The sequence below is a fragment of the Elgaria multicarinata genome, chromosome 3, assembly GCF_023053635.1.
Source record: "Elgaria multicarinata webbii isolate HBS135686 ecotype San Diego chromosome 3, rElgMul1.1.pri, whole genome shotgun sequence".
NCBI classification, from domain to species: Eukaryota; Metazoa; Chordata; class Lepidosauria; order Squamata; family Anguidae; genus Elgaria; species Elgaria multicarinata.
The window spans coordinates 26,398,833-26,513,123 of record NC_086173.1 but is presented as its reverse complement, the minus strand read 5'-3'; the positions used below and the strand labels follow the sequence as shown (position 1 = coordinate 26,513,123).

The following is a 114,291-nucleotide window of genomic DNA, read 5'->3' as shown; positions in this document are numbered from 1 at the left end:
GGGGTGGCTGAGGAGGGCGACTTGCATCTAAAGGTGGCCACACACGCTACCCCACTGCAAGATGTGTCTGGTTCCTTGAGAAAAGTTAGTTGAGGTCTCTCTAGTAGGAAGTGGGTGTGCTCACAAGGAAGGTTATCTGGAGTTGCAGGTTTGTTTACAAAGGTGGTGCTTTAAAGTGCTGGAGTGCCTCAGGGAGCCGCACTACCGGGAATGGGTGGGTGGGTATTTGTGGATCTCCCATGTGGCTGGTGTTGCTTGAAAGGTGTGGCTCTGTGATAGGCATGGTATCTGAAGACTTGCAAGGGGTGTTCTAGTGTGCATTGAACATCCTGGAGGAGTCGTCTCTCTGCCCCTAGCTGGTGAGCTCCTGACGTGCTGTGCAAAGATGGCTTGGGCTCTGAAGCTACCTCTAGCGGATGAAGTGATCGAATCGGGCCTGGTCCAGGATTTTGATGCCAGCCTCTCGGGTATTGGCCAAGAGCTAGGCGCTGGTGCCTATAGCATGAGGTAAGTATGTAAGGTTGCTCTGCCCAGTTGTCTTTAGAAAGGTACCTGGTGGATGGGAGTCCCTTGCATGGCTAAGTTTCTGTGTCCTGAAAGATTTGCTAGGGAATGTTGAACTGGTTTGTATCAACTTCATATTAGTGTCAGCTGCTATGGGTGTAATTGCATCAAATGGCTGTTGTTTTTCTCCCACAGATTTGCTTCTGCTGAATTAGGCCACACATCTCATTCAGTAGCCTATCCCTAGCAATATACCATTACTGGATAGGGGCTGCTTCCTATTTGCACCATCTGATGCCATTTTGTGAGGGTGCATTGTTTGAAAGGATGTTGTTTTGTGTTCCTTTAAAATGGGGGGCAATATAGTGTATTGATCTGTCATGAAAGCCACCCCCCCCAATAATAACTGTACTCTGGTGAAGCTTGTTGCTGCATGAAGTGCAGCATGGGCTGAACATTTTACCAAACTGTATGATGAATAAAACTATAAGCTGCCTTGGGAAGCCTGAAATCTTGAAAATCAGCTAAGACATGCTTTAAATAAAGACATTTATTTTAAAAAAATAGACTGCCATTATAAAGTGTGGAAACTCAAGCGATCTTACATTGATCAAACCCTTACCTTTACTAGTTTATTCTCTAATGTTGCTCATGAATTAATCAACTCAAGCTTGGTAACGAACTCAAATTTGCACTTTATTTAGAACTATTATCTTGGGGTTTTTTCAGGATTGTATATGCTTTATAGCAACAGGTGTCTTTGTTTAAAGAGCATGCGTTGTTGTAAAGCGTGTAATTTTAAAGTTGAGAATATTGGTCCAAAGTGTAATGGTTCATGTGAAAGTAGTATGTGGCCTGTCAGAAAGGTGTTATATCTGCTAGAAGAGAGCTGGTGATTGTGTTTGAGCATGAGGCTTCTAGGGGCTCACTCTCGTAACATCAAAACATGGTTTATCATTATGACTGAACAAGCCCACCAATGCATGCTTTGATTCATTCAAGTTGGTGCTAGTAAGTGTACCACCAGCTTGGGAGGTGGTGGTGATGCTGAACCCTTATTTTTAATTGGCAACCCAAATCCTTCTAAAGGTTCTGTTCTGGATTAGGTTCAGCAGACCCAAGTAATTGTTCAGTCCCGTCCCGTCCCCCATTTGGGGCAGGGCAGGGGTGGCAAAGAATCAGTGCAGTGTTTAGGTGAGGGTTGATCTGTTTCCCTCCTTGTAGCACACTACCCAAATTGCATAGATTACTTGTTGGTGGATTCAGGCTCATACTTTATAGAGTGGGGTGGGAGTTAATGGCTTTTAGATCCCTTCTAACTCTAATGTTCAATGACAAAAAGGACAATTGTAGTTAAATATGCCTGAAGGAGATAGAAACATTGTAGAAAGGAAATAATCCACCCCTGTAGAGAGGAAATAATCCACCCCTTTGAGCACTATGTCCAGAGAGACTTCATGGAGCATAAATACACATATTTCCTCTTAGTGATGCTGATGCAATTACATAATCTGGCAATACCACTCATTTAATTGTGTTGACCTACCAGCAGACAATAGGAAGTGAGCCTCAGAGGACTTGGAATTTCACTTCTAACACAATGATATTTCTTAAAGGGTCACTGCAAGTAGTTAACTGTACAAATGCACCTGCTGGCAGCGTGAAAAAAACCCAGAAGTTTCTTGCTTGATGTCTTGTGGGTTTGACACAGGTGGTAGTAAAGAGGAACATTTTGTTGTTTTGCTTGATTGGGCCTCTTTTTTGTCCCTATCACAGACAATAACAGTTGTTTGAGTTCCCACACAGGTTTCCTTTTAATCCTATGTAGCCTAGTATGCCGAGGGCAATGCCATAAACGTTCTTTAAGGCAGGGATCAAAAGCAGTCTGTCAACTGAATGATAGGACTTTTGCCTAGGCCAGCAGGTATGTGTGGGTACACCTAGGTACTGGGGTCCCTGTTGATGCTGCCTGACCCTCTGAGTCATTTCACTGCTCCTGACCCACTTCAGTGCTGCACGTCTGTAATGCTGCAATGCCCTTCAGCATCTATTTCCCTAAAACATTCTGGACAAAATATCCATCTTTTAATTCACACTTTGCTGGGTTCATGTCACAGCCCAGAGGGTGGAATCAAGTTTTTTTCTTGCCCATGTGGCATGCACCTAATGGGTGAATTGAGATGGGCAGGCCCCTCACAGTCAGAAAGGGGTTCTTTGAATATTATTATTTTTGTTGGCCCCAGGCTCCCCCTGTCATCTGGGCTTGCTGTCACTCTGAATTCCCCCACGCCTCTTCCAGCCAAAGATGTTGTGTGCACTACAACTTCCTGCAACCTCTACATTGTAAGCAATTTACTTCCAAGAGTTTAGTGTAAAATAGCAAGCTTCATTTTACTGTTTCTAAATTTACTTTATGTGTCCTTTGCTTTGCTTTCTTGCCCCTTGTTACATTCTCGTCAATAAATATTCTCCAAATTTGGAGTCTGGATTACTGACTAAAATCCAAGAGAGAACCTCATGTGGTCTAACCACTTAGCAACATTATCAGAATACTTGGCTCTATGCTGAGGAGGGGAGGTCCTGATTGATGGCATCCATGAATGGGCAGCAGTATCCTCAACCCTAGATATGTAACAAGTTTATAGCTTATGAATGCCCCTGTCCCACAGCCAGACAGCAATTTGCTGGTTCATCTGAGAAATCTGCCATTTAGATAGGAGTTGGGGAACAAACATCTCTCCTCCATTACAACAGTCATTTCCTGTTGCAAAGTCTGTTTCACTGTTGATGGTGGAACAAAGCTATAAAGTTTTTATTAATTGAATTTTGTCTGCAAACTAGCTAATGAAGTTTCAGAAACTGCAGATTCAGACTAGCTTCCAGCAACTTTGCACCTACAAGACAGCTAACAGTATAAAGACTATTGTGGGATCATAGAATCATAGAATAGTAGAGTTGGGAGGGCCTATAAGGCCATCAAGTCCAACCCCCTGCTTAATGCAGGAATCCACCCTAAAGCATACCTGACAGATGGTTGTCCAGCTGCCTCTTGAAGGCCTCTAGTGTGGGAGAGCCCACCACCTCCCTAGGTAACTGGCTCCATTGTCATACTGCTCTAACAGTCAGGAAGTTTTTCCTGATGTCCAGCCGGAATCTGGCTTCCTGTAACTTGAGCCCATTATTCCATGACCTGCACTCTGGGATGATTAAGAAGAGATCCTGGCCCTCCTCTGTGTAACAACCTTTCAAGTATTTGAAGAGTGCTATCACATCTTCCCTCAATCGTGTCTTCTCCAGGCTAAAGATGCCCAGTTTTCTCTTAATAGGGCTTTGTTTCCAGACCCCTGATCATCCTGGTTGCCCTCCTCTGAACATGTGTGAGCATGTTGCCTTTTCTTAAAGGCACACAAGTCTAAAGAGGATTGGGTAGGTGCATGATATACCTGCTCACCTTTTCTAGGCTAGTAACCTCTCTAGGTGTATTTGCAACTCTTTTTTTTGTAATTTACAAACATTCTGATGAAGGAAGTAACACATTTCCTGAGGTAGGTAGTTGCATGTTCTACAATGTGCAAACCATATTACAGTGTTAATCCAGGCCAGGCTTCCTCAACCTGATGCTCTCCAGATGTTTTACTACAACTCCCAGCATTTCTGATCATTGGTCATGCTGGTTAGGGCTGATGGGGGTTGTAGGCCAAAACACCTGGACGGCACCAGGTTTGGGGAAGGATCTGCATTGAACACACATTCTCTCTTTTATTCAGTGTTCTCTATACTTGCTCCCTAGAATTAAGTTAATATGAGAGAATCTCGGGCAACCCAATTTCTTTGTTTTTTAAGAACTGTGAAACTTTGCTTTTAGTAACTTTCTGAACTCTTCAGTTTGAATTTCTTAGTTCTGTTTAATCCTCCAGTTTAGAGACCAGTAAAATAATATCCTGACTAGTTACATAAATTGCAATGAAAAAACTTGTTAAAGGAAATCTAAGAAATATTAAAAAGGAGTCCTCTTGAATTGCAGGCAACATATTAATGAGGAATCTAGAAATATGTATGTTCACGATCAAGGCTCAAAGTGCAGAATTTGGCTTTTATTGTAATTTATAATTGCCTTTTGTCCCAAGAAAGGGTTTGTAGTGAAGATGACTGAACATCTTGGTATTTTAAAGAATATGTTTCTGCCCCGTAGGACTTTACAGAAAGTATGTTTTTCTTGAGCTAAAGAACGGCAAATGGGGTAAGATGTACATGCAAATGATTAACATTTTTATTACACAAGAATGGTGTTGGAAACTGGCCTTTTTGTGGGAATCTTCTGGTATTAAACCACAGTGGTACTATGAACTTAAAATTGCCTTATTTCCCAGCTTCTGTACTCTCATCACAAGCCTTCTTTTATGGCATAGTTGATGGGAGGAGGCTTTTTAGGGGTTGTTGCCACTCTTTGGTAGAGTCATCATCTCTGCATAGAATGGCTGGTATTCTTAATCTAGTAACTGGGCCCTCCTTGATACATGAAGACAACTTTTCAAATGAACACATGAAAGTTAGTAGCCCACCTGCCCACTTGTGGCATGTTGACAATCCGGGGGTGAAACCCTAACCAATTCTTTTCCAGTTTTCAGGAACATCCTTATCTGCTTGTCTGGGGGCCATTCTTACTCCCCATAGGCAACCAGTCTAGAGACTGGGGAGGAGGAGTGAGCATTGCTGCTTTTAATTGTATTGGCCAATGGCAACCAAGGTGCTGGATTCAGTCTTTGACACACTTCCACTGAGTCCAGTGGATTGCATAATGCTTCTGTTGCCTCTTCTGTGAATCATCTCTTCATTAGAAAAGACCTCATTATGAAGATCTGAGATAATCAAAATATTGTGAGGGGACTGAGGAGAGGCAGAGATTGTAGAACTCAGTTGGGAAAGGAAAGATAGGAATTGCTGAAACAGAAGCACCACCGGGAGCTAAAAGTGACAAGGCTGCAGTTTGTGGGAGAGAGGGTGGGTGTATGCCTGTTAAGGGAGCATGTTGCATATGTGGAAGACTAGAGGGTTGGGTGGGATATCATATTTAGAAATAGTAAACAAAACTGATGGGCAGACTGTCTATAGCTGGAATAGTCTATGGGTATGCAACAAATCAGACAGATTGTTAAATTGCTATGCCATCATAACTCCTACATAGTGTTGGAAACATTAACATCAAAATGTTATGCTGTCACACAGGAGTTTAAAATTCTCATCTTTATTTATAGCTTTGGGACCCTACACTTTGATGCTAGCACCTAGAAACTTAAGAATTCTTTCTGGACCTGGTAACTGTTTTTGTAACAGTTTTAGTCTGTTTTTGGCAACATGGTTAACAAATAAAATGCAGGTAAGATAGAAAAAACAACAACACAGGAATGATCCAAATAGGACCTGTGATTTCTATTTGCTTTGAAATATACAGGAACAGTCATCGTTGTACATTTATTAGGGCCAACTAAAAATCAGTGAACTAACTTGTGAATTAACTTGCAGTAAATTAAAATCACAAAGCAGTAAATTAACTTTTGCGTTTCAGAGGGCTTGAGGAAGAATTCTGTGAAACCAAAAAGCTAGTGAACTGCTTTGTGGTTTTTAGTTGGCCCTAATAAAGGTAAAATGATTATTATTCCTGTATGTTCCAAAGTAGATAGAAATTGAAGGTAGCAGTGTTAGTTCATTTGAATTCTTCCTGTACAGATAATCTAGAAATCTCAGGTTTGCCTTTGAGTTAAAAAGCATCATGGTAAATTGTCCTCTAAGAATACATGCTGTGGTGGGTGCCAGTTTTGCACAAAGACTTCATCTAGAAAACTCAATAGAACTCAACGTCTTCTGCCAGCTGGGTTGGTACGCCTCTGATATTATGGGCCTTTTCCACTTCTGATCTGTGACTGATAGACATGCTAATCTTCTAGGGTAGAGAGCCTCTTAACCAGATGCTAAATTTGAATTGTTACATAAGCCCCAAACAAGGTTGCTTCTAGTTCTACACTCAAAGCATTGTTGATATATTGGAGCTGCCTTCATTAAGAGAGTCTTCTTGAGGTGCAGAAGAGATGAACTGTAACAAAAAGAAGGGCATTGGTCTCTGCTCTAACCTGGTCCTTCACAAGTGTTTTACAGCGCTCTTTGCTGGATTATGCAATTTGCTGAATGAGCTGGCTTGTGACTTGATGCAGAGATGGTCTGTTTGTAGTACTTGAGTAGCTGATTGTGCCATCTCTGCTGTATTCATAGGTAACTACAGGGGTAGAAAACTACTGTAGATGAGAGCTTAATTGAGTATTGTATTGGCCTGTGCAAACTGACGGTAATGTATTCAACTTGCAAATGATGGTTAAAATTGGTATGCGGCAGAACTGGGAACATTATGGCAAATACATGGCCTTGGTCATTCTTACTCCCCGAGTTCAGAACGTACTATTCCAGTGTGAACTGCCAACATTCTTGGGCATCAATTGGAAGAGCTTCCCTTGGGCCTAACATGTCCTTTGTAGCTGATGCTAGCCAAGGCTAGCAGTCTGCTCACTTATTTATAATATTTATATACCGCTCCCCATTGAAAAATTCAGAGTGGTGTACAAGATAAAATAAAAACAGAATAAAACACTTTAAAATAGATTTTGAAAGAAGCAAATGTACAGGGAACCGTGGCTGGTCATTAAGGAAAGTCTTCCTGGAATAATTACGTTTTCAGGAGGCACTGAAAGGAATGCAACGTTAGCGCCTGCCTGACCTCCAGAGGCAGGGAATTCCATAGGAGGGGGGCTACCACGCTGAAGGCTCTTCCCCTGGTGGGCTCCAATCAGAGGATGGGTCTATGTGGAACCACCAGGAGCATGCCCCCGGATGAGCTCAGTGACCAAGCAGGTTGGTGGGGGAGAAGGTGCTCTCTCAGGTATCCTGGTCCCAAGTTGTTTAGGGCTTTGTACACAAGAACAAGAACCTTAAACCTGGCCTGGTAGTGAATAGGCAGCCAGTGCAGTTCCCTCAGCAGAGGAGTTACATGCTGGAAAGGGGCAGCTCCAGGTTTGTGAAGGTTTATTGAATTTGAACATTATAATTGCAATAAACTTGAAGGTTTATTGAATTTGATTCTCACTCCCCTCCCCTCCCATGCTGCGCACCCAAGGCTTCTACCAAGTTCTTATAGAGCCCTAGGACTGGGCAGAGCTGATTTAAGGAATAGCAATTGGTGATAGAGAAGAACTTATTTCCTCATCAAAATCTTAGCAACATGGGCTGTGTTATTCCCTCGGCTGTTAATCAGTATTGACACAACTACTCCCCATTCCAGACAGCACAAAACATATGAATCAAAGTTTAGTGAGGTCCAACAGGGTGTTGGAAGAGCGTGAGGATGTAATATGGCTAAAACAATAGGGACTCTTCTTGTCTTCCCCTCCCCCCCCTCGGGGCTACATACTTGGGTGGGTGACGACCCCCTGACTGAGGGGGGTTTACTCAAGGTTTACTTTCTATTCATATTTGAGATGTGTTGTAAGCAGAGAACATGAGAAGCCAGTAGAGGCAGGTCGCTTTTACACTGGGTCCACCCTCTCCTACCTTGAAACCAATTCTGTAGCTGCTGCTTGTCCCCACTTGCACTCTCCCGTTCTACCCAGACTGCTGTTGGAGTTCTTACTCCCTCTACAAAGAACCGGAGAAGCAACAACACCGTGGTGGCTGCCTGTGCATATTCTCTTTTGGCATTAAAGGGTGTGGCAGTGAAGAACACCTTGTCCCTTTAATGTCCTGAGACATGGCAGTGCAATTTTCTGGTTGGTGCACATGCTGTTTGTCCTGCAATAAGGAGCTGCTCCAGCCAGGCTACTTCTGGGGTGAGCAGGAGCCTGTGTGTGAGAGAGAGGTTGCTCAGGGCTGAGTATTTCTCTCAAGTCCCCTGTTTACAAGACTGTCTGGGGACGGGGGGAGACTGTGTTTGGGGGGTGGGAATTGTTGGTAGGAGAATTGGTTAGTTTATTTTCTGAGCCTCTGTATATGGCTAAGGATTAGCCATAACAATGGCAGTAGGTGTAGAGAAATCCATCAAATTACGGCGACATTGGGCCTGTTCAGAAGACACCTTAAACCATGGCTTCTTTAACCATGGTGGTTAAACCAGAAAGCCAGGCTGTGTTCAGAACACACCTTAAACCATGGGTTTAACCATGGTGAATAAGGCTTTTTGCTTTATTCACCATAGTTATAGCCATGGTTTAAGGTGTCTTCTGAACACAGCCTGGCTTTCTGGCTTAGCCACCATGGTGTCTTCTGAAAAGGGAAAGGACCTGTTATTCAAATTTCTGTTATTCAAATTTCTCCTTAAAAAATTAGAGAGAGCCTGGAAGTGTCAAGTTTGCACGTCCATATTAAAAACCTGCATGTTGAATGTGAGAAAGGGCAGATGTTAAAATGAAAGGAACTGTCCCTATATTCATTATAATCTTGGATGAAAAGATGAGCCTTGCAGTACAGTCTTGTACAGACCTCCCTGGGAGCAAGTCCCATAAAATTTGGTGGAACTTATTTCTATACAGGATTGCATGATCAGTTTAGGACAGCTAATGGAGCGATGATGGGCTTGGGCAAGCAAGCAATTTTAATATGGGATCTACTGTGGAGAAAACCCCTGGCTGTAGCATCCCATCAAGGAATGAACTGGATTCTGTCCTGAACTTCCTTCCCATGATATTTTGTTGCCCTACAAATCACTTCCAAAATGTTTGGGACTCTCCCTGGAGCATGCTGGGGTGCTTATTTTTTATTTTATTTATTTAAGGAATTTATATACCGCCTTTCATAATATCTATCCCAGGTTCATTTGTTTTCTTAGTCATATCCAGGGCTCCGTAGGACCTGCACAAAGAAGAAGAAAATCAAAATCCTTTGCCAAGAAAAGCTAAATTCTGTGACAACAGTAAAATATGTGAACGAAGCAGATTTGTATGACCTCACTTTGCATAATCTTACAGCTTTTACAGTTGTGTATAAGTTATATTGCTTCAGCTAATCATGGGAAGATGCAAAGAGCTAGAAATGGCACTCCTGTACACCCCACCCCAGCACTAGAAATCTGATTTGGGAAATTATTTAGAATGGGAATTAGTTAGAAACTAGTTTTACAAAAGCAAAAAAATAAATAAAAAAAATCTGAGAATTTTTAGCTGAATTTCTGTGATTAATGACAACAGAGCAGTTTCTCTGCAGTTCTGTTGAATTGCAGTTAAGGGATTGGGCCTGGATTGCAAAATTATGCACTTTTTCTTTTAAGTGCAAATTTCCCCTTCTTCTCATGCACACTGTTTCGTATGTATAGTTATTGCTATCTAGGTTTTAACATTTCTAATCCTGGTTTGAAATCAGGATTTAAACTAGTTACAAATCTGGGTTAGTAATAAGCTAAAAGTCAGGGTGAGATTCACTCTTAAGAGGGGAGGATTTAGTGGGGAAGCTCACAATTGTGGCTGTAGAAGTTTGCACAACTCAGTGAAGATGCCTTCTAATATATGTTTTAAAAGTAATATAGTATGTGGGCGCTCTGTGGCAGTAACATAGCTACGACACCTTTTTGTTGTGCTTACAATGAATCCAAGATGTGCGTCAAACATAGCTATGATATCACACTCCTATTTCTCCGGTCCTCCTGCTAATTTGATTATTCACAAAAATCTGTAGGGAAAAAACCCTGAGTGTTCTATGGTTTGGTTAATGTCATCCAATATAAATTCAGCTTCATCCAGTAATAAGCATCATACTGTTTATTATGTCTCCTTTATTACTGGAAGGATCTAAGATTGTGTGTGTGTGTTGGATTTATTACTTCATTCTTTAAGAGAGTCAATATTCCATTTCAAAACAGCATTCTTTCTAAGTCAGCAATAGCTGATGGAGCTCTCTCCTTTACAAGAGGTTGGGTGTGTAGAAGGCAGCCAGGGTTCAGTCCATGAACCCTGGGTGGTGCACAATCTTGGCCGCATTCAACTATAGCATGGCAGAGCAGATAGAAAAGAGTTGTATGCCCCACTGTCGTAAGCAATGCAAGAAGAGAGCATACTGGTGAAATTGAGCTCCACAGTCAATTGTGTTCAAACTTTTGGTTGAATGTTAACCATGTGCAGATGTAACATCATACAGTGGTGAGGGCCAGAGGTCCACAAACCTTGTTCCCAACTACTCCTCTCCCTATTCTGATATTTTATGCGTGGTCCTTCTTGGGCTGTATGGATGCTCTAGGTGCAGATCAGGTCTGTACAGAGGGACGATCAATCCAAGCCAAGGTCAGAGCACATGCAGTCAGTCAAGAGGGTCAGGCAATAACAGGAGTAGCCGCAATAACAGGCAACGGTCAAACACCACAAACGGTCAGTACTTTACACAGCCCAGAGGCAGAGTCGGTTGGCAGTCCAAAAGGTCAGTAAACAGGGTATCAGGCAAGGTTCAGGAAACAAGGTACAAGGCAGGATGGACCAAAGTTCCAATGCTGGCTGATTCCAAATGCAGGCTTTTAAGCCCAAAGCCTGTTGGACCCCACCCAGAGCTCAGCTACAGTATTCAAAGCTCTCCTTTCAGAGCCCTACTCCTGAGGAGACCCTTTCTCCCTGAGGAGACCTTTTCTGCAGGCAAGCACTCTGTCGCACAGAAGCCTTACTCGCCTGTCGCTTGAGGCGACATCGCTCCTGGGGGTCAAGGGGGTGCTCAACCTCTGCCTCAGAGGTGGAGTCCCTTTCTCCTGGCAGGGATGGTCCCGCAACTACCTCCCCTGAGGGCTCAGGCTCCTGTGGGTCTGATGGTGGTCTTTGGTCTGGGCTTTGGCTTCTGGGGCACCCTGGGCTTCTGCGGCCTCTAGCTCCTCCTCTGAGGAGGACTCCTCAAGTAGGGGCATGACACATATTGACAAAGGGAGGTTTGAGCATATAACACTGATTCTGGCCCGCTTGCATTGGCTGCCTATATGTTTCCGAGCCCAATTCAAGGTGCTGGTTTTAACCTATAAAGCCCTACATGGCTTGGGACCGCAATACCTGATGGAACGCCTCTCCCGACATGAACCTACTCGTACACTACGCTCAACATCTAATGTCCTCCTCCGGGTGCCTACTCCGAGGGAAGCTCGGAGGATGGCAACAAGGGAGAGGGCCGCGCCAACATTGTTATCTTTTTGGCGCCAGGTCAAGACTTTTCTGTTCTCCCAGGCATAACAGCATTTAACAATGTTAAGTTTGTTTTTAATAGACCCCAAAATTGTTGTTTTTAAATGGATACTGTTGTTTTTATACTGTTTTTTATGTTTTGATGGTTTTTAAATTTTGTCTACTTTTCATGTTTACCATTTTAAATTGTTGTAAACTTCCCAGAGAGCTTCGGCTGTGGGGCAGTATATAAATGTAATAAATAAATAAATAAAATAAATAAAGGAGGATAATCCATCTTGGGCTGTGGGGAGAGTTGTGAGACTTGGAGATGCGTTCAAATTCAGGGTTAAGATATCAGAAAATCTTAACAGTGATTCATGTTGAGTTTTTATGCAGAATCACTTATTCCTACAGACAGTAAGCCTATATTTCATTATTCAAGGCAATGCACCAGTTGCTGGGGAACATTGGCAGTAGGTTGCTGTTGCACCTGTGTCCTGCTTGTGTGTTCCTGGTCAACAGTTGGTTGGCCACTGTATGAGCAGAGTGATGGACTAGATGGACCCTTGGTCTGATCCATCAGGGCTCTTCTTATGTTCTTAAGTCACGAATGTATTGTGATCAATATCAGAGCTTTCAAATGGTAAGCTAAAGCAGGGTCACTTTCTCCCCACCTGTACCTTCTACCTCACATCTCTTTAGATCTGGCTGACCCAGAAAGACTAAACCTCTGAAGGGGAGCAAAGAAGTGAAAAGGGAAAGGGATCCAGCCCAACTATTCTTAGTTTATTCCCACTTGGCTATTGAGAGAGAGTCCCTAAATTCTAATCTCTTTGACCTTTTTTTCTGCATCCTGACCCTCCCCAAAAAACCTCTGGCGGTGCGGACAGTTGTGCCAGCACAACTTGTGTAAATATGGGCTTTCTGTTTCTTTGTGGGTGTTGACTGTTGTTGGTTTGTGTGAAAAATGGGAATAATGCTCCCTCACAGTTGCCCCAGAAGTCTTGGCACTCAAGTTAAAGGCAATCTGCACTTAATTTTTGATCATTTCACAATTTTAGTGAACCTTGGGCATCCTTGTGCAAATTCTCCATCTTGCAGTGTGTATACATAATAGAACTTGAGACCTTAATTGGAATGTAAAGAGGATCCGGCTTTCTTAAACCTTAAACCTGTTTTTCATAGTGGTAGGTGCAACGTGTTGCTAGTCCTGTGACTCCCAACAATTTTCCAGTTTCCTTTGATTGAACAAACTATGATTTGCTTGGATTCTAGGGCAGCTGTTTAACATTACAAGGGAGAGGCAGATGGGATTGTGTCATTCTGGAATTTTTTTATTTATTTATTAATTTATTTATTACATTTTTATACCTCCCAATAGCCAAAGCTCTCTGGGCGGTTCACAAAAATTAAAACCATAATAAAACAAACACAGCAGATATTTTTTGGTACTGATTTATATTATGATGAGTGTGTTTTAAAGTAAATCGTGAGCAAAGATGCACACAGCCACAGTTACCATGGTGTGTGTTAATGAATTCCTAATAATCTTCACTAATCTTCTTGATAGAGGGAACAATTTAAATCCCCTTTTCCAGGCAGCATCAGCATTATGGCACCAATCACCAGATAACAGAAGCTGTTCTTGCTTTTGTAGGGAATGAGGCAGAATTGTACCTACTTTTCGTAAAAAAAAAAACCTCTCTTGCATCTCTTCTCATATGTCACAAGTAAACAATACTAAGTCATTTAGTATTGGGAGCATATTCCTGGGCAACTGTGGCACAATCCAGAAGTTTTTTCCACAATCCAGAAGCAAGGTGGTGTAGCTTATTAATGGCGGTCATTTACTAGACAAATTGTGGCTGAGACCATGTAGTTTAATTATCCTTTCTTTAAATGTTACATTATAATGACATGATAGCAGAATGGATGCTGCATGTAAAATACACAGGAAACTTGAGGGTCACAGTTTATAACTAAATTATAAATGTTTGTTTCAAGCTTCCCCTGCCCCAGAGAAACATAGTTGATGCTAACATAGAGTTGGTGATCACATTGCACTTCATATTATGATATAAATTCTAAACCATAAACATTCAGTATGTAGGATGCAAAAAAAAAAAACATAGGTGGCTTCAAACTGTTCTTTTTTGTCTACTTCCTACTGTATCTTTAAATATCTGCAGTCACAAGAGTTAGAAACTGCCCCCCCAATAAATGCTAGAATCCCCCATATTGTAACAGGCACCCTCAGACCATGGCAGTATTTCAAGGACCAACATTTGCAGATACTTGTCTCCATTCAGTCCTGAGAATTCAGTCACTTTCCCCATTTTACATAAAAGAAGAAGAGTAGCTTGCCTGAGTTCATCTAGTGGGCATAGCTGTGATTCTTCTGTTTTTGGTTCTTCCCTCTAGGCAAATGTTTGAGGAGATCCTTAGCGCCCTCTGTTCCCCCCCCCCCCCATACAGTTCCTGGGGTGACAGAGAATGACCATACTACAGTCACAGAGTCCAGATTTGTATTCTGATCTGCTAGTTCAAAGGCTAGTGCTCTTACCACCAGACTTCATAGGTGCCTTCCAAATGTGTTGGGCTAGACATCCCATCATCCCCAGCTGTCAGGGGATGGTGGGAGTTGTAGTCCAACACCATCTGAAGGATGCCATGTTGAGGAAGGCTGCTCCAGGATCTAAGTCTTTTTTTTTTTTTACAAAGCTCTGCACAAACTTACTCAAAGACAGATTCTTGCTCTAAGCATTTATTTTGTTAGAAAGCTGATCAGTCAGTCTCATTCCTGGCTCCCTTTTTTTGTGTGAGACACATCATTGCTGGCTCTTAATTTGAAAGGGATCAGTTTCATGGAGCTTCTAGCAAAGGCCAAGTTCAACCCAGGCATGTGCCATGCAGGCACTTTAGTCAGCTCTCGTAATTTGATATTGAGGCTTTTGCAAATTTCTGTATCTGGTTTTTGAAGGGCTGGCTCAAGGTATTTTCTTCACATTTGAGGATAATTTTGTTCAAAATAAGAAGATGGTGGTTTGACATTGGGTTATGGTCACTACAAAATTCGAATGTCATGCACTTAATGATTGGTGGATTAGATATGGTTCTCCGGCTAATGGGATTTTTTCTGAGGAGACTTTCAGTGCCAGGCTAATTATGCATCTGAAATGGAGTCCTGGCAGGCTCATGATTTTAAATGCAAATCCTGTATGGGTTTTTCCCTGTATATCTTTTCCCTACCCAGTCACATGCTCCTGTATATCTCCCTGTTGATTTTCAGGTGGGTTGAGACAGTTCCAGGCCCCTGTCAACTTATCCATTGAGCTGGAGTGTGGCCTAGAACTTGTGTAAGAGTCATGATGATTCAGACCTCACTCCTAGAGAGGCTTCCCTTTGAAGCTTGAGATCCTCTACAGATCTCCCCACCCACATCGCTCCCCCAGAAACAGATTATCCAGTCTAGAAAAGAGCAAGATTAACCAATAATACGGTCATGCTTCAGATTAGTAGTTATATGAGGGCACACATATGGTTTGTGCCCTCATATAAATTTCCCAAACTTTAAAACCAGAGGGCGTTTGTGATCTAGTCTCAAAATCAATGGACTTGGCTGAACCAGGCTGCCAAGATAGTAACTTGTTTGCCAGTATAGACTTGCAGAAGAAAAATGTCAGTGATTTTATGCCTACCTTTAAATCCAAACTACTGGAATGGCAAGAGATGTGGGGAAAAGCAGAACAATTCTTTTCTTTTCTTTTTAACTTGCATGGCATAGTCCTATGCCTCCCAGACGGATTGCGGGCAGGAAGTTGTTGCTGGTTTGAGGATTACATATGAGCTATGCTCACATGCTTTCACTTGCTCACTATGTGCAGGAACACTCCCGAAACTTTTATTTTAATATTCTGAAGTGCTATATGGATCTGTTCAAAAATCCAAATGTGGATAGTTGTGATAACTATAAAAAATTAGAGTAAAACTAATATCACTGTCCCGATCACACGTTTTGTCTCATAGTGATGTCCTTGCCCTGCCCATCTTTAAGCAAGAAGAATCTAGCTTGCCTACTGACAATGAGAACAAAATCCTGCCTTTTCAATATGTGTTGTGTGCTGCCACTTCCCCTGCTGTGAAACTTCATGATGAAACTCTCACGTATCTCAATCAAGGTGAGCTACATTTTTCTTGCCAGAACACTAGCTGGGGAGAGGTCGTTTTATGGTTCTGTGACCTGATCAGCATGAAGTGGATATTCAAATCTGAGGGAGTCGAAAACCACAGGTGGGGGCAGAGAAGAGGTAAACAGAAGTCCAGATTACTTGTTTATCTAATTGAAATATTTGTATGCCATCATTGAGTAAAACTTTCAGGGTTCCTTAACAACAAAAGTATTTAAAAAGCTTACAGATAATTAGCAAGGAGTGTAAGAATTACAAGTAACTGTGTATGTCTTCAGTGTGATCACTGGCCTGGAATAGGATGACAAGAATAAATCATGTGCTTTGGTCAATTTACATATTTGAATTCCTAGACTGTGCTATTCCAAGGGGCATAAGTTTGAAGAGGGTCTCAGTAAATTGGATAAGAACAGTTAAACTTTTATGGATGGTGAAATTCTCATCACTCCAACTGGTTTAACTGCTGTCACTATCAAGAGAACCTAAATTTTTCATAAAATTGTAATTTATGTAACACCTTCAGTATTCAAACCACTTGTATTCTTTAGCTCATACATCCACGCAATATGTCTAAAATAGATTGATGACAGTATGCAGAATTTCTCTGGAATAATTGTGATTACCCTGGCAGTATCCCTCATGCAGCACCGGTATCTTCATAACTACAAATGTAACTGGAGGTAACGGGAGGAGAGCCTGTAGTCATCTGTTTTCCTTTATAATAATAAAAGATGTGTGTCTGTCACTGCTATTGCTTCAAGACTATGAAACCTAGATGCCAGACACTTGGCATGCGTACTCTGGGGGGGGGTGTACTTTGGAATTACTTTGTTTTTAAAATGCATTAATTAGTTAATTAATTGCGTATAATTAATTTAAATGTATCCACATGAAGCCTACAGTAACATTTTCAGTCACTAGGGGCAGACTTTCCTAAACAGAGCATAGCCTTGCAGTCCATATATTTTGAATCCAGGGGAGATTAATAGTCCAAGGGACAGAGTTGTATACTTGACCCTTCTCTCTGGCTATGGGGCAGGGGGGCCCCCTCATAAGAATGAGGTGGACAGACCTCCTCCTCAGGTGGCTAGAGGGTTGCATCATAGCAGAGACTGCCTAGGAGTGACAGCATGTGTGGCTTCAATTAGATGGGGCAGGTGCAACGTCTCCATCTCTGACAGCTGACAACTTTGCTTGAAGCTTTTGCTGTATCAAATGAAGGGCATTTCTGACCCATGCGAAGCCAGGACCATTTATTAGTCAGATATAATTCAGAGTAATGCAGTTGATTTGACCAGATCACAAGAAGCTTCTGGTTTAATCATTTTCATTCTTGAAGGCAATTGCACTGTTTTTAAAGGGCTACATGAATGGATATATGGTTATGCACATATTTTGTTTTACCCCAAAGGGCCTCTCTTTTGTATCATGTCCAAAAAGTGGTCCAGGTATTGGTAGGAGGGTTTGTGTAATTTACCATTAGGATTCAGTTTCCTTTCAAATTTATACTGTGAAATCAAGAGTGGGTTCAATTTTTTTCTGGTAATCACACAGATCTTTTCTTCCTCAGGTCAATCTTATGAAATCAGAATGCTGGACAACAGGAAAATGGGGGAATTGCCTGAGCTCAATGGGAAACTTGTAAAGGTGAGTATGTAAAATTCATCCTTTCCCAAAGGCTTCAGGTGGGTGACATGTTTTAAACAGATTTTGACAAACAGGGTTGCCAAGTAGCCAATTACAGCCATACAATAGCCTGTGAAATCTGCAAGATGGTGGAGCCAGTTGAGATGGCAACCCAGTGAGGGAAAGTCAGAATTGGTGGGACATGACAAATCGAGTGGTTATACTACTGGTGAGTGAGAGGTCCATGCTTGGAAAAGCAGGAATGATATCGACAGTAGAAATGATGCAGGGCTCAGGCTGCAAGAAGACTCTTGGAACTGGCAAAAAAAAAAAAGGTTGGCTACCAAGCCCAGCCACAATTTGTAGATGCTCTACCTGAGTTCAAATTGGATAAAATATCTAATACAAGATCTTGTGAGTTCTGAGTCTAATTTGACTAGATCAAATTAGAGCAAATTTGCATTTCACTGAGGATTTTGGACTTCATAGAATCTTCCAAAGGCACAGCATGTAGAAAGCCTGGACTGGTAAAGAGACTTGAGTCAAGGTTGTTGAAGCATGGCTTGCTATGGTGTTGATAGCAGTATGCAGCGATTTCCCCCCCAGAAGGATTATGAATACTGGTTGACCGCTGGCTGACTTTCACTAGAGCATTAGTTTTGCCTTGCATGGGGTGCCTGTAAACCTCAGGGGGCAGTGGGAGTTCTCTTGACCCTAGTCATAGGCACAGTAGTATTTTCTATTGTGTGCATGCTTTTTATTTTTGGTTTACTTGAGCAAGAGCAGGGGGGAAAAGACCAATGTTTAGTGAGGGGAACAGGGAGACACAGTTGTGCCATTTTTTAAAATTTCAGGATCGGAAGAGCTATTGGACCTGGAAGTAGTGTCCAGGGAGAGTCCACTGAGAGCTTCCTTGCTCTAAGGGCATCCAAAGATATGGCAATTGCCCATTGCAAATGCTTCCTGTTTTGGATTGAGATTCCATCTGCTGAACACCCACTCCATTGCAGGTCAACTAATTCCAATCAAGTGCAGATGTTTTGTAATCTGTATCATTCCACTCTCTCTGCCTAAAATGAATGTTAAAGTATTCTGGACAAGGATCAGACAGAGTGAAAGATATCTGAACTGTTCCAGTGTGCCTTAAACAACTCCCTAAGTCTTTGAGACAAAGGTGGCTAGCCTTTGAAGTTGCATAGTTAGCTGTCTCTAACCCTCTGGCTATTGCTTGTGCTTGAACAAGCTTATTAATGCAAGGCCTTTGTCGTGTGGCTACAATTTTGCAGTGCTAGTCTAAATCTCTGGGGGCATATAACAACTGTATTTATTGTATTGTAAATGGTTTCCAGGCAGGGTGATCTTGAGCAACTGCCTGTGTGAATAAAACAGTAGCCTGTGGTAGTGGGGAGTATTATATATAACTCATGCAGTGTTTTCCTAATTGTCTGAGCAAGTAAAAGAGTGTGTGTGTGTGTGTGTGTGTGTGTGTGTGTGTGTGTGTGTATGTATATGAGAGAGAGAGAGAGAGAGAGAGAGAGAGAGAGAGAGAGAGAGAGAGAGTTAGTTCTTTCCCCAAAGACAACATATTTGTTAGGGATGTTTAGTCCAGAGATACCAGCTAGATTTCCCAGCTTCTTCCTCACACACTGCATTTTTAAAATGTTGTTTTGTTCCTTGCACACTATATAGAGCACATTCTGGAATCTGATGCAGAAGGTGGCTTTGAAATATTAGCTTCCTTTGAATATAAGGCCATTTTGGTTCAAGCTCTTTGGGTTAAGGAGTGGTTAGAAAGCATAGTATCCAGTGGCTAAGGGTAGCTTCAGATGATTTACCTATCAGAAGCCTTTTTTGGTTTTGTACTTTGTGCTCAGCATTATACCAGACAAATCAAAAGTGTGTTTCCACGGATTTCCAGTAATTTAATGATGACATATGCATATTCATCTCTTGATGATTGCAATATTAAGTGATGACTTGAAACTGCGGGTGAGGACAGCAGTTCAAATGCCATGGGTGAAACTCTCATATTGCTCCAAAACAAGACATCTAAATGGAATCTGTTCAGACATTCATCTCCCAGACATGGTGTAGAATCTACACTGTAGATGGATCAAATGATATACAAGCACATGTAAACTAGCTCTGAAACGTGGAGCACTTCACACACTGTTCTGGTACGTAGGGTTATACACACAGCGCAGTATGGAAGTGAGACTTGGGTTTATGTTCCTCTCGCCGTGAGCAGAACCTTGAATGTGAACGGGCTCCACATGTAAATGCTAACAAAAGTACGTTCCGTTCACATGTTCCATAAGTATCAAGGTGGATAGCTCATGCGAAGATGTACTTTTGGACAAAGAAAATGTTCTCTTTCTCCCTTCTTCCACTGATTTGCCTAAGCCAGCCTCCAGCCAATGCCAGGTCAGAGGAGTCTAGTTGGGGGGAGTCTAGTCTTAAGCTCATCTAAATGAACCAAGTTCCAGTGTGTACACTATAATCAATGGGGAAAATCTCACTGTTACCAGAGTATATTTAGAGTGGTGTTCCATGATCGGCGGCTTCAGTATACAGAGCATCAACAGCTGGAAGGCTGGAGGTGGAACAGGCCTGGGGACAGGATTCTGGATATTGGTGAGTGGCTCCTGCTAATCTCGCATAGCTTGACATTGTTGTATTTTGAAAAGTGCACCTGAAGGGCATTGGAACTCTCACCACTAGAGACATGGAGATTTTAATTTAATAAAATGCCCTTGCGATGGCTTCAGACCATGCTTGGAGTTTTTAACCACTTGGCATGTTCTGGAGGTGGGCAAGCAGGGTTTTATCCCTCAGTTTAGCTGGCTCTGGGATATTTTTTTAAAAATGTTGTCTTCCCATGTGGATGTATCCTCTTGATTCACATGCATGGACCGTCTTCAACTGTCCGCTTTGTAATCATGTTTCTGCAATATATCTGCATTCTGGTTTGGATTTGTTGTCACCTGAATCGTGTGGATCGCTCCATAGTTGTGGCTGGTGGCTAAATGCTTCTGTGTGAGCAAATGGCTGGGCGAGCAGGCTTTTGGGTCTCTTCTGGTTTTATAGTCCTGTACTTCTGAATCAATTGACTGAGAGCTGTTATTCAGGCAAGGAGAAAGATCTCTTCCTGTCATTGGGGCATTCAGTTATTGCCTTAAATCCAGCTATTATATATGGTTATGTGATTCACTCTGCAAAGTGTACTCAGTCACCTACGAGTATATCTCATAATTTTTGTAAACCGCCCAGGGAGCTTCGGCTATTGGGCGGTATAAAAATGCAATAAACAAACTCAGTGGAGCTGATCTCTGATAAGATTGCACTGTCTGTAGTGAAAGTCCTTGCATCCCTTCAGGGCCACTACTTTTGTTTTGCAGCTTGCCTTCTTTTTGACTTAGTTTTTTTTTTTAAAAAAAAAATCATATTGTGCATAGTTTTGTTAAAATAGCTCTCTCTTTTTTTTATTACCTGAGTAAAATGAAAGAAAAGCTCTTGTATCTTCATCTTTTTTGCTGTGCTACTCTTTGTCCATTGATGCAGGAAATGAGGGCTTTTTGTATTCTCTGAGTATGGGATTGGGCATGCAAAATCTTGGCTATGACTCCTCTAAAAATAAATAAAAAAGTGCTAGTATGTGGGTAGAACTTGATAAAATCTTAAAAGCTGGCGGTGTAACACTTCTAACACTTCTAGGGCTCAAGGTGTGGGGTTCTAGTACCCTGTATTGCTCCTTTTCTCTTTCCCATGGCCAGTAAAATCAAAACGAATAAATGGAAATAGGAGCAGAATTCTGCTTTTTTAGGGGGAGGGTTGCATAACTGGGGTTATCTTAATGTAAAGTACACATAGGCCTGGCTTCTGTAAGTTCAGAAATATTCCTGAGATGTGCAAGTACTGAGTATTTGAATGGCTTCCTTAAAGTAAGCCTGTGTGCACCAGTTGCTGGGGAAGATGGGTGGGAGGGTGCTGTTGCACCATGTCCTGCTTTGTTGGTTCCTGGCTGATGGCTGTTTGGCCACTGTGTGAACAGAGTGCTGGACTAGATGGACCCTTGGTCTGATCCAGCAGGGAACTTCTTATGTTATTAAATTGCAGGTCGGTGTGGGGGTAGGGTGGGGACTTTAATCTTTGCCCCCCCAGAGTACTCCCAATCTGGAGCAGAACTGCTGTGGGTGGAAAGCCCCCTGAGCCTGCAATTTACATTTAAAAGGCAGTCATGCAGTTGCTAACTGTATGAATGATGTTGGCTTGCAGTTCTGTGTTCTATCGAAACTTGCAGATTTCTAGATTTTTCTTAAATCATATATCATGCCTTCTATCATGGAATTCAAGGCAACATTCACAAGATTCCCATGAGGGCTCCCATCCAGACACTGACCAGACCCAGGCCCAATTAGCTTCAGCAAAGTTGCTGCATGGTGTGTCTTCAGACCATGACCCAAACTTTTCAGTCCTTTAAGTGCCTGACGTTTTAGTTGCTTCATCAGTCTGCTAGCAGTTGAGCGCTCTTCTTCTAAACTGTATGTGTTTTTGTCTTCTGCAGACATTCCAATGTCCGTGGGTATAATCGATCCCAGGGCAAACCCGACACAATTGAATACCGTTGAGTTTCTTTGGGATCCTTCAAAGAGGACATCTGTGTTTATTCAGGTAAATCAACAATATGACAGGTGTGACTCCACTTTCCTCTCTTGTAGTAGTATCTATTACAGTAAACAAGATAGCTTTGAGACTTCGCTGCTGCCTGCTTTACCCTTCTAAATCTGTGTGTTACCTTTCCATAAGAATGGCATGTCATGATAGTGTGCAGATATCATATCAGCAGCCGATAGTGTATGTAAAACAGAAAGTGTGACTGATTATCATCTAAAAGCAGTGATGCTTGGAGTGTAGGACAGGCCAGCTTAGAAAGGTCCTGACAGAGCAAGTACGATAACTTCCCTAATCCTTCCCATCATTTGCCTTGATTGGCACACTTTAGCTCCTGATCCAGTTGCCATGTGGCTTTCTAAATCCACCCATCAAAGCAATAAAGGAACAGTTCTCTCTTTTTTCCGCTGGCTGCTTCTTTAAAGTGTACTTTGGTCTCTGTGTGGTCTTCCTCCTTCTCTCTTCCTTTGATCCTCTCTCACCCAGATAGTGAACTGCTGGAAACCATTTCACATTCTTAGCTGTTCAGATTCAAGTCAGGATTACTTTTTTGTTTGTTTGTTTGTTCTAAGTGTCAAGCCTGTGCAGCAGGGATGGCAAAAAATAAAATAAAATAAATCAATGCTTGGGCACCTGGGGATTCTTTCAGTTCCTGTGGATGCTGATGAGAGGCAGTCAGGCTTTTTGGCATAGTTACATTTGAGATTGCTTAGTTACTTGGGAGGCTCGCTATAATGAACTTTGAGAACCCTTGAACTAAAGAGCAATGCTAATTGCCCTTGACAGAACTAAGTGGAAATTCTGACTGCCAAATCTGACAGAGAAAGCTGCCATTCATTTTGGTGTTGCGAGAATGTTGGATACTCTCTGAGGTGGGGGGAGGGCTCTGCTAATCTTAATTTGGTTTCAGTCCAAACTGAGTTTAGTTGGCTTACGGCAGGACAGATGTTGACAAAGTACAAAGGGGGCAGATGTGCTCCATCTAGGCAGATGAGCCACCTAGAATGACAGCACACATTTGAGCTTACTGCTAAAGGTTATTGATGGATTACTTGTATATCCCAAAGGCTCCAGGCAGTGTGACTGTCTCCTTCAGCCTTATACCTTAGAAGCTTGGTGCCAAAGCTGTGAATTGCTGAAGGTCATCTGCACATTTTTTAGCATTGTGTTCAGTTCTGGGCACCACACTTCAAGAAGGATGCAGACAAGCTGGAGTGTGTTCAGAGGAGGGCAGTGAGGATGATCAGGGGTGTGGAAACAACCCTATGAGGAGAGACTGAAAGAACTGGGCATATTTAGCCTGGAGAAGAGAAGGCTAAGGGGGGACATGATAGCACTCTTCAAATACTGAAAGGTTGTCACAGAGAGGAGGGCCAGGATCTCTTCTCAATCATCCCAGAGTGCAGGACACGACTAATAGGCTCAAGTTACAGGAAGCCAGATTCCGGCTGGACATCAGGAAAAACGTCCTGACTGTTAGAGCAGTATGACAATGGAGCCAATTGCCTAGGGAGGTAGTGGGTTCTCCCACACTACAGCTCTTCAAGAGGCAGCTGGACAGCCATCTGTCAGGGATGCTTTAAGGTGGATTCCTGCATTGAGTAGGGGGTTGGACTTGATGGCCTTGTAGGCCCCTTCCAACTGTACTATTCTGTGATTCTATAGGTGTGCTGGAAAATGGAATTTCCTGCTATACCTTTTGGACCCTCTTCATTCTGGACTTCGCAGCTATATTTTTTCCTAGATGATGATGATAATAATAATTTGCTGTTTCCCCTCTAGGTCAGCCTCCACCAACTTGGTGCTCTCTGGGTATGTTGGATTCTAACTCCAATCAAACCCATCCAGTATGACTAATAGCTGTGCTGGCTGGGCTTGGTGATTGCTAGCTAGGGTTGGTGGGAGTTATAGCTCAATACATCTGGAGGGCACCATGTTGGCGAAGGCTGCTCTAGGTTAAAACATAAGCCATGAAGAGCATATTATTATGCTCTTCATGGTTTTAATTTTTGTGAACCACCCAGAGAGCTTCGGCTATTGGGCGGTATAGAAATGAAATGAAATAAATAAAATAAATAAGCCTTTCAGTTGTACTGATGGCAAGGATTACTTGCAAAACTGTTAAATGCACCTAAGCAAGCAAAATAACTCTTGTCGCTTTCCTCGGACTCAAACAGGCTCTTTTCATCTCCATGGGCTTGGCGCAAGTGTAACTTCCCCTAATCTTTCTGTCACGGTTAAGATATTGGGAGCATTCCTCCCTTCTTCCTTCTGCCTTAGGCGTATCTTCCTTTCACTTTATATGCAAATGATGATTACCATCTAGCTTCTAACCATGGTTTCTAACTACAGTTAGTGTTCAGTTGATGCAAATACTGATAATCCATAGTTCATGCTGAAAAGGGCAAGGAAAAGACTCTGTGTGAGCCTGGGGGGAGAGGAGGAAGAGGGTGATGGACATGAGCCGATCCCTTTGGGAAACATTACATGCGCACCAAGCCTTAAGTCAAACACCGTCTGGATGTCCTTTACAATGCATTGTTCTTGCAATTCGTCGTTCTTGCTGCAAAGTCATTGGAGCAAGATTAAGTTTTGGAATGGATTTTGGAAAACCAGTGGGAACTTTGGTTCTCTTTATGTTCTAGGGTTCCGCTCTGTTCCATGATCCCTGTTCTCCTCTAACGTTGCTCTGTATTGACAAGTTCTCTCTTTCTTGCATGCATGCATATATTGTTTATCTCTAGATTTTAGGTGTTTGGAATTATAGTACACACAGAGCACACTTCCATTTTGTTGCTTTTCTTGGTCAGGCTGCTGATGTTTTTCAGTTTGATTTAAAGCCTTTTTCATTTGTCACATGATGAGAGAACAGTAACTCGTGAGTTTTATGCAGAGAGCAGGATGTACTCTTCCTGTACTCGGAATCTCTCAGTTTGCTATGGCAAACAGACTTCCCTAACTAGCTGGTATCTTTTGCTGTAAATGGCTTAGAGTACTGGTTTGATCTATCCATGTTCATTGTATATGCAGCAATGCTGCAGCTTGGAGCATCTTTTTGGCTGTCTTTTTACAGGTGCACTGCATCAGTACAGAGTTCACCATGAGGAAGCATGGTGGCGAGAAGGGTGTGCCATTCAGAGTCCAGATTGACACCTTTAAGGAGAATGAGAATGGGGAATACACAGAGCATCTGCACTCTGCCAGCTGCCAGATCAAAGTCTTTAAGGTATGTGTGGGCTTTAGGATATGAAATGCCTGAAAAAAGGGCCAGAGAAGCAAAGCCGTTTCCTCAAGCATTGAACAAAGCCACGTCTTCCATAGAACCTTAATGATGAATAATGTAGTAGGATTTAAGCCTGTTGCATCTGCCTTTTCTTTTTTATATATTCATACCCATGCATTAAGACATAGCTGTTAGCGAAATATATCATCTGTATTTGTTGTGCTTACTCTAAACATGGCAAAATAGCATCAGATACTTCTGAATTGTTATGAACCACCCAGAGAGCTTTGGATATTGGGTGGTATAAACATGAAATAAATAAATAAATGCGGATTATTTGGAAATCAGTAGTCCTCGAGGAGGGCTTAAACGGAAGTAGCAGGATATTCTGAGAGACTGAAACCCCAGTTCATGCCTAAAATGTCATCTAGATATGTGTAATGTTGAGAATAATTGCAAATCTTAACCATTTATTACACTAAGTTTCAATAAATCATGTGAAACTTGTTACTCTGGAGAAAGTCTTGGAACTAGTATGAATGTTTCTTGGGTTTCTGGTTAGAGGAGTTGCTTAAATGGATCATTTTGGGTCTAGCTGACTGGCTGAGCAAACCTCTAGGAAATGGTTTACTCCAGGAGAAACTGAGGCAAAAGTCACTACAAAGGAAAGAAAACTTGCCAATCCAGGAATCAGAAACTAACTACAAACCCTGAATTCTGATTCTGCCTTTTTAGGGGGAGTGACAATCTTTTTTTCTCCTCTCTCAAAATATCTTCTTCATCTCTGTTACAAGAGCTTCAAATTACAGGTAGTGGCCACATTCACACATAATAAAGAATTCTGGAGAATCCTGGCTTTTTGTATTCGTGAATAGCGTACTCATGCATGCTTTCGATTGCTCCCACCAGTGGGAGCTGCTAAACACACCAGCAACTCAACAGTAGGCAAAAGCTTAGCATTGCATCAAACCAGGATTCCTGGTTTGTCACTCCCCTAATAAGCCAGAATCTGAAGCCGGGGTTTGTAATGGGTTTCTGATTCCAGGATTGTATAGGAACAACAAGCCTGGAGTGAAGTTCGGATGTAACACTAAGCTTTTCCTTGCTGGTGAGTTCCCAGTTTGTTTAGGTACTCCCAGTGGTGAAAAGAACCAAGCATTAAAAATTGGCAGCATGTACCAGCACACTGCCTGTGAACAACAAGCCAGAATTCTCAGCAATCCTTGCTGATTCCAAGGATCTTGGAATTGTTGTAGATCACAAGCTGAATATGAGCCAACAGTGGGATATAGCTGCAAGAAAGGCAAATGCTATTTTGGGCTGCATTAATAGAAGTATCGCTTCCAAATTGCGTGAGATACTGGTTCCTCTCTATTCAGCCCTGGTTAAGCCTCATCTAGAGTATTGCGTCCAGTTCTGGGCTCCACAATTCAAGAAGGACGCAGACAAGCTGGAGCGTGTTCAGAGGAGGGCAACCAGGATGATGAGGGGTCTGGAAACAAAGCCCTATGAAGAGAGACTGAAAGAACTGGGCATGTTTAGCCTGGAGAAGAGAAGATTGAGGGGAGACATGATAGCACTCTTCAAATACTTAAAAGGTTGTCACACAGAGGAGGGCCAGGATCTCTTCTCGATCATGCCAGAGTGCAGGACGCGGAATAATGGGCTCAAGTTACAGGAAGCCAGATTCCGGCTGGACATCAGGAAAAACTTCCTGACTGTTAGAGCAGTACGATAATGGAACCAGTCACCTAGGGAGGTTGTGGGTTCTCCCACACTGGAGGCCTTCAAGAGGCAATTGGACAACCATCTGTCAGGTATGCTTTGGGGTGAATTCCTGCATTGAGCAGGGGGTTGGACTCGATGGCCTCGTAGGCCCCTTCCAACTCTGCTATTCTATGATTCTTTGTGTGACTGTGGCAGTGGATATATGGATTTAAGGTGAAACGTGTGTGCAATGTGAGACTGTTTTTCACAAGGGAACCTTACATTCTTAATTTTGTGAGAAACTATAAAATGGGGAGTTGTGATGGCTTCAGTCCAATTCCTAACATGACTTCTGAGGTCCGACAGTGGCAGACCCATTTTCTCTAAATCTAGGTCTGGCTCAGAAGTGAGGTCCTGGGGGACTGGTTTTAGAGCAGAAGTTATGTGCAGGTGAGAGGAGATGAGCCCCATCTCCTGTCTGCTGACTTCAGAGCCTTTGCTCCTGCACATACCACCAGCACTTTTCTCCCGGTAAGATTAGGGCACTTACCTGAGGAGAAAAGCTACCTGTAGATTCCCTGCCCTCCTTGGCTCTAAAAATCAGAAGCCCACTTTAAGGTGCATCTGGATAGGCCTGGGTTTAAACAAATGGGTCTGCTGCTGTCGTATCTAGTTTGGCCTGGTGTCCCTCAGAACAATACAAGTGACTCTGGGGATATAGGAAAGCCAAACTTTTGTATGTGATCTCTGTCCGAGGTGAGCATTTCTCCTTACAGGAGTTCGGACATAGAGCTTGCTTAGATAAAAATCTGCAAGAAAATGCAAAGTGCAAGAGGTGCTGTGGAACTGGTTTTTCATGTTTGTGTTAATTTCCAGAACAAACTTTTAAACCCCTGTAGGCAAAGTGGATAGCACTCCCAGTTCACGTCTCCTTAGGGATCTCTGGCCAGTCCCCTACAGGGACTCCTGAGAAATATTCTGTTTTTCTTTTTCAGATAAAAAACAATGCATCCAGTTTACATATAACCCCCTCCCCTTTAGTTACTCTTCCGATACCTGTGCCAGTGCAGTGTTGGTTTCCTTTTTCACCCATCAAAGACTTGCAAAAGAACATAAAGCCTACCTAAACCATCAGGGGGGCGGGGAACCCACTAATAAAACAAATTCTGCAGCAAAACGTAATAGTACTGTAGCGAAGGCATACACAACAGCCAGCCCCTTCAAAGGCTTTGCATGACACAAAGTTCTTGACTAGTTTCTGAAAGGCCTAAAGGGAATCAGCTTGATGCTTTAGATAAGCAGTCCACCATGGAAAGGGCCAGGTCGCCCTCACCCAGAGAACCAGAGTTGTTGCAGGAGGGTTCACGCCTGTGCCTGCTTTAGTGAATCCCTCCTCCCTTTCCTCCACTAATATTGTTGGCTCTGACAGTGCCCACTGCTTGGTAGGTGATAAATGAGCCTGAGAGAAAATTATTTGGTAGTTATTTTCTATGGTCCCTCAAACACAGCAGTTGGAAGCAAATGTATGGCACATCAATAACTCGGGGTGGGGTGGGGGGGGTTCTACGTCTTGCCAGTTTTCATAGCGTCTTTGAGCATCCTTGCACTTGTGCGCACGCAGTAAGCGCAGTCCTTGTCCTTCGCAGCTGGGAAGAGCCTTCGTGGGGTGCTCCCTCTCTAAAATTGCACACACTAACAAGAATGACACACACTAGTCTAATAAGAATGTCCATTTTGCAGCCCAAAGGAGCTGATAGGAAGCAAAAGACGGACAGAGAGAAGATGGAGAAGAGGACTCCTCATGAGAAAGAAAAGTACCAGCCTTCCTATGAAACTACAATACTTACGGAGGTAAGACGTACAGTGTGTGTCAAGTTACCTACGATCATTATTTTGACCATTTAAAGGGAGGGGGGAACCTTGGTTGCCGGTAATATGCTCACAATGCTCCTCTAGTAGCCAAAGTGTTACTTTTGCATCAAGGTACTGGTCATGGCATTAAGGGTAAAATGAATTTAATTGTCCAGCCATAGTAAAGAGCACAGTTATTGCTTGGGACTGATGTGTTAAAACATCAACAGGAAAAAACACAAACTGTAGCCACGCAAGTTTCCATGTGCCCCGTGTCTCATTTAAGCAAGGTTGCTGGCACCTATGCCTGCACTGTCAGCACACTACTGTGGCACACTCCCAGGCCATGAATCCCTGTTGAGGAAATGCCGCACTCGTAAATGGCAGCAGCCCAAAGCCTGACAATCGGGAAGAACTCCATATGGATCAGGCTTAGACTGTCTGGTTTAGAATCCATACTCCATGCATAAGGATGAATTGAAAGTTTTGGGTTGGGGCAGGGGGAAGAACCACCCTTTCATCGTTGATTAATAATTCAAACTGACGTGTGACTTGAGTGCTGAAGTTTGCTTTTCCAAACGTCGTTGCTGTCTTTATAAAAACAAAACCCCATTCATTTGGCGTTTCTGTAATCTCTCCCGCTTGACAGGGATTTTAGGGGAGCAGTGGGCTTTGATGTTCAACTAATTCTCAGAATGAGCCTTGTTTCCTGTAGCATTCAAGAAATGAGAGCTTTGGTCAGGGCTGGTATGTATTCTGTGGCCCCAGCATACAATAAATAAAGACACTAAATGTAAATAGTTGATACTCTTGAAATGCCAGATCTGTGCTTGCCTGGGGAATAGATGGAGTGGATGCTTCCTTCCACTGGAAGCAGCTTTGAGGTTTGGAAGATTTGTGGTGTGTTCTGAGTACCTCACCATTGTATTTCCACTTCCAGTGCTCTCCTTGGCCTGAGATCACCTATGTCAATAACGTGCCATCCCCTGGTTTTAGCAGTTCTCACAGCAGTTTCTCTATCAGTGAAGGGTAAGTCTGAGTAGCAGCTATTTTTCTAGCTTTTGCCCATGGACCTCTCCCCACTTACTTGCATCTATAGCCTGCTGGATTGCAACGTCATGGAACAAATTGCTGACACTTTCATGTGCCTTGTAGCTAAAAAGAGAGGATTTATTTATTTATTTATTTATTTATTTATTTACAAAATTTGTATACCGCTCCGTACCTGAAACAGATTCCGGAGTGGTAACATACGAATTAAAATGGCAAAAGATACAAAAATTAATATAGCCAGTGGATACATTTAGAAATGGCTCCCTATCTCTTATAAAACATAAGAAGAAAGTAAAATTACTAGTCTCTCTTTCTCTTTCTCTTTCTCTTTCTCTTTCTCTCTCTCTCTCTCTCTCTCTCTCACACACACACACACACACACACACACACACACACACTCCTTTGTGGAAAAGGCAAAAGAGAACTTCAACAACAACACCCCTCCTGCTGTACCCCTTCATTCCTTCCCACAACCTTCTTCTTGAGTATTCAGCCAGTGGGGCACCTTCCCTTTGCCCCACTGGCTGGATGACTTCAAGCAAAGGCTGGGTGACCATCTGTTGGGGGTGCTCTAGCTCTAGCTCTAGAATTCCTGCACTGAGCAAGTGGTTGGAAAAAATGGCCTACAAGGACCCCTTTCATATATGTAGAAGAGAAACCATGATTAAGGTTACATCCGCACCGTCTTCAATCATTGTTAATGCTAACATGGCTTCCATCTTAATAGTTGAACAGGGTTAAGGTTGGGGCTGACATAAGCCTTGAACACTGTGAAAGACAATGACAGAATTGGTGCTCAAGGGAAAGGCAGGAGAAAGGAGTGCATGATCCCTTGGCCTGTCTCTGATCCCTTAAGCATACAACTCCCCTGTTAAAACAGCTCCACTGGCTTCCGGTCTGTTTCCGGGCACAATTCAAAGTGCTGGTTATCACCTATAAAGCCCTCTACGGCTCGGGTCCGGGTTATTTGAAAGACCGTATTCTCCCATATGAGCCTGTCCATGCTCTGAGATCTTCTGGGGAGGCCTTTCTCTCAGTCCCACCAATATCCCAGGCGTGCCTGATGGAGAGGGCCTTTTCGGTGGCTGCTCCAAAGCTCTGGAACTCCCTTCCCAGGAAGGCTAGGCTGGCTCCTTCTGTGCTACAGTTTCAGAGGCAGGCAAAAACTTTTTTGTTTCAGCAGGCTTTTGGAACTATCCTGGACCTGTGTTAATGTATTGGATCCCCCATTTTAACCTGTGACAGTTTTTAAAATTGTTGACATGTTTTTAATTTTACTGTAGGTTTAATTCTATTTTAACTTTTGTAATTTATATTCATATGTTTTAATTGTACATGTTTTAATCGTGTAAACCGCCTTGAGTCCCAGTACTGGGGAAAAGGCGGGATATAAATATAATAATAACAATGATGATGATGGTGGTGATGATGATGTATGGGCTGTGCTGAGTCTGTACCAACTTTCTGAGAAAATATGCAAGAGGGTACAAAGAAATTGCATGGCAAGCAGAGAAAAGTACATTTCAACTGTCTTCTTTGTTTCTCTTTCTAAAACTAGAAATGGGTCTCCAAACCACCAGCCTGAACCTCCTGCTCCAATTGCAGATGTAAGACTTACTTCGTATTTTGCATTTCATTCCCCTAACTTGTCCCTGATTTCAGATGTTGCAATAGCAGTGGGGTTGTCAGGATTAGCTTGCCAAAAAGAACTTTTCCCTGAATAGCCAGCTCTGGGTGACAGATACTATAACTGATGTATAGCTAGTCTTCCAAAATCCACAGTAGGGCAATACCTTCATTAGGACTAACCAAAATGTCACAAATAGTGTTGCACTCTTTTGAGTTCTCTAGAGCTCCTCATCATGGAGCATGTTACACAAAGTGAGTGAGAGAGATAAAAACCTGGCTTTGCGTTAAAACCATAAAGTCTGTATTGGCCACATTGGTCTTAAGATGAAGAGTAGGAAGAGGTTGCAGACATGCAGTGCAATCCTATGTATTATCTAAGTGTGTATAGATTGTAGTCTTAGTTGGATTAGGTTCTCCTAGGTGATACACAGTTTTCTGGTTAATTCCTAAGGATACTGGGACAGATATACCAAATGCCTGGTTCCCCTTTTTTTTTTTAAAAAAAAAAAATCTAAAATCCAGTAATCTGTGCAAACAAATTTCTTTCCATCCTAGAACCTCCTGCCAACATCCACTCCTCAGGAAGCTCAGCAATGGCTGCACCGGAATCGCTTCTCAACGTTCTCACGGCTTTTCACAAACTTCTCGGGTATTGGCAAAAACCTCTTCCATTAGAAGGGGGTTTCAGCATTTGTATTCCTCAACCTTCTTGTCAACCCTTCTTCTCCTTCACCCCTCCCCACCCCTTAAACTTCTTAGAAGCCTGTTCAGGCTTATCCATCTGAGTGTTAGCAGCTAGCTCTGTGCCCTGTGGGTCATCCCACTCCTTCCCTGGCCATTGCCCCTGCTATGATAACACGGGGACAACTTCCTGTAACGTATCGGCCACTGCGTTCACAGCACAGACCAGCTGCAACCCCTAAGAAGGGGTTTGAAAGCAGGGCTTGGATTATGTGAGGAAGATAGGGGCCCTTAATGAAATCCACAAGGCCTTCCACTCCTAATTCCCACTAGATTTAGCTAAATCATGCACTCCCTATATCCTTCTAAGAACAGATAAAGGTCCTGAGCCTCTTTCCCCCACCCCACCCCACCCCACCCTCCACGTAATTTGAGCATTGCTTGAAAGCAGTATCCTGGAGCACCCTTGAGCTGGCTGTTTGGCTCCCTTTTGCAGGGCCGGCACCCAGGACATGTATCCCTGAATATGAAACTCAGATGTGCTGGTCTCCTTCATTAAGCAGTATCTCTAGAAGGTATTATATGTGAAACAAATGTTCTTCATTATCTTCCCCACCCTTTAAAAAAAAAATCCTAGGGGCAGACTTATTGAAATTAACCAGAGAAGACGTCATACAGATATGTGGTCCTGCAGATGGCATCAGACTCTTCAACGCCTTGAAGGGACGGTGTGTATCATCCAAACTGGCTTTAAATGGTGTTGGGCTTTATGCGCTGGAGAGTAACAAAAGCAGGATTTTTGCTTGCCTTGTATAGTATTTCTTTATTTTACATTTGTTTTTGGCATTTGAAAGGTCACTGACATACAGAGCTTATTCCTATGGAAGGATCTTCTAATAAGACGTGATGCATTAAGGCAGGACAGGAAAACATGGGGGTGGGGGGCTAGTTTCTTGGGCACCTAGAAATTTGAAATGTATATTCAGCATTAGACAGAACATAATTAGAAACCTTTTTTTCCTTTCCCTACCTGAAAGTGGTTTGGATATGGACAGATGACAGCACTTCTATGGTTTCTCTACTAAAGAGAGCTTGGTTCATAGTTTCCCTTCAGTTCTTTGTGAAATGTATCTATAACTGTTTGGTTCTGATCCCTCCCACTGCCCACCACCGCTGCCTCCTTGAGTTGCAATAAGAGGGGCCTTAAAGCGCTGTGCTGTTTCTTGGATTGTTAGCTAGTTCCTCAAGTGAAGTAAGAAGAACACGGACCACCTCCCAAGTGAGCAAGAGTTAAGCTTCTGGCATGGGTCAGCAAGAATCTGTGCTGATACCAATCCATACCACTGAGTTAATGTACCAGTTCTGATGGTTGAGATAATGGCGGCTGGGGGGAATGCAAGTGGGCTTCATTTATTCTACACAGCCAACACTTTAAAAAGAAAAAAAAAAGGACAAAAAGAGCAGTGCTCCTTCTCCTCCCCCTCCCCTCCCCATGGATTCTTGAAATAACTTGCTTCTGCCTCGTTGTGTTAATTACCTTTGCCTTAGTCTGTAGAGGTTGGAGTGTTAAGGGAATGCTTGCGAAGGAAAGGGCAGAAGGGACAGACAATGACAAAGGACGGAAAAGGGGCAACAGGTGTTAAGATGGAAGAGGATGAAGTATACGTTTAAGGTTTGATCTTAGAAGCTGGGTGAAGATTGGGGAGTAGTCTAGAGAGAATGGGTATGTAGGAGTAACCCTCTTCCTGTTACTGTGGTAAGAAACAGGGGAGATGGACCTGAGTAGTCCAGAGGGACATTGAGAGCAAGCAAGTAGGGTTGTTTCCTGAGCTTTCTGGCTGCTGATGCTGGCTGTGAAACTCATTCCCATCCTTTCCCCAATTCATCACAACCTTATTCCATGGAGACCTTCAACAGAGCTAATAAGTGCTGCTTTGTCTATCATGATGCTAATATCTTTGTTTCAGTTACACAGACAGGGGTGAAGGTTGAAGGGAAAATACTCTAAAAACAACTTAAATGGCTGGAAAATAGTGAGATGTTTGTGCTTGATTTGTTATTTAGTGGGGAAAGCATCTAAAGGTGGCACGACAAAATAATTTCAAGTGGTGTGGAGAGCACCAGGTCCTGGGGGCGGGGGGTGTTTTATATAATTATTGGGACAGGTCATTGGCTTTCCTGTGCTTGGGAAGGATCCATTGCTCAGTTGCTCTGTGGTGGAGCACACACTTTGCTTGTGTAAGGTTGAAAGCTCAATCTAGAGCCTCTCTAGTTAATGGATCGTGGGTTGCAGGGTAGAGGAAGACCTCTGTTGGAGGCCTTGGAGTGCTTCTGCAAGTTAGAATAAATAGTACTGGGCTAGACGCACTAATGATCTGTGTATAAAGCAGTACAAGTAGGAGGATGCTATTGTGGGTTTCCCATGGGCAGCTGGTAAGCCACGGCACAGAATGCTGGATTAGATGGACCCTTGGTCTGACCTTCTTATGTTCTGTCATCTTCATGTGCTACTCTCCATCAGCCTCCATTCTCCATTTGTAAAATGAAAATTAGTGGCCTGCCTTGATTAGCAGTAAGGGCTTGCTTCCTAAAGTCAGAAGCAAACAATCATCTGGCAAAGGCACAAGGTACAGTCCTTTTAAGTGTGTAATACTTTAGAACGCAGGTTGGAGGATTGAAGGCATTTTTAAAAACAACCTTTATGACCACGTTTTTCTTTCTTGAGTAGCATAAATAATGCATAATAAAATAAAATAAACTCTACAGATTCAACCATCTTGGCAAAACAGAATAGAGGGCACTGAAAGACCGTCTTGCTAACAGCACCTAGAGCATAAAATAAGTCAATTTTGAGGGCCACTTTTATTAACCGCAGCAAAGCATTTTTGTAAGCCTCTTTGTTCTTAATGTTAATGCTTTTTTGCTTAGCACCCCACAGCGTGCTCTGTTTCTGTGCACCACCATGTGTGTCTGTGAATCTCTGTCCCCGCTGTGTAGTTCATGTGATTTCCAAGCCACAGGTCAGCACCCCCATCTCTTATCCCCTCTTTTTCTCCATCTCTACCACATCTTTTTCTTCTCCCTCTTCCCTGAGCTCAGCAACAACAGCACACACGGTCTTCACCCACCCAGCAAGGCGCAGGTGGTCTCTACAGTGTGGCTAGGTGGCTGCAACAGTCTGGTAAAAAATGTTGCCAACTTCGCCAGGCACCTTTCAAGAAAATGCAGAGTGATGCAGAATAGTGATAAAGGCCATGATCTTATCCACACCCACACTTGATGGGCTTTAAATGGACCCTAGGCCACTGCTTATATTCTGCTGACTGTGCTGGAGCAATTGCAGCATGAATCCTTCCTGCACAGCTGGGGTAATGCTAGGATCCCTGACCCATGTGGGGATGTCTAACCATACCAGCATTGCCCCTCCTGGAAACTGGAGCAATGCTAGTTAGTGTACAGTACGGTGGGCTCCGTTTACCTGGCCTAGGGATCCTCACATTTCCTCAGCAGCATGAGAAGGAGCTGTACTGCAGAGATGTCCCTGAAATGAAGTTGGAAAGGACCCAAAACAAGAACTATTTGGATTTTTTTTCCTTTGGGGGCAGCAAACAAATGGGAAGTGGCTTCCACTGGGTTTGATTGCTCATTTCCTTTAAACTGCATAATGTATACTAAATTGTTCTGGATAATTTTTGGCGTCCAGTGAGCTGAAAACTCCCATTAGACAACTTCTATAAGCTCACGGGAGTGGGGAGACGATAGAATACAACGGCAAAAAATAATAATCCGGTAATTATTCCTAAACCTATGTCTTTTGATGCATGTATTTAAACATCTAGCCCTCTTATCAGCATTCCGAAGACAAGTAGGTCTAGCAGAACTGTACCATGTTCTTTTTCTGAATGTTCAAATTGGCCAAGTCCAGTTGTGAAGCGTTTTTCCAGTTTGCAAGTGCTATTAAAATGCTGCTAAATGAAGTTGTCTCCCTCTTTACATCTCTTCCTGGTCTTACCCGTAGCATATTCCCTATTAACTCTGACATGTCCATATCTTCCTGTCTAAATAGGATGGTACGGCCAAGACTGACTATCTATGTCTGCCAAGAATCACAGCAGCTACAGGACCAACAGAAGCACGAAGATGGAGATGCAGCCAACAGTACTTTCTTTGGTATGGGCTTCAGGAAAATAGTTTTTCCTTTGGTTGAGGGAGGGAGCTACAAACTCTTGCAGTGGGAAGATCTCTGATAGTGTTGGTTGGGTTGCCAGTGCTCTGGTAATTAGGAGGCATTCCATTCTGAGTTCTGTTGTTACCATGACTTCTATTCTTCTGTCTTCATCCAATTAACCCTCATGTAGAAAATTAAATGTTGCTCCTCCTTTTGTAACAAATGCTGTGGTAGCTCCAAATAAATAGGGGTACAACATTTAGTTAATTTAATCTAATTGGTTTTAGAAGTTAATCAAATTATTGTTGTTTTTAAAAAAGATATACATAATTGGAAATACTTGCAAAGCCGTAGATGGCTGGCATTTTCTTACAGGCTCGAACATCTCTTCCAAGATGCACCTTGTTCTGAAAGATTCATGCATAATTAAAACACTTTTTTTTCCTAAGGAGCTATTCTTTTATTCATGTAAATTAATGCAGATCTAAATATGGATTAAAATTCGTACAAAATACAGTTAATCGGCTAAAATTTCATATAGCCCTATGAATAAGAAGTATTCACTATCTTGGCGATAGCAGGCCCCTCCTGGCTTTAAAATTATATTATAAAAAACCAGGTAATGGAAGCTGGGGACTTCCAAATCTTGCATTACGTTATGAAGCCTTCCAGATACGGCAGCTTCATTTTATTATTATGAAGGCAAATAAAAATTGGATACGCTTGGAAGAAGAAATGTTGAATGAAGGCCCTTTTCAATCTATAAAAATAAAGGAATTAAGCAGTATCCAAAACCCATAGACCAAGACTATCTTTACAATTTGGAAAAAGTGGCAGTCTAAGCTGTCTCCTGTGTGGTCTCCTCTTACCCCAATACAATCATATCCAGCTAAGTTAAACGCAACTACTGTTATTAAAGTTTCTCAATGGGAAAAGAAGGGATATTTTTGTCTGAAAGATTTTTATGCTCCGGATAAACCCAAAACAATAGAGCAATTTAGAGTTCATGTAGGAGAATTAGGCCTAGGATGGCTACAAGAAGTTCAATCATCCCATCTCCTTAGGGACACTAACACAAAGATACATGCACTTAGAACTTTAACAGCATTTGAAGGAGCAATGTTAATGGTAGGGGAAGTCGGGAAGGGAATAGTATCTTTAGTTTATGCTATATTAATAGATGCCCAGATGGGCACAATGGAGGGCTTGAGGAAAGTGTGGGAAGGTTATTTCGAAAGAGAACTGAAGGAAGCTAGATGGAACAACAGACCATTTTGATCAATATCAGCTTCTATTCGAGAAACTTCTCTGAAAATATTGCATAGATGGTATCGAACACCAGTACAACTAGTGCACATCACTAGCACTTGCAGTCACCTCTGTTGGAGAGGCTGCAAGATAAAAGGCACGGATTTTCATTTACGGTGGTCTTGTTCATATATACAGGGATTCTGGAGATCAGTACATAGAGAATTAATGGTTATTACTAAAGAAATAATTGTATATGATCCAGAATTATTTTTATTATCAATATACAAAGGACTTAATACTGGATTGAAATGTAAAGACCGAATAATATTCCTGTTGACAGCTGCTCGTCAGACAATTACGCAGCAGTGGAAAAAATTGGACAATTTGAATTTAACTGCATGGTATCAAAATATATGGTCTGTGGCAATATCAGAAAAAATAACTCATGACTTGCTTCAAATTCAAGGAAAATCAGAATCAACATCGTTCGATGACATATGGGAGAGATTCGTTCAATATGCATCACAACCGGATGTACAACAATGTATGCCTGCTTCAGCTCTGAGTATATGGACATTGTAACAACAAATGAAGGAATACAGCACATTTATGATTTTTATTTTTTTTCCTTTTAATTTTCCTTTTCCTTTTTCCCCCCTTTTAATTTTTCCTTTTATTTCAATTAAACTTCCTTCCCCTAGTAGTTATATTAATCAACCTTTTCTTTTCTTTGTATATTATACACATCTATATAATTGTTGGTTTGATATTAAGTGTTAGGGGATTGATTTGTACTCACTTTTTCTGTAACACTAAATAAAAAAAAATGGAGATAGCAGTGTCCACTGGAAGTGAACAGATGTATTCAAGCAAGCTTTTAGCAGCCAGGGAATTGTATAAATGTCTTTTTAATCTTATTGAGAATACCATATAGCTAAATCTGATGTTGATAGCCTCAGCCTGAGGAGTTTGCGATCAGGATCTATTAAGTGTTTTCTGTTTGGCTTCCTATGCCTTCTCCAGGAGTTACTCAATTGCTTCCCTCCTTAATCTTTATGGCTAACCTGGATGTGTTCCTTGTCGACTGTTCTCACTTCTACAGTGTACCATGCCATCTACTTAGAGGAGTTAACGGCTGTGGAGCTGACTGAAAAAATCGCTCAACTCTTCAGTATTTCCTCTCAACAGATCAGCCAGATCTACAAACAAGGGCCCACAGGGATACATGTCCTCATCAGCGATGAGGTAAGACTACCTTGATAGTCTGCAGAAACACTGGAAATAGGTTTTGAAGCAAGGCTTGCAGGGTCAATCCGATCTCTTACCATTAAAAGACAAATGGAAATTGACAAGATCTGGCAGTTGTTCATTGAGTTCTATCAAGACTTAGTCATATATAGAGTAGAATGGGACTTGAGTTTGGTCATGACTAAAGACCTGTTGATTTCAATGGTTTAGTCTAAGAATGACTAAGTCTTGAGCCAAATCATTACTAAAAATATTACTCATCTTTCCAAATGGGAATGTGCCCAAGCTGATCTACAGTAACTATACAATAAAATCTGCCATATTAACACAAGTGAAAAGGCTGAACATGTATAACCATCCAGGGTTAAGCAACCTTTGGCCCTCTAGATGTTTTGAAGTACAACTTCAATAATCTCTGACCATTTGCCATGTTGGCTGGGTCTTATGGGAGTTATAGTCCAAAATATTAAGAGGGCACAAGGTTGCCTGCCCCTCATAGGAACGCCTCATATCCCAAACATTCAGACTTGGATAACTTATACAAGTTGCAGAATTCCTGATGCAGAGTGCATACTTCCCTGCCTACTAAGTATTTCCTTCCAAATGTGTTCCTCTTCTCACTTTTAAGTTAGATATCTTCTCCCACCAGTTTACAATGTGCGGGTTGTTCTCTGTAGTTTCAGTAGGCAGAGGAAGCAGGAAATAGTAATTTCATAGTCCTGTGCTCATTCACTTACTGAAATTCGCAGCAGCAGCAGCAGCTTGCTTAAATAGGGAAAATGAATATCTTGGAACCCTGAATCACCCAGATATGTCAACTATCCTTAAATTGAAGTCTGCACAATTGAACTGCTTTTAAAGGAGCCTTGCTTTGAATGAAGACAAAGCATTTCAGTGGTAGCTGTATAAGAAGCATATCAAGGATATGAGGCCCCCACTTTCCTCAAGGGAAATGTATTACTAAGCAAGAAAGGGGGAATCTTTAGATGGCACTTAGTTTGAATATTTCTCATATCTAAAAATGTTACAGTTCTCCTTTGTGAATGAGTAATGCCTGGATCTCTACAGCTTTTATTTTCATTCCTGTTTTCAGATGATACAGAACTTTCAAGATGAATCATGTTTTGTCTTGGACACAATGAAAGGTATCCATCTATTCAATGCACAATAATGTATGTTATCCTTTCCCCTAGTCTGCTTTTCCTTTTGTCTGGAAAATGTAGAGCTCCATTCCTTCCAACCATAGGGGCTCAAAACCAGCATGCATTGAGAGTAATATAACATGCATTGCCTTCCTTTCAGTGGGATATGGGTGAAGGATGGTGGGATTGAATTCATTTTGTTCAGCCAGATTCTGATGCTATACTTCCTTTGCAGCTGAAACCAATGATAGTTACCACATCATCTTAAAATAGACAAGGACTTGAACTTGTCGCGTCTTCCCTCACCTGCACAGCTTCATTGCCTGTTTCAGTACCTGGACACCAACAGAAACCCACAAAAGCAACAAACTCATCTTGCTACCACAGTGTGTTGCCTCCTGTTAGGTGAACAAGCCGTACTGTACCATTGCTGGCATGCTGTAGACCTCAGTCGTAAGCAGACTGTGGCTTGTTTGGAGTTCAGTGATATAGCTACACCCAATTGCCTGTTAAAATTGCCAGGTTGACCAGTAATGGAACTTTGCAATTATGTGTAATGGGGAAAGTGAGGGAGGGAGGAAGAGAAGAGTCTGCCTACAGATTGCAATTGCAACACTTCGATAGGTGACGACTTAATATTGTGATGATGGATCTCTGGTCACCCTTGAAAATGAACATCTACCTTGGGGAGCCTCTTGATGACCTGTCTTAGCTGTTCAAGCTTCTTGGATGTATACTTGGCTGATAGAACCAAGGGGGTTTCCAGTTTTTTGACCAATGTTCGGTAAAGACTTTGTTCCTATTCTGACTCTTTTAGACCTTGTTTTAAGTGTGTGTGTGTGTGTGTGTAAATGTGAGTGATTTGTGCCTGTATGTTCTGCCAGTATGCATTAGGAGGAAATTGTGGGTTTATGAAATCTAGTATCCATACAGTTACCTGTGGCTACACTCCAATTTGAAGAGACTTCAAATGCAAAAGAAGAAATAATGAACAGGATGTCCTGAACTGTCTTATGTTTGTTTAAAGAACCCAGCACCCTAAGATGGAGCAGAAAGGACTACATTTAAAAAACCATGTGTTCAGCTTATTTAGGATACATAGAACTGATGCAGGTTTTTGAATGAAATTCCACACAAAGCCATAGTAGCATTGTCCAAGAAAGGGCTCCTACAGCAATAGCTTAGAATGTTTATTGAAAAGCCTGTGAAAGCTCCATGGTGACAAAGTGCCTGCGTATCTGTTTCCAGGGCAGCAACCAATCTCTTGGGCAAAGGCCTCAAACTCCTGAAATGGATGCCCAAATGCATTTTCATGAGCCTTGGAAAGAAAATGGAGTACTGCTGCATATTCACTGATGATGCCCTAAAATTACAGGTGGACAATTTTTTCCCCTGAGAGATGAAGCCAACTTCTCCCTACATCTTCCAATCCTCCTCGCAAGGTGACAAAACTCTGCAAACTGCAACCTTATTCTGTGACACAATGACAGTGTGTAATGCACTGTCAAGTCTTCAAAAGTATCACAGTGGCCATAGAGCTGGAAGCTGATGTAGGCTGTGCTTAATCTAACTCTGAGAGAGGGGGAAATTAACTAACTTTCATTTTATTAAACGAAACCTAGTTATTTTTCCAGGAGCACCAGATTATTTGAGGAGTTATATTGTTTTTTTCATGATATTTTTTACCAAGAGTGATTTTTTTTAAATTTAAGTTAGGTTTAGTATGTTGCCTCACAAGGAATCTAAACAAGGAGGCAGGAAAGTGGATCAGGTAAAGTGAAATAAAGTTAATTACAAAATGAAAACAGTGACTTGCATCTCTACTGCTCTTTAAGAAGAAACTAAAAAGTCAATTGCTATCATTATTGGTGTGTGCGTTTGTATGTATAAAGATTACATTTATTTTCAGGTGATCCCAAGTTCAGTTGCCTCTGGGGCTGGGAACTTATAGCTATGGCATAGCCCACCTTCCAGGATAGTAGCAACCCTAAGTTGGGATTTTATTTGCTTTAAGGAATATCAAGACTCAGCAGACAGTAACTTCTATTGTGCAGTAGAATGCTTGATCAGATTGGAAACTTTGTTGCACCCAAATTAGTGATAGCCCAGAGAAGTTCACATTTTGGAAGCCAAACTTTACTCATTTCACTTCCTGGTAACAGCTGGCATGCGCATGTGTAGGCACACAGGCGGACGGAGTTGTGCTACCAGTTGACTGACAGAGATTTCCCAGTGAACCATAAAGCTGTGAACTAGCCTCTTTCCAGCATTAATCCAGGATGGTACAGGCCAATGACAGAGCTTGGGCTGCTGCTGATTTTGAGGTACATTTCCAAAAGCAACTGACCTGATTTTGACATCATGATCTCAGTCCAATGAAGCATGGTTTATCAGAACAGGAACAAGTCATGTGCCTGTACCCTTGCCCCTCCTTTTCCCCCTAGCCCTTGCTCACCCAGCTTCAGAGCACATAACCTTGTTCCTTGGTTCCCTGTGGCTTTCCTGGGAAATTATGGCTTATGGACTCCATCTAAACCAGGATATAAAATAACTAGGATCAGACTGAGATTGTGACTTCTGAATTGGCCATTGCCCTCTCTCTAGTCAAGTTTGTCAACAGTATGTATTTCTTAGTGCAGAAATGGCAGCATAAACCTGTGCTGTAAAACCACTTGGGTGGGTGGGTGGGTGGGTGGGTGTGGATGTGTTCTGCAATCATCAATGAGGATAGCTCACAAGCTTGCCAGTCTTCCTGGTGCTGTAATGGTTTGTCATGTCTTTTGTTTATTTGTTTTGTTTTTGCTAAACCATAGAATGAAACGATGAATTCTAAAACATGGCTGTGGGTCTCTTTTATTCGGTGTCGCTCCTTGTATAAAAGAACACGAGAGTTGACCCTCACAGATTATGCAGCAGACTTATGGGTGCTTTGAAAGTATGAATTAAATCAAACTTGTTGGGCAAAAGAAGCTCCGGCAAGAAACTGAAACTGTACATAAGGATGTGCTATATTTGGGGCACTGTTGTATATGTGACTGAGAGAGGTTTAGCACTGAAATTTACATTTTGATCTTTTTCTCTAGCCATGTCTGACAAATGTAATGAGAAGTGTACAAGCATCATGCTTGCTTAAACTTTCCACTTTCTTTTTGCTTTTGCTTTAAGATACGTTAAGACCATCTTCATCCACTATAAACAAAAGTAGCCATGATGGCCATAAGCAAAATTCCAAAGTCCATTTAAAGTGTTATACTTTGATTAGGCCAAACAAAAGGTTACAAAAATGTGCAAACTATCGAGATCTCCAGATCTCTCTTCCCTCCCCCCTCCCCCCTCTACTTTTTGTAACATTTTGCCTGATGAAGAGATCTTGAAACCGGCCTAATAAAGATTTTACAATGTGGATTTTTTGAATGCATCCACAGTTACAAGAGTATACATTGTATCTTTCAAATGGAACTGCTCAATACATGAGGAGAGTGTACTGGGACAAGAATTGCCAAGGACCTTTAAGTACCAATAACTTGTTTGTTTTTTATCAAATTGTCTAAAATAAAAGGGCTTCCATCTTTTCTATTAGCTACAACTCTGCCTTAGCAGGTTTAGTAAATAAATTATTCAACGTACTTAGCAGTGAACTTACTAAGTGTTTTCAGCTTGTTAATGCAGTAGAAACTCCTTTCAAAAGTGGATAACAGCTTTCCTGCTATAGCAAAAGATTGTCTGGCATATGGAACATTAATTGTCAAGGTAAGTACAAAGCAGTTGTCAAATCAAAAATTCCTCTAGAATGGATTTTCCTTATTTTCACATACTTTTTGCAATTGTGCAAAAAAAAAAAGGTCTGGCTGTGCCTTTTGAACAGTAGCTCAACCAGTGTGTGCGTGGGGGTGGGTGGTGGGGTGGGGTGATGAGGTGTGTGAGAGACAGACAAAGACATGGCCAAACCTAGCTAAAACCTCTACATTAAACATTTATTTATTTATTTATTTATTTATTTATTTATTTCATTTATATCCCGCCTTTTTTCCTGCAAGGAACCCAAGGTGGCATACATAATCCTCCTCTCCATGTTATCCTCACAACAACAACCCTGTGAGTAGGTTGGGCTGAGAGTCTGTGACTGCCCCAAAGTCACCCAGTGGGTTTCCATGGCCAAGTGGGCACTACAACCTGGATCTCTCGACTCCCAGTCCAACACCTTACCCACTGCACCACACTGCCTCTGAATTTATACCAGTGCCCATTGTTAAATGTTATGGCTCAGAGCTGTAGCCAAAGGAGAGGAGGCCTGCCTCCCTTACAAATATTCCAGGCCCTTTCCTCGACACTCTGAACAATGCAAAATTTGGAATTGTTACTTGGGTTTGTGTGTTGGTTGCAGAAAGGCATGTTGGGGTAGCACTTGGAATGGTGTGTAGAGGGCAAGTGGCTATGGTGAAGAATGACTTGTACATACTATGGGAGCTTTGCATTCATACATGCTTTCAGTGTTTAGTAGAAACCTTTCATTTTTCAGGATGTTTGCTTCATGCTCAAACACTCTACTGTTGTGGCTGCTATTTAACACTAACATAGTGCCTACAGCATGCTAGGCTGTATGTAAATATGAAACTTGTATGATCCCCTCCCTTGTGGCATACAAACTATTTTAGATGGACATGGTACATCTGACAGTTGTCAAATTAGGGGGAACCCATTCCGTAAGTTAGGAGATGTGACAGCAGATGAGCTATTGCAGGGCTGAGACCAAGGACCAGAGGTAGTGAGCTTTAAACTGGATACAGAAAGTAATACTTGCATAAATTTTGGAAAGAGGAGTATGTGATCATAGTGATAGGTTTGTCAGTTTGTCTCTCTTTGTGTGTCTCTGTGGAAACATTCTACATTAAGAGGGAACATATGCTAGGAGTAAAGGCTGGCAAGGAGATCAGTATACCAGGGAGATGATCCATGCATGGATAACTGCATAAGTTCAAAGATGAAAAACTACATGCTGCATTTGCAGTATATGACTAAGTAGCAAGGTTTGTTGGTAGGAGGAAGAGGTTGTAGCAAAGTGACAGTTTGAAAAGAAAGTCTAGGAGCTCTGTCTTCACTACATTTGGCTTGAGGTTCACCTTTGTATTTGGCATGGTTCAATGCAGCCATCCAAGAAGAAATCCAGTGGAGAGGATGGAGAAGATCTAAGGGGTATTTTCCTCAGGAACGACTGTATGCAGTGATTCATGGTATAGTTGCAACAGCGTGCATTGGCTACAGCAGGAGTCCTAAAATTGCCTATTCATGTATTAAAGATTTTTCTGCACTGTGATACAAGTGTGTTGGGGTTATTGATGTGTTGCATTGAACTAATTGAAAGGCATGGGCGTCAATACAAACATACACACACCGATACACACACACACATACACCAGAGTAGTTCCATGAACATCAAGAAGTGTTTAGTGAACCTACAGCACAGTAAATTACATTGAGTAGCTAGTTGAATTATATAAACATTAACTGAGACTTATCCCATGAATTAGACTGAATGGTGCTCTGTGCCTCTTAGAATTGGTCTCTAAGTTGTGGTTGGAGATTCTCTGTTATACTCAAGCAGACCACCTTCCCCACCCCATTACATTAAGCCTCTTGGTTGCAGTTGCTTTGTAACTATAAAATTAAGGTGCATTTTTCTGCTTCTAGGCCTCGCTAATCTCTTGTCTAGACTCTCTCTGCTGAAATTCAATTTCTGTCCATTTCATTTCCCTGCTCTCTTCCCCCCTCCCCCCCTCCGATTCTTAATTTATCCAGACCTCTATTCTCAGGCAGAATCAATTTACCTTAAATAGCAGAAGCTACAAAAATAATTATGCTGAGAATTCTGGCAACAATGTATAGTGACTTGAATCCTATTTGGTGGGGTTCCCCCCCCCCCCACACACTCTGGTTCACCTTATGAGGCTTTTGTTTTAAGCAGTTGTCTTGAATGCTGGCTACTGCTTAGGATTTCTCTGCAGGAGATGTGTAGTATTTCTCATTATTTAAATACTTTCTCACAGGCTGATTCTAGCCAGTGGCTATAGCAATTTTAACTAAGGTGTTGTGAAGAAATCTGCCCACAGTTTAACTTGTAAGGGAGAACATGTTTTCAAGTAGCATGCAGTTGTCCAAGCTGTAATGCTCTCTGTCTCTGAATTTTGTATGTAATGTCCATTACATTTTACATATAATGTCCTAGGGTTTATGCTGTATTTAACTACATGAACTCTATAACTGCAAAGTTCTTGAAGTGCTAGATGGCACCAACTTTATCCTAGGCCATTTCTACATCTGACTTTTTTCCAGGGATCGTCCTGGGATCATCCCTGTGCATGCAAATGACACACGGGATCCCAGGAGCAGGCAGGAATGATCCCTTCATTTCCTGGGATAATCTTTAGGTGTAGAAAGGGCCCTAAACTACAACTGTATCTGAAGTGGTGAGTTAGTGTGGCACAATTAACCTCTGGCCCAGCGACCACTACATCGAGAACAGAGTGACCTGCATGTGTGTTTATCCCTGCCTTAAACCACTTGCTCTTGTGAGCTAGGCGGAATATTGCATCTGTTCAATATGTGCCAATAGCTAAGGTTTCCCTAATTGCATTTTCTTTCCCTGCCACTCCATCCAGTGGTGAGCAAAAAGGTTGCACTGTCAAAGGTTTGGGCATCACTGTTGATGCATATAATAAAAAATTAATAGTCTTAAGAATGGATTTGTTGAGTCTAACCTTGGGGGAGAAGGCTTGGATACAGATTAAAAGTTAAAAATGAGAAACACATAGGAATGTTTCTTGTATAAAGTACATTTAATCATGGATGTGAAGGTGATATATGTAAGTTTCCCAGGCAGTCTCCCATCTAGGCATTGACCAGATTAGGCTAAACCTACTTAGCTTCAGCAAGGTGGCTGCACTTCACGTCTACTTACAGTGCAATCCTGTGCATGCGTATTCAAGAATAAATCCTTTTGAAGTTCAACAGGATTTACTTTGGAGTCAGTGTGTAAAGAAATGCAATCTCAGCATCAAGCAAAACAACTTTAAAGTGTAGAAGTAGGTGCCTGTAACATTGAGGTTCACTTGTAGATGCATTTGGCTTCCCCAGATCTTAAAATGACAGGATTCATGTGTGACTTGTTTTTGTCCTATGTTTAAAAGCAAATTCAATTTTTGATGCATGTGGTGACTCCCTTTTCCCACAACAACTTCTGTTTTTCTCCAAAACAGGTCCTATTTAGGACAATGGCTGGGTTCACACATGATCTCATACTTAAGGTTTTGTATAGGTTGAACTGTGTGTGGTTGGTGAAACATGGGTTGCTGTGTTGTGTGAACCCAACTGCGCTAACAAGCCATGGTTTGTTAACCACGAACAACCCTACAACAAATCAGGGGTTGTTCATGGTTAACAGATCATGGCTTGCTAGCACTGCTGGGTTCACACCACAGCCCAAGGTTCAGTGACAACCCACACTCAGCCTGGAGTATGGCTTGCCATGTTGTGTGAACCCAGCTGAAAAGGGTGAGATTCTATTCATATTCAGACAGAAAATAAGTCCTAGGACTCCCAGCATTCCCCTGGCAGTTTTCTTCTACTCTTCCTTCCCTTCCTGCTTTTTGAAGATTGGAATTTAGAAGCCCTCCAGCTGAAAAACCCCGGTATTACACTGAGAAACGTCACTGCTCCAGAACTTGATTGCCTAGTTTCTTTTGCCAAAAGAAACACTGCCCTGGCCTCCCCACCGCCAAGAATACTATTGCAAGGTCGCCCTGCTCCTACTCTGTTTGCAATAGGCAAAGCTAGCTTTCCTAGAATGTATTACTATGTGGAATGAGATAGCAGCTAGAAGGCACGGAATGGTCCCCCTGTGAATGGCTGAATATATCTTGATTTTTTTAAGGTGCTTATACTTCGTAATATCTTTGGTGGCAGTGTCTGGTAGTGCTTTTTTTTTTTTTAATGGCATGGTTTGGAGAAGAATAGTTAAAAAAAACCTATGAAGAATCGGATTGATTGCACCAAACTTTAGTGGCCGCTGGATGGAGCGTTTAGAGCAGCAAACTCGCTTTATCGTTGTTAACGCGCTGCCTAGTTCTGCCTCCTTCGCTTGACTCCATTTCCCAGCGTGCAGCGCGCCAGCAGACTCCTTTAATCGTCCTCTTCGCCGCAGCCGCCCGGACATCTATGCTTCCGCCTCCCTGAGCGTTCAGCGGCTTGGGCGACTGCATTTCCCATGCTGCCCTGCGCCCGCCCGCTACGCTCGTGAGGGAGGGGAATGATGAAGGTTCGTCACGTGGTGCAGGCTATATAAAAGGAAGCGCTGCGCCGGCAGCCCTATTGTTATCACCGAAGGAAGCCGGGGGCTGGTAGTTTGTTCAGTCCGGGCTGTCGCCTGCAAGAGCCGCCGCCGCCGCCGCCCGGTTTCCCGTTCCCTCCCCTCCCCTCCCCGGGCACGGAGCTGCTACTTGAGCACCATCGCCCTGCAGCCCCGGCCTGTGTAGAGGGAGGGGAGGAGGGACCGGCGGGCGGGCGGCAGGAACCCCGACCTGGTGAGTGGCTGGCTTGGCTTGGGCTGGGCTGTGCTGTGCTGGGCTGGCTTGGGGAGGGAGAGAGGGAGGGGGCGTGTCTTCCGATGGGCGGGGCCTTTTGCGGCGCGGGTGGGGTGGGGGGTAGGAGAGACGAGGGGAGTGTGGGCCTCCTAAAATAAAAGATTTGACGGCTCCTGTGAGGCGTCTTCTCCCCATTTCTCATTCCTTTGCAGGCTAGGCAATGCCTCAGGGGAAGGGGAGTCCCTTTCATTTCTCCCTCCCTCATGACAACTTCATGAGGTGGTGGTTATTCTGGCTCATCCCTGTTACGTTGCAGAACTGAGGGGGGAAAGGCCCTTTTACATGTATGTTGGTAGCCTACCCTACTTCTAGAGAATACTCGCTTGCAAGGCTTATCTCGGTTAGTTGAAATATATGCTGTGCCTTGAGTATTGTGCCTCCACATAATGTAGCGGTAGGTTACCCCCTTTTCTTTGTTTTTCTACCCCCACCCCACCCCCACTTTTATTTACTGCCATCAGATCTTGAAAGATGTCTTCACCTAACCGAAAGGCCTGTGTGCGCACGAATGAGATGCTCTTATTTTTGTTGTCCTAGAATGCATTCATTTTTGCCCTTGGTTAAAATCGCCACTTGAGCCCAACTTGTCCGAAAGGTAGGTTGAAAAACCTTCATCGCACTTCCCTCCTTTTTATCACTAGTAACTGCTTCAGTGTAGATTTGTAGCTACCTGAAGGTGAAGTCAGCAACTATCTCTGGATACAGCAGCTACTATGTAATGCAGTCTTCCCCAACCTGGTGCCTTCCAGGTGTGTTGCATTACAACTTCCACCACCCCCAGCAGTTTGGTTTGTTGGGTGGGGATGGTGGGAGTTATAGTACAACCTAATCTGGATGGCTGATACAATGTATGCCCCAGCTGGCCTGATTGAGGAGAGGAAGTGCTTCTTAAAAGTGCCCCCCTTTTGAGTATGCTGTCTGAATGTGGAAATGAGACATTGTGTTGTGGGAGACCACGAGCTCATCTGTAGGATACTGCATCGCTGGGGGTAGAATATGCAACAAATACCTATGTATATGTGGTCCTATTGGGAGTGTGTGTGAGTGAAGACACTTGCTGCCGTTTCTTTTGAGGACAGCTTCATGGCTGTATTGCCAGAAATGTATATGCAATTCTTCATCCTCTAGTCTAGAAACTGGGAAATTTATTATAAGGTTACTAGATTAGATGAGAGATGATGGCAGTGTGGTATGGCATTTGTGGGGCAGTCTCTCATTGATGATGCAGTTCAGAGTGATTCACTAGAAGTGATGCTTTGACATCAGGCAGTATTTATTCTTGAGGAAAGGTTGAAACTGATTCCTCAGGGGAGAGAACGCTTAGATGCTTTTAGAGAACTAATATTAAGAATGCCATGTTTAGCCTTTGGCCTTGAAGCTAGAGTATAAAGGTTTTCTAGTGTTAGGTTCAGCAGTGATCTAAAGAAAATATGTATTTCTTCTTTACCCTGGTTTTGGGAGGCTCTTGTACTTCTGGCATCCCTTCTTGGAAGGTTCTAGAAAGTCTCTCTGTTTTTGCTATATCTTCCACCTGCCCGTGACAGCCTATGGGGTCAGAGGAGACATACCCTCTTGGTTATTTATAGCAATTGTGAAGGTCATGGGAGACTGAATGGCTTTGTCTTATTGACTGTTGGCACTTTCTGAATTGAGATGTCTCCTCCCCTCTCTTTCATTGTGATACATTAAAGGTCATTTATCCCCTTTCTCTGGGATGCTGTTCAGGGTAGTTTCTTCCTCATTTATTGATGAGCCATGAAATCTTCCTTTTTAAAACAGAGCTGGGGGTGGGGGAGTAGGAAAACTTCAATATCTTGGAGTGTAGTTGTGTTAGTCTAGCAAAGTGCAGTGACTAATTACATCACCTTGTCTAGTATTGTATGTATTGGAGCAAAGTAGTTTGTAAGATGTGTGAAACAGATTAGTAATGTGGATTGCGTATATGCATGGTCTGAGCTATGGCAAAGGGCAAGCCATGATAAGAAGATGGGAATTAAAGTTAACGGTGATACAAAATACCTTCCAATCGCTAGAATATTGCACATAAGACTATGACTTCTTGAACCAAAGGGGAGACTGCTATTCAGGGCTCTACAAATTTTGGTTAGCCTTAATAGCCAGCTATTGTTTGTGGTCACCTCAAATGCCTCCCATCCCCCAAGACCTTTGGCAGGTGCAGAAGACTCTGGAGAGGAAAGATATCAGATTGCCTTTTGCATTATGTTGGGGTTGAATGCACTCAGAAATGGTAAGAATCTCTCTGTAAGCACTCCAAAGAATTAAAAACCCAGTCTGAGATGACTGAATGGTTCCAGCTTTCCCTCCAAATTCTAGAGGACCCAGAGGAGAGGTATGAATCATTTCACACTGGGCTTCAGGAGCTAGGAGATACTTCCTCTGCTTCTTACTGTTTCTTGAATTCCAGCCCACAGTAAGAACACTAGTCCTCTGGAACTCAGAGTAGGAAGTGGTGGGGATCACTTACTTCATGCTCTGCTTTGGAGGGCATTTGGAAGCAGCTAGAGAGTCTTACTGTATGAGTGTTGCTCAGACTAGCATGAAGTGATGGAGGGTCTTGAGGGAGTGGCAGTACCTTTCCTACATGAAAAGATGGGAGGATCATTCCCCACCCCGGCTGTCACCACTAGCACCACCATCAGTTTTTGGCAATGCTTAGAGAACTCTGGGAGCAGCCGCATATTGTGCTTGCATTTGCCAGGGCAGAGATTTCTGGTCGCCAATGACAACCAACATTAAACCCTGTTGGTATAATAGCTCAAGCTTCTGCCTCCATAATCCTCATTTTAAGCCTTGAAAAGTCAACAGTATTTACTACTGATTTTGAATTTGAAATTTGAAAAATATTAATTATGCTCTTTAGGTGAATTTTTAAGGTGTTAAGTTATAGTGAGCAAGTGTCTGTTCTGGGGGATCATTTTGCGCTCCTACTTTTATGATCCCTTCTTGCTAGGTATTTGACTAGTATAAAATGTGAAAGGATAGTGATAGTATACAGAATGTTAGTGGGAGGATACAGGTGAATGAGATTTGGTAATTTGACAACTGATATCAGGTCCAGTAAAATTGTTCCAGAGTAGATGAAGGAACAGCTAGCTTTGAGATATGACCCAAGACATCTCATCTTTGGATCAAAACCAGTGATGTCATAATAATTGACTTTTTAAGAATGTTATCTTTCAAAGTCTTACTGAGGTAAGACAAGTCTGAATTTCAGCCAGAACATTAGGGGTGTGTGCAAAGATAAGCTTTAACTGAGCTAGAGTATGTCTGTAATCACTTAGGAAGATGTATTTCACACTCATTGAAAACAAACCCCATATAGTATACCTGTACTTTAAAAAAAGAAAAGAAAAATCAGACCTAGTTTTCTTCCTCCAGTGGCATCAAGTGCAGAAGCTATTTTACATGGTTGAGAAATAGTCTGTTCAATGCTTATATTACAGCGTACTCCATTGGTTCCACCATTGGTGGAGAATGAAAGATCTATTGTCTGTCATCCCTTGTAATTTCTGAAGAAATGGACACTTAGAAATTCAGAATGCTTGTCAGTTCCTGTTAGTTCAAGAATTGTAAACAAACAAAACTGTTAGCCCTGTAAATCAGTCAGACATTGGAACCCCCTTAAGTAGGGAAGGTATTTGCCACAATTTGAAATAAATAAATGATATTCATCCAAGGACCTCAAGGCAGTGTACGTGTTTTTCCTTTCTCCCTACTTTATCATCCAAACAGCGCTGTGAGGTAGATTAGGCTGAGACTGGCCAAAAGTCACGTAGTGAGCTTCATGGCTGAATGGGGATTTCAACTTAGGTCTTCCAAATCCTAAACGAACTGGCTTTTTAATCAATTCATGCTTAAATGACTCACAAGAAAACTGTAGCCTTGATTGTGCTATGATATCACTTGTGCACTCAGGGCTAACATTTTCTCTTGCAGGTAACTGACCTTTATTTTGAAGTCCGATGATGACTTTTACCTAAGATTGTGTCTTCTGTAATCTGAATGATTTAATTGGACTAAAACCAAAAGTACAGTAAAACACATTGGCTGGATTCAGAGACAATTATATGTTGGTTTAATAAGCTGAGATGAAACTGCCTGGTGTCCGTACAAGCCTGGTGTCTGTGCCCCTCCCTTTGTGAAGTAATCATATAAGTTGCCAATTAATTGTAGGTTCCCCTTTCATCCCAGCCAGGAAACTCTGGTTAGCAGCTTCTGAACAAGCCAGGATCTCATATCATTATTTGAAGTTGGTTTAAGATGCATCTTCCTAAACTCTAGCTTCCTGCTTAGCCCAAACTGGGAAACTATAGTTAATTGGAGGTTTGCGTATTTCATTTGGGCACCCCATGAAAGGAGGAGACAAAGGGCTTTGTACATGGGCACAAGGTTAATTCATATCTTGTCTTAATAAGATGAGATATGATCATCTAAATTCATCTTATAGTTGTTTGTCATTTTGATGGCCTTTCCCTTGTCTAATTTAATTCTCTGGAAATTATAAACATGTGCAAAGTGCTTATATATTGCTTGTTTTCCTATCCAAGATTTTTTGCCTGAGAAGTCATTTCCAAACCTATGTTATACACATTTCAAGTATTAATTTTGTTTGATGGTACCCTTGGTAAAGTGGCTGATATCCAGAAGGCATGTGTGGTCCAGTGGGTCTGGAGAAATGTGTCTTCAGATTCCACCCATAAACAATCTGACTGTGCTGTAGTGGCTAAAGTATTGGACTGGGAGTTGGGAGATCCGGGTTCTAGTCCCCACTCGGCCATGGAAGCCCACTGGGTGACTTTGGGCCAGTCACAGACTCTCAGCCCAACCTACCTCACAAGGTTGTTGTTGTTGTTGTTAGGATAGAAATGAAGAGGAGGAGGAGGATTATGTATGCTGCCTTGGGTTCCTTGGAGGAAAAAAGGCAGGATATAAACGCTATATAATAAATAAATATTTCTTACCTCAAAGAAATGTTGTTGTATATGGAGTTATGTAAATTATAAAATGGCAGTAAAGAATTTGTACCTCTCTCTGACTGCATGCTATTAGGCCTGCAAATTATCTTAACCAAATTATCTGGGGTTACTTGTTTTACTATCAAGTATAGTGCCCACTTATTTAAGTAAACTCTCTGTTTTGGATTATATTTTCTCCTATGTGAAATAATTTTGCAGCCTGCAAAGAAGATGTATGTCTCAACCCCGTTGCATGGAAAACACCTCTCCCCATGTTGTTCCTTTTAAGGCTTTCTGACACGACTCTACAGTTGCATGTGAAAGATGTCACAGACCTGTCCATTAAAGACACTTGCTTTATATCTGTGCAAGATATCAGTGTTATTGTTAGTATCTAATTGTCTCAAGTTGAGCATGACCAACACTACTGACCGAGTAGTATTTTGCACTAGTAACACTAAAGCACACTTTGGAATATTCCCTCTGTCTTTATAGTAGAATAGGAGGTACAGAGCACTTGCAGAGTCTCTGTATGTTTCATCGTGTCTTCTGATGACATCACCTTATACTAGTGCAGTTTGCGTCTCTGCAGTGATGGTGCCATGTCATTCTGGGCAGCATCATTTCTGCTGTATGTATATGTTTGTGTTAACTTTGTGAAATCAGATACTCCAGATTTTTTTGAAGAGAAGATTCTGTTGCAAAAGGGTATGAAATGGTGGGCAAGTGGGCTCAGACATAAATAGCCTGGGGTGCCGCCACCCACAGAACGTCATTAACTTGTCTTGTAGCTGTTGGAAAGTGCTCTCTCTCTCTCTCTCTCTCTCTCTCTCTCTCTCTCTCTCTCTCTCGTCTATGTCTCTCTCTGTGTGTATTCATTTTGTACAATTTCAAAGCTCATGTCAGCTTTTAGGGATTGACAGTTCTATATCCCCCCCTCCAAAAAAGTTTTTTCCTTGAATAATTCTGACTAGGGGTATAGCCATGCTGTCCCTGTGCTGTACACTCCCCTCTCTTATTTTTGCTGGTGGGGTGAGGGGTGGGGAAAGGCTTTTAGCAGGATTTATTCCCCTATTCCCATGGATGGGCCAGGGTGTTTTGCATCTTGCTCACTGTGCTAGCCCCAGAGTAATTTAATTCCTTCAAGCAGATGTAGGACCTTGATCTAGATCTGTTCTGTTAATGTATTCCTTATATGCCCTAACTTTAAGAGATGTTCCTCTTTCTGAATTTCTGGGTTAATGGTGCTTCGTTTAGGACAGAAATCTCATCAGTCTGGGTTCCATTTCTAGTTATTGGCTTTGTTTACATTCATATCCTAACTTTCCTCCAGGGAGCTCTAAGCGGCATACATGATTCTCTCACTCCTCTCCAGCAACAACACTGCAACATAAGTTAGGCTTGGTGGTGGTGACTAGCCCAAGGTCAACCAGTAAGCTTCATGGCTGAGCAGGAATTTGAACTGGGATCTCCCCAATCCTAGAACAACAGTCTAAGCCAGTCTTTCCCAACTTTGTGCTTCCCCAGAGGGCTGCTTGTAAACACTACATCACACTGGGTGGTGTGACTAGCCACTCCTTTATCCAAGCTGACTTGAGCAAGTATAAAGATCAAAGGAAGAACAGACCTTGAGGGACCATCTGATAGCCTGAACTGTGGCTCAGCTTTAGCTCATTTCCACAATCTGGAATTTGCATTGTGGCTGCTAAGGAAGCATTTTGTACTTGACAAGTGACTTGGCTTTACTGAGCAGACGGTTTGATAGTTGTTCGGCTCTGACCCACCTTCCATAAACTCCCATCGCTGCAATGTGGAGTAGTATGTAGAGTCTTGCTGCTTGTTCCGGCTTTGGGGCCCATAATCTGCATTCAGAGCCACCTCCTCCTAGCCTTAACAGAGCACTGCTGTAATGCATAGACAAAGGAACAGTGCCTGTGGTGGCTGTAGTGCCAGCATTGGGCTGGGGTTTGGTCATGGCTCAGCCTGACTGGCTTCTTATAGCAGTGTTTCCCAAATTTCTGAATTAAAATTGAAGATGCATTTTATTTATTATATTTATTATTGCGTTTATATCCTGCCTTTTTTCCTCCAAGGAACCCAAGGCTCCTACAAACTGAAAAAGCTTACACTTAGAATGTATAAACATATTGTACATGAGTTACTTGTTCTGAATGTCTGCTTAGAAGACCAGAGTGGTGACTGAGGGAGAGATGCAGCCAGAAGGCTTCCGCTGAGTGGTGGATAACTCTGTTTTCTACATCAATATGCAATCACACCCAGTGTGTAAGAATTACCTGCTGCAGCACAGGTTGATTGGAATGAAGCAAAGCTAGAGTGAATCACATAGAGATACAAAGGTTGTCTCCTTTGTAAATGAGGTTTATTTTATTTGTCTTGGCATGACAGGGTGCCCTGGCATAGAATTTAGGGGTTACAGGATTATACAATAAGTTTGTATTTATTTGGGGCCCTGTTGTGTTGTTAAAACATTTCCTTTAAAATTCCCCCCTTTTTCTTCCTTTTTTCCTAGCTTTATAACTAAACAGAGATCCCTGATAGGTTAGTATTTATCCTTTCAATCTCCTATGACAATGAACAGTGAGATACTAGCTAGCATTCTGATTTCAATCCCTTCTAATGTCAGTGTTTGTGGGAATTGCTCTTCTAGTGAAACTAATGTCATGACAGGAAGTTTGCACTTTTTCATGGCTGTTTCAGGCTGCCTGCAAACCCTAGAAGACAATACAACATTAAAATAACATTGGTGATGTGCTTGGTTGGTTTTGTTCACGCACATTTTGTTCTAGAAGGAGCTTGGAGTATTAAACTAAATAGTGTTATTGCAAAGAATCTGATTGTAATATGCCAGTCACATAAATATATCCAGCGCGTCGCCTGTTTTATATCCCCGGCTTAGACAGAGGATTTTAGATTAGGAATTATTTTAGAATGGAGATCATCTTATCTTCATTGACAAAATGTTTTTTATATTGGTCTCAGAGTTTGCAGAATGATAGCAGGATCACAGCAACATAAGTCTTGACATGTCTAGTTCTAGAGCATGGAATGTGCCTAGAGCATAAAGGTTAGAATGAGAGAGAGGGAAGAAACACCATAATAAGCTGTATTTAAGGCTTGGTGAACATGTAACCATCCAATCTCCCAATCATAGTTAAGAATTCCTTCATGTGCTTCTGTAAGCCTCTGCTGCCCCCCTCCCCAATTCTCTTCAGTGTTAGAGCTAACTGTGGTAGTCTTATGCCTGCACCAATGAGTTTGCTAACAGCTAGGACCAAACCAAACTGTGAAAAGGTGCGGAGGGAGAGGAAATGCTCACATGAGGGATGAGGAAGAGCAGCAGCAGTGTGGAAGCCTGTTGGAGATGCTTCTGATCTCTGAACTATAGTTTGAGATTGGGGCAATTTGCATCTGTGCCAAGCCTCAAGAATTGATGAAGAAATTCATCATAGCTTCGGCTATTGGGCAGTATAGAAATGCAATAAATAAATAAACAATTCAGCTAGCTGCAAGAAGATGGAGCAGGCTTTGAATATGGTGTAATCTCATGACTTTGGTATGGACTTTCTGGAAGAGGTGGGGGTTGTTTGGTTTTTTTGGTAGTTTAGCACTAAAAAGCAGTGTGGTTTTTTTTAAAAAAGTTAATATTCTTTCAAAGCTAAGCAATGAAGAATTTGCTGATGTTCTAATCTGGATGCTGGGAACGGACTGATAAGAAAAGGGAGAAAATAGCAGAGGTTGCCAGGAACACTTACAGCTGGAATCTGTTTCCTTTAAGGATGAAAGTCTTAAAACAACCTTGTAACCAATTATTGGGGGAGTTGCTGCCGGCTCTGAGTGCTTCCTCCTCCGTCCTCCCATTTCCCCACTTCTTGTCACTTCCACCACCTACATCTCCCTTAGCTGTGGAAAGCTGTGTACAGGGACAGATTTCCCCTGGTAGCCCTTAAGGCAGAATGGAGATAGAGAACTGCAAGTGCAGCCTGTGATGGTTGTGGCCATACCAGGGCACCTGGCTTACCATTGTTCTTGTGAAATGCATGGTTTAGCATCATCCACTTGTAGCCTTTAAGGTTGAAAGCAGAGTGCCAAATACTTAGTCCTTTAATTCAGGTGCTCACCCAGGGCCATTCTTACGTGCCTCAGGCAAGGAGAGAAGTAGCAAATTCAAACACTTAAAAAAAAAGAACCTTGCATTTATTGTCAATCTGTTTATTTTTTCAGCTATGGTGTATGATTGTGTAGTTCACCTCTGTGTCTACTTCTATAATGCTTAATGTACAGAGAAAAATGCATGATGGAGGCTTGTGGATCTAAGAACCATTTGATATGATTCATTTAGTTATATGAAGATTAATCTTAAACCATTGATCCATGTACCCATAAGTAGATGACGCACTCGCATAATTAGTCATACATTACTAACTCTCGCTTTCTCATCAGTGGTGTTATCCTGTATATATTTAGATTTATATTGCCTGGTCACCTGGGGAGTATGATGCACTCCCAGGCAATCAGCGAGGAAGCTTTTATAAACTGGAAGAAAACTGGTTCAGCCACTGGTGTGCCATAAATAAATGGCATGCGTATGTGTGAGTGGGAAAACTAGTAGCTATTTTCAAGTGCAACTTAAAATACTTTGGAATCCTACAATTCACCCTCCAGAGGTGCTGATACTGCACAGATTTTCCCCAGTCTGTTTGGGCCAGTCCAGGTGACATTCTAGGATTGGCTTCTTGATATTGGTATTCACTGCAAAGCTTGCATGAATTGGAGGACATCAGGTTAAAGAAGGCTGTGTTAAGAAGATGTGCGTATTTATTTTATTTATTTATTGCATTTATATCCCGCCTTTTTTCCTCCAAGAAACCCAAGGTGGCGTACATAGGACAGATGAAGGATAGGATCTGGGTGAGGTAGAGGGGTAACAATGCTAGAACACAGGAATTTGAACTGGTAGCACAGAATAGAAGGCAAGGGCCTATACTGTGGAAGGCAGGGATTAAGGTGGCATAGCTGAGCGAGTAGCATGAAAGTTGTAAAGTCTGGAGTAGGAGAAAGGTACAAAGGGCAACAAGATCTTGTGGAGCAGAGTGTATGAAGGAGAATTAGAAGAAGGAAGAGACCCTTAAATGTGATTACAAAAAGTTGCTGAATTGTAAAGTACCAAGCTAGGCTTAGGCAACAGCAAAGAGTGGGCTGAACTGTTGCGAAGGTGTTTGCCTAGTTCTGTCATCAGTCTAGTGAGCGTAAAGGGTGAAGAATAGTAAAGTGTGTAGGATGACCATATTTTGGAAACCAAAAAGGAAGACAACATGGTCAGCTCACAAGGGGGCGTGCCCACCAACATGTCCAGCCCCCAAGGGGGCGTACCCACCCAAACATGGCCTTGGTCACATGTCTGATTTCACAGCACACAATTAAGACAAACCTGTTCTACATAACATCTTAATGTTAAAATCACTGGAATAAAGAACAAGTGAGACATTCAATGTATCTGAAATTAACTTCACTCATTCCTACTTTTATAGCTTTTGCTGTACTTTGAAGCTTTTGCTATTCTCTGTGTGATACAATCTCCCCTTCTCTCAAATATCTTTTCTGACTGCAAATCCTTCGCTGGATGACCATAGTCTCACCTTGCCTAACATTTAACACTCTTTCCCCATCACCTTTCTCATATCCGTACTAACATATTCAGCATACTGCTACCACTGAACAAATGAAGCAGTTGACAAGTACAGAAAAATCTAGTACAATAAACAAGCAAACAAGCATTCAGAAAGAGTATAAACTATTACCCTGCAAACATTAGCCATAGAACAAAATGGACTAAAAGCTAGCACCTCTTACCTTATTTCAACTTCAACCAGACATAACAGTCAAAAACAACCAAGAAAAACACTTACATCATTGACATAGCAATACCTAATGACAAAAATGTTGCAGAAAAGGAAAAGGACAAGAGAGAAAAATATACACCACTGGCTATGGAAGTTAAAGATCTATGGCAACAGGAAAAAGTTACAATTATTCCGTTAGTCACATCAGTCAGCAGCATCACGTCATTTATTTTTTTTTACAGAAAAGCTTCAGAAATTAGGCTTACCAAAATACATGCATGCCAACATCCAGAAAGCAGTCATACTTGAAACAAGTTCAATAGTCAGGAAATTTCTGAATCAGTAAAAGACAGCAGAACTTGGCAAAGCCCATCATGTTCATCTAGAAAAAACACCACAAGCAAAAAAAAGAGATAAATGATTATAATAATGGCAACCCTGTTAATTTTTTTAAAAGATTTTTAAGAAGGATGAACAATTATCAGCAATTTTTACAAAATATATGTCATGCCAATTATATCAAACAAATTGGAGAGGAAGGTCTCTGGGTCAAAATGCATTATTTAATAGGAATATCACCTCCAAATCTTCCACCCCAACTCACACATAGAAAACTACAGCACACACACACCCCACACACTGCAAACATGTGCATGTATCCATTCATAGTCAAACAACCAGGCATCCCATTCAGACATCATCACATCAATACACTCACACACTGCCAGCACACACGCACTCAGGATTACCCACTCAAAAGCACGCGCATCCATTCACTCAAACAACCAGGCACCCAATGCACCCCATTCACCCATACTCACTCTCTCTTTCTTTCTCTCTCTCTCTCTCTCTCACACACACTCACACACACACACACACACACACACACACCCCTCAGTCTTATCTTCTACTTGCTTCTTCTTCTCTTGCTTCCTCCTTCCTCCTCCAGCACCCCCAGGCCAATTTGGGCCTTCTCCTTGGCCTGTGTGATTGCACCAGCCAAGGAAAAGGCCAAAACGGCAATGGGGTGTGGTGGGGAGGATGCGTTCCCGGGAGACTGGGAACGCATCCTCCGGGACTTTTCCCTGGTAAATTGGGGCCCAGCCCCGGTTGCCCCAGAGATCCCCGTTTTTCCAGAGGTGTCTGGAGTTTTCTGGGTCATCTGGCCACCCTAAAAGTGTGTCAGTACAGAAATGTTTTGCAATGTCTCTTTGACTCTTCTGTCATGCTGTGCAGAGATACGAGATTTCTAGTGTACTGCTTCTAGACACAATTTACTTGAAAAACAGCTTCCATGGACATTGAGTCTTCTAAATGGACAGAAATTCATCCCTGAAATAATATTTCTCTTGTCAGTCTGGTCCTCTTGCCATGGCAATGGCGTTGATAACATCTGTGTGTGGAGAAGGGGATCTCTCACTTGTCTGGATGGTGGCTGAGGTACCTACCCTAGGGTGAATAAAAGCAGGTCACTGCTTCCTCCCAGTAACACCACACCATGTCCAGGCAGGTAGCAGTTCTTGCCTGAGGGGTGGTCAGCAATGAAAAGGCTATTATTATTATTATTATTATTTATATAGCACCATCAATGTACATGGTGCTGTACAGAGTAAAACAGTAAATAGCAAGACCCTGCCGCATAGGCTTACAATCTAATAAAATCATAGTAAAACAATAAGGAGGGGAAGAGAATGCAAACAGGTACAGGGTAGGGTAAGCAGGCACAGGGTAGGGAAAAACTAACAGTAGAAAGTAACAGTAGAAGTCTGCACAACATCAAGTTTTAAAAGCTTTAGGAAAAAGAAAAGTTTTTAGTTGAGCTTTAAAAGCTGTGGTTGAACTTGTAGTTCTCAAATGTTCTGGAAGAGCGTTCCAGGCGTAAGGGGCAGCAGACGAAAATGGACGAAGCCGAGCAAGGGAAGTAGAGGCCCTTGGGCAGGCGAGAAACATGGCATCAGAGGAGCGAAGAGCACGAGCGGGGCAATAGTGTGAGATGAGAGAGGAGAGATAGGAAGGAGCTAGACCGTGAAAAGCTTTGAAGGTTAACAGGAGAAGTTTATATTGGATTCTGAAGTGAATTGGAAGCCAATGAAGAGATTTCAGAAGCGGAGTAACATGGTCGGAGCGGCGAGCCAAGAAGATGATCTTTGCGGCAGAGTGGTGAACAGAAACCAACGGACTGATGTGAGAAGAAGGAAGGCCAGAGAGAAGAAGGTTGCAGTAGTCCAACCGTGAAATAACCAGTGCATGAACAAGCGTCTTGGCAGAAGAGACAGACAAAAATGATCGAATCCTGGCAATATTATACAGGAAAAATCGACAAGATTTAGCTACTGCCTCAATATGAGGAATAAAGGAGAGCGAGGAGTCGAAGATAAAGCCAAGGCTACGAGCTTCCTTGACCGGAGTAAGCGTAACATCATTGACAGTAAGAGAGAATGAGAGATGAGGAGAAGGTTTAGGAGGAAAAACAAGCAATTCAGTCTTTGCCATGTTAAGCTTCAAGCGACGATGAAGCAGCCAAGCTGAGATATCTTAAAGACATGCCGAGATACGATCGTGAACATCAGGAGAAAGTTCCGGAGATGACAGATATAGTTGTGTATCATCGGCGTACAGATGATATTGGAGGCCATGAGATTGAATAAGCTTGCCCAAGGGCAACATGTATAAGGAAAACAACAACGGGCCAAGCACCGAGCCTTGCGGAACCCCTACTGAAAGGGGAAAGGAGGAAGACGAGCTGCCATTAGCCAACACGCTGAAAGAGCGACCCGCTAGATAGGAGGCAAACCAGTTATAGACAGAGCCACAAAATCCAAGGTCATGAAGGGAATCTAAGAGAAGATCATGATCAACCGTGTCAAAGGCTGCAGTTAGATCAAGGAGAATAAGAACGGAATAATGGCCTTTAGACTTGGCAGTAAGGAGATCATTGGTGATCTTAGTAAGGGCTGTTTCGGTGGAATGCAGAGGACGGAATCCAGATTGAAATGGATCCAAAGCAGAGTTACTAGAAAGAAAGTCAAGACAGCGAGAGTAGACCGCACGCTCCAGGATCTTTGAAACAAACGGCAACAAAGAGACAGGTCGGTAGTTAGATAGAGATAGCCTATCAAGAGTAGGTTTCTTGAGAATGGGAGAGACTGTAGCATGTTTAAAAGCAGAAGGAAATGAACCAGAGGACAGAGAAAGATTAATAATATGTAGCAAGGAAGGGAGGATAGCAGGAATAAGATTAATAAAGACGCGAGAAGGAATCGGATCACGAGAACAAGTGGAAGGCTTCGAAGAGCGCAGTATTGTAGACAGTTCATCCGCTAGAGTTAGGAGTGTTCCCTTCTCCCCAAGCGTCTGTCTTCTTTTTACTGTGATGTCTCCACTTTAGCATGGACACTTAACCATTTGGATCTTTTTCTTGTGTTTGGGAAAGAAAGGCTGAAAAGATTGTAAATCTGGCTTCTATATTATACCTTTGTGATATAAGTTATGGGGTGGGGGAAGAAGAAGATTAAGAAATTTGTTCTGATGGTTTTGGGTTTTTTGATGCTGTGTTCACTTTGAACACTTCTTGCAGAGAATGTGGATAATGAATCTATACAAAAATAAATTTGTGATTGTAAAGGATCAGTTACACTGGTTGTGGTATAGTGGGGGGCAGCTTTACTTCCTCGCTGCAATTAGTTTTGATTCCTTTGCTTTAGTGTTCTGCAATAATTTGTTCACTAGCATTTCTTGTGTAGGTTGATTTGTGGAGCATTTGTAGGGAGGGATATCCCAATTGTTGGAAAGAGGGTTATTTTAAACAAGACGCTTTTGAGTAATTTCCCATTCTGATTTTCAGGTCTGGTTCATATTGTTGTTGTTGTTGTTGTTGTTGTTGTTGTTGTTGTTATTATTATTATTATTTATATAGCACCATCAATGTACATGGTGCTGTACAGAGTAAAACAGTAAATAGCGAGACCCTGCCGCATAGGCTTACATTCTAATAAAACCATGATAAAACAATATGGAGGGGAAGAGAAAGCAAACAGGCACAGGGTAGGGTAAACAGGCACAGGGTAGGGTAAAACTAACAGTATAAAGTCAGAACAAAATCAAGTTTTAAAAGCTTTAGGAAAAAGAAACGTTTTCAGCTGAGCTTTAAAAGCTGCGGTTGAGCTTGTAGTTCTCAAATGTTCTGGAAGAGCGTTCCAGGCATAAGGGGCAGCAGAAGAAAATGGACAAAGCCGAGCAAGGGAAGTAGAGACCCTTGGGCAGGCGAGAAACATGGCATCAGAGGAGCGAAGAACTTAATACATGCAGGGTCTTCACTTGATTTTGTACATTTGCACGGAAATTTGTGAGCTGACTCAATTGAAGGAGATTGTTTTTGTGGTGATGCAAGCTTATGGTTCTGTGATGGTGCACTCACACATGTGCTAGTAGTCATCACGTGATGCCAGGTGTAAGGATCATGACACTTTAGCTATAGTGTTGTTTTACTGTCAGATGTTTACCACGATAGCAAAACTAATGCTGTATTTACTAGTGTTAAGTGTGAATCCGGTCATAGTTGTAAGTGCTTCAAGCAGCACACAACAAAGTATATGAATGTAGTTTGAGAAAGGGAAGCCACCTTTTCTCAGCATCTCAGAACTTCAGGAGGAGAACGTGTGACTTGCCTACTAGAGAGGAGCCCATGTATATGAGGGCACTTCCTGTGAACAAAGTTCTCATGTACCCAATAGTGAGTTGTTCCATTGAGCCAGAGCTGGGACTTAAGCATGACCGCAGTGGAACCTGTGCATGTTGCTTAGCCAGCATCTTTCACTTTATCTGCAGCTCTTGCTAGGAGGAAGCCCTTGGTGGTGATTTAAATTTATTTGCTGGCAGATTTCCACCCACATCACTAATGAGTTGACATAAGGACTTCTATGTTATGGTGAAGTGAGATGACTGCATGCTACACTGCTCTAAATACATATTAGATTAAAGCCAAGGATTTAGGTTTTGGAATAACCAAAGCCAGTAAATAAATAAATGTTAAAATGCTGGACTTACATAAAAAGGTAACGTAATGAGACAAGGCATTGTCTCATTGTCATCCAAACCGCAGAGAGAGCTTCGGCTGTGGGGCGGCATATAAATGCAATAAATAAATAAAAATCCATCACTACCTGATAATAGATTTGTCTATCTCATAGATGTTCTTATTTGAATTGATTTAGTAGTCCAGAAAATACATAAGAATGTTTATGAAACTTATCTAGTGAAGGTTCCCCCCTCCCTTTGTAACATGTATGCCCTGAAGTCCACAATTCTGCTTGTAAATGTGGAGAGCCCCCGCTTTCCAACCAAACCTTGAAGCTAAGGATGGGGGTAGACAATCATCCGCACAGTTTTGCTGGGTTCCTGAACTTTTCCGAGCACTCTGACGTTCATTTGTGTCTGGCTTCACTTCTGAGGTGCCCCTTCACCTTCAACTCTGTACGCATAAGTAAGGTTGGAACTTGTCTGTGTCACATGGCACTTCCAAGGTACTTGATCAGAAGTACAGTGCAACTGTAGAGATGATCTCTCTCCAGCTCCAAGCTCAGAAGGAGGGCTGGGGGTTCTATCGAGTTGTACTGAGTGTCTTTAGCAGTTCAGATGTTCATCTCAGTAGACTAGCTCCAGCTGTCCTCCTGAGCTGGGGAAGAGGCAGAGGATTGTCCATGAGCTTGTGTTGATTTCCCCAGTGTAATGATGTCTCTGAGAAGATACCCCTGCCCCCATTCCTTGGTGGCAGGCAGGGTTCTGGTGACCACAAATTTGTAATTGGCTGCCAAGGTGTCAACATTTGTGAATCCCCACATATTTTCTGTCTCACTCACGAGTTTGCAATTTTTCAAAATTCTTTTATGTTGCCTCAGATCTCATCTCTTCTTTTTAGCTTTGCAGGCCAGTCACACAGACAGTTGGATAAAACAGATGATTTTGGTTTTTTGGGAGCAAACAATTGTTTTAAAAGTATTGCAAGCTTTTGAACTGTATATGGGTGTCTGAATGGAAAGCGACTTATCTGTACAAATGGTGGTATCCTTTCTGCACTGCATTTCTAGTGGCCTTGAAGCTTGAAACTCTTAACTGTTTGATAGGATCAAATGAACTTTATAACTGAGTTCACCTATTTTGTTCAGACCATTCTTTTCGCTTTGGACCACTCCATGTAACTAAGACCTAATCTATACCAAGCAGGATATTGCACAGTATGAAAGCTGTATATAAAAGGCAGGAGCCACGCCAAGCAGGATATAGCACTATGAAAGTGGTATATGGTATGTGTCAATGGGCCCCAACAGTGTTGTCAGTGCACTTCAATACTATAACGCAGTAGTGTGGCTCCTGCCTTTTATACACCACTTTCATAGTCCAGTATCCTGCTTGGTGTAGATTAGGCCTATGTGTTTAACCAGAGCATGTCAGAACTTAATTCCTTCTGCTCTGGAACATCCATGCCTGAAGAAAAACTTAATAAAATTAAAACCTTGCAATATTTCTGAGTTTGTGGTTCAAATAAGGCATCATTTAACCTCTTCAGTGTTACTGCCGTCAGCATGTGTTCCTTTGTCTCTACATTGTGTTTCTTTTGTGCCTTGTGTATGATCTTTTGTTGTTCTGAGATTTCCTGAGATTGCGAACAAGATGGCATATGTGGCAGTGGGGGGAGGAGGCATAAAGCACTTCTAATGTTCAAGACTCTAGAAAAGCAACTACCGAGGCAGAGGGTCGTCTCCCCACATGCACTCTATTTGAATGTTGTTTTCTTTACCCTCTTAGGTCACAGTCCTATGCATATTTAGACACTTCCCAGCTGGAATCTGTTGGGCGTTGTAGGACTTTTTTCTGTCTAAACATGTATAGAGTTGCACTCTTACAGAGCAATCTTGTAGTCCTTGGGAGAGCATCCCAGGGACCATGGGATATGACGGATCCTCCCTCCTGATCTTAGACATTGCTACGATCTCAGGAGAGGGACTCTGAGATCGGATGGTTCCCCGCAGTGGCTGCTCTTCTGAGGCCACAGTAGAAGAGCTCGGGGATACTAGGCAGGGAGGAGGAGAGGCCAGGATCCATTGCCCATCCTGCCCACAACACGGTAAGTCAGCTTAGTTGAAAATGTACAGAAAAGAAGAGAGGTGTTTTCGCCTCCATTTTCCTTCCATCCTGGCTGTCTCCTGCTAACCGGACTTAGGATAGACAGAGGGATCCCACCCTGGAGTCCCCTGTCTCTCAAGCATCAAATCTGTTAGGAATGTGCTCTTAAAGACCCAGGTTTCCATTACATTTCCTTCTCTTATTACCTAAAATGACTTTTTCCGGTAGGGCTTCATTTTCAAGGCAGGCTACAGTTGGGGGTAACCAGTGCCAGGCAACTGGAGTAGAGCGCCATAGAACTTTGGAAATAGAGCCACTTTAGTAGCTCTGTGGACACATCACCTGTTTCTCAGACTCTTCCACCCCTATCAATTAGACATAGGATCCTATTCAAAACCTTCATTTTTTCCATGCCTTCTCTGTACTTGCTGCAGCATATGTGCTTTTGCTCATGTGACCACACTCTTCTCTCTTTTAAATAGAACCTTATAACACGAAAGTCTTGAAATGGTATTTAAAATATCAGTATTTTAAAAGCAGCCTTTGTGGATTCCTGTGTGTCTAGTTACTTTGAAAAAAGCAAGGCTCTGCTCAGAGATTAGGGGCTTTTAAAGTTTTATATATGGCTTCCACTTTGGCCAATGATAGAGTCTCCATCCCCTGCAAATATAGCATCTTCTAGCATAACCTCTTAGATATTCTACAGATCTTCCACTCAGTTACTTGTTCATCTCTCTCTACAGGTGGGACACTTTGCTGAGTTAGGTTCCTAACCTTCGCTCAGCCAGGAGTTGCTCTTCAGGCAGTAGGATAATTTAGAAACCCCAAACAAAACTGAACATTCTCGCAGCATTCTGATCTTAGTGAGTAGAGGGAAAATGGCATAAGAAGGCCATCTCTTCTTGTTTCCTGAGATAGAGTAATGGAAATCTTAATGTTTGTCTGATGCCAGTTTTGAGTATATGGAATTAGTAGGCCAGTTCTGCCCCTATATCTCTTCCCCTCCAAAGCATTTCATAGTGAGTACTGAGTTGGTCAACTGAGCCACCGCACTAGACTTGTTAGGTTGGGTTTGGATCATGTTTTTTCAGCTATGAAAGGCCATAATTGTTCTGTTTTGCCTCTGAAACCAAGAAGAATGTGATTTATGTAAGGGCCAGATGCATAGGGTTGCTGTGAAGTTGGATGAGGGAGGATTGTAAAACCTGCTGAGTATAACAAGTGCTATATAGGTGATCACAATTCACTTATATTGCATTCCCCGGCATCAGAAGGCCTTCTGCAGTCAGCAGTGAACACATAAGCCTTTAAAACCCCAGTCTTGTGGATCTAGTGAATGAATGAAACTGGTCGGTCTTGTCTCTCTTTCCTTGTCTTGCTATCTCTTGCTCTCTCCTTACAGTGAATGATGAACAGCTCGCCTTCCAGGAGAGACCTGGAGGAGAGTGAACTGGCTAGAAAGTTAATTTCAGGTTTAGAGCAATTGGTTGACATTCTATTGAAGTTTTCCCCTCTCTGACCTCTGCGTTTCAAATTCCTTGCTACTCCCTCTCTAACCAAATTAACTTCCCTGAAGGGTTCTCTTCTCCCCCACTCCATGTCTCATTCTTCTTGCCTCCTTTGTGTATGATTTGCTTTAGTTTTTCACTAGGGGACTCCTACAATTCACTTTTGTCATTTCTGTCAGCACTTCCCAAACACTGCAGGGTTGCCCTTAAGATGTTTGGAATTCCTTGTCATAATGAGAAGCAGGTGATTGCTCCTTCTGCTCACTGAAACATTTTTCACTTGTGTGTAAAACTTTACAGGTTTCATGTTGCTGCCTTTTAGGGGGTTCAGGGGACAGATCATGTAGGAGTCTGTGATATTTGGTTGCTCTTTAATTTTTTTTAAAATGATAGATTTAGTGAGGGAGCTAAATTTCTTCTCTGTGTTTTCAGCACAATGGCAAAGGATAAGTTGCTTTTGTTTGAAACAGTCTTCAGACAGGAAGCAGTGGACAGGATGCTTCTTGACCTCTTAATCTCACAAAACTTGATTGAAAAACGTTCCTTTGTAGGATAAGTTCCAGTGCAGTAGATTCTTCCTTAATCAAATCCACCAAACACAATGTGATATTGCTGAGAATAACTAATCCAAAAGCCTGAGACCTGGCTACATTGTGGGGTTTCGGAAACTTAATTGTGTTTTTCTCTGGAAGCAGTAACATGGAGTAGACTTACAAAGCCATAAAGGTTATTTATGGGTAGTTAAATACACATGCTAGGTGACTGACTAGAACATCAGTCTATAAAACTCATTCTGCAATTCTGACTCAAGTTGTTGATTATCAGGGTATTTGACAAGACTGTCGTAATATTCCCTTCAAGTCTTGAAAGAAATCCGCTTTGATTTCATCCCAGCGCATAGCAATGTATAGGAAACTTCCAAAGTCACCAACTGTGCCATTCTGTTCCAAATTGTTTTCAGACCAGATATAACAAGTCATAAGGGAAGGAGATTGCCCAAAGAGGGGGAGGGGAAGAGTTGAGTGTGATGAGACGTGTCTGATTAAATGAATAAAAATAAGGTCCCTTGTTGCTCAGGCTGGATAATCAATTAGCTTTTTATGTGCCTTCTTCCTTTCCACTTGTTTCTCACATGTGTGACAGTAGGAGGGAGGTATTTGGGCAAAAGAATAGCAACCTGTGAGGGTTGGGGAGAAGGAGGCAAGCAGACAAGACAGGTGATACTAGAAGCAGTGAGAGGCTGGTAGAAGGGGAATGTAGATTAGAAGTGACATATACAACTTTTGTACGAAGTCACCAATGCAGCTGAAGCGGTAAGATCATTGGTTCTCCCACTACCCCTGTCCCCGCAGAGTCTGTAAAGGACACTTCTGTTTTTCTGAATAAAACAGAAATGAACAGGAATACCCAGGCCCATTTCTGAATACAGAGCTGGAAGACCTAGTTTGAGAGAAGTAGGTAAGTTGAGGGTGTTTTCCTTTTTTGCTTAGCTAAACGCCCCACGGATTTTGGTGGGGCAGGACCATACATGTGCATGCAGAGCTGTTTCATCTCGCCAAATGTGACTGCTGCCTCAGTTCTTTCACTTATAAAGCAAGGTTGCCAACCTACCCAAAGGGCAGGAAAGGCAGCGACAGGTAATTAGTGGCTTGCCAAGGGATACCATATGCTTGGCTTCCCTCTCTGCATCTGCTGAATTGGATCCTTCTCTGTCCGTCAGCTGGTGTGGAAGCCCAGCGGCACTATTTCCTCCTGCCTTCAGGAAATGTTTGAGGTGCAAGAGGTTAAATCTTTGATGGCGGAAGGAGCTGAAGATTTAGAAGTGAGGGGGGGGACACCCTGTGTGCGTGTCCCATTTTGTTAGGAGCATAAAACCTGCTACTCCCCAGGAGACTCAGCCACGCAGTCAGGATCCTCTTGCCGCCGTCTGCCACAGCTGGCTGGCATGTTTCTTTCAAGCCCATTTGTTCGGCTTTGTTGCCATGGGAACGGTTGCTAGGATGTTGAAGGGAACAGACAAGCACAGGGAAGAAGCGGGCAGGGCTTGTCTGGGTGGGTGGTGGTGGGCTCACATCAGCTAGCAGGAGCAGAGGCCTACTTCTGGCGAGGGGCAGTGTGTGCGTGTGCGCGCGCATGCATGTGTGCACACGCAAGAGGACCCCAGGGTTTTGTTGAACAAACCGTAATGCAGTGACTGACTTGCTCTTGTGATGTATTTTAGGGAAGGGAGTGAGGTTAAGTGGCACTTCTGTAAACTCACCTGTGACTCCTGAAGGTGACGACGTTTCAGTATTTGGCATGGCTTTTTGTGTGTGTTTTGTCTTCAAGGCTGCTTTCCCACCAGATTTTGCCTTTGAAGGTGGAGAACTGCTCTGTGGTACTTACTAGTACATGATTAGAAAATGTAAAAAGTCCTCATAATGCCCCTTCCCTCTCGTCCCCTACTAACATCAGCCAGCCTTAGCATGTCATTTGAAGATGGCAGGTCTCCTTCCTAAGCTGTTCCTCTTATGCTTCTTGCCTTTTTCCTTGGGGCCCCGGTGTTTGCATTTCCTGGGGGAGGAAGGCCATTTTTAAAAAGTTATTTCTCTTGGAAATTCAGGACCCGATGTTCCCAGCCATCAGGTCAGCCCTAATCTTCTGTCTCCCAGCAGAGTAAAGGCCATTGTTCTATAATGAATGTCTTGCTGCATGAAAGTGGAGATAGGAAAAGAAACAGGCAGCATGATTCAGGCTTCCACCCTCCCCCTTCCTTTCAAATGCCTTAAACAAGTCTGTTTTTGGAAGTGGCATAAAAGTATTGGCCACTTGAGATGTCAGTGCTAAGCTACTGTGGAGCAGGGGTTTTGTTTCGATTTTGTCCATGTTTAGCTATGATAGGTAATGAGCATTATTCTCGTAGTTACTCTTGCCATCCTTCTTGAGCCTTTCAAGACGATGCAGGCCAAAAAATTCTGTTGGAGTGGGGACGTGTAAGGAAGAGCTGGAAAATGCATAGCATTTATATTTTTTCCATAGAAAGAGACCTGAATCAATGTAAAAAAAAAATAGAGGCAAAATACCCTCCTGGGGTAATTGTGACAGAGGCCATAGCACGGGCCGGAGGGAGGACAACCTCAGGTCCAGCGGCCAAATCCAGCGCTTCTGGGGGTCTCACTGTGGCCATCTAAGGTTCCCCAGATGGTCCTCGCCCCTTTCCCCCAACTCTTGGTCGTTTTCTTCCCCCCACCCGGCTTTTGTGCAGTTCTCTCTCCATTCTAAAAGGGTGAAATGCCTCTCCTAATGCTTTCTTAAGCTATAATATGTCTATATATATATTATTTTTGCTAAAACTAAAACCACCCCTTTTGTCTTTGGCTCCACCGAAGAGCTTCTTCAAAATTGAATTTGGCTCTTGGGCTGAAAGCTGTTCTCCACCCCTGCAAGTAGTGCCAGCACTATAGTATCTGAAGCTTGTTTTAGTTGTCCTTCAGCTTTGAAATGCGGTTACATTTCTCTTCTCTTTCTTTTCTCCCCAGCCACTATGATTGGAATTTGTTTTGGTAATGCTATAGCAGAATACTACAGTGATGAGTGGTGGGTTTTATTCCTAGATTCCTCTGCTTTTTTTCTAGAATTCAAGCTTCTACGGGAGGGCCAGACAAAGTAATCATTATTAATTTGTGGGTGTCTTCTGGCCTTCAGACAGTACCGATTGATAATCAGAAGCTAACTTCTAGGAGAAGCAACTTGCTTCATTTCCAAGCATTTGCCATTATCCTGTCAAGAGCAGCCTAGTGGAGAGGGTGATAAGCATGGAAATAAGAGCCACCTGGCATCTCCTACTCTCTTCTCTGTAAAGTAACCCAAATACCCTCCAAACTCAAAGGTTGCTTGATCTCTATCCTAATGGGTCTCATAGCCTTGTCTCTGGCTGTTGGCTTCTTCCTTATGGGAGGGGTAGTGCATGGCCTGTGGAGCCCCATTCTGCGTCAATCTATGCGACCTAACAAAAGCCAAACTCTGTTAACTACGAACCCTGAAATTTGGTATCTTCTCAAAACCTATGCCATTAGTTTTGCACTGCCACCAACAATAACTGACATACTCAGCATGGGGTCCTATTGAGCACCCCAAGGCCAACATCATAAGTTTCACTTAAAACCTATGCCAAAGTTTTGCAGTAGTTTTATAGTGTTTTGCACGTAAGTAAATAATCAGATGCTACGGAACGACATTTCCAAGAAATAATTGCATCTCGTTCAAATGGGGCCCCAACTCAAGCACCCTCTGAAATAGGGCTGGGAGTTTACATGGATGTGACAGAACCACTGGGCCTTAGGCAATTTTGCCATAGTTACATGGCGTAGCTGGATGAAAGGAGAGATGTCCCAAGTTGGAAAGTGGTGGGGCACCATGTACTGACATGCTCTTGGTAGAATAAGATGCATGATCACCTAAGAAGCCTGGTAAGAAACAGCTATTTACTAGTCATAATAACAATTTACATAACCCTGGGACTGCATGTGAAATCTCACATACAAGTAAGGAATCTGAGCAGCTTTGAGAAGTGGCAGTGCAGATGTGTGTCCCTTAGAATATCTTTTGATCCACTGAGCACAGGCAGTAAACCTATGGAAAGTGGTGGCAGTAACAATGGCAGCACAAGAGTTGGGGTTTTCTGCACAGAAGAGTACAAAGTACTACCATACTTTGGCATCAGTTTTGGTGAGATACAACAGTGTTTGTTTTGGATGTTAACTAGGAGCCCTGATATGTCAGTTATGCACTACAAAACCGCTACAAAACTTTTGGGTGAAAACAGCAATGTTGATTTTTGGGTGCTCAGTGGGACCTGACTCCAAGTATGTCTGTTACATAACTTTGGGTTGGTAGTACAAAACTAGTGCAAAATTTTGGCATAGGTTTTGAGTAAAAATGACAAATGTTGGATTTCGGAGTGTTAACTAGGAACCCTGATTGAATATGTCATTGACACACTTGTGCATAGCAGTGCCAAACTAGTGCAAAACTTTGGCATAGGTTTTGAAGGATATCAAATGTTGGGTTTATAGTTAAGATAGTTCAAAAGCCAGGCTGCAGGGAAATGAATGGCAAAGCTGCGTACTTTAAGAAATAGCTCCTGTTACTAAATTGGGACTTGCAGCCACTTTCATAGCACACAGTCTGCCCCCTCCCCCATCCCCATACTAACACTTGAGTCTGCACAATTTCAGGCCATAGCTCAAGAGCTCATGGAGAGAGTCGTTTCCAGGCCTGCCTGTTTGTTGGTTGTAGAGTAAGCATCTGAGGGTTTAGATAGAAGGGACACAGATCTGGCCTGTGTGTGTAAAAAGGGTGAGCTTCTTGCAGCCATCTCTTAAGGGAGCTCATTCAGGAGTTAAACACAAGTTCTCATTTTGATCTTAAAAGTGGGGCTTGGAGTATGTGCACACTTCTGCCAAGGTGGAACTAATGATGCAAAAATGGGATGTAATCTCAGAAGCTATTTGGCAAATGCATGCTGCAAAGCCCTTGGGATGTTTAATAAAATCTTTTTAAAAAGGTGGGGTAGAATTGGAAAGTCACCTTAAAAATTAGCATTAATTTGCCCCTCTCTGAATATGTATTGGGTATTAGTAATGGAGGAGGTTGTTTTTAACTATTGGAAAGAGCTTGCTATCCAAAAAGAATTGTCAGTTCTCACTATAGCCAGTGTCCATTGAACACATCTGTCCTTGCTGTATACTAGGAAAGAAAAGTTGTAGCCCACAAACTGCATTCGACCACTGCGTTTTCCATGTGCAGTATTACAATGTTGAGGATCAGAGATTTGATCATAAATTAAATTTCTAGTCCATGTAGTTTGTGGTGATTTAGTAGGGTTCTGAAAAGCAGTTTGCTTTATGCTTTTTTAATGAGAGGTTTTTGAATATGTAAGTGTTTTTTGAATACATAAGCTCTTTGGGTTGGGCAGTATGTGTAGTGTCACAGGTAAAAACTTTGTAAAGGCTTTTGACAAGCTTCCTCACCAAAGAGTCTTGAACCAATTTAGCAGTCATGGGATAAAAGAAGAGTCCGTCTTATGGATCAATAACTGATTAAAGAAGAGAAAACAGAGAGTAGGAATCAGTGGACAGTTCTCATTATGAAGGTTATGAAGACCCTCTCAAAGGTCAGTATTGAGACCAGTGGTTTTTAACCTGTTAATAACTTATCTGGAGTTAAGCATTCACTGTGAGGTGGACCTGTTGGTTGATGACACCCAATTATTTGGGTGGGTGAAAAGGGATGGCAAAGAACTCCAAAGAAATCTCTAAACTGGGAGAATGGGCATAAAATGGCAAATACAGTCCAGGGAAAAGTGATACACATTGGGACAAAAATAAATAAACCCTAACTTAGCAGATATTCTGAGGGGGTTTGAGCTTGTAGTGCCTGATTAGGAAGGGGATTGTGGCAGGTAGCTCAATGAAAACATTGACCCTGTGTGCAGTTGCTGTGAAAACTGGAAATTGCATATTTGTGGACCATTAGGAAAGGAATCTAAAATAATAAAACTGCTAATATTCTTTAAATATATACATAATCACACCTAGGGTTGGATCCAGATTTAGTTGCATGCAACTGGACTGATAGAAGCTGACTGGCTACCTTTCCTCCTTCTCAAAGCAACTCCTCCAGCCTCCTGAAAATGCAACCCTAGAACAAGCCATGGGTTCCAGGGTAGTTTGTAAACCTCCCTGCCATCCACCCTCACCAGCTTTGGACATCATGATAACCTCCACTGGTTGAGGGTAATTATGGAAATTAGGTGGCTTGTGATCAGTATACACAAGGCACGGAAATAACCCACTGTGGCTTATTTTCCCTGCTTGATCGTGCGAACCCGCCCAGTGCGTCAGGGGACCCTGCTGAAATAAGTGAACTGTGGGTATGGAGAGGGGATCTAAAAAAACCAGGCAGAGGCAATTACTATGAGCAGAGCCCTTCCATTCATAAAACACAGATCCTGGATCCAATCTCTGGTCACCACATCCCCAAAAGAATACTGTATAGCCAAAATAAGGTGTAAAAAAGGGTAACCAAAATGATCAAGGGGCTGAGCCACTCCCATGAGGAAACTTAACAATGTTTGGCGATTTTTAGCTTAGAAAATAGGCAAGTAAGCAGGGGGACCAACGGCATGATAAGATGTAGAAAAGTATGCATGGTGTGGAAAAATGGATAGCAAGAAATTTTTCTTCCTCTCTCAAATCTAGAACCTGGGGTCATCCAATGAAACTGAATAGTGGGAGACTCAGGACAGACAAAGAGAATTATTTATTCACATAGTTAAACAATGAAATTTGCTACCGCAGAATGTAATGATGGCTGCCAGCCTGGATGGCTTTAAAGGGGGATTAGACAAATTCATGGAGGATAAGGCTATCAATGGCTATTAGTCAGGATGGCTATATGTTGCCTCCTAGAATCAGAGGCAGCATATCTTGAATACCAGTCGCTAAGGAGCACAAGCGGGAGGGTACTTTTGCCCTCATGTCCTTCTTATGGACTTCCTGTGGGGCATTTGGTCGGCCGCTGTCAGAACAGAGCGTTGGATTAAGCTAGCCTGATTAAGCATGGGTTGGTCTGATCCAGCATGGCTCTTCTTATCATATATGTGGGAAGATAATAGCAGACGTCCCAGCACAGCAGGTATAGCATTGCCTCATTCATGACGCAATTGTCAAGCCTGCCAAAAATAGGCAGGGCTGTCAATGCTTGCACCGTAGAGTTCTTAGAGTAGTCACGTTCAGTTCCGTCTAAGCCCAGGACAGATTTTGGCAGAGCCTCCTAGAAAAGCTTTGTTTGGTCTCAAGGTAAAGGTAAACTTCCTCTCTCAAAGGGTTCCCTCCCATGTATGTAAGGATGAGAGGGGGGGATGTCTTAAGTGTCCTTCCCCCCCCCTCCTTCCCACCTGTCCAGTGTTTCCTGCCCTAGTGCTTCTTCACATTTCATGGCTGCCCTTTCCTACCTGCTGTGAGGAAGGAAATCCTAGATTCCTGCTAGCTAAGGAAAGAGCTGGCAAATGGACACTGAGCACAAGACTGGGAAGCACTAACGTGCATACTGTTCCCTACCGGCAGCACCTTCATTTATTTGTTTTTATTTTTAGAAGTTTATAAAATATCCTTCATCCACAAAGGATAGCAAGGCATCCACTCAAAATAATAACAATTAAATTACATGAAGTAAGAGGCATAAAAACCATTCAATCTTCTTCTTGGCTATGAAGATTAAACTTTTATTTTTCTTCCTCTGTCCTCTTATTATATGGGCAGGCCAGAGAATGGGTATTTGGGCACTTGCTGGATCATGATTTTCCACACTGAACTTGTGTGCGCTCCATTGCCATAGCCAGAGCAGCGGTCCGGATCTTTCACCTGCCAGAACTCCTGTTCTAACTTGTGATCTCCCGTCAGATTACTGTTCTTGTAACTGTTTGCTAGAGGGAGGCAGAGGTACATTTTGGACGCTTCTGCCCCTTCATTTGAATATGCGATAGCAGAATTTCCAGTGTGACCCTTGTTGTCCATCTCCATCCTGTGACTAACGTTCTGTGTGAGATTAGCAAGAATTGTAACTATGTTGTTACCATCGGGTCTCTACTCATCACATGACCTACCAGAGCCTAATCTGAATGTCTGCAGATCCCACCTCCATCCCAACTTCATCTTGGAACGCTGATCGTACAGATGCCATCATGAATTCACCAAAACAAGTCAGGCTCTACCCCTTCCTTATCCCCCCCCCTCCAGATTTTGTAGAAGCCTGCCTGATGAAGAGCTCTTCAAAGCTTGCACATTCTGGTGACTTTTTGGTCGGCCTAATAAAGAGCATTTTAGGAAGAAAAAGAATAGATATTAGTGTCAAAGCCGGGTTTACTCTTGCCTTGCAGAATCAGAGAGCCAAAGCTTGCTGAACTAGGTCATCAGGTCTGCTGTGGCCACTTAAACCTTGTAGTGCAAGTCACAATATTCCTTCCAGAAGGCTTAACCTAGTCTCTCGCTATTGGAGATTAGGATCTGACTGCTATGGGGGTAGGATAATCCTGCCCCTGCCTAATACTGGGTTTCTGATGCACCTTCCTCTGAAACATCTGTTGCTGGGCCTGATTTGAGACAGCTACCAGACAGCACCAAAATGGATCTGACCCAAGGTCACACATTTATAGATATTCAGTGATGACACTTTAAAAATATGAGTGTCGATATTTATATTGTGTAATGGCTGGGTAGCCTTCCTCTGTAATAATTGGCATAAACAAGTGTATTCCTTGGTGCATTGTGTGGTAAAATGGTTGCAGTTTCCCCACTGGCTTTTGTTGTGCTGAAGCCAAATCTGGTTTGTTCAAGATTCCTGTCTGTCTTCTCTAGGAATGTGTGGGCGCGCATGACTCTTTCCTCCATCGGTGTCTGCTCAGTGCACAAAAGGCAAGAGCAGATTTAACCATTTGGAGTCAGCTGAATGCATACCACACATGTCTGACTTGTAAACATGGTCAGGAATAGGAACGCAACTGGCATCTTCAGAACTTTCGCTCGTTTCAGTACAGCATAGAATGCTTAGCATTTCATCAGGAGCGTGTGTGTTTAAAAAAACAAAACCAACAACAGAAATAACAGTTCATAGCCCTGAAATGTGCTGCCTTTTCAGCTATTTTTAGTCAGGAGATTATATGAGCACAATTTAAGCTTTCCAAACCGTTTCCTCCCTCCCACAGAAAGAAAATTGAGAATCTTTTCTTGCATTTAAGCAGGACATCCTGGGGGTGGGGGAGTTGTGTGCACTTATAAACTGCAGAGACCCCAGGGTTACTGAGTGTCCCATAGAGCTCATGAAAGCAATACAGGTGTGCAGAGCATTGTTTTGGGCAGGGGTAAGTTCTGGGACCTTTGGGTGTACACTTACTGTGCCTTAGCTCCTTTTAACTCCATAAATTCGCCTGTACCACACATTGGTGGCATGTCTCTTGTTGGGCAATAACACACGAGTAGAAAGATTTCACTGGCATATTTGTTGGCACTTTGCAGAAATGTATTGATAACTGTGGATATGCACGTTAGTGTGAAGAATAAGCAAAGAAGAGAGGGGGAAGCAACGTGGATAATGGAATAATACAGTCTTCTCCAACATGGCATCCTCCAGATGCTGGCTGAGGATGATGGGAGTGGTAGTCAGCCAGATCTGGAGGGCGCCAGGTTGGGCAACTCTGACTTAACACATCCAGATGTCCCTTCAGAACTTGTCATTGTAAAAGAGAGGGAAACGTCCCGTACAACAACCTGAGCTGTGGGCTGGTGGCAGTGGTGATGGATAGGCACAGCAAGCTGCGGGTAGTTCTGCCAAAGGCATGTTCTTTCCCAACCTGCTTCGAGGGGGAGGGAGGCTGTAGGTGGAAGTTATGCAGGTTGGAGCTGCAGATGTAGATGGATATTTCATGCCCTGTTTCCCAACATACTTGCTACCTGGTGGGTGGCCAGTGGGTAATGGGAGGCCATGGCTGGGTGGGCTATTTGAAGCAGCACAGGCAGCTGAATGGAAAGTGGACTGTTGTCCGCAGTGCATACTTGGGAGTTAGTCTGCTGTAGGATGGCTTTTATTAGAGTCTCTTTTGCTCAGCATTGAGAAGCTAATGGGAAACAGCAGGAGAGCTGAGCCGAGCCGAGCCTGAGGAATGCCTGGTACCGGTGTGAGTTGTCTTGCTGCACTTCTTGAAGCTTGTGTCCTTTCATTGCATGGTATGGGGCGAGTTGCTGACTGTTCCACCCCTTCCCCTTCTTGTCTGTTTCTAGGTACCTGGTAAACCCCAACAATAGGCCAGGGGTTGGAGATCTTCCGTTGACACTAGTCTCTTTTTTGCTCTTTGGCTCTCCATGCGAGCCAGAGACAAATGGATGCAATCGCAAGTGCCAGCCTCAAGAGAAAGTTTGATGATGTGGACGTGGGCTCGCCCATCTCCAACTCCGACGATGAGATCTCCAACAGCGACAGTGCAGACAGCTGTGACAGCGTCAATCCTCCTAGCTCTACCGGCTTCATACGTAAGTAGTTGGGTCTGGCACCTGACATACGCTGCCCGGAGACTTCGTTCGACCTCTGGCGCTATTTGCAGAAGAACTTGCCTGTCTTACTATAGCAGTTTGCCTTCGAAGTCTTGCTTCATCCGTAGTACTTCAGGGTTGAATCAAACCTAGTAGTTCACCATGAGAACCTGAGGAGTGTTCCCAAGGTGAACCAGCAGTGGTGGGTTTGCCACTCTGCAAAACTGTTTCTTTATTGCCAACCAGGAAAATGTTTACAAAAGCAGCCTTCTCCACATTCCCTCCTATACTGTGTCAGTGAACTGCTTTCACTGCTTTCTTTGAGCGGATCGTAGTTGACTACGTAACTGATTGAATTGTTCACATAACCAAATAAACACTGTCATCTTCAGCTACACTGGTTGGTTCTTATGGGGTTGATAGTTCTAATAACACTTAGGAATGCACAATAGGTCTCTCTTTCATAATTTGATCCTGAGAGAATATGTGTCCAGGGTGCTGCCTGCTTTTCCCATCTGGGGCCTTATACACATGAATTATGTAAGGACGTTGCTATTTATCATAGGGTTCTTGGGGTAGAGTTTTATAGTCCACAATATCTTGATTGACATTGCTGTCTTTTGTTCCCTCATAGAGCGTTAAGTATTTGTGAGAAATTGATCAGTGATCCCGTAGGTCCTGGTAGTTTTATTGTTAATTGGTTTTTTTTAACTTGCTTTCAAACTGTTTTACATTTGTGAATGTTAAAGAGCCTTATGCCTCTCTCTTTTATACTCTTTTATATAAGTTAGGGTAGCTTTGTTTAGAATTAATTGCTGAAAGACATCAAATTATGTTCTCGCGTTTGCTACTCGGATAGGTTTGCATGGTTTCTTAGCTTCACTTGATTTCTTAACCAAAAGTCAAACCTAAACTTGTCCTGCTTGAAATTTGTTCCTTTTTATAAAACTGAACTGATCTAGCGGAATCTGTTGTAGTAATGCCAGTGGTTCTGATAGAACCGAGGGATTCCTTCAAAGCTTGTTGAGGATTTCACCGTGAAAAGATCCCTGAAAGACAGCTTGCCCACCACTACTGATGTTTCTTTGCAAAACACAGCCACAAAATATTGAACGTGTGGCAGGTCACACCCCTGGTTCATTCAAGTCTATGATAAAGTCCCACAGCCCTGGCCCTTCATGGACTGCATGCATGTCCTAGAACCTGCCCAAGAGTGCTTAAGGTTTAAATAGCAAACACATCAGTGTAGAAAGTTTTGAAAACCACTTTGGGAAATGACACATGTGAACTATAGCACATTTGTGGTTTTGCGGTCCTTTGCTTTCAAGGGTAACAGTGGGGGGGAGGAAGGATGACATGAGTAATGTGAAGGCGGCAACCCTATTGTCCCTCCAGCGCTTTTCACTCAGTGTCTCCTGTTTTGCTTCCTTGCATCTCAGCGACCTCCATCTTGAAAAGGCAGAAACAGTTGCGCAGGAAGAACGTGCGCTTTGACCAGGTGACCGTGTACTATTTTGCAAGGCGCCAGGGATTCACCAGCGTGCCAAGCCAAGGCGGCAGCTCCTTGGGCATGGCCCAGCGCCACAACTCCGTCCGCAGGTACACCCTTGGTGAGTTTGCTCAGGAGCAAGAAGTGAATCACCGTGAGATCCTCCGAGAGCACCTGAAGGAGGAGAAACTCCATGCCAAAAAAATGAAGGTAAGATTTTAGTGGGCAAAAAAAAAAAAGCCAGTTTTTTGGTTTTAATCATTGATTTGCAGAGGGTTTGAGTTTTGGGTCTGTAACTCTATGTATGCTCTACACATATACAGACAACATATCACATGGCCATGGGAAGTTCACTTTCTGTACTTGAAGCCTTTTCCCCACTCTGTAATATCAGCAGGACTAATTGGTCCCCCTTCCCAAATGCTTAGAGAGACCTTCCTACCTGTGTGAAGAGGGCTACCTGAGAACTTCCTGACTGTTAGAGCAGTACGACAATGGAACCAATGACCTAGGGAGGTTGTGGGCTTTCCCACACTACAAGCCTTCAAGAAGCAGCTGGACAACCATCTGTCAGGGATGCTTTAAGGTGGATTTCTGCATTGAGCTTGGGGGTGGACTTGATGGCCTTATAGGCCCCTTCCAACTCTACTATTCTATGTTTCTATATGATTATATACCTTTTTGCACATATGCAAAGCTCTTGTTGTTCTGTTCTACGCTGCGTTAAAATAATGAGAAATGGTGTGCCAAATTTGCATGTGTTTATATCAGACATATTTTTCTGGTTCTGCTAATCTGTGCTGTTTCTCTGCCCCAAGCCATGCTTCTCCTCCTACCTCCAGTATTTGCATGGAGTATACACAGCCCTTCTCATATGTCAGAGTTCAACGAGGCACAGTTGCTAATGCAAAAATGCAAGTGTGTAATCTTCCAAAATCCTTTCTTTGATGGGGTGGAAGAACCTGAGCTTGCCAAGGGCTTTCCCACTGGGGCTGGGTGAGGAAGGGTCTCTTGAGCATGAATTAGCTTGCTGGTAAAAGCAGAGCAATTCCCCAGCTTCCTGCAGTGGAGGCACCCTAGCAGCAGAGAGCGGAGGCATCCATTAGTGACTTGAGTTGATTGTCCTCTAGTGACCTGGCACCAGCTTTTCCACAGGCCTTCTGTTTTCTGTCAAGCTGATTCATGAGAAGGCTCAGGAGTGGCCGTAAAAGATGCTGGGTCTTAGCCTACCCCCTAGAAGTGAGCATCTTGTTCCGGCTCTCTCCGTATCATGCCTCCTGGCTGTCTGGTCTGTGTGTCCCGTGGGTTGCCTAGCAACTGGGTTTCCCTTACCAGACTGGATGCTTCTGTCTAAAACCCCAGAATTTCCAATCAGTCTCTTGCTGCCATGACAACCAGCTTAGCAAAAGAGACAAATACCCATTCTGTAGTCCTTCAGCTGATTCTTTCATTGTGGCCTACTTCTCGCAGCAGATGTGGAGGTAATCCTGTTTCTGGACTGTACTACTTCAGGTTAAGGTGGGGGCTGCCATGGTTAAGTCCTCATCCATACCGAAACAACAAGAGCAACATTCTACTGTAGATTATTCACACATCAGGGAGACGGATTAGGCTAGAACACTTCACCGTGATATGCTAGTATTCTATGGGCAGGGATTTATGTTTTCTCCTTTATTGTATGGAGGAACACTCAGTCATACAAGCCTCTGCCTGGAGCCTGAAGTGTACTTCCAGAAAGGAATTTACCTCATCTGTGAAAACTAGACATGTTGTGCTTCCCCCAGTCCCTGTGACTCCAAAACTAGAGAGTGCTCAGTTAAGAGAGATCATTTGAGTCAGTGCCAGGACATTTGAGTGTAATCGTAGGAAGCAAACGCAAATAAAAGAGAGAAATCCCACCCCAAAATTGTGTTTTTAAACCATGATGCCATCCTGTGGTTCTTGAATCCAGGGTGAAAAGTACATTTTGAAGCACACTCTGCCTGGCAATTGCGCACTCCACACAGAATTTAGCATGCCGCAGGTCTTGATTTTTCCTTCATATATTTCACATGTTGCAAAGAGATGCTTAGAAATATATGGGCAATATTTTGAAGAATTAAATTGTGGGGTGAGAGTTAAGTAGGGGCTTCGAGTGGCCAGAGGACTGGATTCATAGCCCAGTTTCTTGCCATTTTCATGGTGATTATTCCTGGCTTTGGTACTCCCGCCTTGTCACTCTTTCCCCCCCATCCCTGGGAAAACATTCTTGGTTATCTAACCGAGATGTCCATACCTTTTCTTTCCCCTCTGTCTACGAAGTCTGTGCCAAAAACAACAACAAGCAAACTTACCAACATTTTCTGAACTCTGAATTTTGAAATGGTTTTTTGCTCAGTATAGGTGCAGGACACTGTGCAGCCCAGCGTACCGCTTCTGCTTTGGACTGCATGCCCTTGAGGGCAGGGTCTGTCTGCCAGTGGGGCGATTATTGTGCCTCCTGACTCAAGGCCAGTAAGCGTGAGCTGTCGCATGTTTGTTACTTGTCTCCCGCTTCCTCCAAGTGTTTAGTCTCCCGGCAATGTTGTGGCTTGACTGCAGTCATCCAGCAAGCCTCCCATTTAGCAGGGATTCTGGGTTTCCCAAACCGAAGCTCTGACAAATGTAGCTGTCGCACTACCCTGGCTCCCGCTGCTTCCCATTGAACGTGAGGAGATGGGAAATGCAGCCTTTGCTCAGGTAGCGCTCGCTCTGGCCTCTGTCACTCCTGAAATGAGGCTTTGTTGCATCATGTCTCTGAGGAATGGTCCCTCTGTAATCCTGCGGCTAGTCTGATGAAACAGCTTCCACTTGCTTTGTTTGTGCTGTCAGCTCTTTTTGCCCTTGGCATTACTGTTGGCTCTGAGAATGTACACAGATCTGAGGGGTGGGGGGGAAGTGGAGGAAAGAGAGCAAAATCTCCTCTGCTCTGTACAGTTAGAGAGAGAAGAGAGGCTGTCCTCTTTGGAACTTCATAATTGAGCTGATCTCTATGGCTGTGGATGCCGTATCATTAGTGACCCTATGTCCATGCATTGGTCTCCTGGGGAGAGGTGCGTAGATCTACCTTCACTGGGGATTTTATAAGTCACTTTTTAAAGCCCTGCGTGAGCATACCAGGATGCTTTGTGTAAAGCAGTCTGCTCCATGCTTGTGCCTTCCTGATGTGCTGGACAACAACTCCCATCATGCCCAGTGACCATGTGGGCTGGGGATGACTGAAGTTGTAGTCCAACACATCTGGCAGCCCCAATTTGGAGAAGGCTGAACAGGAGCACCTGTGCTGCTTCTGAAACTTGGGAGTTTGGATGGGTTTCCTAAGCAGGTTTATAAAATAGGAATGGCAAGAGGGTTCTTGCCTCTGTCCCTTTCTAATTCAGTTACGTCCCCACCCCACCCCACCCCAGATTTACTTGGTATGCTATAGTTTCTAATGTTTGTACATTGGGAAATAGGAATCCTATGGCAGCAAGATATGGATGCAAACGCATTTGAGGAAAAGTGCAATCTTCTTGTTAGGGATAAATACAGCGGAAGAAAGGGACGTGGGACATAGGCATGACGAGGTTGAGCACTGGAATCAAAGGAGAATGGAGTTCAAAAAGGGGGGCTTTACCTTTCCCAGATTATTCTGGCGGTGATTGTTTTTAAAGCTTATCTGTGCGATCATGAGGGCTAGAAATGTTCTCCTTCCAAAATTATTATTATGATTATTATTATGATTATGATTTATTGCATTTGTATACCACCCCATAGCCAAAGCTCTCTGGGTGGTTCACATAAGATAAAACACTTAAAAACAATATACAAAGATTAAAAAACATAAAAACAAGCAAAATACAAATACATTTAAAGCCACTATAACAACGATGTGCCAAAAAGCAGACCCAAGGTCATTACATATTGCTAAATGCTTGGGAGAAGAGAAAAGTCTTGACCTGGCTCCGAAAAGATGACAATGTTGGCGCCAGGCGGGCCTTATCAGGGAAATTGTTCCACAGTTGGGGGGCCACCACAGAGAAGTCCCTCTCTCTTGTCGCCGCCCTCCGAGCTTCCCTCGGAGTAGGCACCCAGAGGAGGACCTTAGATGTTGAACGTAGTGTTCGGGTAGGTTCATGTCGGGAAAGGCGTTCCATCAGGTATTGTGGTCCCAAGCCGTGTCAGGCTTTATAGGTTAAAACCAGCACCTTGAATTGGGCTCGGAAACATACAGGCAGCCAATGCAAGCGAGCCAGAGTGGGTCTTATATGCTCGAACCTTCTGGTCCCAGTTATCAATCTGGCCACTGCATTTTGCACAAGCTGCAGCTTCCAAACTGTCTTCAAAGGCAGCCCCATGTAGAGTGCATTGCAGTAATCTAATTTGGAGGTTACCAGAGCGTAGACAACTGCAGCCAGGTTATCCCTGTCCAGATAGGGGTGTAGCTGGGCCACCAACCGAAGCTGGTAAAAGGCACTCCATGCCACCGAGGGCACCTGGGCCTCAAGTGGCAGAGATGGATCTAGGAGAACCCCCAAGCTACGAACCTGCTCCTTCAGGGGGAGTGCAACCCCATCTAGAACAGGTTGAACACCCCCTGTGCAGTCAGCAGAAAGCAGAAGTTGCTATTATATTACTTAGTATTCTGAAAGATGCAATACATTGTGTATGTTTGGCATAAAAACAGCCATGCAGGCTTTTATCCTCCTTGGTTCATTGCCTTGGAAGGTGCATGTTGCTCACGGTTCAGGACTCTTCTGTCACCCACTTAAAGAGCAGGTAGTAAGTTCTCCTGGGCAGGGACCTGCCCCCTTTGCCTATGTTATAGCACAGTGTACATTGATGGCGTGACACAGATAACATAAAGCTGAAAGGCTGGTGTGATTTGGGAGCCATGGTGAAAACACTAAAAGCATTGGCTTCCGATTCCATCTTGTTCTTTGGGGGAAACCTATAAGAACACCACCATCACTCTGGTCTGCAAAAGGAGTGAGGTTGAGGGTGTGTGGAGGTGACAAGAACGTAGGAAGCTGCTGTATACCAAGCTGTCCCATCTAACACAGTGGCTCAGTTCACACAACATGTTAGTCAACACAGTGTGAAATCTCCACTCAACGGTTGAGTTTTTAGGGGGTACTCCCCGCACATATTCTAACTCCACCGTTGTGTGACTGTGGGCTACCGTGGAGTTGAGTAAAATCCATTGTGTCATTTGATTGACACTTCCTCCCCCGTTCCTCCCGACGGTACGCCATCAGCCATTGCTGCAAAAAACCAATCCCGGCAGCTCTCCTAGAGTGGCACTCACTCCTTTCGCCACTCTTGCCAGGGAACTCTGTAGTCAGTGGGAAAAGTCAATGCAACGGAAAAATCCACAGAGCCCAACATGCAACACAACGGCTGTGCAGGAACTCTCCTCTGCACAGTGTAGATATTCTGCGTGGAGTGTTTTTTTTTAAAAAAAAACAACCCTCCACCGTTGCATGGGGTTTTCCCGCCCGACAAGGTATTTCTCATCAGTGGTGTAAAAACTCTACTGTGGAGTTTTAAAACCACCGTTGAGAAAAGTGTTGTCTGAAGTGAGCCAGTATGTCTTTGCTGACTGGGAAACCACTCTCCAGGGTTTCAGATGGGGCATTTCCCAGGCCTACCTGGAGATGCCAGGGATAGAACCTGGGACCTTCTGCATGTAAAGCATGTGCTCTACCAGTGAGCTTCGGCCCTTCCCCTGAGGACATGTTTGTGAACCTGTGTATCGCACAGGTAGACTCACTGGGGAGCTGGAGCTGGCTACAGGGGGTTGGACTCGATGGCCTTATAGCCCCCTTCCAACTCTACTATACTATGATTCTATACTGCTCCCTGTCAAGGGTACGTTTAGTGGCAAGTCCAGGTTTGCTGATAGGTAAAGAATGAAAGAGCCCCGAGGCGTAATAGTGGCTTCTCCCTGCTTATGATTTCGATATTCATTTACAACTGCACTTTTTGACCTGGGTTGGGGAGAGGATAAGTGGCTAGGGAAGCAATACCTTCCGGCTCTTGGAAGGGTTGGGGCCTCTCTTGTCAAGGATGTGTAGACAAAATGACTGCAGCCTGTGCTTTGAAAAGCCCGCAGCTATTCCTCAAGTAACCTCAATGGTGTCAACGAGGCACATTTTCCTTACCCCACTCTGCGTTGAAGATGCAGGTTTTCAAAGCGTTTCGAATGTCCTGGTGTAAGCCCCATCCTTTAATTGCCAGAATGCGATGCCAAACCTTCACCAGACGCTGCCCCCGTGCTTCCCAACTTTCCTCTACTGCGCACCACAGCTACGGATGTCCCTTTTTTTTTAAGCCTAAGATTCTCAGGAAGCTTCATTCTGTGCTGTGCACCAGATCTTGCTTTCATGCACGGATTTGTGGCATAAGCCCCGCTCTGGCTGTTCCCCTAAGTTCTCAGTGTGGTTCTATCTAGGGGATTAGGGTGAAACCCTTAGCGCTGCTCTGGGATGGGGAGGCGATTGCTGCACTTTTCAAGGCAATCGCATTCTCTCTTTTGTTGTTGCAGACTGCAAAGTTGGATGTGATTTGAGTTTCCATGATTAATTTGGCTGGTGTGTGTGCATGCCTTCTCTGTTCTTCCTCCCACCCACCCCCAACCCCTTCCTCCAAAAAGCTGACAAAGAACGGCACCGTGGAGTCAGAGGAGGCGGATGGTTTGACTCTTGAGGATGTCTCCGATGATGACATTGATGTTGAGAACGTGGAGGTGGACGACTACTTCTTCCTGCAGCCACTGCCCACCAAGCGCCGCCGTGCCCTCCTTCGAGCCTCCGGCGTTCATCGCATTGATGCAGAGGAGAAACAAGAACTCCGCGCCATCCGTCTCTCCCGGGAGGAATGTGGCTGTGACTGCCGGCTGTACTGTGATCCTGAGGCCTGCGCCTGTAGCCAGGCTGGAATTAAATGCCAGGTCAGTGGGGAAACCGCTTGGCTTTGGCCTGAACTATATATACTGTGTTGTCTGTGTCTGTCCTTTCCGGTCCTGGGCTGCGTGCACCTAAACTCTGCCTGTGTGTTAGTCCTGAGCTGATAAGGTGCTGCTTGGAGGCAGAGTAGGGCTGTCGTAGCTACGGTCCGTTGATTTGCCTGCCCTCCTAAGTTCTTGTAGGATCATACGTGGTTAATTCACCACCACTGAGGCAAAAGGAGAAAGCCCCCATTATCTCGGAGTGGGGTGGGGTGAATCCCAAAAGGGAAGGTGTTGATTAGATTTTGCTTGAGGTTTTGTATGGGTGGAGAGCAGCAAGGTGAGACTCCTTTTGGTGGGGAGCTAGAAGCAGCCCTGTGACGAGGAGTACTGGCTGTTGGAGCAATAGGACTCTCCCTTCCGGAGCTAGTTGTGTCCCAGGGGTTGTGCATGTGGGCTCCGCCGTCTCTCTGCTTCCCTCTACTGGCCGCCATGGGAAATGAACATTTTTTTAAAAAAAAATAATCCTGCTCTCCAGCGTGACATGAATTCTGCAACATTTGTGCAATTTTAAGCACATTGCATGTGGTTTTGGTTTGCGTTCTTCTGCTTCTGCTAGTCATGGGGTGGAGGGAGGATCAAGGAACTATTCAGGACCCAGCAGCCTTGACTTCTGGAAATCTTGCTTGGATCTTTTTCTGAATCCCCCACATCAATCCTCCTTCTGAAACCTTAGTTTTCCCCATCATTTTGCACACTGTCTTCACAGCCGGAGGGGTTGAAAACTTGCTTTTTTAATTTTTATATTGTTGCTTCTATGAAAGTCGAGATTCTCAGGGTGCTTAATCATTCATCCAGTACCAAATTTCACACTTGCATTGCGTAATTTTTTCTTGCCTGTAGGCCTCCTAATGCTATCTGAATGTGTGCGTTGGCACATCTTCATTCACAGCCTTCATTTTTTCCAGACAAGCACTCTTTCTTCTGCCACCACTCGCCCCTTTTGCATGATCAATGTGCAGGTCTGGTGGAGAATCCCACATTGTTTTTTTTCCTCCAAGAAGTACTTCTCTTGCAAGGACATTTGTTTCCCTAGCACTAAAAATGCAATATTGATCATTTTGAGAATGAAATGTTCCAGGTAGCTCCGCATTTTCTTTATCATTGTGCAGTAAATGGAATTGGACAGATGCTGCAATTTGCTGGGTTGTCCATGGGCTGTAAGAGTGATCAGCAGGTTAACTGGGGAACATCCAGAGGGATTGGTGGGGGACGTTGGGCTCCTTGTAGGCCTGGTAGCTTATTGTTTGTCGGTAGCCGCTTGCATGGATTTTGCATGTTCCATCTGACATGATCTTAGCATCTGCTTGCTTCTTCCCACCCTGCCTCAGCTTGCATCTGATTCCAGTCACTTCCATAGTGTTCTTGCTAGGTGCAGTTTCACTGTCCCCCACTTCCCCCACCCAGGTGGACCGAATGTCCTTCCCGTGTGGCTGTTCCAGAGATGGCTGTGGAAACATGGCCGGGCGAATTGAATTCAATCCCATCCGGGTGCGGACTCACTACCTGCACACCATTATGAAACTAGAGCTGGAGAATAAGCGTCAGGTGAGCCGGGCCCAGACTCTGGATGACGAGACCCCTCCTAGCTCCAGCAGTGACTGGCTGGGCACCCAGTCCCCAGAGACGCAGGACTTCCAGGAGTTCATGGCCGAGAACGAGACGGCGGTCATGCACCTTCAGACAGCAGAGGAGCTGGAGCGATTGAAGGCAGAAGAAGACTCCAGCAGCGGCTCCCACAGCGTGGAGAGCCTCGGCGTGTGCATTTTGGAAGAGCCTCTTGCGGCCCCCGAGGGGATGTGCCCCAGCCTGGCCACGCCCATCCTCATTCAGGCCCAGTTGCCTCCAGGTTCCTCAGTTCTGTGTTTTACGGACAGCTCTGGACAAGCTAGCTCAGCCGAGGGCGACCAACCCTTCTTGAACCATGGGCCTGTGGTGTACTATCAGGTCGACCAAAGGTCGGTGCTGGGGGTGAAGGGCGAGAGCAGCGCAGAGGAGTCGGAGGTGCCTCCTCGCTGCACTGAGGAGAAGGAGCTGAGTGTCTATTCCGTCCCCGTGGCCTCACTGGTGCCTTGTGGCCGAGCCACAGCCTCCAGCAGGGCAGAAGCAGGCAAGACTGCTGTGTCCCTGGAGCCCCTTCCTTCTGACAGCTGTCAGTCTGAAGTTCCTCTGCCAAGCCTGCCCTTCCACACAAATGTGCCCCAGGACAGTTTGCGGCCCCAGAGCACAGGGCCATCTCCAGAGAGCACCTGTGAGCTTCCCTCCTCTGAGGAATGCTCTCTGGGACCTGCGCTGACTGTGTGACACATCCCAACCCATCACAGCTCTTACCTTGATGATGTCTATTTATTGACAGCGGTTTTCTCTAATGGCCTCGGCCACTGGGAGTTATTTAATATGGGGCAGGGGGATGGGGTGGCTGGGAGAGGAGGGGGACTGCTTTGTACAGGCTCACCATAAAATTAACTAAATCAAGCGCTTACGGCTGCCTCCAGGTAAGAGGGTCCCTTTGCAGATTGGTTGGCCTCTTGAGACTGAAGCGGCTGGACCATAGACAAGGGACAGTCCGACCAGAGCTGCTATGTTGGAGGCACCTTACCCCACCCTACAAGGACCAAACATGAATGTGTCTCAAGGAAGCAATAGAGCGAAGCTGCCTTTTCTTCTAAAGCGCTTGGCGGGTTGTGGGTGGGTGGGCGGGCAGAAGAGAACATTGTTACTATTATACGATATCAAGGAACTGTTATGTGCAGTGGAATCTCCTTCTCCATCCAGTAGCTCCTCCCAGGTGAAGCTGCTGCCCTCTGTACCACCCTGTCATCTTCAGTGATTTGTCTTCTTGGTAACTGTGCTCTTACCTGCTTTAACTGCTCTGACCCGTTTACACAGCTTGGGCTCTTCAAAACTCCTTATTTATGTGACATTTGCTACCCTTCTTCCCCTGGAAAAAAAAACTATATATATTTTTAAAATTCAATATGGATTAACTTTGATCATGACTGGTTACGTCTACAGTTTGGCATGCAACTGTCGTACAGGACCATTTTCACCCTGGAGTCTCCTGGACTTACCAGTAGCTTCATCCAAACTGGTTCACTTTCCGTCTTGCTGGCCCTTAATGGGAACTGGTGAGATCAATTGGTTTAAATGTTTTTTTTTATTGTGCTGAATGTTTACTGGGGCATCTTGTGACCCCATTACCTGTAGCTGACACTTCGATGTCCATTCTGAGCTGGGGGGTCTCCTGCCTCTGTGACTTTAAAGCCCTTCTGGGGTCTGGTTCTATGACTGCCCCAGGGTGGGTAGGGCCCACCTTCTCAGTGGAGGTGTAAATGGAAGTTTTGGGGGGACAGGAGGTATACAAAGTACTTATCCTTCTTCTGTCCCATAGTTTTATTAATTATTTACTCCTTTCTCTTCAGCTATTACAAGATGTTCCATTCAAGTTGCACAAGAGTTTGGAGGTGAAAGCTTTTTGTTCTACACGCGTACACACACACACACACACACACACACACACCTTGATAGCAACTTAGCATTCTGGATGAATGGCAGGCGGTCAATATGCAATAGAACTGCAGCTGCCACATTGCAAGCACAAGGGTGCCAGCAAATGTGCAATAAGGTGGTAGTGGAGAAGACTCCCATGTTGTATGCATCTGCTGTAATCTCCATCCCAAGAAGGTGTGCAATTAACTTTTCCTGTTAGTCCTGGAATAAAAGTGGGGGAATGGGATATCATTAGAGATGCCATTCACCACCCTCTATGTCTTACTGACCACTTTCCTCCCTGTAGGATAACAAAAGCACTTTTACCCTCCACCCTCCTGGGCATCTTCTTCCCCTTTCTTTTTGTAGTAAATAGAAGATAATTATTGCCTTCTGCTGCAGTTACCTGTCCTGACCCATAAAAAAAAACAAAGATGTCTGTGCTGGTCCCTCAGAAGAAAACCTCAACATCCATACCAGCAGCAGAGTCTTAACCCATCTCTAGACTTCAACCTCTTATCACAGTGAGAAATGGTAACTAAGCATCTCTGGCAACCGATCTAGAAAAGCTTAACCTTCTGAAATGACACTACATCCCAGGGAGATACGGCGGACAGAAGCAAATGTCCAGGAAGAGACTAGCAAGGAAAGGGGATGGGGGAGAACACTGGCTGTAACTTGGGCTTCTGGCCCTCAATGCTATTACACCCCATGGAAGTCTCAAGTTTTGTGTTGATGGGAAAATAAACCGGATTCAACTATAAAAAGGCTTCAGTATTTTAACTCCTTGATTTTCCTACCCCTCCAAAGCTTTCCTTGTGCGGTTTAGTGTATATGGTATACTGGAGCCTTCTGTGCTTTGCCACCTTCTGTTGCAGTGAATTGTCTAGAAATGGTACCAGTGTGTTTAGGAGGCGGACTTCTCCCTTGTGCAATGGCTTTAAAATGGGGGAAAGGACCTCAAGAACTTGAGTATGGCCTTAAAATGTCTGTCATAGTCCCGTTTTCTGCCTTGCAAAGCAAAGGGTCATACACACAAATGTCGCTGTGTGGCTACACCCACATGCCTCAGGCCTTGTTGCTGGGAGTTCTGCTGCTGTTTGGATTTTCCTCCCATGCTTCTCTACTGCCTAATGTTTAGGCTTCAGAGGGGCACTGGTGACTAAGAATCCTCCCCAGTTTCCATACTAGTCGTTTACAAAATAAAAGGTGCTATAAAAAGCTGCCTTTATTTTCAAAGGCAGCCATTTCTAGAGGCTGCCCTTGCAATAGCATAGATCTAGTGTGCCTGAGTTCAGAAGCAAGAGGGTCCCAGCAGCAAGTAGGAATGTGCTGCCTGTAGGAAGCTGCACAGACTGTCCTCCAGTTCCAGCGGTGCAAATGGCAGGCTGATGGCTCAAAGGCAATAGGGAGAAAATGTGCTGGCTAAGATCATCTTAGGCCTTAGCTAGACCTAAGGATTATCCCAGGCAAATGGAGGGGTCGTCCCTACCTGCTCCTGGTATCCCATGTGTCATTTGGATGTACAGGGATGATCCCAGGACAATCCCGGGATATAGGCCTGGTCTAGCCATGGCCCAAGAGCACTTTGGATACTACTACAGTCTCCACAGTTGTCTGTCTTTCTACACAATCAACTGTGGACAACTCTAGGGCTGCCACAGGCTCAGCCATTTGCACTGCTGGCTTCCTGCTGTTAGCAAAGGCATGTTTCAGGACTTCTTTCCAGGAACGCTTCTGTTTCCAGTTGACCGTTGCAGTGCTGAGCCACAGGCAGCTCCTAAAGATATCTCCTAAAGGAGTGGTTGAAGCCCCTTCCTTTGATTTTGTTGCCTTTAACTCCATGGTGTGTGTTCTTTTGGGGTTTGGCTATGATCAGCTCTAAAATGAAGAAGCTGAAATGGGGTTCACCTCAACTCATGCATATCCGACAGCATATGGAACCTCCTTCTGTGGAGTGCTTTAATTGCTGCTCCCCTTCACCACGTCCCAACACTGACAGATGGTTTGCTGGAATATCCTTTCTGCAAATGGAAGTAACTTCGCACCTAAACTATCAGAGCGCTTTTTAAAAACAGTTAGGGGTTCTCATAGCTAACATTCCAAGATGCAAAAGATGCCAGAATAGGTTGATAGAAAACTAACTGAATAAAATGTGTGTTCTCACCCAGTGGTTTATATTCCTCCCAGCAGACAAGAGACTGGTAGCATTTGAACTGCTATACTGGCCCTGTGCCATAATTGTCTCCATGATCCAGCAAGGGCTACCTGCTGATCTTTTGTGCCTGTGACCTTGGAAAAAATAAAGCAGTGCTTTTTCTCAGAGAAAAGGCAAGGTTAAAATGTTTTTGTTTTGTTTTTGCTGGGTGACTTAATTGTAGATAAAATTGGCTTTTTTAAAAAATAAAATAAAAACCAGTATGAAAAAAATAAGAATGTGAGCTAATGTTTTAAGTGAAACTACAGAATCTTAACTCTAATTCCTGCAGAGATACGAGTTCTTAAAAACCATTTGTTTAAAGAATGGTTTTTAATGCAATGAAGTATATATCTCTCCTCTTGCTTGGCCTTCTTTTAAAAAAATATCTCTGGTATCCTACCACATATTCATCACAGAACAATTTTTCTGCAGTAAAACATTCTCTCCCCACACCCTTTTGGTGCTACTGAACTGTTTACATGGGAGCAGCCCTTTTACTACCTGTTTAGAAGACACCCCTTATTTGCTAAGCCCTGGTCTGAAACATTTGGTACAAGCCCTGCCCTCTTCTCTACATCAGTTGTGACTCTGATAACTTACTCTCTGCTTTCCTGCATTACATGGTATACAGGTGGCATTTTCAATGTGAATCCAAAGCTTGTCAGGTCCTTTACATTTTGTTTTGCCTTTTATGTTCTTTTCATTGTGATAATGCTGTATTTAAAGAGGATATTTAAGTGTAAAAATAAAGAAATGCTTGAACTTGCACCAAGTGGCTTCTGTATTGTCGTTTTTTTAAAGTTAACCTCGCATAATGTCTAGTTACAGATACTCTTCCCATTTACTGGCTCAGAGCACAAGAAACTTTTCTAATCTCCTAATCCTGGTTAGAGTGGAGCTCATGCTTTTAAGCATAGTGCATCATAGTCTGATTTAGCACTCAGACAATCGTAACCAGGCTTAGTTCCAAAGACTTAGTTCCAGCATCTGGTAGTGCTGATGTGTACACCATGGTTAAAGCCATGGGGAAGGGAAATTTGTGTTTGCTCCCAGTGGAAGTGTGATTGTAGATACAAAACATTACATCTGCACCCAGAATACTGTGGATAGCATTGCCTTCTATGGTATACCATTGTCTTTTGCAACTTGGAAGAGCTGGCTTACTTCTTTCATACTGAAATATCCGTGGGGCAGCCTTTCACAGGGTGTGGCTTACTGCCCTATAGAAGTTTGGTTTTTTAGGACTGATCCACAGCTTGAAATTAATTGCAAAAGCATAAGCAGTGTTTGACAAGCGATGGGAGCAGTTGGCTCTGCTTGGCTACAAGGGACAAAGGAACCTTTGTTACAAGAAAGAACTGAGACATGATTTCATTGGCCATGACACTTGCCCATGTGCTACGTAAGTTGCACTGTAATAGGGGAAAGAACAAAAGCAATAGTTTTAGTGGCCCCAGCAGAGCACCTATCAGTTCAAAACCCTCAAGCCCAATCTTATTCTACATTAGCGCAGTGACTCCTAGGATCAAGTCTTGAGAAAAGTCAAGTGCCACATTTCAAAGGATGCGGTACCCTGGTAATGTATAAGAGATTGTCCTTTATTAGCCATCTTCAATAGAATATTCACATATCAGGCACAATACAACTGAACATCCATTAACTTTATAAATTCCTCATACGTTTTATGATGACTAATTTGAGTGCTAGTTTACAGAAGGTGGGAATGTCTCATCCCCCTCATTCATACTCTGGCTAGAATTCCAGCTTCTGGTATGCAAGACTTAGCCTTTGTCCCCACTGAGAGACCTGTCTCACTTAGACATTGCAGAGGTATTTAAGACTTTGGATGCAATCCCATGCATGTTAAGATAAGAAAAAAATCCTATACTCGTAATGGTGGGGGGATGATGGGAGTTGCAGGATTTATTTTTGTCTAAACATGTGTAGGATTAAGAGACACACAGAGATCTGAGCTTTTTTTGGTGGGGCTTCTATACCAAATTAACTGCTTTGTACAATTGTATAACTATTGCATAGATTCTGCACCACCTTTGCCAAAACAAAATATACTTTTTATAATGCTTATGGGATAAAGTTAATGTGTTCTTCCAGCAGAAGAGCAGTCTTCAAGCATTAGTAGGATTTCAAATAGAAAGGTGGAGCTCTAAAAGAACTAACATCTGGGTCCTGGTCTTGCTCTATCATATCGTGACAAAAATACCACTGCGCTACCCATCCAGTGCTGTTACATGAACATTATACTCTAATGAAATTAAAATGGGGGAGTCCTCTGGAGCAGTAAGAAATCTTAGTTACCCAACGCCAGCAACCTCAAGAGTACTGCTGGATAGTTGGCACTGAAAGTGCTACAGATATGAGGAAGCCAATCCAGGCTGTAGCCAACACCTCTTCAGCAGATCTCCCCTGGTTGGACAGGGAAATAAGTGCATGATCACGACAGGCCAACAAGGTCATTGCTAAAGCAGACCTTAGCATAAACCTTGTGGAATCTACTGTGCTGGCATTGTGTCTAGCGCCATCTTGGCGATTCTCTCCGGGGCGTGGGGTGTTTCCTCTACCCTTCCCTTCAAGGATGGTATTTCAGTTGGAGAAACGTCTTGTACTGGATTCCTGCCATTCTTTGATTGTGAGCGAAAGGCCCATTTCCCCAGCCGGTTGAGCCAAGAGTCACTGTCGCAGCATCTCTTCAGAAGTGGTCTAGGAGAGGCAGCCGTAAGTCAGCCCTTGGCAGAAGGACGGAAGTTGGTGGAAAGCAAGACCATGCCATGGGCCAAGAGTGAAGCTTCAGACTCTGTAAAGGAAAGTCTGGATGAGAGTTTTGAATTATGGAAACAACAAGAGGGCAACTGAGCATTTGCGTGTTAGTCATAGTCTTGCAGTAAAGGACCCCAACATTGTTTTTGATTACAGACTGTTGTACTAACAACTGAGGCTTTATATTTCCCTAGTTCTGCCCTCCCCATTTTCATTCATTCATATACCAAACACTGCTGCAAATCCCTACCCCAGCTTCCCATCCCCTAAAATTGGGCTCTGTTCTTATTTCTCCTTGTGCCTGATGGTCATTTCTCAAACACTTCTACCCTTAAACTCCACCTTTTTCTCTCAATGCCCCCAATCCCTGGAATTCCCAGAACAGCTAGATAGTGCTGCCACCCTCTCCTAAAACCTTTCCTCAAAACCCATGTTTCCATGAAGCACTTAAAGGACCACCACCTTCAGCATGATCCTGGCCTACTGTTGAGAGATTTGAGGAACACTTTGCTTCCTGTCCCACCACTGACTAAACTGCAGTTGGTGAGTATGTGGGACACACCTTTTCCACCATGGCAACTAGGATCTGGAATTCTTTTCCACAAGAGGCCTGCTATAAAGAATGCTGAAACCAAGGAACAATCCAAGGCCTAGTTAATCTTCCTCTTTACGTGTAATTGTGACTTTCCCCCTGAGTTTTTCAGAACTGCAATTTGCGCACCTGCCTTACTACTGTAAGAGTAGAGAGGTTCATCTAGCCAGATTTGTTTAACCATTATAATGGGCCTCCTTAAAAGGCAAGGGTATACAAATCAAATGAATGTAAGGTATTCTATAATACATTTAAGATGAAGAATAGAACAGGGCCAGAAGGAGTTAACCTGCTACTGACAACGTTTGGGCAACACACCACAGCTCATTGTGAGTTACTTAACCCACAATGAGTTGCAGCTCCCATGGATGCCAGGTTGAATATACAACCCTTGCCAGATTGAATATACAAATCATGTCCATGGTCTGTTTAAAGTTATGCAAGGGTTGTTTAACCCTCCCATGATCCATGCTCACTGGGTTCGCACGACACAACACCCAAGTGGGGGTTACATATTCAAAATGACAGCCACAGATTCCCCAGCCTCACCAATGGTGGGCGGTCATGTTCTGTGAACTGCTCTACTGTCGTAGTAGCCTGCCTGGGGACCACCAGTACTTCCTGTACATCATTTACAATATTTTTTTCCTCCAGCTTCTGCAGAGGTTGTTTGCTGAAAGAATGACACTTGTCACTACCGAAAGCTTGGTAGACAGGTTTCCCCCCCTTGCTTGAACTCTGGGATGTAAAGAATTTTATCCCAGACAACACTGGCTAATGGCTCCATGGAATTCTCACTTCGCCAGTGCAGGTTTTTCCATACCTTCATTTTTTAAAAAATAATAATGGTATGGCACATAAATAATCAGTTTCTTGCGGCACATGGTAATGTTGAAATATTCTTAGCAGGTGAATTCTTATTTAAGCAATCCTGCTTTAGTGTTCTAGAGTTTTGACTTCTCCATGGGCAGCCCTCCGTTACAGTTTATCTCCACAGGCATGTACTTAGTGGAATATGTTCATACAAAAGGCTTTCAGCAGTTTAATGAAATTTCCATTGACAAAGGTGGCTGTATTTACTGACTAAGAGATTAAGTACCATATAAGAGCAATCCATTTTGTGCACATATCTTTATATGCTCAACTATGAAAGTATGTGTAGAAGAAGGAGACAGGAGCAATGAGGGGCAGCAAATGTCTACATGCTAACCAACACCATCGAAATAAAAGTTGGGAGGGGTCAGTAGAATTCTGCTTCTTCTGGGTGTGTGGGCGAGGGAGAGAGACCTCCAAGGACTGTTTGAACAGAAGCTTTCCTTTCCTGAATTCAGCTTAGCTTACCTTTCAGTGAGCAGGAAAGTGCTAGCCACTGGTTCAGCCAGAGCCTACATGCCAATGTGCCAAGGTGAACGGAGTTCAAGCCACGGGTATAACATGCCTACAAAAGATAGGGAGCAGACTGTTGAATACAAAAAGATTATTCCATTTTGAATGCAGTCACTAAACCCGAGGAGATACACTTCCTAACTTAAGGCACTGGTGTTTTAAGTCATTCAAGGTGCCCTGGTTTCACACATGAGAGTCAGTATGGTAACGTGGCTAAAGTGTCGGACTGGGATTTGGGAGATCCGGGTTCTAGCACCACTCAGCCATAGAAACACACTGGGTGAGTTTGGGCCAGTCATAGACTCTCAGCCCAACCCAACTCAGGGTTGTTGTTGTGAGGATAACATGGAGAGGAGGAGGATTATGTATGCCGCCTTGGGTTCCTTGGAGGAAAAAAGGTGGGATATAAATGCAATAATATAAATAAATGGCATTAAAGTTTCTTAAGCTAGATCTTCCCACATGTCTCTGGATGACAGCCATACCCAGGGCCGATGCCAGGCTTTTTTGCGCCCTAGGCAAGGTGAGCTGTTTTCACCCACACCCACCCCACTGTATCCCCACCCTACCCCAGGTAGGCGGAGACAGGTTACCTGTCCCTTGTCCGAAGTCCTCCTGGCTTGGCGGGACACTGCGGTGGGGTGGGTGGGCGGGCAGCTCCACTTCCGTCCGTTTGCCGCCTCCACCCCCAGCATCCTGGCTTGGCTTTGGCTGGGAGCACCCAGCTGAAGCCAAGCTGGGGGAGGGGGGTCAGACGGCTCCACGTTCTGACGTCCGGCACGCGCCGGAAGTCAGAACGTGGGGCCGCTTGTCCCCACCCCCCAGTGCCCCAGGTTGGCTTCAGCTGCTGGGCAGGCGCCCAGCTGAAGCCAAGCCAGGGACGCTGGGGGTGGGGCGGGGCGGAAGGCTTCGGAATGGCGTGCCCGGAAGCTGCCTCTCACTCGGCCAGAGCGGCTCTGGGAGTGGGAGGGAGACTTCCGGGTGCACCGTTCAGCGCCCCCTTACCTTGGCGCTCTAGGTGGCTGCCTAACTGGCCTCTATGGAAGCGCTGGCCCTGGCCATACCCAATATTAGATGTACTGTTTATAAGTATAACTTTTCATTCCAAATACTAATTTAGTTTTGATAGTCATTTATTGCATTTATTACTGTTTTTCTCAAAACTTCCACTTAGCGTAGTGCCACACAGAATTGCTCTAAATACAAGATAAAAATGGCACACGTGTGTCCTGTTTCCAATCAACTGGAGGCACAATAGTGCGTCTCAGTTTCATAGATCATACAAATTTGATCTCACCACTTCCACTTCATCATCAGTCAGCTCTTTCACTCCCAGTTGCAGCATGGCTTGGTCCAGGTGGTACAGCTCTGACAGGTGGCTCTGCAGGCGATATCTCAGAAAGAAAGGTGGCAAGCGAGGGGTCAGGAACAAAACACGACTTAGAGCTTTCTGAGGAAGAGGAAACAATATATATATATATATATATATATATATATATATATATATAGAATGAAAATGCACAAGGCAGCAAATAAAGCTTTTGGAGCTACCCTGCTTTCCAGTTCAAAATGGGGAGTAAAGGCAGCTGTGTGTGCATGTCAGTCTCTGAAAACAAACACACACACACACACACAGCGTGGATGAACAAGGACAGCAAATGTGACAGGATCCCGATTTTAAGATTTATAGCTGGGAAGAAATTTAGGCTCTTGGTTTTCCAAGCCTTTCCATCAGGGCACAGTGATAAACATTCGAGTTGTCAGTATAATTCTATTTAATTACTTGAATGGCACTTACCACTTGCTGAATTCTGAGCTGCTGGATGCCAAAGGGATGATCCACAAATAAGGTCCTAACTGCTTTAAGTTCCGTTACACTTGGGTGGAATCCTTCCTGAAACTTAAAAATTAAGAGATGGTTACCAATAGAAAACACCAGAATGCTCACATCTTCCTTGATTCTTGAAAAACATGTCAGCTGCTGAGACCACCCAAGATCCTGAACAAAGCCAGTTCTGCTAACTTACGTCTCAGCACATTTTCATCCCAGCAGCAAGAGTCCCTTTGTTGCATTCATCATGGGTTGCTACATCCTCAATAGGCGCTGGTTGACTAATACTATGGAGGACATTGCTACACCAGGTGCAAAATTTTACCTAGCAGCATCAGAGGAACAGGTACAACAGAGAAGCCCCCTCCATCAGCCTGACTAGGGCTTTTGCCTTCCTTCCCAGAATTGTCTCATGTAAGACATAGGTACCTGAATTTGCTTATTCTTCTCTCCCTCCATATTCCCTTTGTATCCTGGCTATTAAAACTGTAAGCGGGTATTTTAAATTGTAAAGCACTCAAGAGGCATTTACAAAAAGGCAGTACATAAATGTCAAATAAATAAGATGTGAGAACCAACCCATCATTTTCCTTGCCAGTATATAGTAAGGGGAACTATACAGGGTGGTTTATTTTATTCTGAACTAGATCCTTATATATATATATATATTGGTATAAAAGCTCTGGCACGCCTTTAAACTCATCTTAAGATTCCCAAAGTTTGCAATGAAGTGATCTTCTGTTGCTAAACTAAGAAGAGGGAATTAGAATAGTGATTTCTGAAGATCAAGACATATGTCCCACATGACTATCTCTCTCAATGGGGATTCTTTGATAATCAGATACCTTTTTGCAGAGATCTAGCATCTGTTTGCGAAGCTGTGAATCAGTGAGGGAGTGAGACAGGTTCATTAGACCGTTAACCACATCAGCGTAAGCCTCCTTCCTCATGCTGTGGTAAGTGTCCAGAAATTCAGCCTGTTGTTTGGCAGTCCAGAAGTGGCGTATCAAGAGCTGTCTCGGGAACAGATACCTTGGGAGAGATTGTCCAAAGGAAGTGACAGGTTTTCAAACCAAGACGCAGCAAGACCAACAAAAATTGAGATGTGTGTGTACTGTGTACTGTGCACTAAACACCCAAATCTCAGCCAAGGGAAGCCATGTTCTGGACCAAGAAACTGAATTTTACAGCTTTTCTCAATTATGCAACTTTTGTCTATTTAATACAATTTAGACTCCTACTAGCCAAGGAGAGGAGCAATCAGCTGTGTGGAGTTGCAGCCAATGACAACTAGATGTCCCATTGAAGTCTTAGAAACTAAACCAGACCTTGCCCACACACTTTCATGTTTCCTTTGGAATTGGTGCTAAAAACATATTTTTTATTAAAAAGTTGAAAGCTGAAATTCTCAGGATATCTAACAAAGTATCCCCTCCCACATGAACCTACCTGGCAATTAAAATAACCTTCCAAAGACCCTTCTCCAGATTTGTCTATCTTCAAGTTCAGCCATGTGACTACTGGAGTGAGCCCTTATTCCATAGTGGCATCTTGATGGCATCCTCCCCAGGGAGATTTCCTTGGTGCCATCCTTCAGGTGTCAGACAAAGTCTGTCATATTTACTTGTATTTTTCCATTAACACCATAAACCAGAAATAATACTGCTGGCATTTATCCTGTACTCCTGTAATAGCTTCAGCTATTGGGCGGTATAAAAATGCAATAAATAGGGTTTTTTAGTTCTACAGTGTGTTTGCTGTTCTTCTTTTAATATTGTTTGTAAGCCAACATACACTTTTTTTATAGTTGAAAGACAGGGTGGAAGGTTAAATCAATAAATTCTGCACTTATGAAGAATACATGGAATCCTACACTCCTGAGCAGCCCCAGGCCTGATCAGCAGAAAACATCATGGACTTGGTTCAATTCAAATGCTAGCTCATCTATAGTTATGGCTAGGCATCTTGACGTTCTTTTAAACAAGACATTATAATTCTGTGCAATACAGAGCTTTAATATGACTCCACCATATTAGACTGATGCAAGTGAAATAATAAGGAAGATACTCTGTTAAGTTATGTAAAAGATATGGCTTTTCCAAAATACTTTTAACTATTAGGAAACTTAACTGCAGCTAAGTAAATTGTATCAGCACACACACAAAAGACAAAATTCAAACCCAGCTACATTAGAAATTTGGCTATATAAGGGTCAACCTTGATGTGTTAATTCTACGAGTGCAATTAATAAGCATATTTTTTGTAATATAAATACCAGCCTCTGAACTTGGGGTTGGAGGAAATGGGGGACAAGGAGGGGAAGCTTAGCACTGTCTCCAACATTCCAGCTGGAGCATCCTTTGAAATTCAAATATCAGCTTCAAAAAAGCAGATTTTGTTGAGATCATGGCAGGGCCAGAGACTGTTAAACTTCTCTCTTATCCCACCGCCCCTGTCCAGTCCTAAAATTGCTCAGGCTTCCCCACGACTGCTATTGAAGAAAACACTGCTTATGTTTGGACAACCAACTTCACATCTATGTTATTCTGAAGACGTGGTATTTGACGGAAATGAGTAAAATGAACCATGAGCACCTAGAAAAGGGTGTATTTCCAGAATCTCTTCTTTGGAATTTTGGAATCAATTTCTGCCTTGAGCAGAATCTTACGTCCAAGTAAAGCTTGGTTTCTTATGAACGTTGTGTAACAAATGACAACAGGATTGTAGAAACAAATGCACTTTTTTTGGTATGTTACTACGGTACAATAAATTAGTCTTGTGTTACATTCTACATTAAAATATTGTCAATCAAATATGACATGCTAGGTTAGAAGCAAGCTCCAGACAGAAGTGAGGATTCTCCTTAACTGTTTCTAATTCCTGAGCTGAAAAAGCAGATTTAAAATAGACTGGGGTGAGATGGAGGGGGTGGGTAGGGAGTTCTTGAAAGGGTGAAGAAAGTATCACTAGGAAACGATTCATGTACAGCCGAGGCATCAGAAGAAGATACCGGAATATAGAATTATGGCTAGTCAAGCACACAGACTGAGAAAATTCAGGCTTGGAATTAATAAATGTTCTTCTGCAGTCTATTTTTGTAGCTGCTAAAACACACAGCTGTACTACAACAATCCCCTCATCAAAGAGCTAGGAATAGCGCATGCACGTGATGAGGGGGAGATATATATAAAAACATCACTCCTGTTGACTGACATTTCCAAGGCTCGACGAGTAAGATTTTTCACAGGAAAGCTCAAAGACCCTTCATCTGGACAGGCGCAAGGATGTACTTACATGAGCAAAAGAACCAGGTAGTTGGCAAAGGGTGGAAGAGCGAGTATCCCGACAGGAATGACCTTCATCACATCTCTGCGAAACTACAAAACAAAAATGCTCCGTTAGTAAGGCTGCTATGCGGAAACCTGAAGCTAAGAACATAAGAAGAGCCCTGCTGGATCAGACCAAGGGTCCATCTAGTTCAGCACTCTATTCACACAGTGGCCAATCAGCTGTCGACCCACAAGCAGGACGACAGCACCCTCTTGCCCCTGTTCCCCAGCAACCGGTGTATATAGGCTTATTGCAAATGGGAGGAAAGAGAAGGTAAAGGAGTGGTCAGAGCAGTGGTGTGCAAGCCACTACAACTGCACGTTCTCTCACTGCCTTGGAGTGACAACCAGTGGGCAGGTTCGTATGATCATTTTCAGCCACGGTAGGTTAAATAAGACACTCTGGTTTGTGGGCATCCACAGGCATCTGTTCCATAGCCTAACCCTTCTCATAGTTTGTTGTGTCACTCGAACCCAACAAGGGTGGGTTGTTGCCATGGTTCACAAACCACCCAGAACTCATGGGCTGTTTTAGGGTTGTGGGTGGCTTGTTAACCACACCCACAACTCACCCTCACTACGTTTGCGGCTTGAATATTGAGAAGTCGCCCAGCACATGCCACAACCCACCGTGGCTTATTTATTTAAGCCACGGTGGGCTGTGGTGAGTGTGCAAAATGGGTCATTCTCCTGCAAGCGTAGTAATGATGAATCCCATAGCATCCCACTTGGAAGCTATGTATTTACTTCTTCGCAATATGAAAACTCTCTATAATAGCCTAGAGTAAACAGCATTCAGTTGAGGCAAACATGTAGTGCAGGCAAAGCCTCAGAGCCAGGATCAGCCACTGATCACCGTACAATAGTAATTTATTTACAAAAGGTTGAATCCAGAGGAAGGTCCTTTGGATTCAAGCCATTCACTTTTCAAAACCAGTGCAAATTGCAGCACATCCATCCTGTGCTATTCTTAATATTATGAGGTTTTAAAATCAGTTCATACAGCAGCTGAACATGTTTTGATGATGAGGCTTGTACATAATGATTCAAGTCCAATTATAGAGCACATGTGGGAATCCTCCCTCGCACACTTTTAAGAAATCATACTCCAGAAGAGATCTTCCACCACAGATTGAATGCAAAGCCACATCTATCCGTAAGAATTTGCTACTTCAGCCTGTAAAACAACTGAAGAAAAATATAGCTGTATTCTATAGGCTGAGTTACGCTGTGCCAAATTGGCACTATCATGCAACAACGTAAGTTTCTTTGAGCACATTTTTGTTGGATTATTGAATTTTTGAATGCAGCTGCATTACATAATATTCACAGCAACCATTTTAGGAACCAGCGAGGAACAACCAACATGATATGTCTGTGTCTATCCTACAGCTGTCTGTGGTGGTGATGCCAAACTGACAACCTCTATGTAAATGTCATGAAGTCTCATGTTGCAACACTACACACTGCAATGACACAAGAGGTACAGGTTTCTCTATTTGTTCTTCCCAACTGCAAAAAAAAATATGTTTAGATGGAAATTGTAGGCCAAGACATCTGGATGGTTACAAGTTGCCCACTCCTGCTCTAAGGGTTCAAATTTTGGCAAGGAAAACTAAAGCAAAGTAACCAGCATTATGGGATCTCAGGATGTAATCCTATATGTTTTCAAAGCAAAAGTAGAAAATGAAATTGCTAAATCAGAACATATCAAGACATTCAATTCTGGTAGGCCTGCATTGAGACAATGGCTTCTTCTCCAAGTATAGGTGTAAACAGCCATTCTAGCTTTGCTATTTTATCACCACTTATCCTATTAGTATTGCCAATTAGAGGTACAGAATGTCCCCATATCATTTTCGTTTATTGTTGTGTTTAGTTTATTTATTTTTATGTTTACATTTAGGATTTTGTTTTTAGTCTGTATTTTATTGTTAGCTGCCTGGAGCACCATTTTTTGGTGGAATAAAATATATAAATCTAGTTGGGAGAAAGCTCCGCTAAATTCAATGGGATTTATATCTGAGTAGACAAGTATAAGTTTACACTATTTCAGGGGTGGGGAACCCTTTTCAGCCCAAAGGCCATCAGAAGCCACATGACAGCAATAGGTGGGGGACACCAGCCAATGTGGATGGAGCCACTGCTGGTATGTTTTACACATACACACACACACTTTTCATACACACCCCACTTACACCTCCCAGCTGATCTATGAAGGGCATATTCTCTGCCTAGTGCTGAGAAAGGCTCCCTACCTCAGCACTGAGCAAGGGAAACGTCTTATCTGTTGCTAATCAGAGACACACCCTTTCCCCTGTCCCTGCACTTAGAAGAGCTTTTGACATCACTGGGTCAGGGAAAAGGGCTTATCAGATCAGAGCTAAGCCCTTACACCAGTGCTGACAGCAAATCAGAGACAAGCCCATTCCCCTCTCTGGATGCCGGGCCAGAGGAAAAGGGTGGATCTGGAGAAGTAGCTTGGTGGGACAGATGCAGAAGTGTTGCAGGCTGTACTTGGCCCATGGGCCAGAGGTTCCCCATGCCTGTACTAATAGGTTCCTAAGGATTCTGAATTAGTCTTCTTAAATATAATACATTAAATATAATACATTCAATGTACATAAAATAAATATATAGATACAGTCATGTGAAAAAGAAAGTACACCCTCTTGGAATTGCATGATTTTATATATCAGGACATAATAACAATCATCTATTCCTTAGCAGGTCTAAAAATTAGGTAAATACAACCTCAGATGAACAACAACACATGACATATTACACCGTGTCATGATTTATTTAACAGAAATAAAGCCAAAATTGAGAAGCCATGTGTGGAAAAGTAAGTACACCTTATGATTCAATAGCTTGTAGAACCACCTTTAGCAGCAATAACTTGAAGTAATCATTTTCTGTATGACTTTATCAGTCTCTCACATCGTTGTGGAGGAATTTTGGCCCACTGTTCTTTACAACATTGCTTCAGTTCATTGAGGTTTGAGGGCATTTGTTTATGCACAGCTCTCTTAAGGTCCCGCCACAGCATTTCAATCAGGTTGAGGTCTGGACTTTGACTGGGCCATTGCAACACCTTGATTCTTTTCTTTTTCAGCCATTCTGTTGTAGATTTGCTGGTGTGCTTGGGATCATTGTCCTGTTGCATGACCCAATTTTGCCCAAGCTTTAGGTGTTGGACAGATGGCCTCACATTTGACTCTAGAATATTTTGGTATACAGAGGAGTTCATGGTCAACTCAATGACTGCAAGGTTCCCAGGTCCTGTGGCTGCAAAACAAGCCCAAATCATCATCCCTCCACCACCGTGCTTGACAGTTGGTATGAGGTGTTTGTGCTGATATGCTGTGTTTGGTTTTCGCCAAACATGGCGCTGTGCATTATGGCCAGACTTCTCCACTTTGGTCTCGTCTGTCCAAGGGACATTGTTCCAGAAGTCTTGTGGTTTGTTCAGATGCAACTTTGCAAACCTAAGCCATGCTGCCACGTTCTTTTAAGAGAGAAGAGCCTTTCTCCCGGCAACCCTTCCAAACAAACCATACTTGTTCAGTCTTTTTCTAATTGTACTGTCATGAACATTTAACATGCTCACAGAGGCCTGTAGAGTCTGAGATGTAACTCTTGGGTTTTTTGCAGTTTCTCTGACCTTGGGGTGATTTTGCTGGGACTTCCTCTCCTGGGAAGATTGGCAACAGTCTTGAATGTTTTCCACTTTTGAATCATCTTTCTCACTGTAGAATGATGGACTTTAAATTGTTTGGAAATGGCATTATAACCCTTCCCAGATTGATGAGCAGCATGCTTCTCTAAGATCATTGCTGATGTCTTTCCTCCTTGGCATTGCGTAAACACACACCTGGATGCGCCAGACCAGCAAACTGAAAAAACTTTGGGTTTTATAGAGGTGGTCATACTTGCTGATGATCAATTAATCATGGGCATTTGATTGGCAGCACCTGTCTGTTACTTAGCGTCTTAATTCCTATGGAAGCAGTAAGAGTGTACTTACTTTTTCACACATGGCTTCTCCATTTTGGCTTTATTTCTGTTAAATAAATCATGACACGGTGTAATATGTCATGTGTTGTTGTTCATCTGAGGTTGTATTTACCTAATTTTTAGACCTGCTAAGGAACAGATGATTGGTATTATGTCCTGATATGTAGAATCATACAATTCCAAGAGGGTGTACTTTCTTTTTTACACGACTGTACATATTAATAGATATACACTGAGAAGGAAAGGCTCTTTCAAGAGTGACGGTTAGATGTTTTGTACTATATTCTGGGGATGAAGAAAGTCAGGTTAAGACTGGCTGAAATCAAGCAACTGTGGCTAACGTTTACTGGTTTGCCTATTCTGAAGTACAGACATCACCAACTAAATCTACCCTAGACCCAGTAAATATTCATCTACATGTTTCTACCAGTATAGTTTAGCTCAGACAATTTATTCATGGTTCATGCTTTTTTGTTCAGAACTCATAATGAGAATCTGCATAGTTTAGTGGGGCCAGGGAGATCTGGGTTCAAATCCCACTCAGCAATGAAACTTGCTGGCTGAGTTCAGACAACACATTTCTCAACAGTGGTTTTAGAACTCCACAGTGGAGTTGTTACACCACCATTAAGAAATGTGTTGTCTGGAGGGAAAACTCCACCCCATGGAGGAAGGCGTTTTTTTTTTTTTAAAAAAAAACCCACTCCACCCTGAATATCCACACTGTGCATAGAGTGTTCCTGCACAACCGTTGTGTTCTGTGTCATCTGGAGGGCTCCACGGAGTTTCTTGCTGCATTGAGTGGAGTTTCCCCACTGGCTACAGAGTTCCCTGGCTAGAGCATCCAGAGGAGGAAGTGCTGCTCTAGGAGAGCTGCTGGGATTGTTTTTTTTCACAACAATGGCTGATGGGATAGCATTGAGAGGACTGGGGCAGGAGAGAGGGTGGAGGAACTGTCAATCAAACGCTGCATTGAGTTTTACTCTACTCCATGGGAGCCCACATTCACACAATGGTGGCGTTGGAACATGTTGTGTGGTGAGTATCTCCTAAAAAACCCACCATTGAGTAGAATTTTCACACTGTGTAGAGAAAAGTGTTGTGTGAACTGAGTTACTGAGTGATTTGGGCCAGCCTCTCACACATACACTCAGCCCAACATATCTCACAGTGTTATGAGGGCAAAAGTGTTATGATGCCCTGCACTCTGTGGAGAAAGGCAGGATAAAAAAACATAATAATCAGTGTTTGGGAATGGGGAGGTGGAAGGTAGGTTTTGGTTATTCTGATACTGTAGATTTCTTTATTCCTTTTCCATCTGAAAATTAATGCAATAATGTATAATTAAAAGAAGAAAAGAAAACAGCAATCCTTTTTGTAAAGGTATCTTCCTGATCAGCAGAAATTCAGCCACGATACCCTCCTGAAGAAGAACTAAATCCAGAAAAGAAAACATTTTCACCAGAGGGTGGGCTGGTCTGTTTTTAGAGGTAGGATAGAAGGAGAACTAACTGGGAACTGCCTGGGATTCCCAAAGCTAGCATATTTCAAGTGTATAAGGGGACACAGGGCAGTATTCAACAGAGCCGATTGCTTACATAATTGACAGAGCACTAGCATAAGCAACCTCTAGCACAACACTAATACGATGACTTTCTCTGCAAAAACCACTGCACCAGCTTGCACTATTAGTGTTGCACTAGAGTTTGCTTGTGCTAATGCTACGTCAATTTCATAAGTGCAGAAGCCCCATTATTATTATTATTATTATTATTATTATTATTTATTTATTTATATAGCACCATCAATGTACATGGTGCTGTACAGATAACACAATAAATAGCAGGACCCTGCCACGTAGGCTTACAATCTAATAAGTTGTAGTAAACAATAAAGAGGGAAGGAGAATGCGAACAGGCACAGGGAAGTGTAAACAGGCACCAGGTAGGGTGAAGCTAAACAGTATAGAGTCAGAACAAACTCAATATTTGAAGGCTATAGGGAAAAGAAAAGTTTTTAGCTGAGTTTTAAAAGCAGTGATTGAGTTGGTAGTTCTCAAGTGTTCTGGAAGAGCGTTCCAGGCGTAAGGGGCAGCAGAAGAAAAAGGACGAAGCCGAGTAAGGGAAGTGGAGGTCCTTGGGCAGGCGAGAAACATGGCATCAGAGGAGCGGAGAGCACAGGCGGGGCGATAGTGTGAGATGAGAGAGGAGAGATAGGCAGGAGCTAGACCGTGAAGAGCTTTGAAGGTCAGCAGGAGAAGTTTATATTGGATTCTGGAGTGAGTTGGAAGCCAATGAAGAGATTTCAGAAGTGGAGTGACATGGTCAGAGCGGCGGGCCAAGAAGATGATCTTAGCGGCAGAGTGGTGGACAGAGACCAGCGGACTGATGTGAGACGAAGGAAGGCCAGAGAGAAGAAGGTTGCAGTAGTCCAACCGAGAGATAACCAGTGCGTGAACGAGAGTCTTGGCAGAAGAGACAGACAAAAATGGTCGAATCCTGGCAATATTATACAGGAAGAAACGACAGGATTTAGCTACTGCCTCGATGTGAGGAGTAAAGGAGAGCGAGGAGTCAAATATAAAGCCAAGACTACGAGCCTCCGTGACCGGAGTAAGCGTGACATCGTTGACAGTAAGAGAGAATGAGAGGTGAGGAGAAGGTTTAGGAGGAAAAACAAGCAATTCAGTCTTTGCCATGTTAAGTTTCAAACGACGATGAAGCAGCCAGGCTGAGATATCTGAGAGACATGCCGAGATACGATCGTGAACATCAGGAGAAAGTTCCGGAGATGAGAGATATAATTGTGTATCGTCGGCATACAGGTGATATTGGAGGCCGTGAGATTGGATACTGTCCACAGTATAAAAGTCTAAACAGAGGAGCAGACAACTATTCGTGCTATCTCAGAAGGGAACTTAATGCAACAAGCAAACGTCACGAACACGTTTGCAGTCAGGTGTGTTTTTCTCAACATCATAGTTAGATTGTCTTGTAAAACTCCCTTACAGCATAATGCTATCCATCTTTATTCAAGAGTAAATTCCACTATTTTCAATAAAGCTTACTTCAAGGTAAGCATCCACAGGATTGCAGCCTTAATGTACAAGCAGAGGAGTATTGTAAATGTAAGAAGAAAGGCAGTTGCCCAAGTAGAGGAACTACAATTCGTTTAAAACCAATCTGTTAAAACGGTGAGAAATACTGCAGTTCAAATCTAACAAATTCTTAGGAATTCAGCAAGGAACAGAAAACACAGAGTAAAAACATACCTGTCTTAATTTTTCCATCTCCCTGTACGGAAGTTGATGAAATCTGATGTTTTTATGTATCATGTTCCTCTTTATTCTTCTTATTTCCTTTACTTCTGAAAATAACACCTGAAAACCTGTACAAAATATATAAATATTTTCAGATCCAGAGCTTTGTTCTCCATGAACCCCTAGCCCATCATGCCAAACTCCTTTCCAAGTCTTTTACCTCTGCTGTTATCTGAACATTTATCTTACTTTCTCAGACCCAAGTTCCAATCCCTTGCTTTGACCGACTCCTCCAGGGCTCACTTTGACTCTTCTGCATATATTATTTATTATTATATAATTTATATACTGCTTTTCATATTTTAAAAAATCCTTCTTTGTAAAACCTTGGTGAGTTCATTTTCCATACTGCTTTATTAATGTCGGGGTATTGTACAGAAAGCCATGCTCCTTGGCACTTCTAAGACTCTTTACAGCCTACATCCAGGCTGTTGCGAGGATAATATGACATAACTCTTAACGCACCACAACCAGCTCTGTCCACTCTTTCTTACTCTCCTTCTTACACATTAACATCTATCTCAAGTCATCCTGCAAAATCCACTTCCTTCTTCCTCAACAGTTCATTCTGGTTCCTCTCCCTCCTTCCTTCCCTTGCTACAATCATAATTTAGCTAAACATAAAGGTCTGCACTTGGAATCTTTTAACATGTTGGTTATTCATCACCTTAATTCTCACACCCTTATCTCAAATTAGCTTGTGGACTAGTTCAGACATAGAAGGAAACCATAGTTTCCCACTACAAGAATAAGCTGTGGTGAGCCTGAACCTGATATGCTTCCCCAATTCTTTTGCATTCTTGAAGCTTTCACTCCCAATGTCATGAGGACAAATCAGCATTAAACTGTGGTTTCAAATCCTGGTTTGTTCTCACAAACCATATTTAAATAAAACACAGTTCCTTAAGTTCGGACATCTCAGGGAAATGTGTCTAATTTATAATCAAAGTGGACGCTTTGAATCTCGTACATGTGGGCACAAAAGAGAAAAGGGGTGGGGAGAGAATGCGTGTGGCTCATTGTCATAACAGGAAACCATATTTTCCCACTACAACTGAACTGGGTCTGTACATACAGATGACACCACATCTATCATCACCTATTATTATAAGAATTTGTTTCTTCAATTTCACTGTAATGCAAGCCTTTAGTTGCCTTACCCTTGCACAAGAGACAACATCCAGAAGTTAAGCAAGGACACAAGAGCTGGGTTCACACATCACGCCAACCCATGATGGGTGACAAGGCACACAGGATAGGTGGTCATGCAGACAATCAGGCAAACAATATAGTTTATTTCACACACCCTCATCTGTCCTTCTCCTGACCAGCCGGGCAAGTATTTTTGCCTAAAGAGCTGCTCGGTAAGAGCAATTAATCTCTATGACCTATGCTGCGCGACAAACAATATGCTAACCCAGCATAGGTAAAATAACCCTTACTGCAGGTTGTGGATTCTCAGGGTGGTTTATTTGGGGGAAATAACCCACCATGTGTGTGTGTAGGGGGGATATGCCACAGACAACATGGTAATCCATGATGGATTGTTCCGAAAAATAAACCATTGTGGGTTGGCGGGTTGTGTGAACCAAGTTGAGTCCCCTATCTACTCAGTATAATTTAGAGTGATTTGTTCTTACAGCATAACAGGTAGTAACAGATTACTATTGAAATCATGAAACATGCACAAGGAGTTTTACTATCTGCCATTATTTCTTCAACTGAAAACCCACCTTTTATAAAAGTAGAATATAGCTGGTAGAAACGTGGGAATGTTCTTTCCAAATACTTTTCATATTTCGTATTCATGTATTTGACTTTTGAAACCAAAGTAGAGAGGAGACTTTTGGAATTTGCCTTTGCAGAGTATTGGTAAACCGGAGATCTGCAACAAGCAAAAGCAGGTGCAAGCTTGAGCACTACTGTTACATCAAGTCTTTTATGCTCTTTCAGTTACAAAATAGAAAACAGAGCTACAACTTGTGGGGATCAGCAGCATCAGTCTAGTAGCACAGCATAGTACTAACCTATTATGTCCACAATGCAAAAAGATGGAACAGATTTCCACAGGAATCAGGGGGAACTGTAGATTGCGTACGTGCACAATACTATCCATTTCAAATTGCTACCAAAAGCGCACACACACTGAAACCTAGCAGCAAGGTTTGTTCTTAAAACATGTCCTTAATAAGAAATTCTGCTGTCAGAAGAAAGGTAAGATTTTGTTTTTTGTAGAAAGACATATACATGTGATGGCCCTTTTTTTTTTTAGCTGGCTTGACTCTTGGGGTCATATTATTACAGGAAAGATTTTGCCTTTTTTACAGTTACCATTTTAAGCAATCTTAGAAAAACAGGTTTAACCAGTTCAAACATGGTCTTGCAAGTACATTTTGACCTCGTTTACAAATTGCATAAAATGAGGGATTGTTCCACTTCAGACCACAAGTGGAGGACACTATATCAAAACATCATCACTTTAAAACACACACACACAACTCCCTGGAAATAGAAAACTAGCACTAGGAGAGAACAGTCTAAGCCAACCTCTCTGCCAAGCTCGTTTTCTATTTACAGTAACTTTTTTGTTTGTGTTTTTAAAATGAAGGGATACCTTCCGTCCACCTGTATTATGATAAAAAGAAAAGTATATATATTAAGAAAAAGAAAAGATATATATCTTTTTCTTTTACAAGGGGGCTCATTCATTCAACTTGTACTCCCCACGCTTAGAGGCAACCCATTTTAACCACCTCGCCCTGCTGGACGTGTAGACCAGGCCTCAGCCAGCCGTGTTGGAAGTCCGTGGGGACTGAACTCCCGAGTCAAGCGCTCCTTGAAGAGCGGGATGAGGAGGTCGGTGCCGCCGGACCTCAAGCAGGTGACAAAGCTGCCGGCGCGCTTCTCTCTTTCGCCCGAGCCCGCCCCAGCCCCTACACTCACCTCAGCCAGGGGCAAGGCTCGGGCGGGCGTAAAGCCCGATGGAGGAGAGAGGCGGCGGCCGCGGCGGAAGGTAGAGGAGCCCGGGGGAAACCCAAGCGCAAGCCGGAGCTGCAGCAGCAGCGCCAACACCGCAGCAGCGCCATCCTGCCGACGCTGGAGGGGAGGCGGGAGAAGGCCGCGCTGTTGTGGAAGGAAGTCGGGTCAGGGAGGGGGGATGAGATGGGAATGAAAAGGCCCTAAAGCCGAGGCTGGCCTCCAAAGTATTCACGTGACGACTTCGGGCGGAAGAAGCTGTTACGGGAAGAAAAAGCAAGACCCCAGCACGTGAACATAGGCGGAACGTATCCTGCTTATCTTTCTCTCCCTGCGATGCGAACCTCCATATCCAGGATGTTCTGGGTGTCTAGAGCAAGTTTCTGGTTCACGGGATCTATTTGGGGTTGTTGTTATTATTATTATTATTTATTTTACTAGAAGAACGCCGAGATCCACCAAACGGAGCCTGTTGCAAAAGACACCGGATAAAATCCAACCTAAGTCCTACTCAGAGTAGACCCGCTGAAAAGAATGGGGCTTAAGTAGGGTGACCGTATGGAAAGGAGGACAGGGCTCCTGTTTCTTTAACAGTTGTATAGAAAAG

The 114,291-nt window shown here is 43.2% G+C and overlaps 3 protein-coding genes across 6 annotated transcripts; 2 read left to right on the top strand and 1 right to left on the bottom strand.

Moving 5' to 3' along the window:
* Nucleotides 1-224: 224 nt before the first annotated feature.
* TFCP2 (transcription factor CP2) lies at nt 225-42,941 on the top strand. Its single transcript, XM_063119697.1, has 15 exons — nt 225-507; nt 15,696-15,847; nt 17,427-17,503; nt 20,011-20,116; nt 22,047-22,153; nt 25,227-25,379; nt 28,824-28,934; nt 29,875-29,963; nt 31,546-31,594; nt 32,172-32,265; nt 32,935-33,025; nt 36,364-36,467; nt 38,819-38,961; nt 40,058-40,109; nt 40,342-42,941. Exons 1-15 carry the CDS (start codon nt 386-388, stop codon nt 40,377-40,379), a joined length of 1,488 nt encoding a protein of 495 aa, XP_062975767.1. The 5' UTR covers nt 225-385; the 3' UTR covers nt 40,380-42,941.
* Nucleotides 42,942-48,490: 5,549 nt separating this feature from the next.
* On the top strand, nt 48,491-94,227 carry CSRNP2 (cysteine and serine rich nuclear protein 2). 4 transcript variants are annotated; one of them, XM_063119734.1, is made up of 7 exons: nt 69,569-69,667; nt 70,431-70,484; nt 71,728-71,785; nt 79,027-79,275; nt 80,715-80,974; nt 87,417-87,713; nt 89,178-94,227. In XM_063119734.1, the coding sequence occupies exons 4-7, from the start codon at nt 79,125-79,127 to the stop codon at nt 90,072-90,074; spliced, it is 1,605 nt and encodes a 534-aa protein (XP_062975804.1). In that variant the 5' UTR covers nt 69,569-69,667; nt 70,431-70,484; nt 71,728-71,785; nt 79,027-79,124; the 3' UTR covers nt 90,075-94,227. The 4 variants fall into 4 exon arrangements, with proteins under 4 accessions (XP_062975803.1, XP_062975804.1, XP_062975806.1 ...); XM_063119733.1 differs by lacking the exons at nt 69,569-69,667; nt 70,431-70,484; nt 71,728-71,785 and adding an exon at nt 48,491-48,682; XM_063119736.1 differs by lacking the exons at nt 70,431-70,484; nt 71,728-71,785.
* A 786-nt stretch (nt 94,228-95,013) lies between these two features.
* LETMD1 (LETM1 domain containing 1) lies at nt 95,014-113,824 on the bottom strand. Its single transcript, XM_063119696.1, has 9 exons — nt 113,652-113,824; nt 112,442-112,593; nt 110,661-110,776; nt 103,338-103,420; nt 100,889-101,075; nt 100,011-100,112; nt 99,510-99,662; nt 98,168-98,264; nt 95,014-96,271 (listed from the first exon to the last, which is right to left on the bottom strand). Exons 1-9 carry the CDS (start codon nt 113,792-113,794, stop codon nt 96,198-96,200), a joined length of 1,107 nt encoding a protein of 368 aa, XP_062975766.1. The 5' UTR covers nt 113,795-113,824; the 3' UTR covers nt 95,014-96,197.
* Nucleotides 113,825-114,291: the final 467 nt, after the last annotated feature.

Coding starts and splice junctions, on each gene's coding strand:
- TFCP2 (XM_063119697.1), top strand. CDS start 386: ATGGCTTGGGCTCTGAAGCTACCTCTAGCGGATGAAGTGATCGAATCG. Junction 25,380..28,823: donor GCCAGATCAAAGTCTTTAAG/GTATGTGTGGGC, acceptor TCCATTTTGCAG/CCCAAAGGAGCTGATAGGAA. Junction 29,964..31,545: donor AGTTTCTCTATCAGTGAAGG/GTAAGTCTGAGT, acceptor TTCTAAAACTAG/AAATGGGTCTCCAAACCACC.
- CSRNP2 (XM_063119733.1), top strand. CDS start 79,125: ATGGATGCAATCGCAAGTGCCAGCCTCAAGAGAAAGTTTGATGATGTG. Junction 79,276..80,714: donor TAGCTCTACCGGCTTCATAC/GTAAGTAGTTGG, acceptor CTTGCATCTCAG/CGACCTCCATCTTGAAAAGG. Junction 87,714..89,177: donor AGGCTGGAATTAAATGCCAG/GTCAGTGGGGAA, acceptor TCCCCCACCCAG/GTGGACCGAATGTCCTTCCC.
- LETMD1 (XM_063119696.1), bottom strand. CDS start 113,794: ATGGCGCTGCTGCGGTGTTGGCGCTGCTGCTGCAGCTCCGGCTTGCGC. Junction 100,113..100,888: donor TGCTAGATCTCTGCAAAAAG/GTATCTGATTAT, acceptor TTAATTTTTAAG/TTTCAGGAAGGATTCCACCC. Junction 96,272..98,167: donor ACTTTCCTGCTCACTGAAAG/GTAAGCTAAGCT, acceptor TTTCCTTTACAG/AGTCTGAAGCTTCACTCTTG.